The following is a 144,179-nucleotide window of genomic DNA, read 5'->3' on the forward strand; positions in this document are numbered from 1 at the left end:
TCTCTGTGTCAGTTTTTATCTCACTGAAGAAAGATAAGAGGATTGCTCAGAGTTAGATTAACTCTTCATTGCAAGACTGGGCACAGATGAAATGACATCCTCTGCTGTAACAGATATGAGTCTTAATTTAAAAGAAAAATGGGGGTGTTACATCCATTTTAAGCCCGGTGGCTTTGAAATCGCACTACTTCGCTATACTTCAGATATGGAATTTCATGCAATGTTCACGTGTTCACGTTTATAATAAATGAGGCATAGGTAATGGTCACATACCATCAACCTTGTCAGATGAAAGAATATTCCTTTAAAAGAAAGCTGTACATGTATCGCAATATGTTTTTTGAGGGTTTCCCGAAGGCTGGTTATGACAACCATGGTCATTTATTGAAAAGCCTGTCTGTGCAGTCTATGGAAGAGTTAACTGCAATCCTGTTCAGGTGTCCTCTACTCAACACACTCCTAATATAAGAGTCCAGGTAGGATATCATCTAGCTTAAAGTGAGGTGTTAGGATAAAGGGAGCCATGTCTCTGAGATTCCTTGTCAGCACATATTGTGCAATTACTGGGGTTTTTATCGCTTTGGCTGTACAAGATGAGGACCTGCATGTGCAGTGTGGTATGGAGAATATGCAAGTTGTCATTCCAAGACACATAAAGCATAACGCTAAACTGAAGGTTCTACGTAAGTTTCATTTAATAACAAACTGCTGTGTAGTATATTTCATAGTTGTTGGATATTCCTTTATTATTAATTCACACATGTGTGGTGTGTGGGGGTTTTTCCTCCCCCCCCCTTCTTTTTTTTTTTATAAATAATAATTTAAAAAAAAAAATTATATATTTATATAATTTTTCTTTCATGCCTATTGTGATGTACGGTTGCCACAAAATTAGCATGTGTGCATGGTCCCCAATAGAGAATGGGTTTCCTTTTTTTGTTCTGTATTGTCACATGATGTTTTTGAGCACCTCCACCCCCCCCCCCTCCCTTTAAAGCTGTATGAGGGTGTTTATATGCTGTGGTTGCGATTGCTCTGTGCCTGCAGAAAAAAATGATCCAATATGTCACTCTCTGTGTGCTTTTGCGAGTGTTGCGAATGCCCTGGTTGCTGCCATACAAAAAATGGCAACTGACCATCCGAATTTATAACTTGCCTTTGCAGTAAGGTACTCATGGGAGGGCAACGCACAATACAAACGCACACTGGCGATTAGGGCTGGCGCAAAGAGCGCAGCAATTTGATGTATGTATGTATGTGTGTGTGTGTGTATATTATATAATATATATATATATATATATATATATATATATATATATATATATATATATATATATATATAATATAAAAAATTTTTTTTTTTTTTCCTGCAGCTAGGTGCACTGATTACTGGCGCCGGGCCGCAGCTATTTACCTGTGTTGATCGCTGCTGGACGCACACTGTGTCCCTTAATCACCGGTGTGAATGTAGCCTTGCGCTATATTTTTGAGTGCAGAGAATGCTTTAGGTCAAAAACCTTCTGTATTTACAACCAGTTTGAATTCTAGTTCCTTTGCTTTTATGGTCATCCAATGGCTTCAATGTTCAGAGGCACCGCTGTATAACAAGTGTCAGGAGTTCTGATTTATTTAAATGCTTGCTCCAGGTCCGCAATTCCAAAGTAGAGATGCCTGAAACTGTTCAGCAACCAGCCTTATTGGCCAGCAAAGAGACCCTGCTGTACAGTATACCTCCTGTTGTTTTTTTTTTTTTTTTTGTCTGTATTCCTCCCTTGACCTATTATTTCCCTAAATTAGTAAAAAGCTATCCAAAGTGGTCTCCAATCTCCAGTAAAAGCTTTACAGAGGTCCTATTCTCCCCTCCACTCCAAATCTGTTGGTGTACCACAAAGCCCAGCAAGCAAAATTTGCTGGACATCGTGCTATACACCAAGCAGTGGATTTGGAGTGAGGGGTATCTGATATAGACAGATGGATAGCTTTTTGTGTATGCATGCGGCCTTACAGGACAAGCAGGACTGTCTATTAAAGCTTTTGCCTACATATGTCTTTTAAGGCAAGTGTATCTTCTACAATGTATGTAAGGCTGCATTCACACCTGGGTGTTTTGAATTGCCACACTTCTGCCTGCAATTTCAAAACTCTGTTATGACAAATCGCACACCATGAATTTCATTTTAACAGCACCTAAAAACGCTGTGTGGCTCTGCCGCAAAGTAAATTGTGCTGCAATCTGCCTCGCCTGACGCTTGTCTCCTTAAAAAAAGCTCCTGATACTTTTTTTGGGCGACAAGCTTCATGCAATGCGGATTGCAGAGCAATTTATCAAGTGACAATCACGGCAGAACCACACAGCATTTTTACATGACATTTAAAATTAATGGCATCTGAAAATTGTGCAGTGAGATGTTATTTTTAGCAGACCGTTTTGGACTCCCTGGCAAAATCGTGGCAATTCTGCCCACAATTCAAAATGCCCAGGTGTGAATGCAGCCTAAAATCCAGTAGAGAAATCTGCTATTACTGGGTTAAAAACCCTGTATAATTACTGTTACTTTGAAGGGACGAGGTCTCAACTAGAGATGAGCTCCGGCGTGTTCGAACACTCCATGTGCACAGCCTGCCAGGAAGTCGGCACTGCGCTGCTCTGATCTCAGGCAGGGAGACATTGTCCCGATGCGCGGCTGCAGAGATCGGGAAATGTCTCCCTGCCTGTGATCAGCGCAGTGCCGACTTCCTGTCAGGCTCTGCACATGGAGTGTGCGAACATGCCAGAGCTCATCCCTAGTCTCAAACCATGGACGAGCTGGAGGAAAGGAAAATTTGATTGATGTAATAAAACAATTTTTTTCTGTTGTAACAAGCTTTTCATGTCACTGTCTGGATTCTGTCTAGTGGGTCTCAAAGAGTATAATATTTTTCAGATAAAAGTGGAAAAATGGACCTCTTGCAAACTGACACTTCCTGCAGTCTTTGGGTGACCCAGAAACCAGATGGCTCTGTGATCGTTGGAACTGCTTATGAAGGCTGTTACGTCACTCAAACTGTAAGATCCAGTAAGACAGAAGTTGTATGGGGTGGTATTTTACATTTCTCTAAGCGTCTTCCAGGACAGCTCATGAGACCTAGGGCCCCTCCTACCAGGACAGTAAACGCGTTAACCCCCACCAGATAAAAGGGCGGTCCTCCAGGCCCCATGTCAGTGTTTCCTCCGGATGGGGGGGGGGGGTTTAAGATGTTTCCTGGAACTGGTTCCCCTAGGTCTCAGGAGCATGGCTCCTGTAGCTTTTTGGGGTGCTATTCCTACCTTCTTATCCCAGAGCGGCACATCCACCATGGGGAATGCCAGCACTGCGATGTATGTCTGAGCTCCGGTCCGCGAGCCGCATGGTGGCAGTCGGCTGTTCTCTCGCTGCAAACCGCATGACTGGAGTGTGCACTGGAAGAGAGGAAGGGGCGGAGGTTTTGTGCTCCAAGATGGCCCACAGAAAGTACCCCGGCGGGGATCACTTACGGGGCGTGTAATGTCATCTGCGGGCGCCAGAGACACTGGTTCCTGTCTCTAAAACGGCGTGAACAGGGACGCTGGCCAGTAGCGTCGGGTTACGCCCACACATACACACATGCACCCAAATAAAAGCAGGACATGCAGTAGGAGAGAGGTATCACGGACTATCCAGGCTTTGAAGAAGGGGGTACGCCCCAGAAACGCGTCAGCCGTTCAGATGTCTGAAGTTCCACTGGCGGGTGTTGCGAGGCCCAGTCCAGTTGTCTGAAAAGTGCATATTTACGATTGTCTTGTGAGTAGGACCATTGCTTTTTATTCTGTTTTAATAAAAAAATTTAAGTGGTAATGCACAAGGTCGGTGTGCCCTCCTTTTCTTTTTTGTTTCGTTTTAGCCATATGAACACCCTTTGTTCTGTGGAGGGCTGCAAGACTTCTGATTTTTGCCATTACACTACACTGCTGTACCCGGTTTGGCGAAACACCAGAGCGCAGGAGGTTTTGTGTTTTTCTGTGTAGTTAAGGATGACCCAGTAGTGTCCTGTCAGAAAATGTTGACTTCTGTTAGAGATGAGCTTACATCTACATTTAAGACTCCAATTGACAATTACTATATTATTATTTTTTTTTTTTTTTTTTTAAATGGCCAAAGTAGGCAGCAAGGTCCTAGAGAAAGGGACAATGGGCCCAAAACACATTGGACAGGGTACAAGGGTAGAGGGAGCGTCTTGTTTTAACCCTCTTCAACAATCTGAAAAGCCAGTGACCCATGTCTCCCAGTAGGTGGAAGATTGAAGACCTTTCTCCCACAGAGGGCAGCAGTCACCTCAAGTCCATTCATCCTGGACCCAGTGACCATTGGTGAGAGATTATTGGTCACCTTCCCTCCCCAAGATCGGGGGGGGGGGGGAAGCGAGGGCCCTGGGTCTCCAAATTGGAGACTTGTTGGATTAAAAGGTCCTAATCCTGATTCCCCAGTTGGATCAGGGCAAGGGATTTTCTGACAATATATTTGTCATCAAAGTATTGGCTTATCCTGAACCTCCAGTCTCTAAATCGTTCAATCAGATACAAGCGTGTTCACAATTAAAAACCTGCTTTACCCAAACTGCTTTATGGCCACTTTGGATTTGAGGGATGCCTACAGTATCTGTACATCCCTATCCATTCGGCCTTTCAAAGATTCTTGAGACTAGCAGTCAAGATGGGGAACAGAGATTCAGCACATTAAATTTCAAGCCCTCCCCTTCAGTCTGTCCTCAGCCCCACGGATTTTTACATTAACCTCCCTGGCGGTATGATTCTTTCAGAAAAAACATGCTGAAAGCGGTACCATTATTTGCAAGGAAATTTGGCGTTTTATATTGTAGGTCTGTCATTTTTAGAAATAACTCACTTAAATCTGACCAAACAAGCTTCTAATAGGCATCCCGGGTATGACATTTTTTTAAAAACAAAATTATAAATTATAATATAATAAATAATTATAAATAATTATAACAAATAATATAATTATAATAAAAATTATTCAATAATGTAATCAAATCAAAATCACTGAAATTTGCTCAGTTGCAGAATTGTTGCTGTCATTATTTTTTTTTTTTTATGACGAATTTCCCCACAAATCGCTATCGCACAATTCTGCAAGTGATTATAATTTATTATCGCTGTTTTTTAGCTGATCTAAAACTATTTTTGACATAAAGGGACACTTTTGGTTGCTATGGACAATCTACAGTTTGCAGGGAGAAAGAAACGTTTTTATTATATAAAATGACATGCAGGGCACTGGACAGACCACTAGGGACAAGGGGGGTGTGTTTTTTTTACATACAGTACTGTAATCTATAAGATTACAGTATACTGTATGCATAGTGTTTGTTTACTTTTTTGAATTTTTGCGCCGTTCTCCGTCCCCGTGCGTCGTAACGTCGCAGGGAACGGAGATCGGCGTCACACGGAGGCACTGTGTGAATCGAGCGAGGTCCTGCTCGCTCACACAGCGCGGTGGCATGGCTGGATCCAGGGACAAGGTAAGTAAAACTCCCTGTACATCCAGCGAGGCGAGCCCGAGTCTGACTCGGGGTTACCGATCCTTGCCCAAAAATCTCACCCCGAGTCAGACTCGGGAACACCGCCCAGGAGGTTAAGGGGACACAAAATTGTGAAGAGAAATTCTTGTCTCTTAACCCAGCGGATCGATCATTGGGGATCGATTCTATGGTGAATCCGTGGCTTCTATTATGCCTTCTGACGATTCTGGAAGTTTCTTCTAGAAGAAACAGATCTTATCCTAATTGCCCCTGTCTGGCCCAAGAGGTCATGGTTTTCCTGTTACAGACCCTGGTCTCGGAGCATCCACTGAGTATTCTGAAGACTTATTATCACAGGGCCCAGTATTTCACCCACAGGTGGTTGCCTTAAACTTGACGGCCTGGTATCTAAAGAAAAGATGCTAAGTGCCCAGGGGTTTTGTGACAAAGTAGTGAAGACCCTGGTAAATTGCAGAAAACCAGTCACTAGAGTCATATGTATTGCAAGGTTTGAAAAATTTAACTCGTGGTTATCTGAAAATCAAAGATTAACTCATGATGTTCCTTCAATTTTTGATATTTTTTTTTTTTGAGGGTGTCGACAAAGATCTTTCAGTTAGCTACCGCCTGTACCCTTAAGGGTACTGTGAAGGATGTCAGTGTAAATCTCCCTGCTTGGTTAAATTGTGGGTTAGATGGATTCATGTGTCACAAGCTATTGACATGTTAATGACCCTTCCTCAGCCAGCTCCCTAGTTCAAATGGTAATTGATTTATTGTGTGTGGGAAGGAGACCGGCCTTACTGTTTACAATGATTAGAAGTGGCTCATGTTAATTATTCTGATTGCTTCATTGTGGTCAGGCTGTTACACCTAGTAATTAACTCCGCTGATGTCTTTATCTAAAGAAACGTGTCTGCATGGTCGGCTCCGACTTGTCTCCTATAATCTGTATGGGAAACCCCACTGTGTGAGGGGGGCGTTCCTAACAGGCTGTAACCACATATAAGCTGAGTTTTTGTGTCAATAAAGTGTCTTGTTCTAGCAGTAAGCTTGTCTCATGTGTGGCTTTCTGGGCGATTCCAGGGATATCCCTCCTCGTGGAATATTGGGGTGATTGTCGTTATGGGAAGAAGGGAACGTTGACGGGGATATCATACCGATACCGTCACAGGTACTATCTGTGTTTTTTCTCCAGTTTTCTCTCCTGGGAAATCCCACTATAGATAGATTTTTTTCAAATCAATTTCTAGGTCCAGGTCACTAGTGGTTAGAAGTTGTCCAACCTGGGACCTGTCCCTGGTGCTTGAAACTCTGGTAGAATTTACTTTTGAGCCCCTTGAGGATATTTCAGTAAAGTTACTTTACATAAAAGAAAAAAAAAAAAAAATCTTGTAGCAATTACCTCAGCTTGTAGGGTACGTGAATTACAGGCCTTATTCGTGAGGGAGCCTTTCCTTGTGATTTTTGAGGATCGGGTTGTTTTTTGAAAACTGATCCAGATTTTTTTGCCTAAAGTGGCCAGTACACGCCACAGGTCCAAGACATTGTACTGCCAACCTTTTTGTAGTTTGCCAAGGGGCAACCAAGAAAAAAAAAAAAAAGATTCTATGTGAGAATTCTCGTCTACCTTGAGGTCACCAAGACCTTTAGAAAAAAAGATGTCTTGTTCGTCCTCTTTTTCAGGAACACACAAGGGAAATGGTGCATCTAAAGCCACATTGGCTAGATGGATAAAGCAAGCCATATCTGAAATTTACAGATTTAGGGAAGTTTCTCCACCTTTTGTCACTGCGCACTCAACAAGAGCCTTGTCTGGGTCTTGAGCTGAGAGGGCTGGAGCCTCATGGAAAAAATTTGCAGGGCTGCCACTTGGTTCAGCTATTCGACCTTCATTAAACATTAACGCCTGGATGTCCTATCTGCTCAGGAGCAGGTGTTTGGTTGTAAGGTCCTTCAGGCAGTTGTCCCTCCCTAGACTGGTAAGTTCTGGCTCATCGTCTCATGGGCTATCCTGGAAGACACTTGGAGAAAAGCTGAGTTAGACTTGCCGGTAACTCCTTTTCTGAGAGTCTTCCAGGACAGCCGGATTCCCACCTGGTTTTGTCTTGAAGTTATGTGTATTATGCATTTGTTTTACAGGGACGTCCTACAGTTCTCGATTACTGACATGGGGCCTGGAGGACCGCCCTTTTATCTGGTAGGGGTTAACGTGTTTCCAGTCCTGGTAGGAAGAGCCCTAGGTCTTATGGGCTGTCATGGAAGCCTCTCTCAGAAAAGGGGCTACCAGTAAGTCTAGCTTTTTCTCATACTGGCTTAATGGAAAAGAGAACTTGCCGTCCTACTTGCAGACATATGTAAATGATTCTGGATATGTTGGGGGGGGGGGGGGGTGGTTTGGTTCAATGTTGTGTAGTGCTCCATCCAAGGGTCTCTTCTCACTTCCCACATCAGGCCAACCTGATGAAACCTAAAATATTGGCTACAATTCAGACAACACAAATTTTGAGAAATGCCTTTGCTCTGGGCTGGCTTTTTTTTTTTTTTTTTAACCAAGGGCTACATTATTGTGGAAACATATTAGATGCAGGGACACCCATTAACAGTACATAATGACTAGATGGTAACTTTCAATGGTCAACTTGGTAATCTGACTGTTATCTTTCCATCCAAAGCACTTCTGGTTATTAACTTCTCCTCCTTAGGACAGAGACTTTGTAATGACTCTCGGCTTTCCAACAAAACAAGATGGTAGGAAGAAAGTAATTTTAAGGAAAGAGCTCAAGTGTTCTATGGAGTCATGTGAGTATCTAAGCCGATGTCGGTTAACGTTCACTGTTCTAGGAAATTGTTGTGGAAACCTGACACTTTTAGAAAGGTAACTTTTTGATCCAGTACCAGTTTGCCAGTAAGTCATGCCTCGTACACATGACCAGTTTTTCTGACGGGAAAACTGGTCTTGAGAGCTTTTTGTCTGGAATCCCGGCCGTGTGTATGCTCAATCGCAGTTTTTCCGAAGGGGAAAACTGACAGACAAAAGAGCAGGATCCCCCCCCCCTTCTTTTTTTTTTTTTTGTTTGGAAAAAATCCTGCCGGGAAAACCATATGGTTTTCCGTTGGGTAAAAAATAGTGCATGCTCGGAAGGAAACTGACGCATGCTCAGAAGCATAGAACTTAATTTTCTCGGCTCCTCTTAGTCTTTTACGTCACCGCATTCTTGGTAGTCAAAAGTTCACCAGACTTTTGTGTGGCTGTGTATATGCAAGGCAGGCTTGACGGGAATTTTTTTTTTTTTTTTTTTTTTTATCCACCGGAAAAAACGGTCGTGTGTACTAGGCAACATAAGCCAAAACTGCCAATCCTATTTTTGACAATGGCAGTTGCCTGGTTGTTTCACCCCCTTGCCTTTATTTTGATCTTGAAAGTGTGCACATTGGGAAAGCTAATAAAAGTAATTTATTCTTGATCTGTGTATTAAAGCAAGCAATTCAGCATGGCAAGCAACTGGCCTTTGCAAAATAAGTGGGACATGGGAGGCTCAAATCCTTACTCAGGAAAGGTCCCACAAGACTCTCTATAGCTGAAAATTGAAAGCCTTGCATCAGATATTCTTACGGGTTACATGCTTACTCATTACAGATGAGTAGTTTAAAAGCCACATACACACTATTAGATTTTCTGCAGATTTTTGCCTTCAGATTTACCAAAACCGTGTAGTGCAAGGGCCTGCCTGATTGAAACTCTTAAGGTTTGACCCCCATATTATATGGTTTTGGTAAATCCTGAAGACAAAAATCTGCAGAAAATCAGACTTTTGTCCGAAGGGCGTTGGCCATGAACATGTCTTGCAAAGAATTGTCAGCCAACAAACTCCAAACTACATGTTTTTTCAGCTCTATAGCGCCACCCTTCGGTCGACTTCTGCTAATTTTGTGTTTATAGTTGGCATTGCTTTTGAGCATGCGTGTTTGTACTTTGGAGTTTTGTCCGACAGACTTGTGTACACACGATCTGATAATCCATCAACACACATTTGTTGGCAGACAATTTTTAAAGCATGCTATCCCACGTTTGTTGGCGGAGAATCCGACAACAATTGTCTGATGGAGCGTACAAAACGGTCAGATTTTCCGACAGCCTGTCGCACAATTCCTGACGGAGAATCCAATCGTGTGTGTGTGTGTGTGTGTGTGTGTGTGGCTTAACTGACATGCCAGGGCAATCTTTTGAATTCCATAATTTGAGGCTTTGCATAGCTGTGGAAAATCTTTTGCAAACCTCCTATTTATATATGGTAAAAGAACCCATTATGCAAAGTCTTGGACTCTGGTTTGCACATATAGCGTAGTAGAAGGTGAATAAAAGCTCAGGACACTTGGTGTGCAATTTGAAAAGCGGGAAATGAAAGGTGTCTTTATGTAGTCTGCCATCATTTATTGTAGTTAAAAGGTGGCACTGGGTCATAGATGGCAACCAATTGCCAAGCCAATGTATCTAGAGCCAAACGTATCTCCTACTCCTTGTTGGTCAAATACTTATTGCCTGATTTAAAAAAAAAAAAAAAAAAAAAAAAAAAAATGCTGTGATTTCTATTATAAGTTGGCCTTAGTTTTTCCAGAATTTATAAAAGGGACCACTCTACACATTACTTTACTTGCAGGAGTGGCAATATTCTCTAAAGTGTATTTTTGGTACCTTCCAGGATTGTAAGTCTTTCTTCTGATCTTCAGATGATGATGCTCCAAGTTCAGACCAATGTGCTGCAGTCTCTAAACCTGACAGACTGAGCTGTCCTAGTTTGCAAGACTCGTGTACAAGTATAGGTTGCTGCTATGATCCTTCAGACCAGACAACTCCATGTTACTATGGCAATACAGGTAACCTTTTAAATCAAATTTCTTTTTGTTTTGACAGATGATTCTAGCAGAAATGTTGGCTTATATGGTATCGGCAGGGCAGGACTTAGGGTGGTGGGGGCCCCTGGGATTGAGTGGTGAAGGGGCCCCCTGGAGCCGAGAATTGGGGGGGGGGGGGGATCGAAGATGTTGCGCGAGGGGGGTCATAGCTGTTGAGCGGGGGGTGCGCATTAAAGTTGTTGAGCGGGGGGGTGCCTCTCACCTGTGTCGGCTCTCTTCCCTTCAGCAGACATCCACACACCGCTCCGGTTCCTCCTGGGGGGGTTTTGCAGTTGAACGGGGGGGGGGGTTCCTCTCACCTGTGCCGACAGCCGGGGCCACAGACTGTCATTAGCCCGGCTGTCAGCTTTCTTCCCTTCAGCAGCCACAGTCCTCCACACACCGCTCCGGTTCCTCCTGCTTCCGTGCTGCCTCCTCTTGCAGTGCGGGAAAATTAACCCTTTCGCGGGACTGCAGGAAGAAGCTGTCTGTGCGTGTTGGGAGGTATGCGCAGGGCCGCCATCAGGCATTTTGGGGCCCCTTACACAGCTTAAGGCATGGGCCCCCTGGAGCAGAGAACCAGGGGGGGGGGTGCTGACGCCTGAAATTGAGAAGCAGGGGGGGGGGGGGCCTTTACAAAAAAAGGAATAAAGAAAGATATATATATATATATATATATATATATATATATATATATATATATATATATATATATATATATAATTTAGGGGCCCTGGGGTCCTCTGGGCCCTTTAATAAAAACAAAAAATAAACCTCTAGGCCCTTTAATAAAAAAAATAAACACTTATAAACAATACATAAAAAAATGGGAGGTTGCCATCCGGGGCCCTGGGGACCTCTGGGCCTTTTAATAAATAAAAATATAAACAAAAACATTTATATATTAAAAAAAAGGGGGGGTTGCCACATGGGGCCCTGGGGACCTTTGAGCCCTTTAATAAAAAAAACAAATATATAAAAAAATGTAAAAAAAAATTACAAAAAAAAGGGGGGTTGCCATCCGGGGGCCCTGGAGACCTCTGGGCCCTTTAATAATAATAATACATTTATATATATATATAAACAATTTTTTTTAAAGGGGGCCCCCTATTGGGCGGGGCCCATGGGCTTGAGCCCAGTCAAGCCCAATGGTAAGTCCGGCCCTGGGTATCGGCATATTTGGTTCCATTTCAGAGAAGACTGAACAATTCACAAATATGGCCTCCTGTCGCATGCGTAAACATCAATCTAGAGTTGGGAAGTCTTTTTTTTCTTTAGACATGGATAGGGCTAATGGCCATTAGCCAAGACTTATAGTGTTCCCTATACATCAAAATGCCGGTTATGTGCTTTAGACTTGGACTGCCTTGGACTTGGGACTGCCATATTTTTATTTTTTATATTACTTTTATTTATTTTGAAATCCTACTGCAGCATAACATTTTTAAACAGGCCCTATTAAGGGGGAAGTTGGCCCTGTGTGTTGCAACAAATGTTGGAAAACCGCAGTGCAAAATGGCTTTACAATTTGCCTGGAGTTGGATTTCATTCTGTTACAATATTCCTAACCCTTTACCCTTTTAATGTCCTTACAATTTAAGGCGCATACACACAATCTGACTTTTTGACAATGGTCTAGACGTGTTTGATCAGTTAATCCGACCATGTCTATGCTCCATCGGACAATTGTTTTCAGTTTTTCATCTGACAAATGTTCTCTGTGAATGCTTTTAAACTTTTTGACAACAAATGTCTGGAGGATAATCTTATCGGGTGTACACAAGTCCATCAGACTAAAGTCCAAAGTACAAACATGCACGCTCCGAACCAATGCTAAACATCAGCCAAGAATAGCAGAAGTTGCCTAAAGGGTGGCGGTAAAGAGCTGAAAAACCACATGATTCGGTGAATGTTGGCTTAAAATGTTCTGCCGTGTGTGTATGCAGAACAAGTTCATGGCCAACACCCTTTCAGGCCAAAATCGATGGAAGTCTGATCATGTGTATGAGGCTTAAACGGGTTGTAAAAGGTGTTTTTTTTATTTTTTTTTTTTTTTTTTTTCCCTAAATAGCTTCCTTTAGTGCAGTCCTCCTTCACTTACCTCATCATTCGATTTTTGCTTTTAAATGTCCTTATTTCTTCTGAGAAATCCTCACTTCCTGTTCTTCTGTCTGTAACTCCACACAGTAATGCAAGGCTTTCTCCCTGGTGTGGAAAAAGCCTCTTGGAGGGGGCGAGCAGGCAAGTCAGGATGCTCTCTACTTTGCAGATAGAGAAAGGAGCTGTGTGTTAGTGGGCGTCCTGACTATCCTGCTCCCCCCCTCCCCCCCAGGAGGCTTTCTCCACACCAGGGAGAGCCTTTCATTATGGTGTGTGGTTAGACAGAAGAACAGGAAGTGAACATTTCTCAGAAATAAGGACATTTTAAAAGCAAAATCAAAGGGTGAGGTAAGTAAAGGAGGACTGCACTAAGGTAAAGGAAGCTATTTAGGGATTTTTTTTTTCTTTCTACCTTTACAACCCCTTTAAGATTGACTGACTTTTTGCTAGCCTCTGTTTTAGTTTGGCTCCTGCTTTCCTGTTATAGCAGTTGTTCATGGTGTTAAAAATTGATTGTGCAAAATGTTTAACTCGTACTTGGCACTTAATCGGCTCAAACAGACCTTTAGACATTGTCAAATATGTTTCTGACCACTCCTCTAGATGTTGCTTTCGAGAATGGTCCTGCATGTATAAGTGTATTGAAAATTTCCTGCAAAAACTGTTATTGATAAAAAAAAAAAAAAAAAAATGGATTGTGCAATCTAATAGACACCAAGTTTTACCCAGTGTACTCTGTAATGTTGGACCAGGTCACACCCTTTCCTTCCTTGCGGTAAGTCTTGTTTAGAACCAGTGTGAAGGCTGGATGCCTTTAAGAAAAATGTTTTAATAGGTTTCTTTGTAGAAACAAAAAAAACTGCATATAGTCTCTAATGCATTGTACTAGGGTCAGTATTCGCAAGGCCTTATGATCCTTAGCTGCCCCCTTCTGAGTGCTTGGTGAGGGAGGCACAGCCCAACAATACCACCAGCCACTGGAACCTCTTCTATTTTACCTACCCCTGGTATCCTTGAGTGCTTCTCCAGACCATAAGAGAAATCCCAGACTTTAGGGAAGCTATGGCTGGGACCTCTGTCTTCCAAACAGCATCTCCAGCAGACAGCCCAGAGGGGTAGAGCCCAGAATGTTACAGGATCACCAGTATCAAATGGTTATGATTGGCTTCTAGGCTGGCTGGATAATGGCCAGAGTGTCTGTATTACCACAGATCTTGTCTTCAGGTCTGACACCACATCTCTGTGGGGCCCCTACAACTGGACTTTGCCGTAACCTTCTTCTTGCGGTCTCTCTAGTAATTATCTATATACCTGGGTATATTTGCACAATTCTACCAGGACTCCTATTGGGCCCTTTGCTGATAATACCTGTTTGTACATTAAATGTATGGATAATTTTGGATAATCCTTGTATTTTTCTACGAGTGTGCTTCTATGTGGTTTATGTTTTATATGCTGATTTGCATTAGTTCTTCTACTCCTCCAATCAGGGCCGGATTAACAATGGGGCTGATGGAGCTGCAGCTCCAGGCCCCTTTCTCAAGATAGGCCCATTTGCCCAAAAAAAAAACATAATAATTTTTTTTTTTTTTAAGAAATTTTTTTTTTTCTAAGATCGAATTTGGGGGGTTGTAGCTCGATGACCAGAGGTCACAGAAACCCCACATTTGGGGGTAGGCATGGGAAGAGCTACCCCACAATTGGTTAAAATATGGGACGGCTATCATTTATGGTTCCGGAGATACGGGCCTGCTTGCACAGCCTGTCAGAAGCTACATTCAGAGCGGCCAATATAAATACAAGCTGACACACTGCAGCAGACTGATAGGCTCACAGGGCTTATAATAATTATTTGTATATTACTCATGGTAATTAACCCCTTGCCACCCAGGCCAATTCTGACACTTCTCTACTACATGTAAAAATTATCATTTGTTTTTTGCTAGAAAATTACTCTATGGTGGTCTTTGCACTTTTTATGTTGCAGGGTACAGAGCTGCACGATTCTGGCTAAAATGAGAATTGCAATTTTTTTGCTTAGAAGATAGATCACGATTCTCTCACGATTGTTGCGGCGTAACATCATCTTTCACATTAAAACAAAAACAAAAAAAAAAATGGGCTAACTTCACTGTTTTGTTTTTATGGTTTTTTATTATTCATTGAAGTGGGCAAATGCAGTGTGACATAACATATTGCAGCAATAGCCATTGTATTCCCTAGAGCGGGCATCACTAAATGGCGGACCGCGGTCCGGTTCCGGCCCCAGTGGCCATTCTATCCGGACCGCAGCCCCGCCAAGTAGTTTCCCGTGTGTCCTCTGTCACCGGCTCGCTCGCCCGCCCGCCTGCCTGCCGCTGCGGATGCCGCTATATACACAGCATGGCAGGCGCGGCAGGTGCGGCAGGTCCGTGCCTTTTCTCACATCACTGCACTCCCCCCTCGCTACACTCCCCCCTCCCCACACTGCCTGTCTTAATCACACAGGACACGGAGCGCGACTGCTCTGGACAAAGGGCGGGACTTTTTAAGTTAAAAAGTGGGTGATTGGTTGCTAGGCAGCGGGGGCGGTCCCAGCAATAAATCACTCACTTTTAATGGGCAAAGTCCCGCCCATAGTCCAGAGCGGCCATGCTTCATTTCCTGTGTGTGATTAAGGTAGGGTTCTGTGGGGAGGGGGGAGTGCAATGCAATGCAATACAGGACAAACAGGACAAACAGGACAGGTCTGTGATGGGGAGTCTGATGTGTCAGGACCCGTCTGTGATGGGGGTTTGTGATGGGGGGGGGTCATCCTGTGATAGGTCAGGACCAGTTTGTGATTTGGGGGGGTCAGTCTGTGATAGGGGGTCTGTGATTTGGGGGTAAGTCTGTTATGGGTCAGGACCAGTTTGTGATGGGGGGGAGGTCAGCCTGTGATAGGGGTGGTCTGTGATGGGTCAGAACCAGTTTGTCATTTGGGGGGGTCAGTCTGTTATAGGGGGTCTGTTATGGGTCAGGACCAGTTTGTGATGGGGGGGGGGGTCAGCCTGTGATGGGATAGGACCAGTTTGTGATGGGGGGGGGTCAGCCTGTGATAGGGGGCCTGTGATGGGTCAGGACCAGTTTGTGATATGGGGGGGGGGTCAGCCTGTGATAGGGGGTCTGTGATGGGTGAGAACCAGTTTGTGATTTGGGGGGGGGGTCAGTCTGTGATAAGGGGTCTGTGATTTGGGGGTCAGTCTGTTCTAGGGGTCTGTTATGGGTCAGCAGGACCAGTTTGTGATGGGGGGTCAGTCTGTGATGAGTCAGGTCAGTCTGTGATAGGGGGTCTGTGATTTGGGGGGGTCAGTCTGTGATGGGGAGTCTGATGTGTCAGGACCAGTTTGTGATGGGGGGGTCAGTCTGTGATAGGGGGTCTGTGATGTGTCAGCACCAGTTTGTGATGGGGGGGCAGTCTGTGATGGGGGTCTGTGATGGGTCACGTCAGTCTGTGATAGGGGGTCTGTGATTTGGGGGGGGTCAGTCTGTAATAGGGGGTTGGGGATTTAGGGGGTCAGTCTGTGATAGGGGGTCTGTGATAGGGGGTCTGTGATAGGGGGTCTGTGATAGGGGGTCTGTGATAGGGGGTCTGTGATAGGGGGTCTGTGATAAGGGGTCTGTGATGGGTCAGGACCAGTTTGTGATGGGGGAGTCAGTCTGTGATGGGTCAGGTCAGTCTGTGATGGGTCAGGTCAGTCTGTGATGGGGGGGGATTAGGCTGTAATGAGGGGTCTGTGATTTGGGCGGTCAGTCTGTGATGGGGGGGGGGGGGTCTGTGATGCGTCAGTCTCTGCAAGGGCAATAGAAAACAATTGTTTTCTATGTGTCCTGTTCACACTGCAACAGCGCCCCTGCGTACTGAGCAGTGTGTTGCAAAATGCATTCTGTTTCTATGCATCGCAATTGAACTGTGGTGCATAAAAATTAATAAAAGGTATTTTTACATTTCAATAAAGTTGAAAGAAAAAAAAGTGCAATGTGTGTGGGTCATAAAGGTGTGTGCATGTGTGTGGTGGTGGTGGGGCACTGTGATGGGAGGTTGTCAAGTGGAGGATATCATGTGGCGTCATAGCACCAATTTGGCATTCGGACCTCCGCTGGAAGAATTTTCTTCCGACTGGACCCCCGTGAATTTTAATTCAGTACCCCTGCCCTAGAGTCTCTGCTAAAATATATATGTTTGGCAGTTCCAAGTAATTTTCTAGCAAATAATATTGCTTTCTAACTTAAACAAGTGTTGGACTTTAAGTGATTAAATGTAGTTACAATGTTAGTTACAATGTTTCATTTTGTTTACAAACTTGGCAGACTGCCCAGATTTGTTCTTTACACACAGAAGTGTATCCCTTTGATCTAAGAAGCAAGTGTCAGTTACAATGTTTCCTGTTAAAAACTTGGCAGACTGCCCAGATATTTTCTTTTGACAGCTGAAAGTCTCTCCACTTGTTATATGAAAGAATCAGCAAACTCTGCATTGAAGATCGTCAGGGGGGTTGAATCGAGATCACGATTTTTTTAACGATTAATTGTGCAGCTTTAGCACGGTATTTGCGCAGCAATTTTTCAAACATGTTTTTTTACCCTTTCGTCTTCCAGGACAACCCTATAGATGTAGCTCCTCCCTCCGGGACAGGAAACACAATCACCCCCAATCATAAAAGGCGGTCCTCCAGGTCCTCTCCTCAGTTTTTTGTGTTTCCTGCCGGACGGGAGGAAATACAATCTGGGAACGTATCTTGCTTTTTTTTTTGTATGTGAGAGAACCTACCTCAGACCTTCAGCACTCCTCTGGCCCTAGGGGTAGAGAGCGTAGCTGGAGTCTCCTCCGCCGTGAGCTCGGCGAGAGTCGGACCCCGTTGACGGCGGGATCCGTCCCCTGAAGTGATCCGGGTGGCGTGGCTGCGAGGGTGAGAGACGCCATCGAATCGGCGCGCCACTTCCGGTATTCGATTAGGGGGCGGGTTCCATGCGTTCCAAAGAGAGGAAGGAGTATTCTCGGCGGAAGCGCGTCATCAGGGGGCGCCCGGAAGTATCGTTCCTACTTCAAAAAAGGGCGCGGAGGAGACTCGAAGGACCCGGCGCTGGTGTTTGTTCAGGGAGACTGAAAACGAATAACACAGGACCATGGAGGCAGCAGCGGCTATTTCCGATCCTGGTCCAGCAGGCACCGGTACCTCTCAGGTAAGGCCTGGTGACGGCACATGGCTTACTCTGTTAGGTAGGGGATTGTTACCCCAGATACCCCCCCCCCCTAGGTGGTGAGCCTGTTTGGTGGAGGTTTTTTTGCACCTTCTAGGAAACCTTGTCACAGTGGTGAATGAAGGTTTAGCTGGTGGTCAAACTGTGTTGTTTATTTTAACAGGTCAAGGCCCATGATAAGAACTAGCCTCCTAGGAAGAAATGTGCAGTGTGTGGGACAAAGCTAAGTTCGAACTGGGATAAGCCTTTATGTCCTGACTGTGTTAATAGCTTGGTTAAGGAAAGTTCGTTAACCACTTGTAACCAAATGTTATCATCTTTTAAGGATGAAATGGCATCCACATTTCAGTCGTTTAAGGGACTGATAGACAGGATGCAGGCTCCAGCCCCGTCCCTAACTAGGGCCTCTAGTGCTCCTTCCTTACAGATTCAGGAGGAAGAGGAGGAAATTAGAGACACAACTCCCAGATCAGTTGTTTCCTCTCAGGCAGGTTCAGCATCTGAATCAGAGGGAGAGGAGGATTCCTCCAGGGCGGCCAGATACAAATTATCATTAGATGATGTGGGGGATCTCCTGAATGCCATCTATGACACTTTGGATATCCAGGAGGAACAGGTTCAGCTCTCACGGCATGACCTCATGTATCAAAGGAATGCTACCAGAACCAAGGTTTTTCCGGTTCATAAGTCTTTGATTGATATGATTCTGCGAGAGTGGGAACAACCTGAAAGAAGACCCTTTTTTTCAGGCAGCCTCAAACGTAGGTTTCCTTTCGAATCAGATGTGTCTCATCCTTGGAACAAGGTTCCTAGACTGGATGCCCCTTTAGCCAAGGTCTCCAGGAGGACAGATTTGGCATTTGATGACCTAGGTTCCCTTAGGGACCCAATGGACAAAAGGGGGGACCTACTATTGAAAAGAGCTTGGGACGCCTCTGCGATCAGTTTAAAGCCAGCTCTATCAGCTACTTGTGTAGCAAGAAACCTAGAGTGTTGGCTCACCCAGTTACAGGCACACATCTTGGCCGGTACCTCTAGACAAGAACTTTTAAAATCTTTTCCACTCTTGTTCAAGGCAGTGGGTTTTCTAGCTGACGCCTCAGAGGAGTCGGTAAAGTTGGCTGCCAGGTCAGCAGCCTTGGTCAATGCAGCCAGAAGATCAGTACGGCTAAAAACTTGGACGGGAGATGCCGCCTCAAAATTAAAATTGTGTGGTCTTCCGTTTTCAGGAGATCACCTTTTTGGACCCGGCCTCCAAGAGGCTTTGGAACGTACTCAGGACAGGAAGAAGGCCTTTCCTGAGAAAAAGAAAAAAGCTGAGGGAAAGTTTTTTTCGTGGCTTCAGGGGTTCAAACTTTTGGCAAAACCAGAAGAAGGAAGGCCAACCCAAGAAGCATTGGGCAGGCCACAAGGGGCGTGGTAGAGGAGGAATCCTGTTTAATCCTCCTCAACCCCCCCCAAAACCGCAATGACTCCTGTGTCCCCGTGGGAGGAAGGTTGGGGCAGTTCCTCCCACAATGGACCAAGGCAACTTCAAGCCCGTTTATTCTAAATCTAATAGAGAACGGATACAGGCTGGAGTTTGCGTCACTGCCTCACTGGAACTTCAGGGTGACTCATCCACCCAGGGAAAAGGCAAAGGCAGAAGCTCTCATGCTGTCGCTAGGAGAATTAGTGGATCAGAGAGTTCTAATTCCGGTGCCCCTGGAGGAGCAGGGACAGGGAGTATATTCCCATGTCTTCATAGTAAAGAAACCATCAGGGAAGTTCAGGATGATCCTGAACCTTCGGCCCCTGAACAGATTTGTAAAGTACAAAAGGTTCAGGATGGAGTCGATCTTTACAGTTACAAGATGTCTGTTCCCGGGGTGTTACATGGCGACCCTGGATCTCAGGGATGCTTATCTGCACATCCCTATACATCCATATTACCAAAAATTTCTCAGGGTAGCAGTAAGTGTAACCCTAGGGATTCAACACTTCCAGTTCCAAGCTCTGCCCTTTGGTCTATCCTCGTCTCCGAGAATTTTTACCAAGGTTCTGGCAGAAGCTCTTGCCCCTCTCAGAGATCAAGCTATCACAGTAATCCCATATCTGGACGATCTACTGTTTGTAGCCAGATCGGCTCAACAGTTAGAAAAGGATTTACTGGTTGCACAGGAATATCTCTCCTCACTCGGGTGGATAATCAACCGGGACAAATCCCAGTTGGTGCCATCCCAGGAAGTGGTATACCTGGGGTACAAGATATCTTCGGTAAAGAGAAAAATTTATCTCCCCGAGGAAAAGGTTACCAAAGCAAGTCAGGCCGTTGCCCAACTACAGTCCAATCAGTGGATTTCAATCAGAGAGGTAATGAGAGTCCTGGGGTTCATGACATCCTGTTTCCCTGCAGTTCCTTGGGCAAGACATCATCAACGCCCATTACAGGAACTTATGCTCCGTCTCTGGAGTGGCCAAAGTCAGGATTTAGAGTCGCTGATTCCAATTTCAGCCAAAGTAAAAAAGGAAGTTGTGGTGGTGGCGAAGACATCACAACCTGAGCAAGGGTCTAGACTGGTCCTTCCCGGTGGAAGTAATAGTGACTACGGACGCAAGTGCCTGGGGCTGGGGAGCCCACCTAGGGGAAGCAGTAGCCCAGGGAGCATGGTCTCCAGCGGAGGCAAGTCGTTCTTCCAACCAAAGAGAGCTGTTGGCAATCCTAAGAACAATAGAGTCATTTCAGGGAAGTTTGGTAGGACATCACCTGCAAGTTCGTTCGGACAACGCAGCGGCTGTTGCGTACCTGAACAAGCAGGGAGGGACAAGAAGTCCGGCTTTGCAAGAAATATCCAACAAAATCCTCTCCTGGGCGGAGACCAACTTGTTTTCACTGACAGCAGTCCACCTAAAGGGTACTCAAAACTCTCTGGCAGATTACTTAAGTCGCCAGCCAGTGAAGCAGGACGAATGGTCCTTGAACGAAGAAGTATTTACTCAGATAACACAGAGGTGGGGTCTTCCGGAAATAGATCTTTTTGCCTCAGAAAAGAACAGGAAGGTAACCCAGTTCTTCTCAATACATCCCAGAGACCAGGCCTTAAGGATAGACGCATTTACCAATCCCTGGAGGTTCAACATTTGCTACGCCTTCCCCCCCAGTAAGGATGATAGCAGCAGTGCTCCAGAAATTTCGGTTGGAGGCGACAGACTTGATTTTGATCGCGCCCTGTTGGCCAAAGAGGCCTTGGTTCGCAATCCTGAAGGAACTATGCATTCTTCCTCCGTTTCCCCTTCCAATCCGGAAGGATCTGATCTCGCAGGGTCCAATCCTTCACCCGCAGATAGACAGATTGAGTCTAACTGCGTGGTATCTGAGAAACAGTTATTGAGAGCAGAGGGTTTCTCAGAGAAAGTAATAAACACCCTATTACAGTGCAGAAAGCCAGTTACAAGAGCAATCTATGCCAAATTCTGGAAGAGATTTTGTTCCTGGATGAGAGAACAAAAGTTAGATCATCCAGGTATTCCAGCTATTCTGGATTTTTTGCAGGCTGGGGTAGATCTGGGTCTCTTCCCCTAGCACCCTAAAAGTACAGGTAGCAGCCCTGAGTGTCTTCTTGCAGTGTTCCCTTCAGCAGAATTCATACGTTAGGAGTTTTTTCAAGGCCTTATCAAGATCTAGGCCAGTGAGGGTTTCGACCTGTCCTTCTTGGGATCTTTCATTGGTGCTCAGAGCACTTTCAGGCAAACCTTTTGAACCTCTGGAGGAATCCATCCTGAAATGGATCACACTTAAAACGGTCCTCTTGGTGGCAGTGACCTCAGCCAGACGGGTGAGTGAGCTACAGGCTCTTTCAATTTTGGAGCCTTTTTTGTTAATTTTTGATGATAGGATTATTTTGAAAACAGACCCCAGTTTTCTTCCTAAGGTTGTGTCCAAATTCCATAGGACACAGGACATTGTCCTTCCTTCTTTTTGTTCCACCTCAGACTCAGAGGGAGCACCCCCAAAACTTACTAGATGTTAGGAGGTGCCTTTTAGTTTACTTAGAAACTTCCAAGGAGTTTAGGAAAAGCGATTCCCTTTTTGTTAATTTTTCAGGTAGTAAGAAGGGACATAAGGCATCTAAAGCCTCTATTGCCAGATGGATCAGGATGGCAATAGAGAAGGCTTATGAGTTAGAGGGCCTACAAGCCCCATTTGTTAAAGCACACTCGACTAGAGCAGTTTCGAGTTCATGGGCCGAGAGGGGCGGAGCCTCACCAGAAGAGATTTGCAAGGCGGCAACGTGGTCAAGTTATACTACCTTCGCCAAGCACTATCGCCTGGACTTGATGTCTGAGAAGGATCAGGCATTTGGTAGGAGGGTCCTCCAAGCAGTAACCCCACCCTGATAAGTAAGTTTCTTGTCTATCATCTACAGGGCTGTCCTGGAAGACGAAAGGGTAAAACCGAAGTTAGGCTTACCGGTAACTCTGTTTTCAAGAGTCTTCCAGGACAGCCTGGCTTCCCACCCGGTGTATATTATTCTAAACTGGAAATGGAAGTTAGTACAAACGATGTGTTGGTAAGATTATGTTTTTCAGAGTCCTTCAGGAATTCTTGGATGAACTGAGGAGAGGACCTGGAGGACCGCCTTTTATGATTGGGGGTGATTGTGTTTCCTGTCCCGGAGGGAGGAGCTACATCTATAGGGCTGTCCTGGAAGACTCTTGAAAACAGAGTTACCGGTAAGCCTAACTTCGGTTTTTGGAAAAAAATGTTTCATTCATTAGAAAAACAGTTAGTTAAGTTAGCACAATTTTTTTTGGTATCCTAAGCGATGCTTTACATTTTTTTAGGTTACATGTTTAGAGTTACAGAGGAGGTCTAGTACTAGAATTATTGTTCTCGCTCTAACGATCGTGGCGTATGTAACCTGTGTGTATCTGGCTCTGATACTACCAGTGCCTACCCAGCCACTGACTAGTATCTCTCCCCAGCCTGTCCCCACACACCCTCTCACCTGCTGACCTGTGGATGGGGGAATCACTCCTGCAGTGTTATTGTGTTCTGCCAGTGCGTACAATGATCAGTGTTGCTAACTATAGCTGGCAGCACTGATTGTTTTAAGAAAAAAAAAACAGGCTGGTTGTACTCAAGTTGACTAATAGATTGACTTGTGTAAAACCAGCTAGCCCATACATAGATTGACTATGGCTGGTCTCTGCATAATTGGTGTAATTTCAATCCATGTATGACCCGCTTAACCACTACTCAGTCCCTAAATATCCTTCCACTCCTGTACATAGTGCTCACTGTCATACTCTCCACACTCCTCTCCTGTACATAGTGCCCACTGTCATACTCTCCACACTTCTCTCCTATACATAGTACCCACTGTCATACCCTACACACTCCTCTCCTGTACATAGTGCCCACTGTCATACCCTCCACACTCCTCTCCTATACATAGCGCCCACTGTCATACCCTTCACACTCCTCTCCTGTACATAGTGCCTGCTGTCATACACTTCTCTCCTGTACTTGGTGCCCACTGTCGCACCCTCCACACTCCTCTCCTGTACATACTGCTCACTGTCATACCCTCCACACTCATCTCCTATACATAGTGTTCACTGTCATACCCTCCACACTCCTCTCCTGTACATACTGCCCCATCATACCCTCCACACTTCTCTCTGGTACGTACTACCCTCTGTCATACCCCCTCACTCTTCCTGTACATACTGCCCATTGTCATACCCTTCACACTCCTCTCCTGTACATAGTGCCCACTGTTAGACCCTCCACATTCCTCTCCCTCACCTGCACATACTTCCCACTTATATACCGTCCATACTCCTCCCCTATGTCGCTTACCCACAAACAGTTTTTTAAAATTATACTGAATATCCTCAATGTTACCAGCTCTAGAATGGACACACTTTTGTTAGTTCAACTAAAGGATCTCAGTTCTCATATTTGTTCTGCCCCATTATTAGTACTCATTTAATTTTGTGATTACTACTATGATGTATAGAGGAACATCGGGGATCTCAGCTACTCTAAATATAGCACTTGTATAAAAAAGTGGCCCTGAAAATATTTTTTAAATGTTGGCAACTGTGCACTTAGGCACTGCCCAAGGGCCACCGTCCACCGGGTCAGTAGGGGGCCCCATGAGAGGCTCCTGGGATCCTGTGATAATAAAGCGGTAGTAAACTTTCCTGACATTACTACTTTTTAGAGGCCCTGGGGTAGGTTATGCCACAATGTACAAGTATGCACAGCATATTAGCACATTAGTGTACACTTCAATTTTCAGACTGAGCCCTCCAGTGCTGCGATGAATCAGGCGGGGCCCATCTTCACTTCACTTCCATCTTCACCCGGTCTTCCTTCTGGGTTCTGTGCCTTTGGTCACTTGCCTTGGCTGGGCTGCGTTCATGTCATTCCCACGCATTTATTTATTATTTATTACACCCCATTCACACCTCCGCGACAAAACGCCGGCTGCTCGTGCCGCTGGAGGGGAGAATTCCCATTGCTGTCTATGAGATGGTTCACATGTCATAGACGCTGTACACCTGCGGCATGAAAAAAAGTCCCGGACCCTTTTTTTCAGGCGGCATTGGCGTTCGGCCATACAAAGCAATAGGAAGGATTTGTAAAAAAAAAGTTACACTATTCGCGGCAAAATACTTGTCGCGGAGGTGTGAATGCAGCCTAAAAGGCCCCACCAAAATCCTCAGCACCAGGCCCATGATGTTCTTAATCTGGCCCTGCCTCCAATTACTTTGCTTGGATTACTGATTAATTTCCCAGAAATTAAATCCCCTCTGTTCAGATGCCCTGTCCTGGGTGGAGAGTCTCTACCAAATTTATTAATCCCACTGAGCAAAGATCCAGGCTCTTGTATTTACCTACAGGTTTAATCAGTGGTGGTGCCTCATTAATAGCGCACAGGTGGGCCCCCCTCTCTCCAGCTACCCCCTTTGTGTATAATTGGATAGATTCATGCATTGCATGAATCTATCCATGGCCGCTGTAGCCAACCCACTGCAAGGTCGCACTGCTTGACCCGCCACTGAGACAGGGTAAGTGCTGGGCAGACGGCAGGCGAAGAAGTCAGTGGCACCATTTGATGGGCACATTGGCAGTGTTTGGGGCACAGTGAGGCTGCAATTGATGTATTTAATTTTAAGTACCAGCCACCACTGGGTTTAGTGCAATATCCAGTGTGGGGAGGGCCATTTCTCATAACCCCCAAAAAGAGGGCTACACTTTTTATCCTTAATAATAAAAAGTATACTTGATACAAGAATGTTCTAGCTTTTTATGCTAATGAGATGCTTCTTCAACCTTCCCTCCCCAGTTACTGCTAGCTGCACACCAGATGGTCTTTTCTCAATTGCTGTTGCCAGCGCCCTGACTGCACCAATGCTGGACCTGAACTCTGTTCACTTACTTGGCAGTGGTGCCGAATGTGACCCAGTGGCCAGAAATGATGCATTCCTGCTGTATACATTCCCTCTTTCTTCCTGTGGGACAACATTGAAGGTAAGGGTACTAAAATGAAACATTTTACTGAAAATTATGCTATGAGAAATATATACCAGAACATTTATTGGAATTCAAAATAAAAAGTATTTTCTCTAGCAATTGGACATGTGGCATGTGAAATTTTATTCTCTGGGGAAAAAATGGTTCTGGTGTATTGTGGCTGGATGAAATCTATATTTAAAACCGGTGTTTAAAACAAAAAATAAACCCTGCCTATAGGTGAACTTAAAGTGTGAGTTGGTGTGTGTGAGGGTGTTTTTTTTTTTTTTCCCCCCCCCCCAAGATGAAAAACTTGCACCATAGATTGATCAAAACTGCTGAATATTTGAGTTGCCAAAAGGATTTACATCTCTGTCCAATCTTGAGACTTGCACAGTTCTGCAACACAGCCCAGACCTGCCTGGTGGAGCAGTAGACAGTTAAAGTAATCTTTCTCTTTATCGTTAATTTATATATTTTTCTCTCCCTTCTTCCTGGAATAAGTTGTGCACACACATGTAAAGGGAGAAACTCTGCCATATTGTACTCTAAATCCCCCTGGCCTGAGGATTACCTTTACGAATAAAGTAATGTCCACACGAGCAGCCTGTGACCGTTTGAGTCAACCACTTCACTTCATACAGCCACTTCATTAAAACTGTTCATATTAATGCAATACACTTGAGCACAAAGTTCAGCACTACAGTACTCTTCAATGTAGTAACTCTAACACTCAAACACACTGTCCAGCCATCTTTCCCAGTCTCCATTGAGAGCTCCCCCCCTTACAGTGGGTCCTCATCGAGAGTGCCTGTGCCCTACTCAAAAGGGCCCTCTCTTTTCTGGGCTTCAGACTTGCATTGTGTATATCAAGGGTAGCCTAATCCCATCTTCCTTCTGCCCAGGGCTCCATGCACTCAAGATTATAAAAGGGGCATAAACTCTACCCAGAAAGGGTCGTCTTCTAGCACCTGCTTGCATGTGCCTGGACAAATTAAGGGAGATTCAGCAGACAGCTGGCCTTGTATTTTAGTCACTCTTCTGTCAGCATATTCAATTGTACATGTGCACTGTAGCATACCCAATAGGACAGGTACCTACAATCCTTTTATTTTTTTTAGAAAACCCCATACCTGATGCTTGTGGTAGAATTGCGTGTTTTGGCCCCATAAACCTTTAAACAGAGGTTCTCCCATTCCATGGGGTCAGAAAAGCATGATTCTGCACTAAGGAGAGGCTGGCCATTGCCAAGTTTGCCGCGCTTTCTGTATTTGACAGGTATCTGCTCCCCACTGTCCCTGAAAGGTGCCAAATGTGGCACCAGAGGGGGGTCTGATAAGCAAAAGTTCCATTTTAAAAATCTGGTCACCTTACTTTAAATGGCTCAAAACCTCCCTTGCACACCAGACAAATGCAGTAGTATTGTGTCCTTTGCTTGACTGAGGCCACAATAACACATATGAGATATGCATTAGCAATATAACAATGTTACCTTTCTTTGACCTGCGGCTCTCCAGAGTAAACGCCTCACACAATTAAATATAGTAAAACCAGGGGGGTAACTTTTCCTTGACATGTAACAAAGGGGAAGAAAGGGGTGGACAACAAGTTGAACACTCATAAACATTTCTATAGAACCGACTCTGCAGGCGTCCCTGCAGTAGTCAATGAAACAAGCCTAAAATGCTAATACAAATGAGTCTATGGATAACTATAGACAGTCTATGCTCGCGAGCTCCTCCTAGTGGGCAGTACTGCTAGTGCAGAAACCTTGGCAAGGCCTAGTTCAAATGGCTTCAGAGTGTCCCTTGAGGACGAAGTCTATGTCACAAACGTTGGTGCACTTTTAATTGTAATCCACAGGAAAAGGAATTGACTCAGTCAAAAAGAGGTACGGTGAACACAAAAGCTGGTGGCCCGTTATCCAGTCAGCGTCAGTACCCTGCTGGTGTAACTTTCAGTTGCTAGGCCTCTCTGCTTAATCAGGGATCAACACGTGGCTCCGGTTTAAGGAGTACTAATAGTTTATAAGCTGGGGTAGCATTGAAACTTGGGCATGTGCCCTCTCACCCGAATAGGCCCAGTCCGTCTGAGTACTTCACGAAAGACGCACCAATCAGTAACCGCTCCACACACACGATCTCCGGTATCCGGCTCTCCACTGCTACGATTGTCAGCTGGCGAGCTTCTTCGGTCTCAAAAGGGTGAGGTAGAGGCGTTCAGTCTTGTCTTTCTACCGATGGATCTCCTCTCAGGCTTCAGGCCTAACTGCTTGGCTGTGATGCTCCGCAGGGGAGAAGGCGCAGATCCCAAGAGAGCGAACTAGACTACTATCTGCCTTTAAGTAACCTCCCCCATAAGGCTGTGCGGGGGGTGTCATGTGTTCCAAGAAGGCGAGGCATTGTGGGAAGTGTAGTCTATTCCTACTAAATGTCAATGGAGTCCGTTTCTCCTGGTACCTCTGATACCACAATGCACTGCTCTTAAGAAATATAAACACGTATGTACAAATGTAACAGGAACTTGGTTGGGGATTCAAGTCTACATCACTATCAATTGTCCATGATAGTATGACCCCGCTACAAATGGAATGTGTCATGGACCTTGAGATATTAAAATGTTTCTACTTGACATCTGTTACACAGGAGAGGGACATTCAATGCAAGGCTTTTGAAATGCTAAGTGGAACCAGCTTAGGAAATACCTTTTTATTGTGTTCTGCAGGTTAAGAGCGGGTGTCGGAGCCGGTCCGTCTGGCTATAATTGGGGATTGAAGGTTAATTGAATCTATTATGTATGTTTTAAGATGTATGTGTTTGCGCTAAAGGACTTTGTATTGTTCTAAAGGTTAGAAGCCTGTCAGCTGTATTGAATTAGCATTCTATTGTCTAAAGCAATGTAACCTCTCAGAGGTAGTAATTAAGTATACCGGGTTATTGTGTACATTGATTACCCCCTGGGACTTCTGTCTCAATACACAAGTCTTTCTGTCCAAGCTATTGGACCAATCCCTGTTGACAATTTCAAGTCCTCATTTGCATGGTCAAGGAGGACTTGAGTGAAGACTGGATATACTTTACAATTGACCAATAGGAAAGCGGTTGTTGGGAGTGGGATGTTCCAAAATTCTGTATAAAAGTGTGCTGTGTACTTGAAAATAAAGAGTCCTGTTGGAACTTACATACAGCCTGCCTGGTGTTTGTTCTTAATGGGTCCGAATGGCACATAGCTGTAATTCGGATCCCGGAACCTTAGATGACAGGACCATCAGACGTTGCAATCTGCAAGCTGACTCACTGGTAGCAGAGGAGTGTCGGGAGAGCAGGACCTGGGCGAGGAAGGATCTCCTCACAGAATGAAAGTAATTTTTATTTTACTTATGTAGCACTACCTGCTGCTGATTTGTTTTGGGTTTGTTACTCTGGCTATAAACCCCTGAAACTGGCTCAAACCCTCCCTTGGCACAACTGGTATCGGTGGGAATTGTGGACCCCAAAAGATGTTGGAGGGCACAATGTCCTATCACACCACAGTAAATTATGTAAACAAATGGTTTACTTACATACAGTTAGACAGACTAATTTGGTTTTGTGCTTCTTTGGTTTGGTATTTTTGAGCCTGGTCTTTATGGTAAGAATTTTTACATTTGCCATTATATATATATATATTTATACTTAATCGCATATTGCTAATCGCATCTCATTTAAAGTCCCAACCGTCCATATTTTATCCTTACAGGGATGGAGGCCTGTGGTGACCCAAACCACATGCCTCATATAAAGTCCCAACCCCATTTTTTACATGTAAACAAATGGTTACCTTGAGTTGTATTGATCCCGCAGGATGACAGATGGACTGCACACAAATTCAGCTTAACCAATGTAACTCTTTACTTGGTAAGATAAAAGCAGAAGAAACAAAGGTAAAACAGTAGTAGACTTCTCGCAGAGCCCTGCGAGAGTCAGAATCTGTGATATCGGATAAATACAAATTAAATTATGATGGCTATGCAGACCTGTGTATGCACACATCAAAGGGATTCCCTCAGTAAGATATCCACACTGAAGCCAAGCCTTACCCAGCTCTCTCTAATAACAGTGCCACACAGTCTAATGGAACAATTACCCAGTTAGAGTATGAGACCAGATATCAAACAGTTTACTATAACTAAACAGGCAGTCTTTGGATAATATACCTAACTAATGTGGTTTGGTTGATCAGACCAAACCTCAATACAAATGATCCCAAAGTCTGTGCACTTATGCGTTGGCATGCGTTTGTGCGCAAAGGGGCAATTTGTAATCCAGAAAGGGAACAAATAACTGGTGGAAGATGCCCGAACAGTTAAATCACAGTGGCGAGTGCAAACGATCCACCCTTCTGCAAGACAGTCAGTAGGTTTGGGCAGGTGCCCATCTCACTCAACCAGATTAGGCCTTGTCCTTCCGGAACACTCCGTCTGCAAACTCCGATTCACAGTCCTTCAGGATGACACTCTCCGTTTCTCTCACAAGTCACTGTCGTGCTGGGACACCATCCGATCACTGTCAGGGACGCTCCCTCTGTCTCTGGATGGTGATCCACTTGGGTATGGCTAGGCCTCGGCCTAGGTTTCCAGTGAGACATCTCAACACAGGCATCCTGGGTTGGAGAGGCAGTCCCGAGAGAGAGCGCACCAAGTACATCCTCTTCCTTAAATTACCTCCCCCAGAAGTCTGTGCGGGGAGTAAAGCATTCTGGGGTTGTACAGTTGCTCTCTGGGTATTGTAGTAAACGAGTTGGCTAAACCAGGGCAATGGAGTCTTTCTCCCTGTACTCAGTTTCCCAACATTGCTTGTTGTAACAATGCAAAGTAAAAAGAAAGTGGCTATATCACAACTTGACCACCGGAGGGAGCCGAGATCCTTCTTGATCAGCAGATGGTAGTCTTTAGATCACATAAAAGGTGATGCCTTGCTACACTTTTATTTTGTATAAAATCGTTTTATCTTAACTATGCTCTTTGAATGAGGTTATGAATGCAACGTGTAACCCTAGGTGGTTGGAGATCAGGCCATGTATGAGAATGAGCTGCTTGCCACCGACACTGTACAGATATGGAAAGGAATATCCATTACCAGAGAAACCACATTCAGGTAATTTAATTTTTATTTTTTTGAGTCTTGTTGTTAAGGGATTCACTTCCTTTCCTGTTATGCTTACAACGGTTTTGGCAGGCAAGGAGTCAACTACACATGGAACATAGGTTATGTGGGTTCCAATGGCATAGCTCACACCAGTGCAGTGTGCTTCAGTTCCATAAAGTGTGTGTGTGTGTGTGTGTGTGTGTGTGTGTGTTCTGCACAGAACTGTACGGGAATGCAGTAAAATGCATAAAGACTACTCCCAGTACAATAAAAAAGCACCCAATAACACATAAAAGTGCATGCAAAAATGCATCTGCACTGTATACATGCATTTTTTTTGTACCTAAACACCATCATAAGCATCCGTACCCTAAAATCCCTTAAACAGAATTAAACACCAACGCCCCACATACCCATACCTTAAAACTTTTTGAGATGGGAATGAGGGACACCTACTAGCAAAAGTATGTAGGCATAGGACACACCCCCATTAAACGAGAATAAACCAACATTTGGGTGGAAAAAATATGAATGCAATTGGGGGGGGGGGGGGACACCTCCTGTGGGAATATAGGATGGAAAAGGACCTGGGGGCCCTAGTAGATGGCAGTAGCTTGGCATTGCATGCCATTGCTGAGCCTAACAAAGAAAACAGAATATTGGCATGCATTAAAAAGGGATTAACTCCAGAGATAAAATGATAATTCTCCCGCTCTACAAGTCTCTGGTCCAGCCGCACCTGGAGTATGCGGTCCAGTTCTGGGCACCGGTCCTTGAGGTATGTACTGGAAATGGAGAGAGTACAAAGAAGGGCAACACCGCTAATAAAGGGTCTGGAGGATATTAGTTATGAGGAAAGGTTGCAAGCACTTAACTTATTCTCACTGGAGAAGAGACGCTTGGGAAGGGATATGATTTCAATTTTCAAATACCATACTGATGACCCCCACAATAGGGATAAAACTTTTTTGCGGAAGGGAGTTTAACAAGACATGTGGCCACTCATTAAAATTACAAGAAAAGAGGTTTAACCTTAAGCTACATAGAGGGTTCTTTACTGTAATAGTGGCAAGGATGTGGAATTCCCTTCCACAGGCGGTGGTCTCAGCAGGGGGGCCAACAATTGTTTCAAGAAACGAATTGGATAAGCACCTGAACGACCACAACATACAGGGATATACAATGTAATGCTGACCTATAATCGCACACCTAGGATGGACTTGTGTCTCTTTTTTAAACCTCGCCTATTATGTAACAACAAAAATTAGTTAAACCCACAAGGATGTGGTTTTCATTAATTATTTCATCTATTCAATGCCCCCCCCCCCCCCCCACACCCAAACACTTGAGCATTTGAATCTATATGCTGGGGAAAACTTGCTTTTAAAATATACATTTTGCCATTAAGGACCTGGGGGGGTTGAACCTGTTGGAGGTCATAGCTATAATCGCCAATTACTGATACACGATATTACCAAAAGTCTTAGTCTGTAGGGTTCAATGTTGAGTTGGCCCACCCTTTGCAGCTATAACGGCTTCAACTCTTCTAGGATGGCTGCTCACAAGGTTTAGGAGTGTCTATGGGAATGTTTGACCATTCTTCCAAAAGTGCATTTGTGAGGTCAGGCACTGATGTTGGACGAGAAGGCCTGGCTCGCAGTCTCCACTCTAATTTATCCAAAAGGGGTTTTAGCGGGTTAAGGTCAGGACTCCAGCAAGACTGAGATATACTGGGACGTGATGCAACAAGACGTTGCACCAGCGCTGGTCATAGCAAGTGCGTTTCACTGCCAGATAGGGATGAGCAGAACAATCCCCCCCCCCCCCTGTTCGGTTCGAACGGACCGAACGCGCGAACATTTAGAACCCCATTGACGTCTATGGGACTTGAACGTTCAAATTCAAACGTGCTAACTTTAAAGCCTAATATGCAAGTTATTGTTGTAAAACATCTTTGAGAACCCGGGTCTTGCCCAAGGGAACATGTATCAATGGGAAAAAAAGTTTTACAAAACAGTAATTTTTCAGGAGCAGTGATTTTAATGATTAAATAAAAATAAAATGAAAAATTACTTTAAATATTGAACCTGCTGTGGGTGTCTATAGTATGCCTGTGAAAACGTCTTTGAGAAACTGGGTCTTGCCCCAGGACTCCGGGGGAAAAAAAATACAGTTTTTTTTTTTTTTTGTTTTTTTTTTATAAACTTTTTTTTTCCATTGATACATGTTCCCTCCGGCAAGACCTGGGTTCTCAAAGACGTTTTCACAGGCATACTATAGACACCCAGCAGGTACAATATTTAAAGTAATTTTTCATTTTTTTTTTTTTATTTAATCATTAAAATCACTGCTCCTGAAAAACTACTGTTGTTTTTTTTTTTTTTTTTTCATTTAAGCATCATTAAAATCACTGCTCAGGAGCAGTGATGTTAATGATGCTTAAATTTAAAAAAAAAAAAAAAAAAGCTGGGTGTCTATAGTTTGCCTGTGATAACGTCTTTACATGGTACAATCGCCTGCCAGTAAATTGGGAAGAACTGATCTAGCTAAACTACACAGTGTATAAATATATGTACAACACCTGGGATGTGTGTATATGTGTATAGATATATATATCTCTATATCTATCTCCTCTACACACTGTAACATTAACTGACTAGCCTGCCTGCCTGCTCTATCTACCTGCAAAAAATAACACTCTCTGTTCTCTGTGAACTGCCGCAACATACTACACAAGGCCGCCCTGCAAGCGGCCTTTTATAGTGTGGGGCGTGTACTAAACCCCCTGAGCCATAATTGGCCAAAGCCACCCTGGCTTTGGCCAATTATGGCTTTCTGTTTTTTGCTCGCTGTGATTGGCCAAGCGTGCGGGTCATAGTGCATGCTTGGCCAATCCATCAGCCAGCGATGCCGCAGTGAATTATGGTCTGTGAAACGTAACTCGAATTTGGCTCAAACGACCCGTTTTGTTCGTATTTCGACGAACGATTGAACATGAGTTTGACTCGAATACGAAGCTCATCCCTCCTGCCAGAATACATTGTAGGGGGTGGAAGAGGACGTCAGGCCAGTCAAGTTCCTCCACCCCAAACTCGCTCATCCATGTCTTTATGGACCTTGCTTTATGCACTGGTGCCAACACAATATTGAACCCTACGGACAAAGATTAGGATGCCATTAAAGTTCATATGTGTAAAAGGCAGGTGTCCCAATACTTTTGGTAATATAGTGTACATGAAAACTATACATACAGTATTACTCAGAACTAGACCACCATCCTGAAATCGAAGATTGTTCCTAAATAAGACACACTAATTTTGGGTATTTCTTTTGTGTTTTTTTTTTTTTTTTTTTAACCCCTTTCTTTCTTTGTGTGCACAGTGTTGCCAACCACCCGTTATTTTTATGGGCAGCCCATAAAAACAAGGCACTTTTCTCCCTGTCCATAAATGCCAGTAAATAAACGAAACATCACATGCGCAGTTCTGGAGCTATCCCATTCTGTATTCGGCCAGGGGGGCGGGTTTTTAGAGGCTGTGAGGCAAGTGATGTAATGGCGCATTCTGTCAGGCATGCCAACATTTAAAGAACCACAAGCAGAAGGCTGAGCAGGGGGAACGGAGGATCCCTTCCTCGTGGTAGTCTGTCCAGGCAATGAAGGAGTTCACGGGGACCAGTGGCGGCTGGTGCTCAATTTTTGGGGGGGCGCAAACGGAAAAAAAAAAAATTGCAGCCACTGTGCCATGCCACCAAATGCAGCCACTGTGCCATCAATTGTCACCACTGTGCCATGCCATCAAACAGCCACTGTGCCATCAATTGTCACCACTGTGCCATGCCATCAAACACAGCCACTGTGCCATCAATTGTCACCACTGTGCCATGCCATCAAACACAGCCACTGTGCCATCAATTGTCACCACTGTGCCATGCCATCAAACGCAGCCACTGTGCCATCAATTGTCACCACTGTGCCATGCCATCAAACACAGCCACTGTGCCATCAATTGTCACCACTGTGCCATGCCATCAAACGCAGCCACTGTGCCATCAATTGTCACCACTGTGCCATGCCATCAAACGCAGCCACTGTGCCATCAATTGTCACCACTGTGCCCATTGTCACCACTGTGCCCCATGATGCCACTGTGCCCATTGTCACCACTGTGCCCCATGATGCCACTGTGCCCATTGTCACTCACCACTGTGCCCCATGATGCCACTGTGCCAATTGTCACCTCTGTGCCCTTTGTCACCACTGTGCCCCATGATGCCACTGTGCCAATTGTCACCTCTGTGCCCTTTGTCACCACTGTGCCCCATGATGCCACTGTGCCAATTGTCACCTCTGTGCCCTTTGTCACCACTGTGCCCCATGATGCCACTGTGCCCCTTTCCCTGTAAAAAGCACTTACCTGAGGATTCCATGTGCTCCCTCGATGTCTTCTGCCGCTGTGGTGAAGCTTCAGCCAATCGGGTTCCTGATAACCAGAATCCGGGAACCTGATTGGCTGAAACGGCCGTTTGTCTTATACAATGAGCGCAGATTGCCTGCGCTCAGAGTATAGACAGCTGAGAGCCGGAGAAAAGCCTATCAGAGCCGCTGGCTTTGATAGGCAGTTCCCCTCAGCCAACCAGCTGCCGCTATTCGGGTAACCGGCGTCCCGCATCCGGTTATCTGAATAGACCAGGCAGCTCTGGCAACCAACAATAACATACATTTATGCACGAATGTGTGTTATTTGCGAGAGGGGGTGGCGCTGCAGCGCCCTCTATAGACGGCCGCCAGACATTTTAGCCGAATAAAAGTTCTTAAAGGGCCCGTTGTGTTTTTTTTTTTTTTTTTTTTTTTTGTGACTGTGGGAGGGGGGGCGGCGCCCGTGCGTCCCTATGGACGGGCCGCCACTGACGGGGACTGAGTGACACCCCAGCCAATGATGGCAGAGGGTGATGGTGGCAGGAGGTCTTTATCATTGGGGTCATAAATTCTGCTGATCCCAGTATCTACCAGGGATTTCCCCTCACTTTCTGTGGTGGTTATGGTACAGAGGTGAAGGGATAATCTCTCCAGTTGGACATGGGTGACAAAAACTCATGGACTAAATCTGCCCTTATTATATCGAAAATAACAAATACATTTTTCACCTTAAATCACATTGCTATTTGCCTAGTCTACTTGTTTGTAGCCTAAATCCTGAAATTTACGTTTTAGAAATATAGTGGCGGTAAATTGCAATCTGGTACGTTGGCAACACTGTGGTGTTTAGTTTTTTGGTTTCCCCTTCCCCCCCCCCCCTTTTTTTTTTTTTTTGTGAAATTCTTCTTGGAAGTGTTGCCTTTTTTAAGTCTTCCAAAATGGCTATACATACAGGTTTCATTGTGTTTTAGATCATGTGCAATGCCTCCTACAGGTTGCTGATTCGTTGCAGTTTTGCAGTCACTGGTTTCCTGCCGCTGAAAGTACAAGTTATAACTTTGCCACCCCCACCACCATTATTCAGTGAAGGGCCAATGAAGTTTGACATGAGGATTGGTGTAGGTATGAATCTTTTATTATATGCCCATGTTTAAAACTAGAAATACAAACTCATCAGCAGGCTTCACCACTGACAGATGAATGCAAACAAAATTCTGGCAATAAAAGATGCAGGGAGGTCTGGTATATATTTTAAGGGGAACCCCACGCTAAAAAAAACTGTCCCCCCCCCCCAAAAAAAAAATCCATACTAGACCCTTCTCTGCACACCCAGCCTGATCAAGGTGGGGGGGGGGCAGATCTCACCCCTCCATGTGAATGAAACTTTGACAAGTCCCCTTTGATTGAGATCTCACTCATCGCGATGCTCGCCGACCCCAAAAAAAACTCTGGTCCCTACAAAGGCCCCCACTGTCTGATGGTTCCCAAACAACTAAGGAGCGGGGCCACCCAATGATTCACTGGTGACATTATTGCCTAGGGCATGCTGGTTGATGTCCCAATGGGGTGGGGCCATTATTAGAAAATTGATAAACAAATCAAATAAACAAATTAGGTGACCTAACAGATCCATCAGAAACTAAACACATTTTTCCATTCTGCACATGCATAGCAATTTCTCCCTAATCCAGGCTCCTGTAGGCCCTTAGCCAAGCATATCCTGAGGCCTGATAACGGCTCTTAAATAACACAAGCTTCCTCCCAGGGGCAAAGGCCCCATAAAAGAGCTCTGAACGGGCCCTCCCAAACACTTAACTTCTCCCCAGCCACACCTCCCAGGGATCAAAGGAGGTCTGATGTAAAATATTCATAGCCCAAGGGAAATCCTCCTATTCTAAATCTGGGGGCTTCTGCATTTGAGGTAAAGAGAATAGAGAATGTATCATGAGAAGGTGGGTGCTGGTGAGTGTTTGAGTTTCAAAGCCCTTTCTGGAGATGGGTGGGCTCCCAATGATTGTAGACATAATTATTATTTTTTTTGCCCCTGCCTGCTGTTCCTCACCAAGCTCCTCAAAACGGAACACAACATTTTTGGGATTTCTAAAATAATTAAATTGCTGTCTCTTCCCTGGTTTGCTTGGCCTGGGCAAGCCAGGGCTTATGTATGAGGAAAGGGCCACCAGCGGGGTTGATTAAAATGCCTCAGATTCTCCTTGTGAAATCGCAGAGGAGTTGGAGGATAGAGGGGAACCAACCATACCAAATATGAGTTAAAAACCTATATGCATATAAACACAATTTAGAAAAATTTGAGGATTGGAATGTTACTCTGGGGCAATCCAGGAAATTTCAACTAGATTATGAGGGATTGAGGTGGCAAGAGCTTGTACAAAGTGGGGCTCAGATTACTGGGCTACAGGGTGTGTGTGTGTGTGTGTGTTGCTGCTACCTCTTCTGGCCCATCTTGCGCTCCCAGCTAGGTTTCAAAATTTTTATTTTTTTATATCTTCAGATTCACAGTACAGTAACTACTATGAAGACCGGGACTATCCAGTGGTAAAGGTACTGCAGGATCCAGTGTATGCTGAGGTTCGGTTACTTGGCAAGAGTGACTCATACCTTAGCCTTGTGCTGCACCAGTGCTGGGCTACCCCAACCACAGACCCATTGTATGAGATACAGTGGCCAATACTTGTTAATGGGTAAGTGAAAATTCAAATTGCTTTATATTTTATTTTAGCTTTTAGAGAAGCTCCTGCCATTGTAAAATTTGATCTGCAGCTGCTGAAGACTGTGGGGAAGGAGAGGGAGAGACCGTTACCTACTGCCGTTTTCCGCTCGGATCATCTAGGTGTCATTTCTGGGAGTGGGGAGAGGAGGCCTTAAAGGAGTTATTTTTGTTGCTAAAATGACTGTTTACAGGGTATAGAGACATAATAGTTAACTGATTCCTTTTAAAAACGATTAAAAATAGATAAAAATCAATCATATAATGTACCCGTGGTTTCTAGTTTCGTTTTTGCATTTTATTCCTGCCTCTGCTGTACAGAGCCAATATAGGGCAGTGATGGTTTGGAAAACGAAACTGATTGGTTCTGAGGGGTTTTAGACACACAGTAATCACACCTCCTTGATTAGTGACCACAGAGAGAAAGCTCCCAGTACTGTGGTTATCAGGAAACAGGCAACCAGGAAGTGTGGAGATCAGAGAAGAATTACAGCAACTTGAGAGCAAAAACGAACAATGAGGACATGAAAACAGCACTGCATTAAGGTAAAGGAAGCTATTAAGATAAACAAAAAATTCCTTTACAAACCCTTTAAATTGGAACTTCCCTTTTGGGTGGAGTTCCCCTTTAACACTAAGCATAGGCAAATGACATTCCCCAGTATAGTATTTGTTACAATACCTGATGTGAAGTTCTCTCAAAGGAAGGAAATGCCACCTTGGACAGGTGACACAAGTGCCTAATTAGAAGAGTTCATTTTATTTTTAGTTTGCACTTTCATTCCTGGCAACAGTGTTTAGCAGAAAGCATGAATCTCCCTGACTGGAAAGCAGATGGCAATAAAAACCTGACACGTTCTAACCTCACAAAATGTAATATTGGCTTTGGATACACTAACGTCACCAAACCTTATTTTATAATTGTGTATATTTGTTTCACCATATGCAATGATTGGCCAAGTTTGTGACTGGTTAAAATATATATATATATATATATATATATATATATATATATATATATATATATATATATATATATATATATATATATATATATATATATATATATATATATATATATATATATATATATATATATATATATATTATAAAACTCAACGTGTATGTATGTTCCAGCATCACGTCCAAACGGCTAAAGATATTATTATGAAACTTGGCACACATGTTACTTATATGTCAGCAACAAACATAGGATAGGTGGTTTAACCCTTACCCACCCCCATTTGCCATGGTCGGGGGTTTTCCTTTAAAGTCCCATTCAACTCTCTGGGAAATGCATGTTACTTCATAACTTCCAAACGGCTGTAGATATTTCGATAACACTTGGTCACATGTTACTTATATGTCCACTTAAACTATAGGATAGTTAATTTATCCCTTAACTACCCCCATTTGTGAGGGTCGGGGTTTTTGTTTAAAGTCCCATGCAAATCAATGGGAAATGTATGTTCCCACATAACTTCTGTACGCCTGGAGATATTTCAATAATACCTGCTACACATATTACTTATATGCCAAATAAAAATATATGACAGTTAAATTAACCCTTACCTACACCCTTATATAAAATATGTGTATATTTATATTACTATGATTTTCCTCCCCAAAAGGTTAAGATAGGAAGACCGGGCAACGCCGGGTATTCAGCTAGTGTGTGTGTGTGTGTGTATGTGTGTGTATATGTGTATATATATATATATATATATATATATATATATATATATATATATATATATATATATATATATATATATATATATAATATAATATAGCGGGCCCCTCCCTGTCAGAGTTTCATGACAGGTCATCCCCGCTGGATTTATATTTCAGATTTGTAAAAATGTCGGACATTGTTAGGAAGTTATGCATTGCGGGACTACTAGTAGCAGGAGACACAGACTCTTCGGAGAAACAGACTACATTTCCTGCAATGCTCTTCCCTCCAGAAGGATGTGACGTTTTCACTCGTACCGGTGGAGGAGGTTGCTTAAGGGAGGGGAGTGGCATTTTTTCGCTCTCTCGGGACCAGCCTTCTCTCCTGTGCGGAGCGGTGTACAGGGACAGCCGTGCTGCTAGGCCGGAAGCCTAGGCCTAGATCGACTGGGAGGCCAGCTATCCAGACGGAAGCGAGACCCCTCGCCCTACCCGGTGCTTTCAGAGGTTGAAGAGGCAGCCCAGCTGACAACCCCAGCGGTGTAGCACCCTCGTCCGGGAACCGGAGTTTCGTGGAGCGACATCTTGCCAGCGCGCCCTTCTTCTGAGGAGAAATCAGGCGGGTCGGCCTGTTGGGTGAGAGAGCACCTGCTTGGTTTTTCTGACTCTTTTTTGGTTATCATAGACATCCAGCCCAGTTCACAGGCCACGGACACCCGTTGGCCCACTATTGAAACTTTAAGGCCTAGTTAAATGGTTCCAGTATTTCACAGGAGTGATCGGTGCTGGTGGGCTATCCATTACGCCATATTCTACCACCATAGACCTTCTGTTGTGTGATTCTTTCCTCTAACTATTACCCGTGGATTACAATTTTTAACGTGCACCAACCGGCCGCCACGTGATTATCGATTAATCTACAGGACTGCCCACTAGGGGCGCTCACGAGCATAGAACTGACTTTAAGTTTAGACGAATGGTACCATTCTTAGGTTTAGAATATTCTATTTATCCACACTGAAGTCTGATTCTTGCAAGGGCCCTTGCTAACTAGACTGAGTTATTATTGATTGTGTTTGCATTGAAACCCTATGCCTGCTGCTTCTGACTTTTCTATATAAGTAAACACACCTTTATTTTCAATTATATTCACTGTGTGGAGTATATATTTTTTTTCTTGCCTGAAGGAGCCGTTCCTCATAGCAGGTAATCTATTGTTGCATAGTCCTTGCATATGGTGTGCCTGCTATTGTGACTTCAGCTCAGCTGGGGTCACAATATCCCACCACCAGGGTATTTTCTCTTTTTGGATGTGTCAAGGGCGGGTTCAAGGTAATTAAACAGGGGTGAGCTGAGCCAGAGAGTTTAGATCCCAAACTAAACAGCGGCTCCTTTGGGGGTGAGCGCTATATATATATATATATATATATATATATATATATATATATATATATATATATATATATATATATATATATATATATATATATATATATATATATATATATATATATATATATATATATATATATATATCTATCTATATCTCGCTACCCCTGAAGGAGCCGCTGTTTAGATTTGGGATCGGCGTATTTAAGTTGCCTCTATGTTGTGTCTAGGGGTGATGGTAGTGATGAGAGCAGTAATAGAATGTCCAGACCGTTGGTTGACGTTTTCAAATGCTTTATTTCCTGGTCAAACGCGACCAACATGTCAACTTGAAGTAGACAGGATAGTTTGAAGGAAGAACAACTTCGCAGAATCAGGCAATGGATAGAGAAAGCAGTCCTGCCTTCTATAATTGTATTCGTCTCGTCGCCACTCTAGCCGGAGTGGGTAAAGTGCCCCTGAACAGGCCTCTCTCACAGGTCTGGCAGCCAGAGCGCCACTTAGAACTTCTGGGAAGGAACAAGTCTCTACCACAGACTTGGCTCTAATTGAATTAAGATGTTGAGATGGGACCTCTGCCACAGGTCTAGTGCTTGAAAGGTAGAGCGAATCCTCCTAGTATGTCTCCTGGGGTCACCGACTGACAGTCTGAATGCAACCTGTCAGTGTCCGGTGCCCAGATCCCCGATCGTTGGTTTGTTCAAGCCCTATTGGATCACCTGCCTCCGGGTTCTTCTCAGACCGATCCCCCACCGAACAGCACCCAGCTTGGGATGTTCTCAATAGAAGTGGGAACCCAGTAAGTCACTGGGGTCCCCTGGCAGCATCAGTTGCTCCCGGCTATGAGAGCCCAGAGCCAGGAACTCCGCGTAGCACGTGACCCTGGCCTGGTAGGCCATAGTGGTGGGGCCCGTGATGTGCGCACACCCTAAAGGTGGGTGCCGCACCAGGAACCCGCGAAGAACCCCGAACAATGGCCTCCGCCACAGAAGTACCCCTCCCCAGCATGCCCCGCGAGGTTAAACTCCTCCAATTGGCTGCTGGGAAGAAGCGGCTCTGTTTGGACCCCTATGGTGCCACCTGCCGTCCAGAGATGAAACTGCATCTCTGGAGTACAGACTGACCCACAGGACAATCCAGAATTGGCGACAGCCAAATTTAACAAATCAATCAATGAATGAGAAGCAACATAACTCTCATTCCCCCACTAAATTTAATATAGCACCTGTACGAAAAGTACACAGGCGCTACATATATATATTATGGTGCCTGTGTACTTTATGGTACCGGTGCTAGTTAAATTTTTAAAGGTAGATCAGAGTATAGTTAAACTCTGATAAAGATTGTTAGTGCAAACAGGGTCTCTGTCTCAGCATTGGCTGTGGGCTTATTCTGTTGTGCTGGGGTGTTCTTCCAGCCCCGGTACTGCAGGTGGCAGCAGTGGAGACAAGGTTTGGGTGCTCTTTCCCAGCAGCCAATCAGGAGGGTTTGTCCTTGCTGTGCATGCTGGGGAGGGGTATTTATGAGGCAGACGCCATTGGTTCTAGGTCTTCGTCCAGTGTGGCACCCACCTTTTTAGGGTGGCCACATCACGGCGCCCTGGCGTTATGGCCTACCGGGGCGGGCGTGCGTGCCACCCGGTGTTCCAGGACCATGTGGGCCCGGAGCATCTGAACAGTGATGGGAATCCAGTGAGTGACTGGGTTCCCACCTTTGAAGATCCCAAGCTGTACTGCTGTTAGGTGGGGAGTCAGTCTGAGAAGCACCATTGAGAGGCTGGCGGTCTAAAAGGGCCTGGACAAACCACCGGGGATCGAGGTAGCCGGACTCTGAGGGATTTATCACCTGTCAGTCGGTACCTGGGCGACAAGTTTAAGAAGATCCAGGCGTAACTCGCCTAAGGATGGATATCTCCAAGAATTCAATCCAGAGGGCCTGTGGCAGAGGAGTCTTTCTGAGGCTCACCGAGGGGGGCTGTGGCAGAGACTTCATCCTACAATTGTCCGAGTGATACTCCGGCTGCCAGGTCAGTGAGAGGCCTGTCCGGGTACACTAAACCCACTCCGGTGGGAGTGGCGCATAGAAGTGTTACGCTTGGGAGCAGGACTGTTTCCTATTATCACGCCTGAATCTGCTATTCTCCATTGTTCAACTTTACTTTCCTCACCATAATTTTACTGTTTTTACCCGGCTGGGTAATAAAGAGCACCTGTCGTGGACAGTCTTTTTTACTTCTATATGCAATACGCATCATTCAGTGCTGCCAACCCCCGGAAGTGAAATTTACTAGCAGAACGACAATTTACGGACGGCACCAATTTTTTTACACGTTTACTGCCAAATCCACTTTTTTTTTGTGCTAAACCGTGCAAATATCAATATTTGCATTACTGTGCATGCGTCGAACGTATATGAAAAGCTTTCCCGAGCCTGGCCGGCTTCGGAACGGCGCATGTGCAGTTGCTTGGTCGGCTCGCGGCCATCTTTTTTACGGGCACCCGATGCCCATAACTGACTTAGACAGACCGAAAAGGGGGTTTAATTTACGGGCTGTCCGTTTTTAATATACGGACGGTTGGCAACACTGATCATTCACCCCTAGGAATTCCGAGGAGCCAAGAGGTAATACGCCGCCCAAAAATCCAGCAGCTCCTCCGGGGGTAGAGTGTGTGTGTGTGTGTGTGTGTGTGTGTGTGTGTGTGTGTGTGTGTGTGTGTGTGCTTTACCTGTTTGTTATAAGCAGCTTTATGTAATTGCAGATGCCCATTCCCTGGTGACAATTACATCTCTGAGCTGATGCCAATTGATGGCACCTCAACAATTATGTTCCCGACCCACTACTCCCGCTTCAGTCTGAAGACCTTTATCTTTGTGGATAAGAACACTGGTCAACCCCTTGGAGGACAGGTAGGCCGAGCTATGGGCTTTGTCTTGAGATTGGGATGCTGTATAGGCAAGGCCAAAATTCACAATGCATACTGGGTCCAATCCTATAGGTGCAGATGCATCTTCTCCATGTGGTGGCTATTTTATTTATTGTTAAAGCAGGCCTTCAATTTCAAAGGAAAGGTCTGATTTTTTACAAGCCCCCTGCCCCACCAGTGCAAATGTCTTTTTGAGCGATTTTGAAAATAGACCACCTTAAAATACTTGGCCAAAGCTCCGAACACTTCCAGATGGCACAGGGGAGATCATCGTGTCTCCAGGCAGTCCTTGATGCTTCCACAAACATGAAAAAATAAATATTATGCACACCAAAGGGTTATCACATCATGGCTAGTTTATTGATGTAAGGAACAGCATCACATGATGTAGCACTCCAGAAATGAATGATGTTCTCTTTTTTTTTTTTTTTTTTATCAAACTAGCTATGAGGTGTTTTTAGATAGATAGATAAAAAAAAATTATAGCGCCAACAGTTTGTGTGGCGCTTTACAACATGAGGGCGTACAGTTACACTATTCAATACAGGAGAAATCGGAGGGTCCTGCTCATTTGTGTTAAACAAAAAAAAAAAATACTTAAAGTGGAGGTTCACCCTCAAAAAAAATTCTGACATCACACGGAGTCGAGCCATCCTACCAACAGAATGCCGTTTTTTTTTTTTCTCAGCACATACCTCGTTATCCTGATTTTCACCTCACAGCAATCCCGCGGGAGTGGGCGTTCCCAAGCACTGCCTGTGATTGACAGGCTTCCGAACGGCGCATACTGCGCGTCACAGGTTGCCGAAAAAACCCGAACGTCGGTGTGGCTCTATACGGCGCCTGCGCACTGACGGCCGTCGGCAACCTGTGACGCGCAGTATGCGCCGTTCAGAAGCATGTCAATCACAGGCAGTGCTTGGGAACGCCCACTCCCACGGGATTGCCGTGAGGTGAAAATCAGGATGAGGTACGTGCTGAGGAAAAAAATAAACGGCATTCTGTCGGTAGGATGGCTCGACTCTTTTTTTTTTTTTTTTTTTTAAAGGGTTAACCTCCACTTTAAAGGGTCACTAAAGGAAATTTTTTTTTTTTTTAAATTACAAACATGTTATACTTGCCTCCACTGTGCAGTTGCCTCCATGTCTTCTGGGGTCCCTCGGCGGCTGTCTCTGGTTCTCCCCGCAATTGGTAACCACAGTCATGCGAGAGCTCGCATGGTGGTCACTAATTACGGGCGCGCCCCCATGATACAGCGAGCGCACACTATCTCTCGGCCCTGTCCCTCTGCGCGCCGTGTCACTGGATGTGATTGACAGCAGCGCCAGCCAATGGCTGCGCTGCTCTCAATCCATCCGCCCTAGCCAATCAGCGGCCAGGCTGAGCGGCGAAGAGGATATCGGGACCGTGTGGGACTTTCGAGGGGTCAGGTAAGTATAACTGGGGCTCGGGGCGGCAGCAGCAGCAGATGTTTTTTCACCCTAATGCATAGATTGCATTAAGGTGAAAAAAAAATTCCTTTACAACTCCTTTAATTTAACTCTTGTGAGCTTATCACTTATTATACTGCACTACATTATTGTTTGCATTGTTTTTAGCTGGTTCTAAACCCTGTGAAGTACCCCCCCCCCCCCTAACGGGCCATGTTTTGGGAATTTCTCTCAGATAAAATGGCTGTCCAAAATGCCATGATTTAAAGCACCTGTGAAAAATGAAGGAAAACCTGCAAACATGGCCTATTGTGGGTACTTGAGGACAAGGTTGAGAACCACTGGTTTAAAGGACAACAGAACCACGCCCCTTCATTATGGACAATAGAAGGGCAGGGTTCTCTGGCTCTGTTTTGTGCCCATGCCCTGAAATGAAAGGTTTAGGGAGTGTTGTCCTACTATGACTGGCTGGAAGTTGCCAGTAGAATCAGCAGGTTATAAAAAAAAATGGGGGGGGGGGGGGGGGGGGTAACGAATGCAGCCTTTACATCCAAAGCTTTGGGGGTAGATGCGCTTTTAAAATTCCATTTGTTTGGGGATGTGGTATGTGAAAATCCTCTGCCTTCAGTATTTGTGCTGCTTGTGATGTCTAGAGCTTGTTGAAAGTCTTATTACTACAGTACTTCCCTACAGCAATGATCTTCACTGCATATTTGACTGTTCCAGGTGTATATACACTGCAGTGTTTCAGCATGTATGCCCAGCCTTGAAGAGACCTGCACATCAACATGTTCTAGAAGTAAGTTTTTACTTATTCCAAATTTTGTTACTATTACATTTGACCCAAAGATTCCAAATCTTGAAGAAAATTCAGATTGTGTTCTTGGTATTGGAGAGCTGCTAGAACAGCATTGGGGGACCAGATTTGGAAAGCTTCTATACAAGCTCTTGTCACCCAAATGGAAGGGGAACTCCCTACAGCGTGGAGAATATTTTTTGCTAATGCATAATTTTATGTTTTACCTCAGATCCCACCTTTAGGTGGTGCTGTACCTCAACCCTGCCTCCTGAATAAAACTGTGCTTGAGATCTGTCCGAATGAGCTACTACACATTGCAGAAATAAAAATGTGGTTTTGAAAAAAAAAATTCTGAGCAAATATTGCTCAACCCTTCTGCAAATGCAAGCTGCCGCTAAGCAGGAAAGAATCTAATGGATTAGTATGTAAGCGGGGTGAGGGGTGCGGCGATTCACTGAGGGAGACACACGTAAAGTTCTTTGAACAAGGTAACGTTTATTACCGAGAAGCGGTAGCAGTAACAGTCTTTACAATCAAACGGCAAATGATTCCTCTCCAGGCATGGAGGCACATATATGCAGTACAGATACTGTAGTTCTAAGCGATGTGGCTTTCTGAGTATCACAGGCACTTCCCACTTAATGGTATATTATATACACCAGTTCACAATGCTTATTGGAAGAGGCTGGAAACACATTACCCGTAGCAGCTGGGAGTCTTTCATCCGACCAAGGTTACCACTGCAGGACTCCGTAGGACCCCTAAACTATCCCTCACAGGCCGGAACACTCTCCCTGGCTTCTCCTCTCTCTCCCTCACAAGCAGGGTCTCTGTCCATATCTACATCCACACTTGTTCTGCCTAAAAACAAGCCTAAGCTTTACTATAAAAAGAAACCGCCCAAAAATGGTCATAACAGTTTGACTGCAGTATGAACACATATGATTACTTTACCACTTGCTCTTGCAGCACTAGACTGCCCTATCGCTGACAGCTGCTTACAAGTATAACAGCCAAAGCATGTTTATGTATTCCTTTCATAGCAGTTACGTGTGTGTGTGTGTGTGTGTGTGTGTGTGTGTGTGTGTGTCTTTGTATTTTTGGGTTTCCTTCTTTTGCAAAGTATTGTCATGTCATTCCCTGCTTGTGAGTGTCAGGGAAATTTGGCTGTACACTATGCACACACCATATCTCCTGTGCTAATAAGCACACTTTTCGTCTAATGATATAATGCCTCTTACCCATCATTCCATTTCCCTTATATCCCCAAGTAAACAGACATAACCATAGCTTGCGTTCTCAGTTCCATCAGCATGACTGCCCCAGTGGCCAGTGTGCTTGGCTTTTTGTTTGTAAATCACAAAAGCATTTGACAAACTGAAAGTGATGGCTCCAGCAGCCAATCGCTTCCTCCATGGGAAGTGACATCACAGGATATGACCTCCACACAAAACATCTTTACAACAGGATGAGTTAATACAAACAATGAATAATGGCTAAAGGAATCCTGTGGACGTGTCTGAGCAGAGACTGGGTGCAATCATGTTTTTCCTGTCCCCTGTACCTGGAAGCAAAACAAAAGAAGCTGCATGGCTTTCAAACATGGACTCCGTCTCTGACCATAACAACCCAAAGACTCCCGTATTTCCGCTCATAGGAATCCTTATGGGACAGCAGACGGGAAATACCCTTAATACTCTAATAAAATAAATAAAATAAAAGACCGCAGACTACTGTTGGATGTTAAAGGCCGCGGTTATTTAATATTGGTTTCAAAATATTGTGATAAATAATATCAACAAAATACAAGAATAAATAAGCATACAAATGAGCATTAAAGCTAACCTAGCCACTACGGCTCAGGCTGCCAACACACTACCCAGCTAGAACAATTGTACCAAACTATTAAATAATCATATTTTCTTCATATATAAAGTAATAAATATGAAATACAAAGCTAGTCCCCCTTTGCTGTTGAAAACATTTTTATTTTTTTAAGGCAAAGGTGACACCACCACATAAGAAACAACCGCGACAAAGATATGTAATAAAATAAAAAAAAGGGGGTGAAGAACACCACAGCTCCTAAGTCTTCTGAGGCGAATGAGCCTGGGCTGACGGAACCCGCTTTAAATAGCCTAAAACGGGCTGAAAACTTGCTGGTTCTGACCGGTTTGAACTGACCTTTCCCGGGCTTTCTATCCAGAACCCAGGAAAGGTCACCCAAAGGCCAAGAAGCCCGCCAAAATTGCCCCAGGAGAGGTCACCTAAAGGCCAAGTGAGCTAGTCTGAACTGACCTTTCCCGGGCTTTCTACTCGGACCCCAGGAAAGGTCACCAAAAGGCCAAACACCCAGATACCCTCACAGGAGACCTAGAAAAAAAAACCCCAGGGGAGACCTGAAACTGCCCCCCTCGCTCTCCCATGAGGAAAAAGGGGGACTAGACTGCCCCTTCTTCCTGTCATTCTGTGTTGTTCCAGAGAACAACGCATACCCGGATTGTACTACCGTTCCTTGTGGATGGGAGGCTATCTGCAGGTTTACGCTATGAATCTGTGCTGATCAGACACCGCAGAGAAAAGTGCGTACATCCGCCTATAACCGTTAATGTCCTTGCAGAGCGAACATATCCCCCCCCCCAGATGAATGTCTGTGCAATGCATAGGGGCCCTTTTGCTGGCGGACATATCCCAACTCTGCAAACTCCTCTCTCCAACCTTTAGAAGTTTTCCACTACCAGACGGGACTTGACCAGCGTCGGTCTGCCCCAGTCAGCTCTTTAGAGCGGCCTGCGGAAGTACTAACACTGGGCGACACTATGACAATGCATACTAAATACATCTTCATAAAATTTCCACAACATGTTAACTTTTTTTACTTTTTTTTTTTATTGATTACTCTTCATTTTACAGGGAAAAGGTCAAACATCCTCATGGATAATAGTAAAACTGTTTTGGTCTCCTTGAATATCCCTGTGTACTTTGAGGGCTTCCTGCAAAATATGCAAAAAGATCCAAGTAAGTGAGTAAAGGATTTCACACTGTGTTTAGTAACTGGGTATGGTTGTCCCAATCTGATGCCTTTTTTATAGTGTATCTACAGTGTTGTGTGAAAAAATGCTGTAAATTTTTAAAGTAAGAATGCTTTCAGAAATAACAATGGAAAGTAAAGGAATGAGAGAAATCCAAATCCATGTTTGATGTGACCACTCTTTGGCTTCAGGACTGTATCAATTCTTCAGATGAGTATCTGCAGGCATCAGTGAGGCATGGTGGAGGTTCTTGCAAGTTTAGGGCTGCATTTCTGCAAATGGAGTTGGAGATTTGGTCAGGGATCAATGGGTAGGGTGACCACGTGTCCCGGATTGCCCGGGACAGTCCCACATTTTGCAGATCTGTCCCAGGACAATACAGTGTCCCAGAATAAAACTGACACAGCCACCCCCCGGGCCAATCTGATGCCCCCAAAAAAGGCTGCCACATCACCGCTTTACTCACTGACAGTACTTGTCCTTGCCGGGAATGCCTGGGGGAGCACAATCCCGCCCCCTGCTTGTGATTGGAGAAATCCTAAATCCCGCCTCTTGTGTCCAATCACTTTGCTGTGATTCGTTACAGCACAAGCTGATTTTTGGGAAGGGGGGTGTCCCTGAATAGTAGTTTGGAAATGTGGTCACCCCATCAATGGGGTGTTAATGCTATGAAATATTGGCAGATACTTAACCAGTGACGGTTTGACTCCCACAGAGCCCTGATCTCAATATAGTCTGTCTGGGATCATATGAAGAGATGGGTTGTGGGCTGCCTCAGATCCTTCAATCTGTTGAGCCCCTCCAAAAACCGTGTGCAAGTATACCTAGAAGAATTGATGCTTGTTTGCAGGTTGTCACACAAAATATTGATTTGGATTTATTTTCTGTTAATTTTTATTTACATTTTTTAATTGCTAAAAATTTACCCTTTTCTATTTGTGAAAGCATTTTTTTTTCCACTTGCCTAAAACATTTGCACAGAACTTTGTGTTCAAAATCAAAAATCATATGATGTAGTCTGTTACTAGTATCACAGATGTACTTGGTTTTGCATCCTACCTTTTTATTTTGCTTTATTGCATCTTGTACCCAAGGATTCCATTGTATTTCCCAGGGTGACAACTGTTCAAAAGTTGGTGAAATCTGACCCGCATTGTCACCTGTAAGACGGTGTATTCATTCATGTGGGTGCTGAGACTTGCAGTCCATGAATAGGACTCCATCTGGGACTATGGGAAGCAGTTTGAGCAGCCAGTTGCTGAGTGCAGGCAGCTCCTTGAAGTTTACAATCTGATTTCACAGTCCCCTTAAAGCGGGAGTTCACCCATTTGTGTTTTTTTTCCTCTTTTCCCCATAGCTGGATGCTCGTTGTGTCTAGGGGAATCGGCTATTTGTTTTAAAATATGAGCAGTACTTACCCGTTTTCGAGATGCATCTTCTCCGTCGCTTCCGGGTATGGGTCTTCGGGAGAGGGCGTTCCTTCTTGATTGACAGTCTTCCGAGAGGCTTCCGATGGTCGCATCCATCACGTCACTAGTAGCCGAAAGAAGCCGAACGTCGGTGCGGCTCTATACTGCGCCTGCGCACCGACGTTCGGCTTCTTTCGGAAAATCGTGACGCGATGGATGCGACCGTCGGAAGCCTCTCGGAAGACGGTCAATCAAGAAGGAACGCCCAGTCCCGCAGCCCATACCCGGAAGCGACGGAGAAGATGCATCTCGTAAACGCTAAGTACGGATCATATTTTAAAACAACTAGCCGATTCCCCTAGACAAAACGAGCATTAATCGAAGGGGAAAATGTGTTCTCCATGGGTGAACCTCCGCTTTAATATTTTCCAGCAACTATGCAGGGCAAGGGCCTGCCTGATTGGATGGATTAAATCCTCATCACATAAATTCGGAATTGATTGTAACATGCATCATGGTGACTATTAAACATATATAGCTAGATTCACAAAGAGTTAAGCCGGCGTATCAGTAGATACGCCGTCGTAACTCTGAATCTAAGCCGTCGTACATTTAAGTGTATTCTCAAATTGAGTTACACCTAAATGTAGCTAAGATACGACTGCCTGCGCCGTCGTATCTTAGCTGTCTAGTTCCGCCGGCCACTAGGGACGTGAACGCTGATTTACGCCTAGAATGCGTAAATCTGCGAGATACGCCTATTCACGAACGTACGCTTGCCCGTTGCAGTAAAGATACGCCGTTTACGTAAGGCGAACAAATAGCTGGCCTAGCCAATGTTAAATATGGATGTCGTTCCCGCATCGAATTTTGAAAATTTTACGTTGTTTGCGTAAGTCGTCCGTGAATGGGGCTGGACGTAATTTACGTTCACGTCGAAATCAATAAGTCCTTGCGGCGTACTTTAGAGCAATGCACACTGGGATATTCCACGGACGGCGCATGCCGTCAATCACGTCGGGTCATGGTTTATTTACATAAAACACGCCCACCTTCACAATTTGAATTGGGCGCGCTAACGCCGGCCTATTTACGCTACGCCGCTGTAACTTAGGAGGCAAGTGCTTTGTGAATACAGCACTTGCCTCTCTGACTTACGGCGGCGTAGCGTAAATACGATACGCTGGCTCAAAAATATGCCGCCCTACGTGAATCCAGCTAATAGTTTTAAGTATACATTTAAAAATTCCAACAATTAACATGACTAAAGTTGACCCTTGTAAGCACTCCCATTGTTAGTTTCCCTGTGACTGCAGTGGGGGGGCGCGGGGGGACATGTCATTCATCCGCCTTTCCTCCATTCATAGAAAACTTTGCATTGTATGAAAACAGTTTGCGAATGGACGAGCATCAAACTGCAAGATCATTCACCATTAGTGGGCATGGTAAACCCATGCAAAGCCAGTTCACTGCAGTGTGGCGGATCTGTCATTTTTAGAGCAATCAGCAGGACATGGGTTACATTTCATTAGAAGCGTGTTATGTCCCTGGTGCTGGAATTTTTTATTTTTTGTAATTGTCAACTTTAATAAACCATATATGATGTAGACCAGAAGTGACAATTCATATGGTTGTATAATTCACCAATTTTTTTTTTTTTTTTTTTTTTTTTTTAGAAGCCTATGGAGTCCAAAGACTGTCCCTGCCACAGGATCAGATAAACATTGCGTTGGTGACATTGGGGATGTTGGGAGTTTTGCTCTTGACTCTTTCTACCTGGGCCTTTAACAGACAGAGAAAATCTAGGTCTTTGCTCATCAGCAAACCTTCCTCTGAGAAGAAAACACCAATGCATATCAGATCTGTATCCAGTAATGTCATGAAATAAAGTGTTGTGTGGTTTTGTTTTTTGAAGCCAGTGGCTTTTGATTTGTGCCGTGGAAAGGTGCTGGAAAATGGGATCCTGTCATCCTAGAAATGAGTGATCTTTTTGTATATTTGGTCAGTCTTGTCATTTAATAATTTGAAGCGAGTCGCTGATCTAGAATGACGCCTTCAGGGTGTCAGCAGGCTGACCCACCTATCACATTTTTCTGTGTGGTTTAGTGTTTGCCAACCCAGCTTTTTTTCCATGAAATGTATAAGCCTAGTCCATATGATTAAAAAAAAAAATATATGGTGTGTGGCCACAAACTTTAGTTATAGAGCAGGGAAAATGGAGTGTAACCAATATTTAAAGCTAATGTTTTGCCTGTAAAACTGTATGAAATAAATATGAATTTATTCAGTCATGTTGTGTGTCAATAAATATTCTTGCTGAGCATATCCAAGATATGAAAAATGTGTAGCACTAACCCCGTAGGAGCTGCTGAGTTATTTTGGGTCCTGCCGCTACCCCGCAGTTCACCATATTCCAAACTTGGAGTCTATGATTAGCAAATGTCGGAAAAGATGTGCGCATCAATCACTTAGTCTTTCCAATGCTTTTTATTAAACAACTTGCCGAAATAGAGGGATGGAGAGTTGGAGGAAGTTCAGATACCTTGTGCAGATCACTGAGGAACTTGAGATCCCGGAGACAAAAGTCTTTGCCACAGACTTGGTGATAACACTAAACAGTTGAACAATCCTCTGCCACAGGATATGGTGATCAGCATATGACAAGTGGAACACGGCTGCACAGTACCAAAATCCTTTAAGCCATCCAGCAGTGCTGTGAAGTAGATTGGTTAGGATGCATCCTCCAATTGAGTCACTAGGCCCTTCTTGAGATGCCAGCCTTCCGCCTGGTCCTCTACAGGAAAGGTCCTCCCCTGGAACTTCCAATTGCTTGGCTTCTTCCCACAGGCAAGACGGCACAGAACCATCTCTGAACCAGTAGGCCCCAGACAAACTTCTGGGCCTACCTGCAGTAACGCAGCCTAGGGCCAGAAGGCCCAAGGTAGAAGAGTTGTCACATACCTTAGGCCAGGCTGGCCATGAGGTCAGAGAGTGAGAAAGATGGCATCTGTCCCTTAAGTATTCTTTCCCAGAATGCACAGCACTAGGACACTGGGCTGTTTCTGGGGAAGGGACACTCGATACATCTTAGCCTGTTAAATTTCCAGCACTGGCCTGTGATGGCAACAGTGGGGAACTGCACACAACAGCCAAAGCTAGAACAGAAGGTAATTTGGCCATAACATTAAATCTGAACTATGTACAGTTCAGATAACCCACTAAACTTACATGAGAGCGCCTCTTGAACAGAAGCAGGGCGCTACACGTACAATTCAATGTGACGTGGAATTATGTAGTTGGGAGCAAGAACCTAATTGGGTTGATAAACTGCGATTTAAACACTTCTGTGATTTGGAGGATTCCCTTACCCATTCTACAGTAAAGGAAGGTGATTTAAAGTTGACACACAATAATAACGTTTGCTCCAGGCAGTGCTATCAAACAAAAAATATATATGTGTACTGTTTGAGGCCCTAGCTCAGATACAATTTTGTGAGTATGTGAATAACCATATATGTGTGATTTAGTTCAAACCATGCAAGCAATAATTACAAAATATCAAAACAATGCAAAAAGTCCTAAAAGTATGAATTGGTGCAAAGCAGAAGCCTTCGAATTGCTTCTTTCTTTAACCACATGTGCATTAGTGATGTATCCTCTTAAATGATGTGTTCTAGCACCTAATATAAGGGGGCCACTAGACAGAGCTTTGCATCACCAGGACCCTCCAACCACAGATTAAAAATAAAAGTTGAATCCTTCAAACCATTGGATGGAAGAGAGTTAAAAAAAAAAAAAAAAAACTGGCAGGCAGGTTACCTCAGTTGTCATGTCCTAGGTGGAGAGTGGCCTCTACACCCGGACTTGTTAATCAAATCTGACTGTAGTGAGGCACACTGGTCGTGGATCTACTAGCCTCCCCCCCCTCAACAGAAAAGATTTTTTGGGCTCCGTGACTTGCACTATGCCGAAGGCACATAAATCCACCTTTGTCATCATATTTTGGAGGGCTTGCATTTTGTGGTGCGAGGCCAAGGGCGGATCCAGAGTCTAGTCTTGGGAGGGGCACTGCCAGAAAATAAGGTGTTGCTTACAGAACTCAATTAGGTGTCCGGTGTGTCCGCTGCAATGTTGCAGTACCGCTAAAAAATCAATGATCGCCGCCATTACTAGTAAAAAATATTTAAATATAAATGCCATAAATCTATCCCATAGTTTGTAGAAGATTGTCAGGGACTGCAGACATGGTACAAAAGATGGTCAGAGACTGCAGACGTGGTACAAGAGATGGTCCAACTGCAGACGTGGTACAAGAGATGGTCAGAGAATGCAGACATGATACAAGGGATGGTCAGAGACTGCAGACGTGGTACAAGGGATGGTCAGAGACTGCAGATGTGGTACAAGGGATGGTCAGAGACTGCAGATGTGGTACAAGGGATGGTCAGAGACTGCAGATGTGGTACAAGGGATGGTCAGAGACTGCAGATGTGGTACAAGGGATGGTCAGAGACTGCAGACGTGGTACAAGGGATGGTCAGAGACTGCAGACGTGGTACAAGGGATGGTCAGACTGCAGACGTGGTACAAGGGATGGTCATGGTACAAGGGATGATCAGTGACTGGAGACATGGTACAAGAGATCAATGCAGCCTCATCAGTGCCCATCATTGCAGCCTCGCTGTATATATGAACGCAGCCCCACTTTTGTATATATGAACACAGCCCCACTTTTGTATATGACTGAAACCCCACTGTGCATGGCACTCACCATGGCGGGGGGGGGAAGGGTGGGTTCAATTTCCCTGTTGCCCCCCCCTGGATCCGCTGTTGTGCGAGGCTGAGGATTTGCACCCGCATTCCTTCTGTGTTTTGGATTTTGGCCTTTATTCAACAAGGCGTTTATCAATAACTTGCCTTGAGTACCATTTAAGGGTCAGGTTTTTGCCCTTGTGATTTTTTTTTTTCAATGCCTTCTGGCCATGCACTCGTTGTACCTTCATTCACGGGGGTTGGCAGGTAGCTCCAGTGCTCCTTTTGCCCATATGGGACCTGAATTTGGTTCTTTGAATCCTTCAGAAGCCACCTGATGAAAATAATATAGATCTTTACTTCCTCTATCCCAGAAGGTTGCCTTTTTAGTTGTGATCACTTTTACACACTGCATGTCGAAGATGGCAGCCTTGTCCTGTAAGTCTACTTATTGTAGTTTTACAGAGGAACAAGGTGGTTTTCTGTCTGTCTCCAATCTCCAAAAGTTTTGTGTGTCTTTTACCTGAATGAGGACATTTGTCCTTCCTTTCCTGTGTCCATGCCCTTCACCTCCTAAGAAGGTTGAGTTGCACTGTTTGGATGTGATCCAGGTGGTTTGTGCATACCAGTCTGCTGCTATGGGCTCTTTTCGAATTCTTTTGCGATTGCAGACTGCCCATAAAAAGGCCTGGTGACATGCTCTGCCACTATTTCTCAATGGATCTGGCAGATGTCCAGGCTTATGCCATTATGGCACACTATACAGTACCAGGACGATTAATGCCTCCTGGCCATTCTGACAGCAGGCGTATAGGTGCAAGGTGGCTACCTGGTCATCTGTGCACACCTTTTTTACCATGATTAACAAAGTTGATGTTTTGTCATCTTCAAATGTGTGTTTTAGCCACAAGGATTTGTAAGTGGATTTTTTTTTAGGTTTCTTATTCCTCTTCTGGGGGGTTTTGGGTGTTGAATGTTCTTTGTTAGTTACCCACTCCTTTTGAACTACCCTTTGCTCAATAATATGGAGAGTTGTGTCCGTCAATGAACTCAGAGAAAGGAATCTTACGGAGTGCTAGGTTCCTGTCTATGTGGTCAACTTGCTTGATAAATCCTCATTTTAAACACTCTTGCAAATTTTTCCTTTTACTGTTTGTATTTTCTCTTTGTTTTCTAAATCGCTTTTGGTTTTTCTCATTTCAAAAGAGAGCGTCACCTTCACGTATTGCTAAATTGAGAGCGAAAGGCGAAAAGCGAAATTACTGACTTTGTACTGCCACCTGGTGGAGAAATAGCAGTTGACATGTACCGGTGTGTTGGGGGGAAAAAAGAAAAACGCATACAAGAACATTTTTTTGAGGGGGGGGGGGGGGTGTCAATGTGTATAAGTAAAAAAAATAGTTTATTGTGTTTTCTTTAATCGGCTAACAATTTTGCCAATATGTATCTGAAGGAAGGTGTAAATACCTGGAGTCTCTTCTAGTAGCAAAACCATTAAATGGATGTAAAATTTAAGAACTTTACAAAAAACTTATTTTATATGTATGGTGCCTGTGTGAGGATGGGGAGAAAGCCATTTGGGGCATAACTGTGCACAAACGGTGGCATATGCTGAAACGCAGGACTGATGTTAAGGTGGGGCTCTCTATAAAAGCGGCACTGCTCTACACAGACATTAGTTAACTCTTTGCAATCTGTGGCTCAGATTCTGTAACTCTTTACATTATGGATAACTGTTCCTATTCCACATCTCTCTTCTGTGCAGCATTTCGGAACCTGTGATGCAGAGCTTGCAGTGGACTCGCTAAGGCTGCTGTCACCTGGTGCGGTAAAACATGGTGTTTTTTTCCCTCCATATAATACTACCAAAATTAACACTGCCCTAGGGAGACAGTCATCAATGCAATATATAGGGATCTGTATGAGGTCAGAGCAGACAGTGCAGTATATGGGGGTATAGGGTATCAAATGGCTATAAAGAGGATCGGATCTGTCTAGTAGACAGTGGTATGGGGGATATGGGTAGGATGGGATCTGTTCCTGCAGATAATGCGATGTATGGGTGATTGGAGCAGACAATGCAATGTATGGGAAATTGGACTCTATTTTCTATCATTAAAAAAAGCTTTTAATGTTTTTTAAATCTTTAAGGTGTTTTTAAATGGGGCTTTTGTTAAAGCTCTTAGGTCTTTAATCCAAACATTGGCTTATATAGTCCTCTTCCAGGGAAGCACTATTGCCAAAAAAGTATTATTGGCCTTGGCAGTGGTATATTACAGCCTATTCTATGAGCAGCGCAAAAAGTCATTATGCCCAGATGTGGTATGGACCCTTGGGTGTAGCCTGGCAGCATGGAAAATTCCCAAAGTTCTGGGTCACCTTCTCCAAAGCAAACAGGTTTAACCACTTGACCACCGCGCCTATTTTGGCACTTCTCTCCTTCATGCAAAAAACACATTTTTTTGGCTAGAAAATTAATCCGAACCCCCAAAATTATATATATTTTTTTTAGCCGACACCCTAGGGAATAAAATGGTGGTCATTGCAACTTTTTTTCTCGCACGGTATTTGCGCAATCATTTTTCAAACGCCTTTTTTGGGGGGAAAAACCCGGTTTCATGAATTAAAAAATAACAAAACAGTAAAGTTAGCCCAATTTTTTTTGTATAATGTGAAAGATGATGTTACGCCGAGTAAATGGATACCTAACATGTCATCCTTTAACCACTTAAGACCCGGACCTTTAGGCAGCTAAAGGACCTGGCCACTTTTTGCGATTCGGCACTGCGTTGCTTTAACTGACAATTGCGCGGTCGTGCGACGTGGCTCCCAAACAAAATTATCGTCCTTTTTTTTCCTCACAAATAGAGCTTTCTTTTGGTGGTATTTGATAACCTCTGTGGTTTTTATTTTTTGCGCTATAAACAAAAAGAGAGTGACAATTTTAAAAACAATTCAATATTTTTAACTTTTTGCTATAATAAATATACCCCCCCAAAAAAAAAAATTTATATATATATAATATAATGTCCTCAGTTTAGGCCGATACGTATTCTTCTACCTATGTTTGGTAAAAAAAATCGCAATAAGCGTTTATCGATTGGTTAGCGCAAAATTTATAGCGTTTACAAAATAGGGAATAGTTTTATTGCATTTTTATAAATTTCTTTTTTTTACTACTAATGACGGCGATCAGCGATTTTTTTTTTTTCGTGACTGCGACATTATGGCGGACACTTCGGACAATTTTGACATAATTTTTGGGAACACTATGGTAAGGGGGAAACCTTTAAATCAGTGCCCCCTTAGACTGGCCTGGCGGTGCTGTCACTGACCTCATCTCAGGTGCACCTTGCGGGGCTCAGTCACTCGGCTCCAGCTTGGCGGCTCTAGTTGTATCCCATAGTTTCCTCTCCACAGTCCATACATGTCTGACTTCTCCCATGACACCCATCCTGGCAGCACTCCCACTCTCGACTCCTCTCCAGACCTGATATAAGACAAGAAAAGGTCAGAGGCTGCGGATGGTACAGGGGAGGTCAGAGGCTGCAGATGGTACAGGGGAGGTCAGAGGCTGCAGAGGGGGGGCAGGAGGTCAGGGGCTGCAGGGGAGGGCAGGAGGTCAGATGCTGTGGAGGGGGGGAACAGGAGGTCAGATGCTGTGGAGGGGGGAACAGGAGATCAGAGGCTGTGGAGGGGGGGAACACGAGGACAGATGCTGTGGAGGGGGGAACAAGAGGTCAGAGGCTGCGGAGGTCAGGGGCTGCAGGGGGGGGCAGGAAGTCAGATGCTGTGGAGGGGGGAACAGGAGGTCAGAGGCTGTGGAGGGGGGGTGAAGGGGGGGCAGGAGGTCAGATGCTGTGGAGGGGGGAATAGAAGGTCAGAGGCTGTGGAGGGGGGGGGGGCAGGAGGTCAGAGGCTGCGGCGGTCAGGGACTGCAGGGGGGGGCAGGAGGTCAGATGCTGTGGAGGGGGGAACAGGAGGTCAGATGCTAAGGAGGGGGGCAGGAGGTCAGATGCTGCAGGGAGGGGATGTAGGAAGAGGCACAGGCTGCACACGCCAGATGAGACCTCACCTTAGTGAGCGGCGCGCATTTTAAAAATGGCGCCGCTCTGCGCTGTCGTGTCACTGCGCATGCGCCCGCCTTTCCGAAACTTGCCGAGCATGTACGGGCTTTCCCGAGCACGGCTAGGTTCAGATCTGCGCTGGCGCATTCGCAGATGCATGTCGGCCGGCCTGGCCCCAGCCATATTTGTTTCAGGCGCTGCTGCCCTCACAGCGGCCTCCAGGAGCAGTCAAGCAGCCGGCTAAACAAAAAGCATAAATGTGAACGTGTCCTATAGTAAACCATGTTAAATAGACTGCAAAACGCAATAAAAAAATACAAAGGTGTGAAATGAGCCTTAGACCCCAGATCTCTCCTCCGCCCTCAAAAACATCTGATCCAACCAAGATCGGTTAGATCAAATGCTTTACAAGCTGTTAATCAGGGCCGGACTGGCCCACCGGGATACCAGGAAAAATCCACTTTTTGTTTAGCCGCTGCGTTTTTGAAAAGGATCAGGGATTTTTTTTAAAGCAAAACAGTGCATTATTGGTTCAATGGAGAAACTTCAGAAAAGCATGTAGTCTGCTTTTGCCACAATTTGGATTTTTTAATCTGTCCAAGAACAAATTAACACACAAAAAAACCCATAAAAAAAATGTGTGTGCAAAACGCACTGCAGAAACTGATCAAAAGCAAACTGCATAGTTGTGAACTGAGCCTAGAAGACCCCAGATCTCCTAATAAAAAGTACCTGTCACTTCCCATGCTACCACAAGGAATGTACAGTATATCCCCTGCAATTGCAGTAAAGTTGATAACAAAAACCTATGAAACAAAATGCGTCAAATGCGTGTGCAAAAATAAAAAACACACTGCAGAAATTGATCAACAGCAAACTGTATAGGTGTGAACGGAGCCTAGAAGAGCCACAGCCTGGGGAAAAGAGAGCTCACCAGGCCACTCTCCAAACTTTTATACCCTACTGTAGCATGCACCACTGGAATGAACTTCCTAGTAGTATCCTGAGAGGACATAAATTCTCAATAGCAAGGAAGACACCATGATCACGAAGGTGGTTCTCCCAGGGCGAGGCTCGGCCATTGCACTCTGGCTGTGCTGACCCCTGCGATTTCCCCAAATGCGGGAAACTCGACTGCATAATTTGTGGTAGTGGGGGAATGCGTTCGCGCAAAAAAATAGATAAATAAAAATAAGAGCTAAATTTATTGGACACCACTGAAGGCAGGGTGGCTACATAAGGGTTTGTTTAAAATCTCTGACAGGCTATTATTACTGTCTTCCTGTCCAAACAACAACCACTCCTCCTGATTTCTTATTTTTGCTGTCACAGGAATGGGACTTTTTCCCTGCTTCTTTTTTCTATTGAAAAGCCTGTGGCGTGCATAACACAACTCAAAAACTCTACCCGGTGCAGAAAAAATGTGCACACACATAAACAGTGAAACACAAAAACGTGCAACGGGTGCTGCGTCAAGTGGTCCTCCTGTGAAAAAGGACCTGACCCTGATCCCCCGGGGCGTTAGGCTCCAGACGGGGACTGAGGTACACAGGTGGTCCAAGTAGCCGAAGCCAACACGGACCCAACTTCCTTGGAGGGTCTGCCGAAACAAAACCCTCCCAGTACTAGGTGGGGCTCCCCTGAAGGGAGACCCCACGAGAGCAGGCGAACTAAGCCAGAAGGCCATGTCCACCTACTCCCAGGACGTTCAGGGCTGGCCCAAGGACCGGCACCCTACTAATCACACAGTGACAAAACGTGCACAACAAAAAAAAGACATAAAGTGACAAACAGGGGAAAAATAAAAAAGAAAGTGGGGGAGAAGGAAGGTGGGAGAGTGAGTAGAAAGTGACCATCGTGCAATACGATGGCTGTCCCTCCGGCCAGGAATCAAAAATTCCTCTGTTCCTAGCCAAAAGGCCCGGCATTAGAGGCAGGTGGTAAAAAAGTGTAGTGGAGACGTGACCAAGGTGCCATACAAGTAAGTGCCCTCTCAAACACTTGTGCAGGTACGGCACCCCTGGACTGCCACTCCAGGGGCACTATCTCCACAGGCTTTTCAACGGACCCTGGTCCACAGCCCGGACCAGCAACACCCATCCCAGCCAGGAAGGTAGGAGCTCTGAGAGATTGGGGAGAGCAAACGTCAGTAGGTTACTCCCATCACTCCCTCCTAATCACGTTCGGGAAATACTAACCGCTCCCTGTAGCGCCATAGTTTTTCAATTTCTTTCATTGGACGTGATGATGCCAGGGGACAGTCCACCACCGGAGCGCTGTTTAGTGTGTTCCTGCTCCTTTAAGGAGAGTTGGGCTCCCTCCATTCATCTGCCTTTCATCTATCCATCAGAATACATGTGCTCCCACTGAGGAGACTCTTTAAAGTTTAGAGTTAGGGTCTGCAGAATACAGGGAGCCTTGATGGGGCCTGCAGCTTACGCATGTCTTTGCAAATGCGTGCAACTAAACCCCTGTTTTTAATGCACTGTTAGACAGGTGAATTTGGTTGGTTGCTGACTGGTTGGTAAGTTGAGCTTGGAAATACTTTGGGCCAGATCCACAAAGAACTTACGCCGGCGTATCTATTGATACGCCACCTAAGTTCTACGATCCCCCGTCGTATCTTTGTTTTGTATCCACAATGTGGGCTAGATCCGACTGACGTACGTCTTAGTACGCCGTCGGATCTTAGGTGCATATTTACACTGGCCGCTAGGTGGCGCTTCCGTTGATTTCCGCGTAGAGTATGCAAATTAGCTAGATACGCCGATCCTCAAACGTACGTCCGCTCGGCGAACTTTTTTACGTCGTTTACGTAAGGCTTTTTTCGGCGTAACGTTACCACTGGGTCTATGAGGCGTACGCAATGTTAAGTATGGACGTCGGGACAGCGTCTAATTTTCCGTTGTTTGCGTAAAACATTCGCGAATAGGGCTTTGCTTAAATTACGTTCACGTAGAAAGCATTGACTATTTGCGACGTGATTTTGAGCATGCGCACTGGGATACCCCCACGGACGGCGCATGCGCCGCTAAAAAAAACGTCATTGACGTGGGGTCAAGATGAATTAAGATAAAACACGCCCACATCTTAGTCATTTGAATTGCGCGCCCTTACGCCGACACATTTACACTACGCCGCCATAACTTACGGCGCATATTCTTTCTGAAAACGGAAACTACGCTGTAAGTTACGGCGGCGTAGTGTATCTGAAATACGCTACGCCTGCCTAAAGATAGGCAGATCTTTGTGGATCTGGCCCTTTGTTTTTTTGACACCGGAGCGCTATCTGCCAGAGAAGTGGAGGATCAGGTAAGTAAAACTGTTTCTTTTCTCCCCTTGCAGTTCGGGCACGGGATCATTTTATTCTAGTTGCCCAGAGTTTGACTTTAAGCTGGAGTAACATTTTTATCTTTTTAATTTTTAGGTTTTTGAAGCCTAACTTTAACCACTCTAATTTTGATTAGAGTGGCAAAGGTTTTACACTCACTAACTGTTCCTGAGACAAAAATTAGGGGGGTGAACAGAATACAGCTGGTGCATCTATCTCCCCTAGCCTCAGCCTTCATAGATTTATTTTTGGTGCAATGGTACAGGTGTGCTTTAAAAGGGAGGAGTGGTGGAGGTAGCAGACACATGGGACTGTTGTTACAGGATTAGTAAAGCGACTTGGAAACAGAATTTAGAATAAAGGTTCCCCTGCATAGGGGAATTGTACATGACACTGTGCCAATGTGTCTGCTCCACCCAGCTTTGTTGCCAGTGTCTATAGAAACCACAGCGATGTGATCTTATGGCACAGCAGAAGGAGCAAAGCAAGAATAATTCACCACATCACATTACTTCTCATCAGGTATGAGTTATGAAGTCTCTAGCAGTCTCAATTAGGCTTATGCAAAAGTCTGAATATTCGCTCATCTGTTATGTCTCGTACACACGATCGGAATTTCCGATGAAAAAAATCAGACGGAATTTTTTCATCGGATATTCCGACCGTGTGTATGCTCCATCAGAAAATTTCTATCAGAAATTTCATTCATCTGTATGGAACTCCAATGGAGAAAAAAACAATGCATGCTCGGAAACAATTTGATGCATGCTCGGAAGCATTGAACTTCATTTTTCTAGGCTTGTCGTAGTGTTGTACGTCACGCGTTTTTGACGGTCGGAATTTGGTGTGTCCATGTGTATGCAAGACAGCTTGAACGGAATTCCGTCTGAAAAACCCGTCGGAGTTTATTCCGACGGAAACTCAGATCGTGTGTACAGGGCATCAGACTTTCACCGTAGAGTTTGACTCTTCAGCTTGAGAGTTTGACAGGTGCTGCCTGGCCCCACACACTAGGGTCGATTTACTAAAGGCAAATGGGCGTTTCAATTTGTTAGGGAAGTTGCACTTTGCAAGGGAATTATCCTCATAGCTTAGTGAATATGGCGAAGCTCTGCTACCTTCCATCATCCAAACATGTGCAGGCAGGTGTTTATGTTCCTTGGATGTGATTGGGTATTCTTTGTAAAGTGACATTTTAACCACTTGCTTACTGGGCACATATACCCCCTTCCTGCCCAGGTGAAATTTCAGCTTTCGGCACTGTCACGTTTTGAATGACAATTGCGCGGTCGTGCGACGTTGCTCCCAAACAAAATTGACGTCTTTTTTTTCCCACAAATAGAGCTTTCTTTTGGTGGTAGTTGATCACCTCTGCGGTTTTTATTTTTTGTGCTATAAACAAAAATAGAGCGACAATTTTGGAAAAAAACACAATATTTTTCCTTTTTGCTATAATAAATATCCCATTTAAATATAAAATATATATTTTTTCAGTTTAGTCCGATACATATTCTTCTACATATTTTTGGTTAAAAAAATCACAATAAGCGTATAGAAATTGGTTTGCGCAAACGTTATAACGCCTAAAAAATAGGGGATAGAATTATTACTTTTTTTTTATTTTATTTTTTTTACTAGTACTGGCGGCGATCTGTTATTTTTGTCACCACTACGATATTACGGCGAACACATCGGACACTTTTGAAACATTTTTGGGACCATTCACATTTATACAACGAACAGTGCTATAAATATGCACTGATTACTATAAAAATGTGACTGGCAGGAAAGGGGTTAACACTAGGGGGCGAGGAAGAGGTTAAATGTGTACCCTGGGAGTGATTCTTAATGTGGGGGGAGGATACTGACTGGGGGAGGTGACCGATGGTTGTCCCTATGTACAAGGGACACACCATATGTCTCCTCTCCCTAACAGGACGTGGATCTCTGTGTTTACACACAGAGATCCACGTCCCTGGCTTTGTGACTGCCGATCGCGGGTGCTTGGCGGACATCGCGGCCGCTAGGCAGCGCATCGGCACCTGTGTGATGCAGCGGACGCGCACCCACGTCGCCGGCGGCGCGTGTGCCCCCCAGTGGCGCTCGGCCGGAGGCCGTATATAGACGGCCTCCCGGCAGATTAGAGCCACCTTGCGGCCGTAAATAGTCAGCCGCCGGGTGGCTAGTGGTTAATACATCCACTGAGTACTGGGGAAATTCTCTTGCAAAATGCAACTTCCCTTGCAAACTGAATAGCTTATTTGCATTTAGTAAATTAACCCCAGAGTCTCTACGCCTGAGAGTATGCAGCGGGGTCGAATAAGAGTCCCACAATAGGGAGGAGTTGAAGGATCTTTAGAGATTTGTTATTTGATGTAGTTATGCCATTTGAGGACCTGGAACTTCAAGCTGAAATTATGGCAATTTTTACTTATCTACATCAAGCTTGGACCAATGTAAGTATGTATATTCCATATATGTGGGATCCCTGTGAAGGCCGGAATCACTGTAAAAGGGACCGTTACTACAGTGATTTCTACTAAGTTTTGGGTCTCAACGTGAGCTGCTGTTTACTGAACGCAGGAGATCATTCGCTTGGCATGGGCGCCATTCCGAGAACAGATTGCATTTTCTCAATGAATGCAAAGTGTTCTCTGACTGGACGAGGTGGAGATTGTTATGTTACCTCGTGAATTGCTAAGACAATTTTAGCGCTGTAAAACCATCGATTATAATAACATATATAAATAATTTATATTTGTGAATTTTGGGTGTATCTCTTACAATATTGTTCTTAATTTTTTTTTTTTTATTTGAGGAATCTTCTAATTTTTTTTTTACTTGCTGGCAGGTGTGAAATGATACTTCTTTATATGGAAGAGCCCTGGGGCCATCCTAAAATTTTTTTTTTTTACAGAATTCTGAGTTTGAAAGTCAGAATTCTAACATTCACATTCAGAATTCTGACTTTTAATCTCAGAATTGTGTTTAATAAATGTTAGCATGACCCAAACCTCAGAATTCTGACTTTCAAACGCAGAATCCTCAAAAAAATAAGATGGCCCCAGGGCTCTTCAAAACTTTTAAAACACTTTAAAAAATTGTAAAAAAATTATTCAATTTCTGTTTTATGCTACTCTTGTCAAATGGTAATATTTAGAAAGTGTGCGTGTATTTATGTGTGTATATGTGTGTATGCATGTATATACCGTATGTATGTATATGTGTGTGTGCGTGTGTATATATATATATTTATATATATATATATATATTTATTTATATATATATATATATATATACAGTGAGGAAAATAAGTATTTGAACACCCTGCTATTTTGCAAGTTCTCCCACTTGGAAATCATGGAGGGGTCTGAAATTGTTATCGTAGGTGCATGTCCACTGTGAGAGACATAATCAAAAAAAAAATCCAGAAATCACAATGTATGATTTTTTTAACTATTTATTTGTATGATACAGCTGCAAATAAGTATTTGAACACCTGAGAAAATCAATGTTAATATTTGGTACAGTAGCCTTTGTTTGCAATTACAGAGGTCAAACGTTTCTTGTAGTTTTTCACCAGGTTTGCACACACTGGAGGAGGGATTTTGGCCCACTCCTCCACACAGATCTTCTCTAGATCAGTCAGGTTTCTGGGTTGTCGCTGAGAAACACGGAGTTTGAGCTCCCTCCAAAGATTCTCTATTGGGTTTAGGTCTGGAGACTGGCTAGGCCACGCCAGAACCTTGATATGCTTCTTACAGAGCCACTCCTTGGTTATCCTGGCTGTGTGCTTCGGGTCATTGTCATGTTGGAAGACCCAGCCTCGACCCATCTTCAAAGCTCTAACTGAGGGAAGGAGGTTGTTGCCCAAAATCTCGCAATACATGGCCCCGGTCATCCTCTCCTTAATACAGTGCAGTCGCCCTGTCCCATGTGCAGAAAAACACCCCCAAAGCATGATGCTACCACCCCCATGCTTCACAGTAGGGATGGTGTTCTTGGGATGGTACTCATCATTCTTCTTCCTCCAAACACGGTTAGTGGAATTATGACCAAAAATTTCTATTTTGGTCTCATCTGACCACATGACTTTCTCCCATGACTCCTCTGGATCATCCAAATGGTCATTGGCAAACTTAAGACAGGCCTTGACATGTGCTGGTTTAAGCAGGGGAACCTTCCGTGCCATGCATGATTTCAAACCATGACGTCTTAGTGTATTACCAACAGTAACCTTGGAAACGGTGGTCCCAGCTCTTTTCAGGTCATTGACCAGCTCCTCCCGTGTAGTCCTGGGCTGATTTCTCACCTTTCTTAGGATCATTGAGACCCCACGAGGTGAGATTTTGCATGGAGCCCCAGTCCGAGTCATGTTTAGCTTCTTCCATTTTCTAATGATTGCTCCAACAGTGGACCTTTTTTCACCAAGCTGCTTGGCAATTTCCCTGTAGCCCTTTCCAGCCTTGTGGAGGTGTACAATTGTGTCTCTAGTGTCTTTGGACAGCTCTTTGGTCTTGGCCATGTTAGTAGTTGGATTCTTACTGATTTTATGGGGTGGACAGGTGTCTTTATGCAGCTAATGACCTCAAACAGGTGCATCTAATTTAGGATAATAAATGGAGTGGAGGTGGACATTTTAAAGGCAGACTAACAGGTCTTTGAGGGTCAGAATTCTAGCTGATAGACAGGTGTTCAAATACTTATTTGCAGCTGTATCATACAAATAAATAGTTAAAAAATCATAAATTGTGATTTCTGGAATTATTTTTTTGGATTATGTCTCTCACAGTGGACATGCACCTACGATGACAATTTCAGACCCCTCCATGATTTCCAAGTGGGAGAACTTGCAAAATAGCAGGGTGTTCAAATACTTATTTTCCTCACTGTATATATATATATATATATGTGTGTGTGTGTATATATAAAATGTTTCTACATTTTTATGTCCATTGTAAACTTATCGTAAACTTATTTTATCTTATTCTAATTGGTTAACTGCTCTATACCAAACTACTCCCCCCCCCCTTAAGAAGATATGAGGAGACAGCCAAGGAGCAGAATTCATGGTGGGGATGTGACATTGTGGAATGCGACATCAGATGAAGAGACCATAAATGAACATGAAGAAACGGATCTGACTTCTACATTGGAAGGAGTACCATTCAGTGAGTGATCATTACATAGATTGATCTTACAGTTAGATTTTTACCTAATAATCCTCCCAGTGACACATTTTCTGTAATGGGGTGGCTACGCTCACTCAACTACTGAATCCATGGAGGAAGCGATGATTGTCACCCAGGCTAGCACACATGTCTCCGTCTTTTAATCTCCATTACATTGGGGGGGGGGGGGGGTATTAGTATTTAGAAGAAAGATAACATTGTTTCAAATTCTTTCAGACAGTCTTGTAATCCAGGCATTACTTTTAAACAGCACAGCCTTGTTGGGGACCTCACTCTTTTGTGCTGCAGTTAAAAACTACAGTTCAGTCAGTGACCTGCCCTCTGCCGGCTGATTGGACAGTGAAGGGGCATATCGCACTAATAGTCACCTCATTCTGCTTTCTCCTTTGGTCAGCAAGTTTACCGCATGCACAGCCTTATTGGCTTACAGTGCTGTCCTTAACTCCACCATTAGAAGTTCCACTCTGCAGAAGATTGCAAGGAGTGAATTAAAAAACAGATTCAGCATCATAAAGAATGTTTAAAGACAACCGGTATATTTTTAATGAATACATAACTTTATTCAACATATTTATATTTGTACTAATTCATTGGTTGTCATAGATTTAAAGGGGTTGTAAAGGTACAATTTGTTTTCCCCTAAATAGCTTCCTTTACCTTAGTGCAGTCCTCCTTCACTTACCTCATCCTTCTATTTTGCTTTTAAGTGTCCTTATTTCTTCTGAGAAATCCTCACTTCCTGTTCTTCTGTCTGTAACTCCACACAGTAATGCAAGGTTTTCTCCCCGGTGTGGAGAAAGCCTCTTGAGGGGGGAGGGGGCGAGCAGGCAAGTCAGGACACTCTCTACTTTGCAGATAGAGAAAGGAGCTGTGTGTTAGTGGGCGTCCTGCCACTCCTGCTCGCCCCCTTCAAGAGGATTTCTCCACACCATTACTGTGTGGAGTTACGGACAGAAGCCCTGCAATTTTTCCTTATTAGAGCCCTGCAAGTGTAGAAGCTGATTGATAAAAATAAACCACTCCCATTAGTAACACTTTCCACATGGACACATACAAACACACAGGGAATTCTTTAGAATAACAAAAGGTAGGAATCTGCAACAACATTTGTTAAAATCCTTGTAATGTACATAGATCACCCAGAGGGGAATGTTTTTTTTTTCTCAACAAAAGTGGGGTTACTCTTTAAAGTCCTTCCAAGCTCAAAAATTCTGGTTAGCAAGATCCATAAGCCCTGGTGTTGCCCATAGTCATATGATGTCTATCTTGAGAACTTCAACCTAAAGCCGGCCGTATAAGGTTCAAATCTTGGGACAAAATGAAAATTTACCCCTAGGGGCGTTGTGTTTCAGCAGTGAATAAAAATGATAATAATGTAAAGATAGTGAGCTGAAACACTAAAGCCGCGTACACACGATCGGTTTGTCTGATGAAAACGGTCTGATGGACCATTTTCATCAGACGAACCGATCGTGTGTGGGACCTATCGGTTTGTTATCCATCGTTGAAAAAACTAGGAACTTGTTTTAAAATTATCTGATGGTTAAAAAACCGATAGATAAAAAATGATCATCTGTGGGTAAGTCCATCGGTTAAAAATCCACGCATGCTAAGACTAAATTAGGAGACGGGAGCGCTCGGTCTGGTAAAACTAGCGTTTGTAATGGAGATAGCACATTCATCACGCTGTAACAGACTGAAAAGCATGAAGACTGAAAAGCGCGAATCGTCTCTCACCAAACTTTTACTAACACGCGGTAACACGAAATCAGCAAAAGCAGCCCCAAGGGTGGCGCCATTGGATTTGACCTTCCCCTTTATAGTGCCGTCGTACGTGGTGTACGTGACCGCGTTCTGACACGATCGTTTTTTAAAACCGATGGTGTGTAGGCGCGACTGATGAAAGTCAGCTTCATCGGATATCTGATGAAAAAATTCATCAGTCCGTTTCATCGGATGAACCGATCGTGTGTACAGGGCATAAGATTGTATAACGTGATTTATGTTTTAAAATGTGTGCACAATATTCAGCTGAAACTGCACTCTTGTCTACAGGGAAGCATTTCTTTTATGTTGGCACCCCAAAAAGGATCCAAGAGATTACGAAGGAAGAGAGGTTCCTACAAAATGATGAAGTTCAGGTTCCACCTGGTAAGAACAGAGTTAATTGTCAAATCCTTACTAAAGAATTTTAGATAAATACGACATGTACTGTAAATTAGCTAGTGGAACTCTTCCCAAAACTATGTTTACTTCTTCAACCTTCAGGTTACAATGCACCCTAAAGGAGAAATGGGCATTGCCAACAAAATATACTGTTGGCAAGCATAGTACAACCCCCTCCCTTCCAAGCATGCCTTAGTTATTTTTCATTAGTGTAAAAAATACATTGGGGGAGGTCTCAGGAAGGGTGGGAGTTGTGAAAATGGGTTCTGGTTCTAACCAGAACTGTCATCTGCACAGGCACCTGAGGGCCACAACCTAGTATACCCTCCAGTAAAATCCCTCCCTTGTGGGGCTCTCTGGTGAAGACCTACTGGTGTGTACTCAGACTCTGCTTCTCGGCCCTCTCGAAGATGGAGATAGAACAAAAGGTCCACTATCCATTATTTTATGCTTGTGACATTGATGCCATCTGTTTTGCTGGCCCTTTTAGCTAAACCATAGTGCTCTGGAAATCTAAATATGTATTTGTAAACAAAATTGTATGTATGTGTGTGAATATTATATATTCATGATATAGTCTGTGTGCGTATTATATTACAGAAAAAAAAATTGACCAACCATTGTAGGTTGCCTGTAATAGAAGATAATATCATATTACCTAATATGGTGAAAGTTGTTTACCCCTTAGCCCAGGTTCACACTAGGCTGCGGGAATGAAGCCGTGCGAGTTCAGCTGAACTCGCATGATTTCACTCCCGCTTGTCAGTTCCGATTTCGGTCGCGATTTCAGAGACATCTGTGCAGGTTTTTGTGCAGCCCCGAAATCGCAAAAAGTAGTACAGAAACTACGGTTAGGATGGTGCCATTGCCAGCAAATGCCGCTGATTTGACATGTGATTTGACATGTCAAATCGCATGTCATATTGTACCAATGTGAACCAGGGCTTAAGGACAAATGCCCAAACAGATTGGTTAGTTTTGAAACCAATTTTGCAACTTTGGCATGTGTTAGGAATACTGTATGTATTACTGCAACAAAATGTTTTTATTATCAAAAGAAAAACTGGCCCAAATTGGTAAAAAAAAATAAAAATAAAAGGGACATGTGTGTATATATCCTATGTAAAGCACACAGACATTTGATCTTGACACTGATCTTGATACTTTTTTTAAATGTGGATAATTATTGAATACATTTGCAGTCTTAGCCTAGGTTCACACTGATGCGAATTCCAAATCGCGGTAAAATGTGCGATTTTACCGCGATTTCGCGGCCGCGATTTTGCCGCGATTTCGGCCGCAATTTAATGTAAATCGCGGCCCGAAATCGCAAAAAGTAGTACAGGAACTACTTTTTGAAATCTCAGATGCGGCGTCGCACTGATTAGGACAGTGCCATTGCCGACAATTGCCGCCGATTTGAGATGCGATTTGACATGTCAAATCGCATCTCAAATCATTCCAAATCGTACCCAGTGTGAACCAGGGCTGAATCCCAATTCCTCTATGACCAATTCTTTTGAGTCTCTCTGTCTCTCCTCCTTTTTTTTCATTTTTGATCTTGATACTGGCCTAGATCAAACCCCGATTCAGCTATTTTCTCTTTATTTGTTTCATTTTTCACATAACTTTTTTGTCACCATTTTTCCCCTCCTAGCAATGAGAAAAATATATATTTTTCTCCTTTCAAGAGGGGAAAATGTACAAGGGCGGGCTGTACACAGAGCTAATTTATTTCCTGCGAACATGCAACCACGAAAATAAAGCTTTGGACCCATTTTTGAGGACTCCTTGGTGTGCTGGTGACTGTAAATGAAACAAAGTATTTAAAAAAAACAAAAAAAACACTTTTGGTCCTCTTGCACATGATACTCGAGTATATTTGAGCATCTACTTTTTCAGATGTTTTTTTTCTGTATGTATTTGCACATATTTTTGCTCAAATACACGCATGCGCCCAAAACGTATTCTCACGTTGTTTGTTCTGCACAGTATGTAAATGGCGCATTACGCACAGGAAGCGTAAATTACTGACCAAAAAATGCAGATTTTCCAATTTTTAGCTCAGTAAAAAAAAGAGCTGTACTGGAGCCTTTTCGAGCTGTAGTGTGCCATATTTACACTCTGTATAAAAATATTTTTTTCAAAAAATTCATAAAAAATATTAATAAAACAAGTTACAGTATATACTGTATGGGTGTGTGTGGGTATATATATATATATATATATACACACATATGTATATATATATATATATATATATATATATATATATATATATATATATATATATATATATATATATATATACACATACATATATATATATATATATATATATATATATATATATATATATATATATATATATATGTATATCCCAAGGAGACTATTGGAAACCTCATTCGGAGGATACAATGGGCTCCAGGTGTAATTCTAAACAGAATTTTATATACAATGAACCATCAAGGCTGGTATTCAGTAGCCCTAGTCTTATATGAGATGCCCCCGTTTGAGGGTCCCTGATCTACAGTGCCACACTTTTATTATATAGTCAACCTTGTAAGTATGTTAGAGAGTGGGTTTTTATACTTGGTTTTATTTTATTTTTTATGATTTTTCTTTATTCCTTGGGTAGGATCAGACCATACAGCAACTCCTTCTATTATACTTTTTGTTGAACTCACGTGCATGCTCCTGAAGAGTGGATCAATCCACAAAATGCATAGAGCTATTATATGCCGTGTTCTTATGATTCAATTGATAGCTGTCAGTATGTATAATTTCTGATATTAATCGTTTATAATCATGTGGAAACCGTCTATATTGTATGTAAAGATATACATTTTTATGAATTGTACCAGTTATTTGAATTGTTTTGGATATACACTCATTCATGATTATATTATATATATATTATATAATATATATTTGTATGTTAATTTATATAATAAACTGAATTATTTTTACCTACGTGCTTCATTCAAAGTCCCAATCCCCTTTCCTCTCTTTTTTGTTTCTGTAAAGGCCGTGGGGTCCCTGCGTTCCACCCTCTCTGGGAGCCCCACGATGCGGACATTGTTTCTCCTTAGATGGTTCTAAATGTCGTCAGTTTTGGCGTTCGCCTGTGCTGATTGTTGTAGTGCGGCTCTAGCATCTCTGGTGAGGGGTGGTAGCATGTCCTCCACCTCACTGATCCTACCCTCCACAGCCGTGTCCTCTCTCTGATTTTCTGGTGGTCATGTCTCATGAGGGATGCTGTCTCTGTGAGACACCCAAACTGCACCTTCAAGCTGTCAACAGAGGCTGTGCACTGCTGCACAGCACGCAGGATTTCACTCCGTGTGGGCTGTGGTGTGTCATCCTGCAGTCCATCAAATATGTCAGGGGTAGGATTAGGAGAGTTCTCTAATGGCAGTGTGTCATCCAGGGCAGAGGCGCCATTTTTCTCCTGGGACACATGTGCAGGTGTCTGTTGCGGTGGGGAAGGAGAGCAACTAGGGCCCTGAAGCTTTTGGGCGTAAGACGGCATGTCTGCTCCTTCCCCTGCTGTTTCTGGGCCTTAAGAGACTTACCACCCGATTTCTGCATTTTGTCTGATCTGCGCGCCGTTCTGAGGCTGAGAGGGTTCTGCGCCATCTTGGATTTCCATAGCCGCCACAGCTGCGGCTTCTTTATTGCTTTTGCGGGTTATTCTGGGCTCCAGCGAATTGTGTGCCCCCCCCCTAGAATGGGGGGGCACACAATACTGAAGTAGAATCATCATGTATACTGGATTAATCTTCTTCAATTGAAGCTTTACCCATAATAATGTGATAAAAATAATATTCTTTAGCAAGAAACATATATTCTATATCAGGGGTGCAAAAAATAATATACCAGCAGCTGTTCTATATTAATAATGGAACCAAAATTAGTCTGTGTTGTAAATTGCCTACCGCATTGATCCTGTTTCTTCTTGCTGGAGGCTGCTATTTTCCTGAAGACCAGAGCCCCTGAACAGCAGTAAATCCTTAAGCAGAACTAAACCCAACGATTTAGTAGATTCAAAAAAACAGTTACATTCCTGGAATGCTGGGATTACTAACTGTCACATTTGCTTGTGTCCTCAACCTAACTGTCAAGCCATCAAATGGCTGGTGTCAAAACTGATCACATGTGCAGCACCATGGCAGTTGCAGGTCAAACAGAGGCAGCTTCCTTGGCTGTAAGGGCTCATTCTCACCATATGTGCAGGGAAACCGATGGGAAAACTGTGCAAACTTCAGTTTTCATGGGCGTTTCAGTGAATTGTTATGCACATTGACATCCATTTTCATGCACATCAGTTGTGTGCCCTGTTCACACCAATCTTGATGTTGTGTCATTTTTTTCCCATGCAGAAAACTGCATGCATGTTGCAGATTCCTACGCAGAACAAATCCACACGTGATACCAGTGCAGATTTGCCTAGTTTTACACCAAATTTCTTGTTTGCTCATTGTTCTAACTTGCTGTCCATGATGAAATAGCAGACATGGTAACACACATTGGGGGGTTATTTACAAAAGGCAAATCTACTTTGCACTACAAAGTGCAAACTACAAGTGAAAAGTGCACTTGAAATTGCACTGAAAGTGCACTTGCAATTGCAGTCGCTGTAAATCTGAAGGGTAGATCTGAAATGAGGGGAAGCTCTGCTGATTTTATAATCCAATCATGTGCAAGCTAAAATTTTCCTTGCATGTCCCCCTCAGATATACAGCGACTGCACTTCCAAGTGCACTTTCAGTGCAATTTCAAGTGCACTTTGCACTTGTAGTTTTCACTTGTAGTGCAACGTGGATTTGCCTTTCGTAAATAACCCCCTAGGGGTCCCTGTAACAGGATGACCCGTGACCCCCAGAGACTTTGTGAGGATGGGGGATACTCCTGTGCCAGCGGCCCTAAGAACTCTTGGGTCTAAGTTCACCCTGTGCCCCTTTTGGGCATAGGGTGGCTAATCATAATTCAGGTATTACATGAGATGGGACATTAATAATAAATCATGTTTGCAGGATGTCTTGAGATATCACAAGTTGTTGGCTATTCAATGTGGTGACTCATTCTATGATTAGCCCTGACTAGTGACATGCTAATTGAGTCAGGGCCTGGAAGACATTTCATTGTCCTTGTGTAAAGGTGTTAATCCAGGTCTGCTCCCAGACCTCTAATTATGTATGCTAAATACTGTTTATGTGTGGAATGTACTTGTCGGAGACAGAACGTCTGCCTAGGGAACTCAGTGTGTGATGGTGTTTTGTTTGTTATACTGTTAATGAAGGAATGTGCAGTGATGAGATGATGATAATTATAGGCCGGCGCCGACACGTCTAGAATGTTTAGTAATTAGCCTTAGTGTGTGATTAGGGGGGTGGAGATCTCATTGTCCCTTTGAATACTGTCACATGGTTGTACTGTATATAAGACTGAGAAGAAACCATTAAAATTGTCTTCATTTGAAACCAGAGAACACAGAGCTGCATGTCTCGTCTTGATTCTGGGGAAATGGGATGTCTGTGTGTCAGATGAGCTGTCGTGGATAGGATGGAAGGTCGTAAACGGTGGTGACCGTTACAGTCCCTTTGCTGTATTGTGAAGTACTGCTGCACCCTGCTTCCCCATAAGGTATCGGAATAGGTTACAACTTTAGGTATGAATGGCAACTGTACTCTGGCTTTCGGCTGACTGTTTTGTGTCATGGAAACCTGTTTTAAGGGTTAATGATATAAAATAGATAAAGCTTGGGAGGAGTACAATAGTTATGGTCTGAATATAGACTGTTTTTTCAAAGACATCCACAGTCACTCAATGCCTACCTTGTGATCTATTCTATGTACAAAGAAAGAGAGGGGTTTATTATAGAAAGAATACTAAAACACGGTGAATTCCTATTTACCCTCTGCTGTTGCCGGTGAGGTAAGACTGAGTCCTTAGGATGGGTGTCGGTGCGGGTATGATGCGGGATCAGGATCATGGAGGGATCAGTAGCGGAAGATCCGTGTAGTGCGACCGCTCACATGCCCGTCCAGGCCACGCCCCCTTCCTCTCTTTTTTGCCATATAGATAGGGATGGAGGCAATTGACCTTACCAGGTCACCGTGGTCTCATATAAAGTCCCAACTGTTCTCCTTTTTCTTATAGTCCTTATATGCTTACCTTTTAATTAAAAGGACTGCAAAACAGTATTTTCTGATAGATCCAATCTAACTTGTCTGGGGGAAGAAAATTTGGCTAGGAACAAGAAATGTTGTTATTATCTTATAAACTAAAGAATAATGCTGTGGTTGTGTGTCTTGCTTTGTGGTTTCCATGATATATATTAAACCTTATAGGCAGTTCAAAAGATTCATGAGAAGACTTGTGTTAAACTTTATCAAGCATTCTTATCTCTTGCAATGCGGCTTTATCTTTGATAGACTGCTAACCATTCTGCAAGCGAACATTTCTTACACACAAGATCATGTTTCTCAGTACTGTACGGTGATAAACCAGTGATTGTCATCAGAGGGTTTATTGTAGTGGCCCTTGACAAATTTTCTGTTGAGTATTTTTACTCATAATTAGTACATGTACACTTGATGATAATCAGTGTCGATCATAACCTAGATATTGGTATCTAATGAATTCATTTCATTTTAAAGGGGAACTTCATTTAAAAACATCAATTACAAGTCTGCAGCTACAAAGACTGTATCCAGGGCTGTTGTTAGAAACCATGGGGCCCTATACAGATAACCTGACACAGGGTCCATACTGACAACCTGACTTTGGGCCCCATACAGCCAATGTTTCACGTATGAATGAACACAGTAAGTGATTGGTACCGGTCACTCATAGAGGCAGATCCTCAAAGAACTTATGCGGCGTATCTCTTGATACGCCGCGTAATTTTCAATTTTGCGCGTCATATCTTTGTTTTGGTATCCACAAAACAAGATACAATGGCATCTGTGTTAGATCCGACAGGCGTCCGCTAGGTGGCGTTCACGTCGTAATCCACGGCGAGTATGCAAATTAGCTATCTCCGACGATCCCCGAACGTACGACCGGCCGTCGCATTTTTACGTCGTTTCCATTCGGCTTTTTCCGGCATATAATTAAAGCTGCTATATGGTGGCGTACTCAATGTTAAGTATGGCCGTCGTTCCCGCGTCAAATTTTGAAAATTTTACGTTGTTTGCGTAAGTCGTCCGTGAATGGGGCTGGACGCCATTTACGTTCATGTTGAAAACAATGACGTCCTTGAGACATCATTTGGAGCAATGCACCCTGGGAGTTTTTACGGACGGCGCATGTGCAGTTCGTTCGGCGCGGGGACGCGCTTCATTTAAATGAAACACGCCCCTTACCCACCCAATTTGAATTGCGCCGTGAGAGATACACTACACCGCCGTAACATACGGCGCAAATTCATTGAGGATTCAAACCAAAGCCAGGTAGGTTACAGCGGCGTAGCGTATCTCACATCTGCGCCGGGCGCAGTCTATGTATGTGGATCTGCCCCATTGTGTTCATTTAGGAAATGAAGGGGCTTGTAAATAGGACATATTTACCTAACCTTTCCCCTATTCTCAATCTCAAAGGATCCTATTGTGTGCTTGCAGTTGCCAATGGAAAGAAGAGGAGGGAAGCCAGCAGCGCTGTGGGGGCAGGGGGGGCACATGGGGGGCTGGGCAGCAGGAGGAAATGTATGCACAGGGAGAGTTATCGTTGTGGCGGGAGGGTTGATTACTAGAACTAATCTTTTGTATGGTTCTCTCTGCAGCAGCTGAGCCAACAGGAGGGAGAGGAGAAGCCAGCTTGCAGCTGCTGCAGAGAGAGCCATACAAGGGATTGGTTCCAGTAATTGCCCCCCTGCCATACTGATCACCCTGCCTGCCCAAATCTGATTTACCCTGCTGCCTCGGCCCCCCTTCTGGTCCATGCCCCGTACAGGAGGACTGGTGGTACCCCCTTATCTACAGCCCTGAGTCTATCTGCTGGCTTTTAATAGAAATACACTAACCACCTCAGGGATCCAGTTGCTGGTCTTTGGGTCCCGGTGCAAACATGTTGAATGTGGGAAACTGGCTGTGACTCCCAACAGCTTTACAGCTGGCTGTCCGCTTTCCATGTGCGAGCCAAGCTGTGCTCTGTGGATGGTCCCGTAGCCTCCTGGGACCTGTGACATGTCCCAGGAGGTTGCGGGCGGTAAGAAGGAGAGCCGAACTTCTGCTCGGATCGCATAACGGAAGTGGGAGGTGGTGCCTGACAAAATTAGGAAAGGTTCACACAAATAGTGGTGGTGGTGGGGGGGGGAGGACAATCAGTGGTACTTCCTGTATTAAGTGAAAGCAAGGGTCCACACAAAAATGGAACCTCTGCTTTTCGGGAACCCACCCCCCTCCGGTGTCACATTTGGCATCTTTTCAGGGGGGAGGGTGGTGCATATACCTGTATAATACAGGTATTTGCATCCACTTCCGGGCATAGACCCCCACAGAATCTGCGGGGGTCTACGTCACTTCCCGCTGTCTTCTGGGAGACACACAGGTCCCAGAAGACAGCTGGCACCGGTGAGGACTTGCAGCGCGACTCTCGTGTGCGCAGTAGGGAACTAGGAAGTAAAGCCGCAACACTTCACTTCCCAGGAAGAGGGGAGACTGGGCTTACCCAGTGACGTAGCAGAGGGTGCGTCAGAGGGTGCGGGGTCACGTGGCGGGTGGCCCTGCCTCCCCTATATAATTAATGTCACAGCTTCAGCGCGTCATTCGCTGGGCTGTGTCCAGCGGTGAGAGGAGGTCGGGGATGCTGCGCTCTGGATGAATGGATCTTCTCATCGCTGGAGATCACCCGTCGTTGGATCTTCTCATCGCTGGAGATCACCCGCACCCGTCGATGGATCAGGACAACGCAGGAAGCCGGAAACGAGTGGATTATCACCGCTGGAGTTTTTTTCTTTTTTCTTTTTTCTTAATAAAGGATTTTATTCTACGGTGCGTGTTTTTTTTTTTTTTACAAGAATTTACACTTCCTTCGTGAAATAGTTGGGGTACAGTGTACCCCATTACCATTTCACACAGAGGGGGGTCAGGATCTGGGGGTCCCCTTTGTTAAAAGGGTCTTCCAGATTCTGATAAGCCTCCCGCCCGCATACCCCCACAACCACAGGGCAAGGGTTGTGGGGATGAGACCCTTGTCCCATCAACATGGGGACAAGGTGCTTTGGGGGGCACCCCAAAGCACCCTCCCAATGTTGAGGGCATATGGCCTGGTGCGGTTCAGGAGAGGGGGGGCCGAACTCTGTTCCCCCCTCTTTTCTGCGGCCGGCCAGGTCAACGTGCTCGAATAACGGGTCTGGTTATGGATATTTGTGGGGAACCGCACTTTTTTTTTTAATTGACGTCGGGGTTCCCCTTAATATCCATACCAGACCTAAAGGGTCTGGTTATTGAATTTGCGGGGACCTCCGCACATTTTTTTTTCTAAAAGTCCGTGTCCCATTGACTACAATGGGGTTCAGAGTTCGGGTTCGGGTTTCCGAACACAAACTTTTTTTTTAAAGTTCGGGTTCGGACCCGAACCCGAACATCCAGGTGTCCGCTCAACTCTAGTCACAAGTTGGTGTAGTCCTCCCTTGGACTACATGAGAGTCAGGACACCCACTAACACACAGCTCCGTTATCTATCTGCAATGTAGAGAGCGTCCTGACTCTCCTGTAATCCAAGGGAGGGGCGAGCACGACACTCCACACCAGGGAGAAAGCCTTGCATTACTGTGTGGAGTTACAGACAGAAGAACAGGAAGTGAGGATTTCTCAGAAGAAATAAGGACATTTAAAAGCAAAATGGAAGGATGAGGTAAGTGAAGGAGGACTGCACTAGGTAAAGGAAGCTATTTAGGGAAAAAAATGTGTACCTTTACAACCCCTTTAAGTAGCACATATTTGATCGGTGGTCTTTGAAAAACATAGGGTGCAACTTGTCATGTGACTTTCGTGTCCAAAGTTGCATGACAGGTCGCACAAGTGTGAATAAGGCCTCAGAGGTATTTCAGAATTGTTTAGTAATTTATGGTTTAAATTCAACAAATACAAAAGCAATATTTTTGATAACGCTTGAACCAATATAAGCACACACAAAACAAAACATAGGCTACGAATTAGAAGGTATTAGAAACTAAAACATACAAGTGCAAGCATGTAGAAATTTGAAAGTGAATGATGCCTCAGAAGTACACACTGCACTAATGACACAAGCTTGAAACCAGAACCATGATTCAATGGAGCCTTCCATTGCAGCTATCTGCAGAGACTCCTATAGTGTATCTGCCTTCATGCTCATCCACTTTGTCCTATATCAACATATGTGCTCTTTGAAAACACATTATGCTTTAATCAGTAAAATCAAAATACAAGCTTTAAAGCATATCTAAACCGCGATAAAATAAACCTTTCTATACTGCAGCTTAACAATCCTTAGATGTGGTGTCTGTATTTTTTTTTTAGACTCTTTTGTCTTTATTTTCAAGAAAACCTTTTCATGTCTTTATTTTCCTGCCAATAACACACTTCTTTTCCTAGAGTAATAATACTCCTTGTACTGTTTCTTTGGAGTCTGCGCCCAAAGCTGCTTTCTTGATTTAGACTACAAACATGTCTTCCTCTTTTTATCTCCTTTACATGAGAGGAGGGGGGATTTTGTTGTTTCTAAAAGATAGCTTGGAAGAGACATAATATTGTTTGCGATTTTAGTTCAATTCAAAGGAAGTGACAAGGACGCTGCATGCTGCAGAAATTGAAAGAGGGAGCTCGGTCACTACACACCTCGCCAGGGGCGGACTGACCATTTGGGCACTCCCCGAGGGCCCCATGCCACTAGGGGGCTCTATCAGCCTCAGTAAAACCAGGGACAGTATGTAAAAATCATTTTTTTCTTACATCTGTCCCTAAAATAATATGTATGTGTATACTGTGTATGTACTGTGTGTATATTTATGTGTATACTGTGTGTATATGTATGTGTATACTGTGTTTGTGTACTGTGTATATGTATGTGTATACTTTATGTGTGTACTGTGTTTCTGTATGTGTATTTTGTGTGTATGTATATTGTGTGTCTGTGTATATTGTGTATGTATACTGCATGTGTGTGTGTGTGTGTGTGTATACTATGTGGCCCCATAATCTATTGCCTGGGGGCCCCATAATCTCCTATTGCCTGGGGGCCTCATAATATCCTATTGTCACGTACCTCAGAGGGTGAGCCCGACGTGCAGGAAGTGGCAGCCGTTACTCCTCTGATTCCGGGACCCCTGATAGAGTAGACAGGAGGAACGGAAATGCAGAGTCGCACAAGCGCCTGGAGAGACGCCGATGCAGGGGCTGTTGGTCGCTTCTGCAGGATCTGATGGAGTCTCTGGAAGGCAGGTGCAGCCTGGCAAGTAGCAGACCGGTGGGAAGAGGTCTGGAAGATCAAGCAGCAACAAGTCCCAGAAGACAGTGCAAGTCCCAGAAGCCGGAGAGAAGCTGGACCAGCCGATCAGGCGCAAGAAGGTCAGGATGGTAGAGGGGTCGTCAAGCCGGGTCAGTAACAGGCGGGCGGCAGAGTACCAGGGATGAGGCAGAGGGATGGTCGGAGCAAGCCAAAAGGTCAGGGCAGGCGGAAGACAGGATCAACAGGAACAAGCCGGGTATCAGGATCAGGATTCAAGCAGGGGTAACAGGTACTGGCAGGTTCAGGAGACACTTCAGACCGGACAGCAAGGGGCCAGACTCCCAGGACGCCTTAAGTACCTTGTTTTGGCGCCGAATTGCCGTTTGCACGTGCCCGTGCGCCGTTGCCGCCGGTGCGCGTGCCCGTGCGCGCCGTTGCCGCCGGTGCGCGTGCCCGTGCGCGCCGTTGCCGCGATTGCGCGTGCCCCGCGCGCGCCGATGCGCCGCTAGCGCCATCTGGTGGCTGAGGTATTTCATGACACCTATTGCCCAGGGGCCCAATGAGTTGTCAGTTCGTCCCTGCACCTCGCCCAGTCTGAATGGTTAGCTGGTAAAAGCAGCCTCACCACAATGCATCCAGGCCATGTCCCCAACATGTTTCACCCTGCCCCTGGGGCTTAATCATGGAGATTATGATATTGTTTAAGCCCGGCGGCAGGGCAAAACATGTTGGGGATGTGGCACTGATGAATCTAGGTGAGGCTGCTTTTACCCATAGCTCCCACCTGTCCCTGATTTACAGCGGGACTGTCCCTGATTTGGAACAAAGTCTCTCTGTCCCTCTTTCCAGGAGGAAGTCTGCTATTGGACGAAACAGCGTAGGGAGGAGCGGCGTGCTGACGTCACCATTTTGTGTACCTTCACTGCCATCCGGAAGGACGAGCGGTATTAGAGAGCCGGCCAGACTAATTTTAAAAACAAACGCCCGATTTTTTTCTACTAAAATGTGAGTGCAACTGATGTCCTAATAAATATCCTTTTACATTGCAATACTGCTCTATGTTGGCTTTTCTTTCCTTCTTTGATTATCATCCGTGGGGTGACCTGTTGGAGAGTCTCATTGTAATACTGAGGTGGATTTGCTGGATTGCCTGAGAAAGACCAGGGCTGATGAGCCAAATGCCTATGTGATCTCTTTCATTAGGGATCCACATAAGTCGGTAAGCAGATTTGAAATAGGAGGTGGAGGCTTTCTTCTGTTCTGCTAAACAGACACGGTTTCCTGGGACACTGTCAGCACTTTTTCCTGTTATTTGAATGTGCACGGAGATTGAATTCTTTATGAACTCATTCTGGATCTAATACACGTGTTTTGCACAGGGCTTAATGCATGCACATGTCACTATTTTTTATTCTTTATTTTTCTTTCACATGCACTTTGACCAGCTACACTCATATTGATGTTATGCATATACCAGTCATGTATGTTTCATCTCTCATGCTAGTATTGTGATTATCACATCTGATTCATTGTTCACGCAGCGCAGCATACTTTTTATTAGATGGGGATATATGGCTACAGATTTTGGCTTTTGGTGTCAGTGTCCGTAACACAGAGATTGTCCCAATAATTTTTCCTCCATCGTGTTTACAGAACCCCTATACAGTTGCATAAATGGGGCAGGAGGGACTCCCCCTTTTGTCCAAAATGCCAACTGCACCCGGTTACTCTAAGGCCTAGTACACACAAGAGGATTTATCCGCGGATACGGTCCACTGGACCGTTTCCGCGGATAAATCCTCTCGAGGATTTCCGCGGATTTGGATCCGATGGAGTGTACTCACCATCGGATCGAAATCCGCGCCGAAATCCCATCGCGATGACGTGTCGCGCCGTCGCCGCGATGATGACGCGGCAACGTGCGCGACGCTGTCATATAAGGAATTCCACGCATGCGTCGAATCATTACGACGCATGCGGGGGATCCATTCGGACGGATTGATCCGGTGAGTCTGTACAGACCAGCGGATCAATCCGTTGGGATGGATTCAAGCGGATAAATTTTAAAGCATGTCTTCAAATTTTTATCCGCTTGAAATCCATCCCAGGGGATAAAAATCCGCGGAAACAGATCCGCTGTATTGTACACACCAGGGGATCTATCCGCTGGAGCCGGTCCGCGGATCAATTCCAGCAGATGGATCCTCTCGTGTGTACGGGGCCTAATACATTTGTTGTGGCACTGTCCAAAATTAGTGAGTTATTGTCAGGAAGTGATCAAGGTTACCAATCATATCTATCACCTACAACTATAGCTGAGCCCAGTCACTTGCTTGCTTGGTGGTTTGGAGGAAGAACTTTATTCACCTAATACATACCTTGCCTTTACTAGATTACTTTACCTAGTCAGGAAACTGATAGCGCGGTACTGGCTATCTCCAATGCCAATGGATACAACGGGTCAATGACATCTTAATTAGAGAGACAAATGCATATCAGCATAGGAATGCATATGGTAAATTTACTAATTTACTGGCAAGAATGAACTCCTGCGGTAGCATTGTTTCAAATGTAGAGGTATGGATGGTAAAGATTTTAGCTGCAACTCTATTAAGGTTAATCGGATTGTAAAATGATGAGGAGGTAGGACAATGGAGTAGAATGGTCAGTGGTAACACACACCTGTATCACTTGTTTACAGGACGACACACACTCTGCAAGTTAGTTTTGTTTTTTTCTGGTCTTTATTTTGGTTTTGTTACTAAATGCCAGTGTTGAACACTGTGTGCCAGATCCACGTAGTGCATCGTAATTTTAGTCCGGCGTAGCGTATCTTAGTAACGCTACGCCGCCGCAACTTTGAGAGGCAAGTGCTGTATTCACAAAGCACTTGCCTCTAAAGTTACGGCGGCGTAGCGTAAATCTGCCGGCGTAAGGACACGGAATTCAAATGATAAAGATGTGGGCGTGTTTTATGTTAATTTTACTTGACCCGACGTAAATTACGTTTTTTTCTGAACGGCGCATGCGCCGTCCGTGGGGGTATCCCAGTGCGAATGCTCCAAATTAACCCGCAACAAGCAAATGCTTTCGACGTGAACGTCATTCTACGCAAAGCCCTATTCGCGGACGTTTTACGCAAACGACGTACACAACGGAAAATAAGACGCTGGCCCGACGTCCATACTTAACATTGGCTACGCCTCATATAGCAGGGGTAACGTTACGCCGAAAAAAGCCTTACGGAAACGACGTAAAAAAAATGCGCCGGCCGGACATACGTTTGTGGATTTGCGGATCTAGCTAATTTGCATACTCGATGCAGAAATCGACGGAAGCGCCACCTAGCGGCCAGCGTAAATATGCACCTTAGATCCGACGGCGTACTACGATGTACGCCAGTCAGATCTAGCCCAGCTTCAGGCGTATCTTGTTTTGTGGATACAAAACAAAGATACGCCGGAGCAACCTTGCAGTTACGCAGCGTATCAATAGATACGCCAGCATAACTGCTTCGTGGATTTGGCCCTGTATTGTACATGGGAAGTATATACATTACCGTGCTAAGTCGATATTGTAACGGGGTTCGATTGCTGAAATGTATAATTGCTGATTTAACATGTTGTTTCTTTCTTTCTATTACTGGAAGTGCTACTTTGAGTATACTTTGGTTGTTTGTACTTTTTTGCACTTTTGTACAATAAAATTTATTTCCTGAAAAAATAAATAAAGTATAACATGTTTGTTATTTTTAAAGAAAAAAAACTGAGACTTTAGTATCACTTTAAGCATTTATTATGGGTCACAAGGACACTGCATTTTCTGTTTCAAGCACAGCTTTATGCATTGACATACCTCCTTTAGACCTCGGTCCATCCAAGTAGTATGGTCAGCTGCTGAATAAACATCCCCCACAGACAGCTTAACCCTTCAAAAAGACGGTGAGGTTTAAAGTGGTTTCGAAAGGCTCAAGGTTATTTACCGTGCATTCTATGCATGAAGGTAAAAAACCTTCTCTGTGCAGCAGCCCCCAGCCCTCCCCTAATACTTACCTGAACATGATCTTTCTCCAGTGCTGTGCACAAAGCAAGCTGCTTGCTCTGGGGGCAATCGGAAGGAGGGAGGGACCAGGCGTGTCGGCGGGTCACCAGAGAAGAGGAGGAGGCTCTGTGCAAAACCACTGCACACAGCATGTAAGTATAACATGTTTATTATTTTTTTTTTATTATTGCCTTTATTATCACTTTAAGCCAAAATAGTTTTGCTTTTTAAAATAACGTATATGGGATGTTCAGTTACCATTTGAAGTGTAAAGAGACAATAATTTTTGAGCCTTATGTTATGCTATGAAGGCTGGCTGTTTACTGAGGGAATCTAAAGAAGAGAGGGGTCCATCCAAGGACTCAACTATATAGCCCCAACGTACAGAGAATTTGGATTATACCATTAACAAATATAGAAATAACAAGTTGAAGTTGCACTGTTACTATGCACCAAGATACATAATGGAATCCTATGCAACAGTAATGGATACAGGATGTTTCAGAACACTACGGGCCAGATTCACAAAAGAGATACGACGGCGTATCTCTGAGATACGATTGTCGTATCTATGCGCCTGATTCATAGAATCAGGTTACGCATAGATAGCCCTAAGATCCGACAGGTGTAAGTGACTTACACCGTCGGATCTTAGGCTGCAATTCTAGGCCGGCCTCTAGGTGGCGATTCTATTGCGGTCGGCGTAGAATATGCAAATGACTAGTTACGCCGATTCACGAACGTCCGCTTTGCCCGTTGCTCTAAATTTACGTTGTTTCCGTAGAGATACGTCGCGTAAAACTAAGCATGCCCACTAGGTGGTCTAGCCAATGTTAAGTATGGCCGTCGTTCCCATGTCAAATTTTAAAATTTCACGTCGTTTGCGTAAGTCGTCCGTGAATGGCGCTGGACACCATTTACGTTAACGTCGAAACCAATGACGTCCTTGCGACGTCATTTAGCGCAATGCACGTCGGGAAATTTTAGGGACGGAGCATGCGCAGTACGTTCGGCGCGGGAACGCGCCTAATTTAAATGGTCCCCGCCCCATTTGAATTAGGCGGGCTTGTGCCGGGCAGATTTACGTTACACCGCCGCAAGTTTACAGGCAAGTGCTTTGTGAATCAAGCACTTACGCTGAAAACTTGCGACGGTGTAACGTAAATGGGATACGTTACGCCGTGGCAGCATAGCCCATTTCTACGTGAATCTGGCCCTACATTTCTAGCAAGATCTATAGGACTTTATTTAAAAAAATAAAGTTTTTCTTAGTTTCTGTTATAACATTTTGTAAATAAGTAATTTTTTTCCCTTCACTGCTATGAGCTGAAGAGGCCTCTTTTATTGTCTGTACCACCTTGCCTGGGATTTCAGCCCTGCAAACAGCCCTTCAGATCAATACTGCAGAAGATTACATCTTGGCAGCTCTGGGGGGTGTCTGGCTCCCGTGCCCCATCTACTAGGTCCCTTCCACACAGGCATTTATATGGGCACTAAACACACACGACACCACGAAAGGAGGGTCTATGCTCAAATGGAAGCTAACAATTAAAGTGGATGTAAACCTGGTTCATGAAATTTGACCTAAGCACATATATCTGCAGTGCATTCTTATCTCTCTCCAAAGCACTAAGTCCAGGGTCGTCTTTAAAGCGGATGTGCCAGTAAAAAAAAATATTAAAAGCCAGCAGCTACAAATACTGCAGCTGCTGACTTTTAATATTAGGACACTTACCTGTCCTGGAGTCCAGCGCCGTCCGCAGCAGAGGACGAGCGATCGCTCGTCTCTCTGCTGCTCCCCCCGCCATCCTCAGTGAGGGAACCAGGAAGTGAAGCGCTCCGGCTTCACTACCCGGTTCCCTACGGCGCATGCGCGAGTCGCGCTGCGCCTGTCGATTGGCTCACACTCTGTGTGCTGGGAGCCAAGTGTTCCCAGCACACAACGGGGGACAGACGGGAAGTCTGGAAAAACCCGTCTTTTGCCCGAGACGTGTGGCCGGAAGTGGGTGCAAATACCTGTCTTTAGACAGGTATCTGCACCCTCCTCCCCGCTGAAAGGTGTCAAATGTGACACCGGAGGGGGGGGCGGGTTCCGATCAGCGTGAGTTCCACTTTAGGGTGGAGCTCCGCTTTAAGGCAGGGCAAAAGGGCAGCTGCCCTGGACCATGTCATTGTTGTTGCGCCCAAAGCAGCTGCCTCATACTTGCCAACTATCCCAGTTTAAATTCCCTTGAAGTTTTTTTTTTTTTGGTGTTTCAATGTTTTTATTGAAGGATTTTTCATATAAAATAAAAATAAAATAAGAAATCAAATACAGTAAAAATAACAAGTGAAAAGTACAAAGTCTAATACTGTATAATTAGATCAATATACATATATAGTTGAATTATAGCGTATACATACTGCTAATAAGCAAGCAAGACATAGAATATAACAATTAAAGTAACAACGATGATAAAAGCAAAGGGAAGTAAGATAAATAAGATATTATATATAATATATCAAAAAGAGGAAAAAAAATAAATAAAAAAACACCAGGGAAAGGAGGATAATTGTTATTTTAAATAAGATAACACTAAAACCAATAATATAAGTAAATGAAATACTCAAGTTAAGGATTAGTCGAAGTGAGGTTAAGATAATCTGAAAACTCGGTAAAGTTTAACCAATTGGCCCAGGTATTGTGAAATTTGAATGGCGATTCATTAGTAAAATGAATCAAATCTTCCATTTCTGCGATTTTTTTGGACTTTCTTTAACCATTCGGTAATGCCTGGAGGAGAACTATCTCTCCAATGTATAGGTATACACAATTTCGCAGCATTTCTAAGCTGTATAATGAGTGATTTCTTATGTATTGAAATAGGTAGGGAAGTGTGGTGTAATAAATATTGGGCAGGAGTAAAATCCGGTGTGTAAGTTGTTATGTGGGAAATAAGGCGATGTACTTCTCTCCAAAAGAAATGTATTCGAGGGTGTAACGGTCACCACCGTTGACGACCTTCCATCACATCCAAGACAGCTTATCGACACTCCAACCGACAGGACCCGATCCCATTTCATTTGCCCAGAATCAAGACGAGACACGCAGCTCTGTACTTGTTCCAAATGTAAAGATACTTTAATGATTTCTCTCAGTCTTTTTATATAGTACAACAGGTCACAGAATTTACAGGAACAATCAAACTGCCCCCCCCCCCAATCACACACTAAGGCTAATTACTAAACATTCCTCAATTACTAACAACAAAAGCCTTCACCCACTCCGTCTCTGCATACCGCTTTACACCTCTGAGCATCAATAGATTGTAGACAGGGTTATCACACATAAGCAGTCTTTAGTATGCATAATTAGAGTTCTGGGAGCAGACCTGGGATTAACACCTGTCCGTTACAACACCTTTACACAAGGACAATGGAATGTCCTCCAAGCCCTGATGCAATTAGCATGTCACTAGACTAATCATAGAAATGAGTCATAGAATATTGACTGGTTGGGGTCACAATTAACCAACATCTTGTAGTCTCTCAAGATCCTGCAATATGAACTGTCCGTGATGTCAAATCTCATGTAATACATGAATTATGATTCACTTGCCACTCCATGCCCAAAGGGCACAGAGTGGACTCAGACCCAAGAGATATCAGTGACGCTGACACAGGAGTATCCTCCATCCTCACAAAGTCTCTGTTTGTCCCGGGTCATTCCGTTACATCTCTCCCCTTTCGGTGGGAGACTGACACAGGAGGAGACCCCGAACGGGTTGACTCCGAAGTCAGTCAGTAGATCCAGTCCTCCAATGCTGGTATCCATACCGTACCCCAAATAAATGGCTCCAAACAGAGCATTACTCACCCAACCAACCTCTGTCTCTCTCAGAGAATCTGCCTGCCGCTGGGGAGAGGCCTGGACTGGCCCTTCTCCCTGGAGTCCTTTCAGCCGCTGGAGAGAAGACAGGGTGACTGGGCTCAGTTCCTCATGCTGCTGGGGATCTGGGCCAACTGCCCCCCATCCCTGGGGTATACCAGTGGAGACTGAAGTCCCATCCACTGGTGGTAGAAAATCCCCCGATGCTTGCAAAGCCAAGCCGACATCCTCCTGTCTCGGTGACGCACCATTTTCTGGGGTTGTGTCAGTGGAGACCACAGTCCCATCCACTGCCCCAGGAACTCCCTCTTCCATTAGTAGAGAGCAGAGGCTTGTGGCACTCTGCTCTGTTGCCAGCTCTTCTGCTGGGTCGCTTGGAGTGGAGACCACAGTCCCATCCACTCCCACAGGAACTCCCTCTCCTGCTAGGTGAGAGCAGAGGCTTGTGGCGCTCTGCTCTGTTGCCAGCTCTTCTGCTGGGTCGCTTTGGGGGGAGACCACAGTCCCATCCCCCGATGTCAGCTCAAGCTGCAGTTGTGTGCCGCAGCCAGTAGCATCCTGCCCTGCCGCCAGAGATTCAGCTGGGAGTAAATGCTTTACCACCACAGCTTGTTGCTGGGGAGAGGGGCCAATTGCCCCGGCTCCCTGGAACTCCACTTCCATGGTGACTGGCATCTGTACCTCTCCCCTCTCTTCAGTTGGTGCTGCTGTGACTTCTGCTGCTGCAGCACCTCTTTGCTCTAGCCAAGTGGCATCCACAGCCGCTATAACCCGGTCTATGATCTCCGGTGGAGGATTAGGTCCATACTGTGCCAGTCCACGTCTAACAGCCCGGTCCCAAAACTCTTCATCGGGTGTCCTGTCTGTTACGCTGGGCCTCTCAGCTCTATCCATTTCGACAAGTTGTGCGATAATGTCCCTTCTCTTACGGTTGCAGGCCGATCTGCCCCGGCTCTCCAGTAAGTCCTTGAGGGAAGAGAGCTTCAGCCGTTCATACAGCGTCTCCATCGTCCTGTGTCCTTGTCGCCGTCCTTTAAGCGATGGAATTATCCCACCGCTGCCACCACTGTAACGGTCACCACCGTTTACGACCTTCCATCACATCCACGACAGCTTATCGACACTCCACAATCAGGCAAACGAACGAGACCCATAAGAATCCCCCCCAGAAACGAGACACACAGCTCTTGTTTGAGGTTCAAAAACAGGGAATGAATCTTTATTATCTGCACATGGTAACACATTCCTCTTCAAAATACATCCCTCCCACCCTTGGGAAACAGGGTGGGTTAAATTGTCCAATGACAATGGTGATACAGGTCAGGTGTGTTCAAACTTCTCCTTCAGCAAACAGTCCCAGCAGGGGGGGCTGCTGGAGTGATTCCCCCCCTTTCCTCACAGCAAGACACTTAAAACATCCCATAATAGGTATGCAGACTGACTACCAAGCTCCAATCCACATAGCCAACTTAATTACCACAATAGACAATGGAATGCAATCACACCCCACCCCTTTCATCACAGCAAGCTTACTAATATACATCAGCCAACACACAATATATATATATACAATATCTGACCGCATTAAATGTGACTAGCACAGACCATAGTGGGGTTCTCATTCACCCTGTGCCCCTAAAGTGACTCCCGTACCATGCATGGTACGGGAGTCACTTTAGGGGCACAGGGTGAATGAGAACCCCACTATGGTCTGTGCTAGTCACATTTAATGCGGTCAGATATTGTATATATATATATTGTGTGTTGGCTGATGTATATTAGTAAGCTTGCTGTGATGAAAGGGGTGGGGTGTGATTGCATTCCATTGTCTATTGTGGTAATTAAGTTGGCTATGTGGATTGGAGCTTGGTAGTCAGTCTGCATACCTATTATGGGATGTTTTAAGTGTCTTGCTGTGAGGAAAGGGGGGGAATCACTCCAGCAGCCCCCCCTGCTGGGACTGTTTGCTGAAGGAGAAGTTTGAACACACCTGACCTGTATCACCATTGTCATTGGACAATTTAACCCACCCTGTTTCCCAAGGGTGGGAGGGATGTATTTTGAAGAGGAATGTGTTACCATGTGCAGATAATAAAGATTCATTCCCTGTTTTTGAACCTCAAACAAGAGCTGTGTGTCTCGTTTCTGGGGGGGATTCTTATGGGTCTCGTTCGTTTGCCTGATTGTGGAGTGTCGATAAGCTGTCGTGGATGTGATGGAAGGTCGTAAACGGTGGTGACCGTTACAATTGGTGGCTAGCAGCGGGATAATTCCATCGCTTAAAGGACAGCTACAAGGACTACTGGAGAACCGTGGCAGACCAGCCAGCAACCATAAGAAGATGGACGTGATCACAGAACTGGTCCAAATGGATGGAGCGGAAAGGCCCAGCGTAACAGACAGGACCCCGGAGGAGGCAAGCTTTGATCGGGCTGTCAAACTAAGACTGGCACACTATGGTCCTAACCCTCCACCGGAGATCATAGACCGGGTTATAGCTGCTGTGGATGCAAATTGGCTACGGCAAAGACGTTCTGCAGCAGCAGAACTCACAGCAGCACCAACTGAAAGAAGAAAGATACATTTTGCTGCTTTTAAGAATTTCATTGAAACTGAAGGGGAGATTGATGGGTATCTTGCTGATTTTGAACGGCAATGTGCCCTACACCGGGTGCCCACAGAGGAATGGGTTACCATTTTGTCTGGGAAATTGTCCGGCCGGGCCAGTGAAGCGTTCAGGGCCATCCCAGACAAGGATATTATGAACTATGGACTGGTAAAAGAAGCACTTTTGGCCAGGTATGCCGTCACACCGGAGGCATACCGGAGGCGGTTCCGAGAGACGAGCAAGCAGACTGGAGACTCATATACCGAGTGGGCATGCCGCCTACACCGCACAGCATCCCACTGGGTCGATGGATGCCAAGCAGAATCCGGGGAAGAGGTGCTGCAGGTGTTCCTGCTGGAGCACTTCTTTGACAAACTGTCCCGTGAAGTCAGAGAATGGGTCCGGGACAGAAACCCTTTCTCCTTGTCTGAAGCAGCTCGCCTGGCGGACGAATACACAGACGCCCGCAAACTGGACAACTCTGTGGTCAAGACCACAGCTCGGGTGGATTATCGATCAGCGGCACCCCCGCTGGCTATTGCCTACAAACCCCAGTCGGACCGTCCTACAACACCACCTCCAGCGGCCACTTATCCTCAGAAGCCCAGGTTCATCTCCCAGGACTACTCACAGCCCATCAGGTGTTTTGGGTGTAAACAGCTAGGACACAGAAAGCTAGACTGTCCATTGAATCCACCCAGGCAGTCACAGTCATGGAGACAGCCAGAAAGGGGGAACCCCCGCACACCCATGCCTGCGGCCCACTGCGTTGAGGAGGAAGAACATTGGGGCATTCTGCATGAGGCAGATCCGATACAAGCAGCTAACCAGGACAACAGGCAGCAACACAGGCAGACTGTCTGGGTCAATGGAAAGGTAGCCAATGGATTACGCGATTCTGGGGCCACGATGACCCTGCTACAGAAGAAACTCATCCCAGAGAGCCAGCACACCGGAGACACCGTAGCCGTAAGAGTAGCGGGAGGCACCGTCTTCCGGCTACCCGTTGCCCGGGTTCACCTGGATTGGGGGGTTGGTTCGGGACATGTGAATGTGGGGGTGATGAAGGATTTGCCAGCAGATGTACTACTGGGGAATGATTTGGCCCCCCTTGTTTCTGCGTACGCCCCGATGTGCCCCGCTGAAGCCCACACAGTGACTACCTGTGCCCCAACCCGCGTTGCTGGAACCAACTCGCTTGCTGCTGAGACCCGGGTAAGACTACCTTCCCCGACATGTACTGTAGATCCGGCACAATATCACAGTCTAAAATGGGAATGTGACAAGTTGGCCAGAGAGAAATCGGAGATGCAACGACACTACGTCATGTATTATGAGATGTCCCGTGGCTTGAACATTGAAATGCACAAACAGGCTGAAATTGTCAAAAGATTAAATGGGATTTGCGCGCAGGTGGTGCCGTATCTGTCCCAAGAGCATCAGCAACAGGTTTTGGGAGCCATTGAGAGAGCAAAGCAAGTGACTGTTCCAGAACTGAATTCCATTATTCACCTTCACCATCAGCTACCGACCTGGTAAGCCAGATGGCAATGCTGATGGGTTATCCCGGCCTCCTAGTTCCGGACATCCCCAAGTTGACCCGAAAAGGATCAAGCCGGGTCTGCCGGAGTGTTCCACAAGGAGGGGGCCATGGTACGGGAGTCACTTTAGGGGCACAGGGTGAATGAGAACCCCACTATGGTCTGTGCTAGTCACATTTAATGCGGTCAGATATTGTATATATATATATTGTGTGTTGGCTGATGTATATTAGTAAGCTTGCTGTGATGAAAGGGGTGGGGTGTGATTGCATTCCATTGTCTATTGTGGTAATTAAGTTGGCTATGTGGATTGGAGCTTGGTAGTCAGTCTGCATACCTATTATGGGATGTTTTAAGTGTCTTGCTGTGAGGAAAGGGGGGGAATCACTCCAGCAGCCCCCCCTGCTGGGACTGTTTGCTGAAGGAGAAGTTTGAACACACCTGACCTGTATCACCATTGTCATTGGACAATTTAACCCACCCTGTTTCCCAAGGGTGGGAGGGATGTATTTTGAAGAGGAATGTGTTACCATGTGCAGATAATAAAGATTCATTCCCTGTTTTTGAACCTCAAACAAGAGCTGTGTGTCTCGTTTCTGGGGGGGATTCTTATGGGTCTCGTTCGTTTGCCTGATTGTGGAGTGTCGATAAGCTGTCGTGGATGTGATGGAAGGTCGTAAACGGTGGTGACCGTTACAGAGGGCAATCCCACCATTTATGGAGGAGTGTTCCTTTGACAAGTTTACATCGCCAACAAAGAGGACTAGAATCAGGATTAAATTTATGAATTATGTCAGGAGTTTTATACCATCTGGAATATATCTTAAAACCATTTTCTTGAGTTAAAACATTTAAAGTGGAAGTAAACCCTACTATTGTTTTCAGCCAAGGAAGCTGCCATCTTGGCCTCTGTTTAATCTGCAACTGCCATAAGGCCCCTTTCAGGCGGACGGATAGAATGGTGCTTTTAGCTGCGGATTTTCTATTTTTCTACCGCAGCTAAAAGCACACAATGTTTTCCTATGGCCCCATTCACACACAGCGTTTGCGTGCGATTACGTTACATGCGGTTTGGTGCGAATAGAAAAAATAGAATTGAATGCGTCCAGGTGCGATGTAGCGCAGCTATATGCACATAACCGCAGATAATCGCAGTCTTTTTTGTCAACTGCGGATAGCAGCGTTTTAGAATTCAAGGGACCCAAACAAAACCAAAACAAATAAAAAGGGTTGCTATGGAAATGAATACCGCAGCTAAACGCGGCTTTAATTAAACGCACGTAAACGCATGTAATCGCAATGTGCAAATGCAGCTAATCGCAGTGCCTGGAGCCTTGAATTTCACAAAACATTTGTAGTGCTTTTAACTGCGGCAAAACAGCCGTCCGTCTGAAAGGGGCCTAATGCTGCACATCTGATCCATTATGACACCGGTCATTGGATGGTTTGACAGTTTGGTTGAGAGCACAACCAATGTGACAGCTAGCATTTCCGGCATGCCGGGAATGTTTTTTGAAACTATAAAATAGAAGGGTTTACTTCCACTTTAAGGAACCTTTGTGAATGTAAGTGAAGATACGTTCCCAATCAATTCTAGAAAGGTTTACGTCAAGTTCACCTTCCCATCTTTGGTTAGTCATATCTTCTTTAGGATCAAAGTCAGCAAAAATTAAGGCATACATGGTCCCTTGAAGTTTTAGTCCTTTGCTGTGTCCTGATATAATCTCAGTGTGAAATGCTGCTACTAATCCTGCCCATCTCTGCCCTATTGTGTATAGATGACTCCCCTACAGACCCTGTATTTACATGTAAATAACTGTCATTCATATGTAAATAACGGATGCATTCATATGTAAATAATGACAACATTCATATGTAAATACCTGAGGCCGGTGGCATTCTTATGTAAATAAAGGCGGCATTCATACCGGTAAGTATATCATGCCCCTCTGCAGTGAAGAGATGATGTGCTGTAACCTCTAGCAACCAATCAGTGAGCAGTATTACTGTACAGTAATCTCTAGAAACCAATCAACAAGAAGAAATCATGTGCTGTACCCTCTAGCAACTAATCAGTGAGTCGTAATGTGTGCTGTAACCTCTAGCAACTAGTCAGTAAGTGGTATTGATATGTTGTAACCTCTGGCAACCAATCGCAATCACTGCCTGATCTTATACAGTAAACTGATATGTCTCAGAGCAGGTGGAGAGCAAAATTGCTTGGGGGGGGGGGGCCCCAAGAATAATTTTGCCCAGGGTACAATCAACATTAAAGACGGCCCTGAATAAGTCCTGTGTCTTTCTGCTGCTCCTTTCTTCTGTTATCAGCATGATAACTTCTGACAAGTTCTCTGACACGTGATAAAACCACCCAGAAATTTGTGTGGGGTGGGTGCTATAAAGAGATTAGCAGAGAGCTTGTCTATTCACAGCACATTCCTTCCTTCCTCTACCTATGTGGAGTGGGTGTGTGTGCCTTTCCTCCAATCAGCTGTCACACAGTGTGTTCCAAGACTACAGTCCCAGTGCTGAACAGGAAGAGAAAACATGGTCTGCTCTTTCTAATGAATATATAAAGCTGAAGACAGCAGATATACAGTACATGTAAAACTTATGTAGGGAGATTTTTTCTGTGTATAATCTGAGGCTGTTCACTTCACTGGTTCCAGGTTGGAGCATCTCTCTTAGCATGCTGGGAGTTTTTGTAGAGGACCTAACGAGCCCACCTGATACAGCTGGGCTCATCAAGTCCTCCCAGCACTCCCCCTAGAGGTAAAAACTGGCATAAAGCCTGAACCTAGGAGAAATATATACAGCATCTTGGATGCAACCAGGGGATTTAACCTGCCTACTGTCACACTTCATTAACCACTTGCCGACCTGCCGCCGTCGTTTTACGGCGGCAGGTCGGCTCCCCTGCGCGAGAGCATGTAATATAACGTTGACTCTCGCGCAGGCCACTATGTATGAACAGAAGATCAGTAATTTCCCCTAGTGAGGCCACCCCCCCTACAGTAAGAACACACCCAGGGAACATACTTAACCCCTTCCCCACCCCCTAGTGTTAACCCCTTCACTGCCAGTGGCATTTTTATAGTAATCCAATGCATTTTTATAGCACTGATCGCTATAAAAATGATAATGGTCCCAAAAATGTGTCAAAAGTGTCAGAAGTGTCTGCCATAATGTCGCAGTACCGAAAAAAATCGATGATCGACGCCATTACAAGTAAAAAAAAATATTAATAAAAATACCCCCTATTTTGTAAACGCTCTAACTTTTGTGCGAAGCAATCAATAAACGCTTATTGCGTTTTTTTTTTTTTACGAAAAATATGTAGAAGAATACGTATCGGACTAAACTGAGGAAAAAAAATGTTTTTTTATATATTTTTGGGGGATATTTATTATAGCAAAAAGTAAAAAATATTAATTTTTTTCAAAATTTTCACTCTATTTTTGTTTTTAGCGCAAAAACTAAAAACCGCAGAGGTGATCAAATACCACCAAAATAAAGCTCTATTTGTGGGGAAAAAAGGACGCCAATTTTGTTTGGGAGCCACGTCCGCGCAATTGTCCGTTAAAGCAACGCAGTGCCGAATCCCAAAAAGTGCTCTGGTCTTTGACCAGCAATATGGTCCGGGGGTTAAATGGTTAAATGTAACCATATTGCTACACTTGGAGGCGCCTCTCTTTTCTGCTTTTATATCAAGTAAAAATGTATTAAAACATTTTGCTTGTCTTGCAAAACGCTCTCAAACCAAGTTACTCTCAAACCAAGGTTTTACTGTACAAGAATCGATTACAGTATGGTGTGCCAGAATACACCAGGTCATGAGAACTTGTCACCAATTCTTCTTAATGACAGAGTTAAACTTTTTCCACTTTGAGATACAAGGGCTGTTGAGCGATTTGTGGCTCTCGGTTCATTATCTTCCGCAGCAGAACCAAGTGCTAAAAACATCTTTGTGGAAAGAAATGGTTCTGATGGGAGATGCTGCTAGGAATACCTACTCGGGTCTATGATCATCTACGGCAGTTTCTTCTCTAACTTCCAGGCCACCAGTCCGCAACTTTCTTGTAAAAATTAATGAGCTGAGAGAACTGTAAATCACTGAACTGCAAACTCTTTATCCCATGAGGAAGCAGAACGAGTTTAAATCTTTCCTGAAGAGCCTTTCATTCCATTTATCTTACTCTTATTACCAATCCGGTAGTAAAAGTGAGATAATAAATGTGAATGGGAGTTATATTAAAAAAAAAAGTAAATCCTCTTCTAAGTCCCCTCTAGCAATCAGTGGATTGTGTAGAATCTTTGTATGGAGATTCTATTTATTACCAGCAATGCATTAGACGTGGAACAAGAAAGTACTGTATGTGAGATGGGAGAAGATAATGATTAATAGAATGCATAGAGCTACCGTAACAACTTTCTTCTCATTGTTTCATCTCTCAAACCTGAATGTTCTCTGAGATGTCATCAATATTCCCCCTAATCTAGGCTTGGCAGACCATATCATTCTGAAATGATAATTCAGTTTTGCATATTCCTAATAAAAGGAGCAATGGAAGAAAAAAAAACGAAGAAATATTTTTATACATGGAAAAGACTATGTTTTTGCAATTTTTTTTTAAAGTCATGCACTAGCCCAAATGTTTTTGATAAAGTCAGTAAGAGAACTTTAAACTTTTTTTTGCTGTGTTTTCATTTTGGAGATTTACTCTCACTTTCTGTACACCAGGGAAACTTTATACTTTATTTAACCACTTAAGCCCCGGACCAATATGCTGCCTAAAGACCCAAGGGGTTTTTACAGTTCGGGACTGCGTCGCTTTAACAGACAATTGCGCGGTCGTGCGACGTGGCTCCCAAACAAAATTGGCGTCCTTTTTCCCCCACAAATAGAGCTTTATTTTGGTGGTATTTGATCACCTCTGCGGTTTTTATTTTTTGCGCTATAAACAAAAATAGAGCGACAATTTTGAAAAAAATGCAATATTTTTTACTTTTTGCTATAATAAATATCCCCCAAAAACATATATATATAAAAAAAAAATGTTCCTCAGTTTAGGCTGATACGTATTCTTCTACCTATTTTTGGTAAAAAAAATCGCAATAATCGTTTATCGGTTGGTTTGCGCAAAATTTATAAAATTTACAAAATAGGGGATAGTTTTATTGCATTTTTATTTTTTTTATTTTTTTTACTACTAATGGTGGCGATCAGCGATTTTTTTCGTGACTGCGACATTATGGCGGACACTTCGGACAATTTTGACACATTTTTGGGACAATTGTCATTTTCACAGCAAAAAATGCATTTAAATTGCATTGTTTATTGTGAAAATGACAGTTGCAGTTAAACACAGGGGGCGCTGTAACATTTAGGGTTCAGTGTGTGTGTGTTTACAACAGTAGGGGGTGTGGCTGTAGGATTGACATCATCAATCGAGTCTCCCTAATAAAAGAGATCACTCGATCGATGCGCCGCCATAGTGAAGCACGGGGAAGCCGTGTTTACACACGGCTCTCCCCGTTCTTCCGCTCCGGGGAGCGATCGCGACGGAGCGGCTATAAAGGAATAGCCGCGCCGTCGTCCCGGATCGCTCCCCGAGGCTTGCCGACCGCCGCATGTACCGGGGGGGGGGGTCCCGATCGGACCCCCCACCCGCGTCAAGCAGAGGACGTATAGGTATGTGCATGTGCCTGTCCGTGCCATTCTGCTGACGTATATTTACATGAGGAGGTCGGCAAGTGGATAAACAACAAAAAGGACCATTACCTTGGACTAGAAAAATGCCTCACTTTGATAGACAACTGGATGACGGAGAGTCACCTCAAACTCAATGGATCAAAAACAGAACTCCTTCTGGTCCATGCAAACACAAAGAGATTGGCTAGGACGACATGGTCTCCCCCGCCCATATTAGGACAGACCGCAGTGCTTTAACTGGGCCGGAACGCGGCGGTACTCAGTACCGCCACTTACAAAAATGGCCCTGGAGAGTACCAGCACCTCTCCGTGCGCCCAGTACGTGGGTTTACAGTACCGGAACGCAGCCGGTGGGCTTGTCGAGTTGCGGGCCGGTAATGTGTGTCAGACAGGCAGCGCAGTCACAATAGAAACTGTATGCCGCCCCGCCGGAGCCGACTCACTGCTGCCGAGTACGCTCCTGGCTCCCTTTCCTCTGTCCTGTCACTCCTGTCCTGTGCGTTTCCTCGACCCCCCCCCCATGGAGGAGAGTTGGTTCATTACCCGGCGTGCGCCGCGTGACGTCACGCCGAAGGCGAGGTGAGAGGTGAGAGGAGGACTCACGCAGGGAGCTGTGTCGGCGGCAAGGAAAGAAGCCCAAGTCACGAGGAGCCTCAGCTCAGCCTGCGTCTACAGTTCCTAGTGCTGCTACTGTCTGGATCCTGGACTCAGGACTGCAACAGAAGAAAGTAAGAAAATAATTGACTGTATTGGAGGGAGGGGGGGTTGGACTGAGGTGACCATCAGTTTTTTAATAAAAAAATGGCAGAAAAAAATATTTGAGTTATTTTGAGCTTGCCTTCTCTAACTAAAAAAACACCCCCATTAATTGCAGCCTCACTGTGCCACCAAACGCAGCCACTGTACCCATCAAACGCAGCCACTGTGCCCATCAAACGCAGCCACTGTGCCATCAATTGTCGCCACTCTGCCGATCACACGCAGCCACTGTGCCACCAAACGCAGCCACTGTGCCATCACATGCAGCCACTGTGCGAACACACGCAGCCACAGTGCCATCAATTGTCGCCACTGTGCCATCACATGCAGCCACTGTGCCAACTCACACTGCCACTGTGCCATCAATTGTCACCACTGTGCCATCACATGCAGCCACTGTGCCCATCAAACGCAGCCACTGTGCCATCACACGCAGCCACTGTGCCCATCTAATGCAGCCACTGTGCCCATCTAATGCAGCCACTGTGCCCATCACACACAGCCAAGGGTATTTTCATGTTCAGTATTGGGGGGGGGGGGGAGCACCGGCGCCTAATAGAGTACCGGCACCTCTTTTGGCCCACTTAAAGCACTGGACAGACCATTACCCCCAGCACCAAAGTCAAAAGTCTAGGAGTCATTTTTGACTCCGACATGACATTGAATGCTTAAATTGGGTCAGTAGTCAGCGGGTCTCACCATCTTCTGCGTCTACTAAGAAGAATCGTCCCCTTCATTGTGGAAAAAGACACCGCAGTAGTGGTGGAAACACTAATAAACTCCAAGCTCGACTATGCTTACTCCCTGTACCTAGGTCTCCCAAAATACCAGATTTGCCGTCTACAAGTCGTCCAGAATACGGCAGCACGACTGGTAACAGGGAAAAAACCCTGGTAATAAATGTCACCCTCCCTAAGGTCCCTCCATTGGCTGCCCGTCAAGGACCGAATCACATTCAAAGCCCTCTGCCTGACACACAAATGTGTACAAGGTATAGCCCCTCAATATCTATGTGAGAAAATAAAATACTATATAGTAAAAACAGTGCAGCGCAAAAGGTGAAAAATCAAACTAATATAAATATATAATCATAAGTTCATAGAAGAACATGTGAAAAGAAAAGAAAAAGTGTCCATGTGAGTAAAAGTCCATCTGATGATAAATCCAAAGATCCAACTCAGAAGAATCCAGATAAATAGGTAGATTCACGTACAAAGGATTATATTTAGGACGACCTAGCCTAGCCTGTTTAGGCTACACCGCCGTAAATTAGTTAGGCTAGTAGTGATTCACAATCTACTTACCTGCTAATCTACGGCGGTGTAGCCTAAAACGAGCGGGCGTAAGGGCGCCTAATTCAAATTGCTTGGAGGGGGGCGTGTTGTATGGAAATGAGGCTTGACCTCACGTTTTTTGACGTTTTTTGACACTGCGCATTCGCTAGGCGAATACATTTCCCAGTGCGCATTGCGGCTAAGTATGCCGTATGGGCCTATTGATTTAGACGTGTACGTAAACTACGTAGATCCCCATTCGCCGACGACTTGCGCAAACGACGTAAAAAATTCGAACCTCGCGGCGGGAACGGCGGCCATACTTAACATTGTTATTCCACCTCATAACTTTAGGCGGCCTATCCCTTACGGAAACGACGTAATGCGACGGTGTAGGCCTGGCGTACGTTCGTGAATCGGCGTATCCCCTCATTTACATAATCTACGCCGGCCGCAATGGAAGCGCCATATAGCGGCCAACAGAAACATTGCAAGCTAAGATAAAACGGCGCAAGCCGGCCTATCTTAGCTTTGTTTAAGTGTTTCTCTGTTTGAGAATACACTTAAACAAACGCCGGCGTAGATCCAGAGTTAGGTCGGCTTATCTGTAGATAAGCAGGCCTAACTCTTTGTGAATCTACCTAACAGTGTAGGTGAAGAAATGACACCAAAGATATCCACCACCAGTGTAAGATGGCCTCTCACCTTACAACTTCGACCCTGCCGGGTCATAAAGCATATCAATGCGGACCAAAGGTCAGATTGAGACTACCAAAAGGAACGAATGGCTGTAAATGGCACCACGGATCCTAACCAGATCACTTTCCGGCAATATTACCACCATGTAATAGGGAAGAAACAAAGGAGATCACAGTTCTCCAGGGTGAGCCGAAGCTGTATTACTGTGACAGTCCAGGGAGATGGAGAACAGTGATCTCCTTTTGATTTATCATCAGATGGACTTTTACTCACATGGACACTTTTTCTTTTCTTTTCACATGTTCTTCTATGAACTTATGATTATATATTTATATTAGTTTGATTTTTCACATTTTGCGCTGCACTGTTTTTACCATATAGTCCATTTGGGATTTTTTTTTGAATTTGTCCCTGCATATATATTTTTTGTTATTTTATTAATTTTCCAGCGCTGAATACTTTCTATTATTTGAGAAAATGAAATACCACAACCCCAATCGCGTTCTCCGATCAGCTAACCAAAATCTACTACAAATCCACAAGGCCCGCTACAAGAGCAAAGGAGAACGAAGATTTGCAGTCCAAGGACCTCGACTGTGGAAGGCATTACCAACTCATATCCGAACCAGGCCTTCAGAAAAAAACTCAAGACCCATTTTTTCTGAAGGCTAAATAGAAGGGAAATGGATGCCAAGCGCCTTGAGGCGATTCAGTTTGCATTTGTAGCGCTATATAAGTTATTCACTCACTCAAAGAAGTAAAAAGTTTTGGCAAGAACTGTGTTTAGGGGGGGAAATAAACTCTAGCCTAAATAAAAAAACATTGGGGCAAATCCACAAAGCAGATGCGCCGACTTAACTCGAGATTTCTAATTTTACTCCGCGCGTATCTTTGCGCCCGATCCTCAAAACGAAAAATCCGGTTTTTACGTCCTACTTAAAATAATTACTCTGGCGCATCCTCTGACGCAAATTACGCTAGTCACGCCGCTTTATTTGATAGGCAAAGATGCAAATGAGGGAGATAGGCTGATCCTCAAAATTAAGTGTGTGCGCCGTAGATTACGCCCTGTGCGCCGTAGATAACGCCCTGTGCGCACCTGTTAGTTTTCTGGAGCAAAATTAGACTTTATAAAAGCAGCCCTAATTTTACACCAGCCCTGTAAAGGTCTGCTGAAGCAACACCATTTAGGAAGAGCTGCCAACACTTCTTTGCTTGACTTCATTGTGACTGCCAAAATGCCTGGGCCATCAATGATTATAACGGCACTCGCCACTTTACAGGCGCAGAGAAGGAGGAGGGCACAGAGGAGGAGGAGGAGGGCACAGGAGAGGATCTACCGCCCACGCCAAGATCTCTTTGGCATGACTGCGTCTGAGGTCATTGGCCACTTCAGATTAAACCAGGAAGCCATCCTGGACTTAACCAGGATCCTGCAGGATGATCTGAACACCCCAACCCAACGATCCCATGCCCTGCCAGCTCATATTAAAGTTATGGCCACCCTGCATTTTCTGGCCACTGGGTCTTTTCAGAGAACATGTGGAGGTCTGGCTGGGATGGTACAGTCCTCGATGAGCAGGTGTGTGCACCAGGTTGTCCCTGCAATACTGAGACGCATGGGCAGTCAATTTGAAAAGCCCACCCAGGAGGACCAGCGAATGAAGAGCATGGCTGATTTCTATCAGATTGCACGATTCCCACGGACCATCAGGGCCATTGACTGTACCCATGTGGCACTACAGCCCCCCCATGATACAGAGCACCTGTTCAGGAATCGCAAAAACTGGCATTCCATCAATGTCCAGGTAATCGTGGATGCCCATGGCCTCATCTGGCATGTGTGTGCCAAATTTCCAGGTTCGTGCCATGACAGCTTCATCTTTAGGCAGACCAACATAGCACGTGAATTGGAGCAGAACGTGTATGGAGACAGCTGGCTGGTTGGTGAGTGACATGTGTGTCAGGTATGTCCCCCCCATGATGCAGACATCACATGGGGCACATGCATGACTAATATCCTCCTGTCTTTTGCCTTCCAGGTGACTCTGGATATGCCCTGGGCCCTCACATGATGACCCCATTCCGGAACCCCCAAACCCCAGGAGAGCAACGCTACAACGAGGCTCATATTCGCACCCGGGCAGTAGTGGAGCGTACTTTTGGCCTGCTGAAGTCCCGCTTCAGATGCCTGGACAAGACTGGGGGTACACTGCTGTATTCCCCAGACTTTGTGTGCCAAATAATAGGGGCTTGTTGCATTCTTCATAACTTTGCAACGAGAAGGGGACTGGAGATTAACTTACGTGCTGACCTGACCCCCCACCCAGGCAATCCCCCCCTAGCCCACTCTACCCGGTCTACTGAGGGCACAGTAGCCAGGAGACGCCTGGCAGAAGGCATCTTTTCTCAGTAAATGGCCAGAAAAAATGTCACAATGTTATTATTTTTTTCCAATGCAAACGCACATGAATTATGTGACAATGTTATTATTTGTTTTCACTGCAAACGCACATGAATTATGTGACAATGAGAATGTTGCTTTGCACAGTAAACGCACATGTTTAATGACACATTGAGAATGTTTTTGTCTCTGGAAACGCACATGATTTATGTCACAATGAGAATGCATGAATGCACACCACTGTGGTCCCTAGCACAAACACATCACATGCACATCGAATTGGATTAGATCCAAGTACCCCCCCCCCTTTGGTACTTGGGAGCAGTAACGCCCCGCCACGGCTCCAATTATGTCACTGTGCATTCATACACCATTCAGGAACCTAGGATGACTTTTCCCTGGTCCTGGGGATCCCTTCTCCACCAAAACTGAGGGGGACACCCTTATTTTGTCAGGAATGCCACCCCCCCACATTCACACATCATTCACACACATAAACCAAATCATAAGTACAGTATAATAACCCAAATTTTTTAATAAAAAAAAAAAAAAAAAAAAGTACCCCTGGTATTTAAGTCCGGCGGCGAGTGCTCCGTCTAGGCTGCCCACGGGCAGGGGCACGGGCACGGCCACCTGGAGGATCTTCACGGGGGGGGAGCAGGGGAGGGAGTATCTTCATTGGGGGGGAGCAGGGGAGGGAGTATCTTCATTGGGGGGGGGAGCAGGGGAGGGAGTATCTTCATTGGGGGGGGGGGCAGGGGAGGGAGGAGCCTCCCCTGGTGTCTGACCTCCGGCTGGCCTGCCCTCCAAGGCCACTGCTATCCTGGTCAGGCAGGCAGTGATGGCAGCCGTATTGGCCTGGCCAGCCCGTGTGTTCTCCTGCACAGCCCGGGTGTTGTCCTGCACAGCCCGGGTGAGGGCAGTCACCTCCTGGCCCACGCCTGTTGTGGCGGTATGCAGGGACCACAAACAGGTGATGACACCCAATGAATTGGTGGCCACATCACTGAGTGACTCCCTCATTACATCCAGGCTGTGCTCCATCTTGGCCATAGTTTTTTTGATGTCACCCAGACTGCGGGTCTGCTTGGCATTGTCCCTCAGCAGACTGGCCGGCATATGCTCAGACCCCACCCTGGTGTCCTGGGTCGCCATCCTGCCTGCCCCTGAGGCTTGTGGCCAGGTAGGAGGGGATAGAGTGACCCTTGTGGGTTGCGGCATGTTGTGGGAGGAGTGGGAGGGGCTACCCCTGATGGTGGCCTGACTGGTGCCAGCCTCTGGGGGATCCTCTGGGGTAGCCTCAAGGGGAGCCTCTGGGGTAGCCTCAAGGGGAGCCTCAAGGCTAGCCTCAAGGGTATCATCAAAGGTCATCAGATCTGTGGCAATAATGATTTCCCGGCCAATCTGGAGATCTTCTTCCTCCTCCCCCTCATCCTCCTCCCCCTCATCCTCCTCCCCCTCAGCCTCCTCATGAGGGGAGGTTTGGCCACTCCCCTCCCCTGGGGACTCCTCAGCAGGCTCCTGTCTTTGGGGTGGTGCAGCAGCCTGGCCTGATGGCCCAGCAATCTCCTGGTCATCTGTGGAAGACACCAAACAATCACAGGTTTGAGGATCCACACACTTGGCACATGTTCCCTTCCCCCACCCACACATGCTAATCACCAAAAAAAAAAAAAAAAAAAACCTTACCTGGCCTCACAGGAACATCAGACTGATAACCAGGCAGGCCCACCACCTGCTCTGGCTCGAAACACCGGGCCACTGCCCATTCCTCCTCAGTCAGCCGGATGGGGCATGGTCCCCCTCCTCCAGTGCCCCTCCTATGCGCAGTGAGCTTGGCCACCTTATTGCGGACCACGCTCCTCAGATCATTGATCTTTTTCTTAATGCCAGCGGGGGTCCTCGTCTCCCCTCCCCCCGCCGCATTTATGTGATCTGTTATTTTGGCATAGATCCTCTTCCTTTGGGCCGGGGAGGTGTTCCGGCTATCAGGCCCATGTAGATATCTTCCATATTGTATGACATACCTGGCTAGGATTTGCTTTTCAACATGTGAAAAATTCAGCTTCCTGCGTTTGGGGGCCATCACAGACACCACCCAGCAACAAGAAGCCAAACAGGACAAACACACAAAAATACACACACAAGCAGACAGCTACTACAAAGTCAAATACAAACACACAAAAATACACACCAAACAAATACACAAAAATACACACAGACAGCTACTACAAAGTCAAATACAAACACACAAAAACCAAACACAAAATCCAAGCAGAAAAAAAACAAACAAAAAAATTTGCAAAAACAATCAAACAAAAATTACACTTATCACAAACAAACAACAACTACTATCTACTACTCCTCCAACACTTCTCTATCAAACACAACTTACCAACAAACGCTGACAAACTAAGAGCAGAAGCAAATTGCTCATGGAAGGGAACACAGGGAAATACTTTTGCAAATGAAGTGTGTTTGACTGGAGCTAGTTAAGCACAGTGCGATCCTCAAACTAAGTACACTTGGCCTTTTACCTATCTCACTGATTGCGCCAAGCAAAGTTCTGCACATGCGCAGTGAGCAGCAGATTCGTGCGCGCATGCGCAGTACGGCCGGACCTTCATTTGCATGGGGTCACGGCTCATTACAATGAAGCACGCCCACTTCCTTCCCACTTGCCATAACCCCGCCTTACGCCTCCGAATTTACGTTACGGCAGGCGCACTTTTGGGCGCAAATGCGCTGTGGATACGGCAATTACGACACCAACTTAGGGCGCCGTAACTTAAATGACATAAGTTACAAAAAACTTATTTTGCGCCGCTGGCTGTGGATTTGGCCCATTGTTTCTAATTCCAAAGCTTTTTAGATTTTAGAATTTTTTTGGTTCTCAGTTGCCAATGGTGTAAGAACTGTGATTATGCCCATGATAAAAAATTGTGAACTCCTTACCCTGACTCCTCCAATCTCTGTTGTCTGTTATGACCCTGTGAAGTCAAAAAATCCTACTAACAGAAGCTCCCTACAATAGAAGAAATAAAATAATCATCTCCCTGGTGGCCTGTGCACCTCCCTGCCCTCTCTGTTCCAGCATTGCATCCTCCGACCAAAAGTCTTCTTTTAAAACTTTCAGGAGTGCCACATGGTAAAACTCCATCATCCTACCCCTGCATCACAGGACACAGTGGTGACAGTGGGGTCGGTTGACGGAATCACAGCACATGGCAGTGTACACAGGCATCCGACATTCACATGTAGCGCTACCCCCCCAGGAGCCGCTGGTTAGATTGGGACAGCATGATTATGTTACCTCTATGATGTGTCTAGGGATGAGGGTGATGATGTTGAGAGTAATGACGGAATGTCCAGACAGCAGGGTGACGTTTTCTGTGCTTTATTACTGGTCCAACATGACCAACAGTCAACTTGAGGTAGATAGAAATAGGTTGGTGAAAGGAGAACTTGCAGATTCAGGCCTATGGATAAACGGAAGCAGTCCTGCTTCTAATAACAACTCTTACTTCGTCGCCACTCCAGCCGAAGTGGGTATAGTGCCCCTGGACAGGTCCCTCTCACAGGCCTGGCAGCCAGAGTGTCACTTAGAACTTCTGGGAAGGAACAAGTCTCTGCCACCGACTTGGCTCTAGTAGGCTGAGGATTAGTAATGAGACCTCTGCCACAGGCCTAGTACTCAGAAACATGGATATTAGAGCGAATCCTTCCAGTCAATAATTTGCCTGAACCTTTCCTTTAGGTAGACTTCTTATGTTTGGGGTCACCGACTGACAGTTTGCGACATACAACCTGTCAGTGTCCGGCCACCCAGATCCCTGATGGATCGTCTAAGCCCTGTTGGATCACCTGCCTTCCGGATTCACCTCAGACCGACTCCCCACCGAACAGCATAACTCGCTTGGGATCTTCCTCATGAAGTGTGGGGACCCAGTAAGTCACTGGGGTCCCTCTGCAGCATTAGTTGCTCCGGGCCATGAGGGCCCAGAGTCAAGAACTCCACATGGCACGTGCGACCCGGCCTGGTAGGCCATACCGCCGGGGCCCGTGATGTGCGCACACCCTAAAGGTGGGCGCCGCACCTGGAACCAGGAACACGCGAAGACCCCACAAAATGGCGTCTGCCACAGAAATACCCTCCCCCAGCAGCAACACTCCTCTGATTGGCTGCTGAGGAAAGGTGCCTCCGCCTGGCGCCATCTGCTATCCAAAGATGGAAAGGTATCTTTGGAACACATAATGATACCACAGGACAGCCCAGGGCTGGCAGCAGCCCAATTTAACAGATCAACATGGATGAGAGCAAGTAACTCTCTCATCCCCCAACTAAATTTGACATAGCACCTGTACTGAAAAGTACACAGGCGCTACACACAGAATATGCTGATAATTTTGATGGGGCTGAAGCAAGTCTGGAACATAGGCAAGGTAGGAGGTACAGGCCACCGGATAGGTGAGTATATTAGATTTTGCAGGGAGCTGTTAGCGGTTTTTAAAAATGTAAAGCTGAGCTTTGGGATTGTTAACCACTTGCTTACTGGGCACATAAACCCCCTTCGTTCCCAGGCGAAATCTCAGCGTCCGGCACTGCGTCGCTTTAACTGACAATTGCGCGGTCGTGCGACGTGGCTCCCAAACAAAATTGGCGTCCTTTTTTCCCCACAAATAGAGCTTTCTTTTGGTGGTATTTGATCACCTCTGCGGTTTTTATTTTTTGCGCTATAAACAAAAAAAGAGCAACAATTTAAAAAAAATATATATTTTTTTACTTGTTGCTATAATAAATATCCCAATTTTTTTTTAAAAAACTATTTTTTTTCTCAGTTAAGGCCGATACGTATTTTTCGACGTATTTTTGTAAAAAAAAAACGCAATAAGCGACTGGTTTGCGCAAAAGTTATAGCGCCTACAAAATGGGGAACAGAATTATGATTTTTTTTATTATTTTTTTTTTTTTACTAGTAATGGCGGCGATCTGCGATTTTTATTGGGACTGGGATATTGCGGCGGACGTATCGGACACTCTTGACACAAATTTGGCGCCATTCACATTTATACAGCGATCAGTGCTATAAAAATGCACGAATTACTGTATAAATGTGACTGGCAGTGAAGGGGTTAACACTAGGGGGTGAGGAAGGGGTTAACTGTGTAGCCTGGGTGTGTTATAACTGTGTGGGGGGAGGGGGGTGACTGGGGGAGGGGACCGATGCTGTGTCTCTATGTACAAGAGACACAGATCGGTCTCCTCTCCTCTGACAGCACGTGGAGCTCTGTGTTTACACACAGAGCTCCACGTCCCTGCTGTCACCTGCCGTGTCACCGACGATCGCATGTACCCGGCGGACATCGCGGCCGCCAGGTACACGCATCGGGTCTTCGGCGATGCGTCGGGACAGTTTTTACTGTTTTTAATGCACATAAAAGGCCGTTTTTAAACGGCCACTTGGCACTTGAGAGCCGTGCTGCGGACGTATTTCGTCTATAGCGCGGATCTCAAGTGGTTAAAAAGAAAACAAAAAACAAGTGGAGCCCCTGCACTGCAAGGGTTAAATGCTTGTTAGGTTTTGCTTTAGAGAAGAGGCATTGGTGGACTATTAGGACAGCATGGAGGAAGCCTGCCAGAGAAAGGAGTAAGGTTAAAATGATTGCATATGCATTTTTTTTAAACAATAAAAAGGCTTACACTTACTTGCTCTGTGCAATGAAATTTCACAGAGCAGCCCCAAACCTCCTTCTCGGGTCCCCCACTGGCGCTTCTTGCTCGATATTTGGCGGGTGTCCCCATAAGAAGCCACTTCCTATGGAGGGACTCATGCAGGCTCAATCCTGAGCTTTGCTGTCTGTGTCCATAGACACAGACAGCAGGGCTTAGCTCACCCCCCCTCCCACTCCCTTGTCACTGCCCTTGATTGGCAACAGCAGGAGCCAATGGCTCCCACTGATTGAGGGGAAAGAGCCGCTGCAGATGGGCGCAGCACTAGATTGAATAGGTGCTCAGGTACTGTAGGTGTGTGTGTGTGTCTTGGGATGGGGGTTAGGGGGGATACTACTAACTAAACAATTTTTATCATAATGCAATAAATGCATTGAGGTCAAAAGTGTTTAGGCTTTTTAACCACTTTAATGTGTGTGTTCACCTTTACAAAAAAACTGTATAGGTGTATTAACATTGTTTATCTATCTGTTCTCCTGCAGTGCTTCTGGCACGGACCTGATGGATTCACATTGACAGTGCTGACCAGTCAGAACCCATGTGGTCTGTCCTGGAAGCGCTAACGGAGAAATGGGAAAAGAACAGTAATTTCAAATCCCTAGATAGTGGAACGGCTGTGCAGATACTGGAAGCTTGGCACAGCAGGGCTTGGGGAGTAGGGAGGGTGGCCAGTGTTAGTTCACTTTTACAGTTTTTCTTTAAAGGTGAACTAACCCTTTAAGCTGGCTATACTCTATAGGAATTTCATTAATGAATGACCCTGTCGCCGTCCTGACACCCTTTGGTTGAAAAGAAAGGAGTCAAAGGAGCCAGATTGAAAACTGTAGGCCAAACAGAAGCTGAATCCTATAGGATGCAGCCATTGTTTGGGTATTTTTTACATCTGGTGGGGCTAGCTGGCAAAATACAATAGCTGCAGCTGGAAATTTATCCATCCACCCTGTTTAGCCCTCTGAACAAATTTTATTTTTTGGTGTGGCCAGCTTAAAGTGTAAGTAAACCCCCTATCATTTTCAGCCAAGGAAGCTGTCATCTTTGCCTACAGCTGCCATGATGCTGTGAGCAGTTATGACACCAGCCATTGGATGGTTTGACAGTTTGGTTGAAGGCACAACCAGTGGGTTTACTTCCGCTTTAAGCATTTTCCTCTACCCCTACACAAACAAACATGTGCCTTTGGGCATTGCAAGGGTAGATTTTTTTTTCTTTCTGGAGTGGGGTTTTAGGCCTCGTTCACACAGGTCCATTACATCCATGTCGTGTTTTCCTGGCACAGGGATGCAAAGGTGTTGCATGCATCCCCATGCCAGCAGTCCCATTCATGTATATTGTGACACGGTGGCTGCAATATGTCCCAATATAACATCCGTATGGGTATGGGTGCCTGTCCCTAAACTCCCCTCTCGGGGTGCATTTGGGGCCATGCAGCTACACCCGCATGGAAATATTGGGAAACTGTGGCTGTGTCCGTGTAGTCGTCGTGTCCCAAATAAACATGAATGGGACTGCCAGCAACACTTGTGCATCCACATGGCAGTATTCTTCTGAGAAGTGCCCCCCTAGAGAATAGTGCCCGGGTGGAACTGCGCATGCGCTGCACAGAACCAGAGAACAGCTAAGTTTACTATCAGCTGTTGTCTCACGTGGCCTAGGCATGTTCATGTAGGTGAGGGGCGGATATTTACAAGAAGGGGGCGGATATTTCAATTATGGGCAGTGCTTGGGGGTAGAATTTTTATCGATGGCCAAAGAAATCTGCAAAATAAATCTTTTGAGGTTTTGAGGTTTTCTGTGCCAGAATGGAGTTTCTTAGCAACGCAGATACACTAAATATTGATTTGACTTTGGTGTTATTTGATAAATAAAAACTATTCATTGTATTATTTAAAACTGACGAGTGTTCATGTGGTAAGAACAAATCCTAATCGAATTGGCTAAGGCAGGGGTGGCAAACACAAGGCCCGCGGGCCGAATCCGGCCCGCCAAGCCTTGTCATGTGGCCCGCCAGCCTCCACCGCTTGTTCCAGTGCCGCTCGCTCTGTGGCCTGTTGATGATCAGGCCGCACAGCGGGAGGTAAGTGGCGCCCATGGCCTGGACAGGGATAACACAGGTCGCGGCCGCCGCTTGCCCAGCGCGATGTGGCCGTGCCTGTGTCATCTCCGGGCTGCGGTGCAACTACGTTAGCGGCTGATTGGCTGAGCTGTGTGTCTCTCTCACACACAGCTCAGCCTCAGAATCAACACTGACAGTTCGGCTCGGACGCTGCTCGGACACTGCTCCTCCTCTTCCCGCCTCTCTACACTGTGTGGCCTGCCCACACCCCCTGTATCTGCCTCGCTCACACATCCCCGGGAAAATGTGAAGGAAGATGCAGGCAGCCCGCCCCTGACCCTCCATCCTGGGGTGAGTAAGCTCACCCTCTCCCACCTCCCAGTGTATATATTAAACAAATTTAAGGGGTGCTCTGTGGACTCTGATGCAAGAGGGGGCTTTGGTGGGCAGAGCCCCCCTTACATCAGAGTTCCCCCTTTACATCTGAGTCCACAGCATTACAAGGGGCTCTGTGCGGACTCTGATGCAACGGGGCTCTGTGCGGACTCTGATGCAACGGGGCTCTGTGCGGACCCCTGAATCCCTGCACAGTGTACATAGCGCAACCCCTGAATTCCCCTGAATTCCTGCACTGTGTACATAGCGCAACCCCTGAATTCCTGCACTGTGTACGTAGCATAATCCTGACGTAATCCTGAACTCTGCATTCTGTATGTAGTGCAACCCATATACAACTGGCCCTTTGAGGGCAACCACACTGCTGATGCGGCCCTCGACTAAATTGAGTTTGACACCCCTGGGCTAAGGGGAAAAATAAATATTGTAAGACAGAGAAGGAGTCTAGTATCTACATTGTAAAAAAATGACAGATAGTGGCCCAGATTCAAGAAGCAATTGCGCCTGTGTAACCATAGGTTACACAGCGCAATTGCTTACTTGCCCCGGCGTTACGAATGCTCCTGATTCAGGAACATTGTAACGCCAACTGCAGCCTAAAATCTGCGTGGCATAAGGCTCTTATGCCACGCATATCTTAGGCTGCATTCTAGCGATGGCGCAAATTGCATACTAACACCGATTCACAACGTTGCGCGAGCCCTGCGTACGCAATTTACGTAGTTTGCGTACGTCGGGTTTCGCGTAAGGTTGCACATCCTAAAAGCAGGGGCAGCCAATGCTAAAGAATACCCGTCGTTCCCGCATCGCGAAATTTGAAATCTACGTCGTTTGCGTAAGTGATTCGTGAATGGCGCTGGACGCCATTCACCTTCACTTTGAAGCAAATGACGTCCTTGCGACGTCATTTGCCGCAATGCACGTCGGGAAAGTTTCCCGACGGAGCATGCGCTCTACGCTCGGCGTGGGAGCGTGCCTAATTTAAATGATTCCCGCCCCCTACGGGATCATTTACATTAGGCGCCCTTACGCAGGGCAAGTTTACACAGCGCACACGCAATTTACGAAGCTACTGCTCCGTGAATCGCGGGTAACGCAGGAAATTTGCAGGGGCCTCCGTAACTAAGGGGCAAATCTACCTGAATCTGGGCCAGTATGTCTGATAGATCCTAATGTGGTAACTATTATCACTCCCCTATGGTATTCTTAGTACACAGTCCTGTATCTAAGTATTTAACTGAACAATGGAGATACGTGTGGTATGGCAAACCATGGTTGAAATGGGCAAGTTGTTAGTTGCTGTTAATTGGTGTTAATTGGGGATTTATTGTTTTCTCTGGGATATCTATTGTTGCCGGGGGTATTTTATTTGTGGGAGGTCTTTTGCTGCTGGCTTTAGGGTGTGGTGTCCCAGTACAGGTATTTGCTGTAGGCCCTGTCAGATTGAGGCCCTCGGCTTGTGGGGTCTCCCCTGCAGGAACTCAGCTAGTTATGATGTGATTTATACTGTTATGGTTGATAATACGTTTATTAGGTGTGTATAGCTTTAAGAGGTTTTAGTCAGCCATCTCATGTTCAGTCAGAGTGTATTACCATCTCATGTTCAGTTAGAGTGTATTAGAGTCGGGAGGATTAAGTGCTAGACAAGACCTTATTGTGTTGTGTTATACTACAGGTCAGTCTCTATGATCCACAGCTCTCAACCGATGGGCTTCAGTCTGATCAGGCCCTTATAAGGGATTGTACTTCCTGTTTAAGCCAGTCTAGACTACACACAGTTCCTGGCAGAGCAGAGCAAAACACAGTCAGAGAAGAAGTGCAGGCCAGAAGCCTCCAGTTCAGGAGAAAATACAGCAAAGAGTGGAGTATCCCTAAACATTACAGAACCAGTACTTCAGCTCATTTATCGGATCAATCCGTTATTCCGGCGAAAGCCTCAAGTCTACAGACACTTCAGTAAGTGTATCTATTTTTCAGCCTAGTTAAGCATAGGCCCTGAATTACTAATCCGGCTTTTGCAGCCGAGTATATATATACAGTATGACCAGCTAAGCTCAAGCATTATCAGCCGTGTCATCCAGAGACTGCCTGCAGAACATTTTGACACTCTGTTTAAACGCTGTGAAGATTTTGACACCTGCCTTCATGCCAGTAAAGCCTTTGTTGTTTTAACCCCTGTTGTGGACTGTGTTATTACCATCCTAACTAGCGGGGATACGGAGGCCCCCGGAGCTGTAGTTTCCCGGGGTATTCCAAGACTACAGTGGCGTCACGTGACAGAGAGAGTTAATACCATCTGGCCCTCACTAAGGGTTAATACCACCTGACCCTGGGCTCCTAGCCCCAAGAACCAAGTAGCTAACCATCAAGCGCATGTATGTGGCCGTGGGGCTCACCCTCCCCGGTCACCACATCGTTTTCTGGCGTCACAAACAGGATACGGGTGTACGCCTTAACCATTTAGCCACTAAAGCAAGTCCCCCCCCCCCCCCCCCCCAGAATCTGAACTGTGTCATTGAAAGTAATTTACTCAGCGAGGCGCATATACAAGTGGTGGGGAAGGTGAAGAAAAGACTGTTAGCTGCCATTATTAAGTGGAGAAAGTCTGTACCTGAAGGGGTTAAATTGTTTCCAGCATTTCCCGCGCGCAGGAGCGGTCGCAGCTCCGCCCAGTCAAGCCCCGGCGGTGACGCCTCTTCAGTGTGCAAGCCGGAACTAGAGAATCCACTCTGTTGCACGGAGGAAACAATTGCTGACCGGACCAAAAAAAAAAAATAAGGAAGTTGCCGGGCGCAGCCATAGCAACGTGTCCGGCAATAAAAGACAGCGCACTCAAAGACAGCGCACTCAACGAAAGTGCTCTCAAAGTTTCTTAAAGTGACAGCGCACTCAAAGACATCGCACTCAAAGACAGCGCTCTCAAAGTTTCTTAAAGTGACAGCACACTCAAACAAGGCTACAACATGTCAGCCCCAAGATCACCAGATGCAGGTGATATACCAGATCCTCTTGTGGCTCCTGCACAAGCTACCCCTCCGGGATCACCTCCAGTACGACGTCATGACAGTGGGGCCCCCCCATTCTACATGGGGAAGCCTGTGTTGCCTAACTACAGAGGGGATCCCTTTTCCCTCAAGGATTTCCAGGAGAGCTTCCAAAGCATTTTCTCTCTCTACTCTCTCCCCCCTAACCAACAGGTGCTGTTGCTCATGGGACAGTTCCTCACCTGCACGTGAGGAAGTCCGTACCTGGCCCACTTCTGAGAAGACTACAGTAGATCAGATCTTTGAGGGATTACATCAGGTATTTGAGTCCCACTCACCCTCAGAGGTCCGCCTCAGGCTGTACGAGAGGCGACAAAAGCCGGGGGAAACACTAAGGGCATATGCAGTAGCCTTGCAGAATGCCCTGGAGGCAGTCCAGAAACTGGACAATATCACCCCTGACCAGGGTAACAAACTATTGATGGATAGATTCGTAGAAGGGGTCCAAAATAAATGGGACAAGGCGCAATTTAAGATGTTAGCTGTACAGAATCCCAATATATCTTTTTCTGCCTTTAAGCGCCTAGCCCTTCAAGTTATAGAGCAGGGGACAAGCCCTGAGGAGCATCCTGACCCTAAAACGGAACCCATGGGTGCGGCGGCGTGCCCTGCACCACTGTTACCACCAGCCCCCGCACCCATGGCTGTCACCCCGGCCTCCACTACAATTACTGAGATTCAAAAGGTTAGACAAGATATTGCCCAGCTTACCCAAGTGGTAAAGGAGTTGGCTAATCACACCACTCGGGTACTTAGAGACCTACTCCTGCCCCTCCTCCCCGTTCTAGCGGGCCTCGCTCGGGACCTTCTAGTAGGCCTTACTGTGATTTCTGTGACAAACCTGGTCATTGGAAGATGCAATGCTGGGCTTTAAACGTGCGTCCCCTGAGGTCGAGGACCGGCCCTCAGGAAAACGAATCACAGGTCCAGCAGAAGAGCCAATATACTCAGGACAGTCCTTATACATTGCATCCTGCCCCTATGTAAATGTTACCATAGATGGTGTCCAACTGCAGGCCCTGATTGATACAGGCTCGCAGGTGTCTACCATCTCTAAGGGCCTATTCTATAGGTACTGGAATGTCGATTCATTGTGTGAACCAGATGATATGGATTTTAGTGTCCTGGCAGGGGACGGGAAACCAATTCCCAGACATGGGTACTGGGAGCCCACTATTCAGCTGAGAGGTCACACACTTAGAGGTCAAGGTATAATTGTCACTAATGTCACGGTACCAGGGGCCACAGAGTTTATATTGGGGATGAATATAATGAGACATTGCTTCAGTGATATTTTGGATGCCTTGCATGCCTCTCTCCCCCACATGTCTTCCTCAGGTCAGAGGACTGCGCAACACCATCTCAAAATTCTGAAAGCAGAACAGAAGTTTGCGAACCGGAGAGGAGAAATCTGTAAAGTTCGGATCCAAGACATGAGGCCCGTGACCCTGCAGCCGAACACAGAGACAATTTTGTGGTGTCGGGCGCGCCCTGGTGTAAGGACTCAGGACTATCAGGCCTTTCTGGAACCCATACAATCTGAAGATTTTCCTTTGGTCCGAGCTGCAAGGAGCCTAGTGGCGGTGGTGAATAGACGGGTCCCAGTCCGCCTAGTTAATTTGTCCGGCGTAGCCACCACCCTACCAAAGTACACTCCAGTGGCCCAACTTGTTTTCTTGGACTCCAGTGACATACTCTCTTCACGGAAGGCGGCCCAACAGCTGAGTGCCCAAACCGTGTCAGGGGCTACCGAAAATTCTCCAGAACCTTGGTGGCGCCAACTGCAAATAGGAGGATCTCTCACCCCACCAGAACAATTCGAAGGGGTCATCAAGGTGGTGAAGGAGTGCCAGAGTGCCTTCAGCAAACACCCAACCGATTTTGGAAAAACCTCCATGATTAAGCATCGAATCCTGACCGGCGATAAACCCCCCATCAAGGAAAGGCATCGGCCTGTGGCACCAGGCATGTACCAAACCGTCAAGAAGCTGTTAACCGACATGAAGGAGGCAGATGTAATACAAGAGAGCCAGAGTCCCTGGGCAGCACCCATGGTGTTAGTTAAGAAGAAGGATGGGACCATCCGTTTCTGTGTTGATTACAGGAAATTGAACGACATCACCCATAAAGACGCATACCCTCTCCCCCGGATTGAGGAGTCACTCACCGCGCTGGGTTCTGCGGCCTACTTCTCTACATTGGATCTGACCAGCGGATACTGGCAGGTGCCCATGGCCGTCGAAGACAGGGAGAAAACAGCCTTTGTCACCCCCATGGGTCTTTTCGAATTTAAAAGTATGCCCTTTGGGCTGTGCAATGCCCCAGCTACCTTTCAACGGCTGATGGAGAGATGTCTGGGACACCTTAACTTCCAGAGTGTCCTACTCTACCTGGATGACGTGATTGTGTATTCTAAATCCTATCAGGAACATTTGACTCACCTGTCCGACGTCTTCCAAGTACTGATCCAGCATGGTCTGAAAGTCAAACCCTCCAAGTGCCACCTACTCAAGCCACAAGTACATTACCTGGGCCACGTCGTCAGTGCCGAAGGGGTCCAACCTGATCCAGCTAAAGTCGAAGTTGTCAAGAATTGGCCTATCCCACGCACCGTTAAGGATATTCGGAGCTTCTTAGGATTTGCAGGATATTACCGCCGCTTTATTCCTCATTTTGCACAAATTGCCGAGCCATTGACCTCTCTCCTGTGAGGCACGGCGAAGGGGAACTATAATGGCAAGCTGCCTGTGGAATGGGCCAAAGAGCAAGAGGTAGCCTTCCAGGCTCTAAAACATCTATTGACAGAGCCTCCCATCCTGGCCTATCCGGATTATACTCAGCCTTTCCGACTGTATACAGATGCCAGCTTCGAAGGACTCGGGGCAGTGTTGTCCCAGATGCAGGGAAAACAAGAGAGGGTGATAGCTTACGCCAGCCGGAATCTGCGAGGGGCTGAGAAGAATGATTCTAACTACAGTTCCTTCAAGTTAGAGCTCCTGGCCCTCATGTGGGCAATCACCGAAAAATTTAAGGACTATTTGTCAGCCACCTCATTCACGGTCTACACCGATAACAACCCCCTGGCTCACCTGAACACCGCTAAACTAGGTGCCCTTGAGCAAAGATGGGCCTCCAGACTGGCCAACTATGACTTCTCTATCAAGTACCGAAGTGGCAAGTCTAATATTAATGTGGATGTGCTATCACGCATGGCTCCTGGCGAAGATCCCCCAGTGGAGGACAAGTGGGAAGATGTGGAGATGCCTCCCTTCTATCAAAGATTCGTGAATCAGGATGTGGTCGTCACCCGCGAGGGGAGTGAATCTGGGTCTAAAGCAATCCAGGAAGACCTGTATACCTGGAGGACCCTACAGGAAGAAAGTCAGACTATGGGAGATCTGCAGGAATATTTATTGACCAGGAGGGTACCTCCCCGGTTACGACGGGGCCAGAATGACTACGAATTGAAGCGATTGTGGTGTCAGAGGAAAAGACTATTTGTGCACAAAGGAATGGTGTACAGGAACTTCTTGGACCCAGTGTCGGGTGAAAGGCTACACCAAATTCTGATCCCTCGGAGAGATGCCGCCATGGTATTGAATGCCTACCACGACCAGTCAGGACACTTTGGGGTCCATAAAACAGAAGCCACCATCCGACGCTAGTTCTACTGGATTGGAATGAGGAGCGACGTTGAAAAGTGGTGCAGTGAGTGTGCAGTCTGCAATATCACCAAGAATGGTCGCAAGAATGCGCGAGCACCTCTCCATTCCATTCAGAGCGAGAGGCCCAACCAATTGGTCGCCTTGGATCATGTCAAGCTGTCACCTACCCGGTCCGGGTATTCATATGCTCTCACCATGGTGGATCACTATTCCAAGTGGGTAGTGGTCGTGCCAGTCAAAGACTTAACAGCCAAGACAACAGCCCAGATGTTCTACACCCATTGGGTACAGATACTTGGATGTCCTGAAACTGTCTTGTCCGACCGAGGTCCGGCCTTTGAGGCCCAACTGTTTCAAGAATTGTGCCAGTTCCATGCTTGTAAGAAACTCAGGACCACTGCCTATCATCCGCAAGGGAATGAACTCTGTGAGAGGATCAACCAGGTGTTTATCCACATGCTGAGAGCGGCTTCTGTATCCCGACCTGAAGAGTGGCCTCAACTAATGCCTGAATTGTTGGAAATCTACAACAATACCATCCACTGTTCCACTGGTTATACTCCATTTTACCTCATGATGGGGCGACACGGTCAACTGCCTAAAGACAGGGTCTTTGGACTTCAAGCACCTTTCAACCACTCCCCCCAAGCCTCTTCGGAGTGGGTCTCGGAACATCAGAAAAGGATTCAGGAAGCGAGAGAGATTTGGTGATAAAGTCTGGCTGAAGAAGCATCCTAGAACCCATAAGTTGGACTCCCTTTGGGAAACTGAACCATACACAGTGATTTCCATCCCTTATCCGGACTCTGATGTCTACTCAGTTCAAAAAGCCGGATATGCACCACAAGTTGTCCACCGAAACCGGATCAAGCTGTGTTACAAAGGGAACCTGCCTGTGTTGGTGCCTCCTTCTGCACCACCAAGTCTTCCACCTCCAGTTCAGCCAGCACAAGTGCAGCCCACCAAGCCAGTTGAGCCTGAGAGGCCACTCCTGATGTTCGAAGATGATCCTCTCTTCCCTTCTGATCAAAACGTCTTCTTTGGTTATGTGCCAATCAGTTCCATTCCACCAACCTCAGTCTTGGCACCAGAAGCTCCAGAGTTTACTCCAGCCATCCGCTCACCTGCTGCAGTCCCATCAGAACCTTCTAATGTGGGAGAAAGCTCCATAAGTCAAGAGCCATCACAGGCCCCCATTGTCCAAGATGAAGGTGCAGCTGTCAGTCCAGAAGAAGCAAGTGTTCAAGGAGAAAACAGTGCTCCAGAAAACTCAGAAATGGTGTTGCGTAGATCCGCCAGATCTAATTTCGGATATCCCCCAGCAAGATATAGGGATTAATCTACTAATTATACATACAATATATGTAGATAGACTACATACACCTCAGTTAGTATACATCTCAAGTATACATCATTTCTAACTAATATGTCACTAGTTACCTACTTACCTTATTTAGTGTATAGGAACATACCTGGCCAGTAAGTCTCCTATTCCTCACTTAAGCACTACAAAAAGAGAAGGGTATAAGGAATGTCTAATTGTGTACTTCAGACATAGAATAAAAATGTCTAGCAAATATTAAAGTGGGTTCTGGGGAGAAGAGCTAATAGCCTAAGGGCACCAGTAGCCAAGGCATTGGGTAGAGAGCCTCCGGCAGCCCAATCCAAAACCTGGTCAGTCTTAAAAGTGTGATCTAACAATAATATACTGTTCAAAACTGAGTGATAACGTTTAACAGATATGTATTCTGTCTGGGACCCAGATAACCACTTACCCTGCACAAAATAATGATCTCACTTTATCTAATAAGCCTGCAAGGGACATTTATGTGTATAATGCCTCAGGACTTATCATATGATCCTGTTCTTATATGTTTATTTTTCCCAAAGAACCTGGAACGGACATTGGTGTACAAATGCCTCAGGACTTCTAGTGGCCCCAAGGTCACCTCGTTCCTCAATCCGTCAGTGCCTTAATCGTCGAGGACGACTTCTGTTTAGTGGTGGGGTTTGTGGTGTCCCAGTACAGGTATTTGCTGTAGGCCCTGTCAGATTGAGGCCCTCGGCTTGTGGGGTCTCCCCTGCAGGAACTCAGCTAGTTATGATGTGATTTATACTGTTATGGTTGATAATACGTTTATTAGGTGTGTATAGCTTTAAGAGGTTTTAGTCAGCCATCTCATGTTCAGTCAGAGTGTATTACCATCTCATGTTCAGTCAGAGTGTATTAGAGTCGGGAGGATTAAGTGCTAGACAAGACCTTATTGTGTTGTGTTATACTACAGGTCAGTCTCTATGATCCACAGCTCTCAACCGATGGGCTTCAGTCTGATCAGGCCCTTATAAGGGATTGTACTTCCTGTTTAAGCCAGTCTAGACTACACACAGTTCCTGGCAGAGCAGAGCAAAACACAGTCAGAGAAGAAGTGCAGGCCAGAAGCCTCCAGTTCAGGAGAAAATACAGCAAAGAGTGGAGTATCCCTAAACATTACAGAACCAGTACTTCAGCTCATTTATCGGATCAATCCGTTATTCCGGCGAAAGCCTCAAGTCTACAGACACTTCAGTAAGTGTATCTATTTTTCAGCCTAGTTAAGCATAGGCCCTGAATTACTAATCCGGCTTTTGCAGCCGAGTATATATATACAGTATGATCAGCTAAGCTCAAGCATTATCAGCCGTGTGATCCAGAGACTGCCTGCAGAACATTTTGACACTCTGTTTAAACTCTGTGAAGATTTTGACACCTGCCTTCATGCCAGTAAAGCCTTCGTTGTTTTAACCCCTGTTGTGGACTGTGTTATTACCATCCTAACTAGCGGGGATACGGAGGCTCCCGGAGCTGTAGTTTCCCGGGGTATTCCAAGACTACAGTGGCGTCACGTGACAGAGAGGGTTAATACCATCTGGCCCTCACTAAGGGTTAATACCACCTGACCCTGGGCTCCTAGCCCCAAGAACCAAGTAGCTAACCATCAAGCGCATGTATGTGGCCGTGGGGCTCACCCTCCCCGGTCACCACAAGGGAATCTACTATTTTACCGTCTTCCTTGTTTTCATTAACAAATTCCATACAAATTACATAGCACCACAAAATGATACTTGGTCCTGTGTTTCCCAAAAGGGGTTGCAATGGGAGGTGGGTATGGGGTGGAACTAAGCAATGGTGCTCAGAGGTGGTTGGAGGGTGGAGAAAAGGGGTGACTCAAAAGAGGAGAGTACCTGCACCTATTCTCTGAGGGAAAAAAGCCCTGGTTTTGTGGTTTTCTGTGCCAGAAGGGAGTTTCTTAGCAACGTGGATACACCAAATATTGATTTGACTTTGTAGGTTATTATTTGATGAATAAAAACTATTCATTGTATTATTTAAGAAAGCATGCTCGCAACAGCCGTTTTTCAGTTTCAGTGCCCGCAGCCTTTGCACAGCATCGTAGGCATCTTTTATTTCAGGGACTTTGATATGAGGCTGGTAAATGCTGGCCCTGAATCCCTGTAGTCATCCCCGTGTCCCCAAGAGCAAGAGGTAACCTGAGGGCAAGAAGGAAGAGAGAGCCTTATCTAATTCTAAGGCTTAACTGACAATTATCTCACCTTTCTTCATGGTAAGAAAGACCAGACTGGAAAACCTGTAGCAGAAGGCAGATGACCATTCCATTCTGCAGTGGTCTGCACTTTTATTTCTCGCTACACCAAAGATGAGCTATTACTTTAATCTCTTCCCTCCCAAATCGCATTGCAATGCTATCCAGGGAAGAAAACAATACAAAATTCACACCGATAACATTACTTCACATTTATTTTTCTCTCTAGTAATGCAGCTGGACAGGATTTTGCAAAGTGAAAAGAATATGAGATCCTTTAATCCGGCCGCTCTGCCTCGGAACAGCTTCCTGACGCAACCCGACAATTACTCCAGACACCGGGGAATCAAAGGTAAGAGTAACTCTTTCTCTGCTAGATTTGAAAGTATTAATGCTTAAAGGGTAACTACACTTTTGTGGAAAGCTATAACAACAACAAAAAAAAAGCATACACAATTGCTACACAAGCCATATTGTAATTTAAAGGAGAAATAGGGCCAAATCTTTTTTGGCTCTACTTCTCCTATGGATCACAGGTATGCATATTGTTCTGTACTCCTGTGACCCGTTTTCACTCAGCCTACTGGTCCCAGCTGGCTGTGAATTTGTGCAGAATTATATAGTCTCGGGTAAACTTTGAGTTGGTTGGTGGCTTCCTTATCCTCACCCACTGGCCAGGACTGAGGGTAGTTGTCTTATGCCACGTACACACGATCGGATTTCCGATGGAATAAAATACGATGGAATTTTTTATTTTTTTAAACCGGTGAAAAAAAGTCATTGGAAAAAACGATCATGTGTACACGGCATTAGTTTCTTTTTGCATCACTGTTTTTGCTTTAACCTGGTACTTCTACACTCTAGCTCATAGGTTTTCGGGGTTCTGCTACTTTATATGGTGGCTTCAAACTTGTGAATGAGTTTTGTAGATCATGGCCTATTATCAGTTTTGTAGGCAATTCCCCAGTGGCATTATGAGGAACCGACCTGTGGTGTTATAGCTTTGCTGAAGAAGAGTCCTTCATGCAGATGTGTCTTTAGGCTATTTTCAAATGTCTGGTTAAAATTTCCCACACCTTAATTGACCTGTGGTGTTAAGATGTGTTTTATTCTCTTTGACTTCAGGGAAGTCTCAAACTCCTTTTGAAATAAACTGCGGACTATTGTCAGTAATAATTTCCAGTGGTAGTGCCTATAAAAGACCTGGATTGGACATTGGTTTACACCAAGCTGGCCCAGGCCCCCCCCCCCACTTCTTCTCCAGATGCAATAGTCAGGTACCTACCTTTTGGAGATACCCCGCCATCTTGTGCTACTTACTCTCATGACCTGAAGTCCACTTTTCTCATATTCCCAGCCTGAAAGGGGTTGTAAAGGTAAATGTTTTTTCACCTTAATGCATCCTATGCATTAAGGTGAAAAAACATTCGATGGTACCGCCCCCCCCCCCCCCAGAGTCCCCGTTTTACTTACCTGACCCTTCGAAAGTCCCAGGCGCATCCATGTGATCTTCTTCGGTTCCCAGCCTGGCCGTTGATTGGCTAGGCTGGGCGGATTAATAGCAGCGCAGCCATTGGCTGGCGCTGCTGTCAATCACAGCGGATGACGCGGTGCACAGGGGCCAAGTGATACAGTCGGCAGTTATGCCCGCCGCTGTATCACAAGAGCGCGCTCGCAAAAGCTTTCTACCATGCGAGCTTGCTCGCATGAAGGTAGAAAGCTTTTGCTAGGAGGAGCCGAGACAGCCGCCGAGGGACCCCAGAAGACAGTGTTAGGGGACACTCTGTGCAAAACGAGCTGCACAGTGGAGGTAAGTATAACATGTTTGTTATTTAAAAAAAAAAAAAAGTTTGCCTTTAGTGACCCTTAAAGTCTGTTGCCCAGAATAAAGATTGTTCAGTCCAGATGCTTTCCCATGGTTTACTGTATCAACTTATGCACACTACAATACATGCTTTTCATAATTCATGGTCTCACACTTAGTACCATTACACAGTACTACAACATGCAACCACCTTCCCAGTTATTTCCAGTCAATCCCCCATAGGTGGTTCCACACACAAGGGGCCAGATTCTCAAAGGAGATACGACGGAGTATCTCCAGATACGCCGTCGTATCTCTGAGTCTGAGCGGTCGTATCTATGCGCCTGATTCATAGAATAAGTTACACATAGATTTCTATTAGATCCGACCGGCGTAAGTCTCTTACGCTGTCGGATCTTAACTGCATATTTACGCTGGCCGCTAGGGGCGTTTACGCTGATTTACGCCTAGAAATATGTAAATAAGCTATGTGACGGTATTGGTATGATATCCCCGTCAACGTTCCCTTCTTCCCATAACGAAAATCACCCCAATATTCCACGAGAAGGAATATCCCTGGAGTCGCCCAGAAAGCCACACATGCCAAGCTTACTGCTGGAACAACACAGAGTTTAATGTTATAACACACACAGCTTATATGTCATTTCCAAAACTGTTACAATGACAAATCTCCGCCCCCCTCTTACACAGTGGGGGGTCTTCAATACAGCTCCTTTGAAATAAAGATATTTCTTTGAACTAATCAGTATCTAGCCGGTTCGGCACCGCATATAGAGAGATAATTACCACAAGGAAGCAATCAGCATAATTAACACAAGCCACTTAAACACAGATCTCCTTCACACAACACAATAGATCAATTAACCTTTAGAAATAGTGAGGGGACATTAGCACTTCAATAACCGGATGGTAATCACAATGGCAAGCAGGGAGAATTAAACTGAGACATATAGGCAAATGTATCACAATGGCCCCCCTTTTTCTCCCTGCTCCGGAAAACCCGGTTGGACCTTCCCTGGTCCAGTAGGGTTGATGGGTTTAGAGCTTTTAGTCCGAGGTTAACTCCGTTTGGCATGACTGACCTCCCTTGGCAACTGCTTCAGACTCAGGTATGCCACCGGGTCGTCAGATCACACGCCGGTCAGTCCCCAAGTCTTTGTGCGATCTGCAAAGTCACCAGAAGTCAGTGTGAAGACGGCGAATGGGTCTGTGCGCCGCCATCTAGGTGTCCCGCTATGGGAGGGGCAGGTTATGGCTCTGAAGTGACAGTCACAGGAGATTCATAAAAAGAAAAAGTTATATTTGTTGAAATGCTGTAGCACTGGTGCTCAGAGTCCGGGGGGGGAGGGGACTCAGAGCCCCATAAGGTCAGCCACCCCCTGCTCCCTCCGCAGCCGCCGGTTCTCCTCTTTGAGCTTCTCCAGCTCCATCTCCAGTTCATGGAGCCTGGGGGGGTCAGCCCGCTGTGACCTCAGGTGGTTGTTCTCCTCCTCCATGCGGCTTATGCACTCCTCCAGCTCTATGTACTCACGGATCAGATCCTGCCTGCTCATGTCCTGCAGGCTTTCCACGTGGTCCTTCATCATCAGGAACTGGGTGGTGGTGTAAGGGGCCAACGGTGGGCCCTTGGCGAACATCTCGGCCCGCATCTGGGGCGCCCGCTGCGATTCCATCTCCTCCAGTCGCTTCTTCTCCTCCCAGGTCCGCTGGTTATATGACTTCCAGGACCTCTTCTTCTTGGAGGGTAGCTGGCGGTGCCTCTTTCTGCCCAGCTCCCTCCAAGGCCCCTCCGGCTCATGGCTGTCGCCCATGACCAGCTGACAATGGTGTTCCCTGTTGTCCGTAATAACAGATTGTACCATGAGGGCTTCGTAAGGGGTGCCCAATGGTTCTTCCTGACCCAGCTCCTGGGGATCCCAAGCCGAGTCTACACAATGGGCTGCTGCTGGTGGGCGGTACCCAGGTTGAGACCAATTTGACCTGGTGTTGTCATTCATGGGGCAATTCTGCTTGAAGTGACCCAACTGTTTGCACCGGAAGTAGCGTTGTTCGTTGTCCTCCTGGCGTGGGTAGCGAGGGCTAGATGTCATCGGTCTGTTAGGCGGTTGGTATCTAGCGGCTGGTGGGTGTGAGGGCGCCGTTGGTTGTGGAGGTTGTACCCGTGGTGTGACCTGGTTTGTCTTGCGAGTATCCGCATATTCATCCGCCAACTTCGCGGCCTCTGGTAGAGTCATGGGCCTGCGATCTCTCACCCAATCCTTGACGTCCGTCTGGATGTGATTGTAAAATTGCTCCAGGAGCATTAGTTGCAAAATGTCCTCTGCAGTGGTGGCCTGGCTGCTGTTAACCCAGTTAGAGGCCGACAGGGACAACTGGCATGCCCATTCCGCGTAAGAGTCTTTCGTGGTTTTGCGTGAGTCCCTGAACTTCTGTCGGTGGGACTCTGGGGTTACTGCATAACGAGCCAAGAGCACTTCTTTAACCCTGGCGTAGCTATGGATATCCTGATCTGGCACGGTCCGGAAAGCATCAGAAGCTTTGCCTGACAGTTTGCCTGACAATATTGCAACCCACTCTCTTCTAGCTATTCGGTGCAGGTTACATTGTCGCTCAAAATCCGCCAGGTAGTTATCAATTTCACAGTCCTTTTCATCAAAAGCTTTAAAAGTGCTAAACGGAATCTTCCTTGTGTCTGCTGTGCTGTACTCACTGTTCGGAGAAGGTGCAGCTGCTTGTTGGACTGCTGCCAGTTTTAACTGTAGTTCTGCGTCCCTTATTTGTTTATCCTTCTGTAGCTCTGCGTCTCTTATTTGTTTATCCTCCTGTAGTTCTGCGTCTCTTATTTCTTTAGCCTTCTGTAGTTCTGCGTCCCTCATTTCTTTAGCCTCCTTCGCTAACAGGTCCATCACTCTCAGCACCACATCTGCCGTTGGGTTCGGGCCGAACCACGCTAGCTTCTCTCTCATTAGCTTGTTGGCTGGCGATTCCTCCTCCTGAATCACTGGTGTCTCCATCTCTTGTACTGCTGGCGTTGCTGCAATCCCGTCCTCCTGGTCTATCTCCATTGATTCTGCTATGATGACCCGCTTGGTTTTGTTGCTAGCAATCCTTCCACGAACTTCCAGTAGTTCTTCCAGTGTCTGCTTGGAATCCGGGTGTGAAGGGGAATAGAAGGGAAAAATCCCACTGCTGCCAACCAATTGTGATGGTATTGGTATGATATCCCCGTCAACGTTCCCTTCTTCCCATAACGAAAATCACCCCAATATTCCACGAGAAGGAATATCCCTGGAGTCGCCCAGAAAGCCACACATGCCAAGCTTACTGCTGGAACAACACAGAGTTTAATGTTATAACACACACAGCTTATATGTCATTTCCAAAACTGTTACAATGACAAATCTCCGCCCCCCTCTTACACAGTGGGGGGTCTTCAATACAGCTCCTTTGAAATAAAGATATTTCTTTGAACTAATCAGTATCTAGCCGGTTCGGCACCGCATATAGAGAGATAATTACCACAATGAAGCAATCAGCATAATTAACACAAGCCACTTAAACACAGATCTCCTTCACACAACACAATAGATCAATTAACCTTTAGAAATAGTGAGGGGACATTAGCACTTCAATAACCGGATGGTAATCACAATGGCAAGCAGGGAGAATTAAACTGAGACATATAGGCAAATGTATCACAAGCTAGATACGCAAATTCACGAACGTACGCCCGGCCGACGCAGTACAGATACGCCGTTTACGTTAGGCTTTTCCCGGCGTAAAGTTATCCCTGCTATATGGTGGCATACATGCGGCGTACCAATGTTAAGTATGGACGTCGTTCCCGCGTCAAATTTTGAATATTTTACGTTGTTTGCGTAAGTCGTCCGTGAATGGGGCTGGACGTCATTTACGTTCACGTCGAAACCAATACGTCCACAGGTCACAAACAACCCAGTGGGAAGGCAGCCCAACCGGGAACACTAACGGTTCCAGCAGCGTATAGAGAGCAGAATGCAGCCGAACTGTCAGCATTGGTTGAGAGTGGAAGAATGCGGCCTGACCGTCTTGTGCCCAACAGGCAGGTGTCCAGAGAAGTTGCGAGTTCTAAACTTCCCTCCTTGTACCAACTCGTCCTCTACCAACTTGGAAATGCGTGCCAAACCTGGGAGCCAGGGCCTTTAATATGTTCTGCTGACCCAAGATGGCTACCAGTCACATGAGGTGGCAGCAGCCAATTAGTTGTTTCCCCAGTCACTCAGGAAACCATAGAGGAACTATGTTCCTCTTGACTTCTTCTCCAAAGGCAGTGCCGATGCAGAAGATTGCTACCTGCAGTGGAAAAAGCAGACTGCACTTGCCTACACATGTGCTTCTGGTTTGTAGTATTCAAGAAGTGTAGGTCAATGAGTATCCCTTTCATTTAATAGAGACATAAGACAGTGCAGAATAGGTGTCCCAAATATCTTTCTTAAAACAGGGGGATTTGTTGACTGTTTTCCACTACTAGTTTATGAAAATATAATGAGCAAATATTTTGCAACCTTAGATATGTCTATATGTGACCATCTGTACATCTTGACCATGTTGGGCTTATTTATTTCACTGACCCCATGCTAATGGTACTCACATTTTAGATTTAGTAAGGTAGTGATTACTCGACTTGCTGTGCTTTATTGTACTGCACATGTGCTGCTAGAGCCTGCCAAGCAAATACAATAATAGAATAATTTAAAGTGGATATGGCAAATGCAATCCTACCTGCAGACCTGCAAGTGAAGCCATGTGGTGTATTAAACCAGTTTGTCAGAGTTACATAGTTAACTAGGTCACTCAAGTTCAGTGTGACAAACCTGGCAGAAATTTGGCCCAAAGGAAGGAAAAATAAAGAACACATACTGTGACCAATTTTGCCTTGCAGGTGTCAAAAATCTTCCTGGCCTCACACTCCTATATCCTCTGTCAGCCTCAGTGCATTGGTGTTAGCCTCAGTCAATACTGCTGCCTCTGTCAGCCTCAGTGCATTGCTGTTAGCCTCAGTCAATACTGCTGCTTCTGTCAGCCTCGGTGCATTGCTGGTAGCCTCAGTCAATACTGCTCCCTCTGTCAGCCTCAGTGCATTGCTGGTAGTCTCAGTCAATACTGCTGCCTCTGTCAGCCTCGGTGCATTGCTGTTAGCCTCAGTCAATACTGCTGCCTCTGTCAGCCTCAGTGCATTGCTGTTAGCCTCGAGTAATACTGCTATCTCTGTCAGCCTCGGTGCATTGCTGGTAGCCTCAGTCAATACTGCTGCCTCTATCAGCCTCTGCGCATTTCTGGTAGCCTCAGTCAATACTGCAACCTCTGTCAGCCAAAGTGCATTGCTGGTAGCCTCAGTCAATACTGCTCCCTCTGTCAGCCTCAGTGCATTGCTGGTAGCCTCAGTCAATACTGCTCCATATGTCAGCCTCCGTGCATTGCTGGTAGCATCAGTCAATACAGCTCCCTCTGTCAGCCTCAGTCAATAATGCTCCATATGTCAGTCTCAGGACTTTGCTGGTACCCCCAGTCAATACTGCTCCTTATGTCAGCTTCAGGTCATTGCTGGTAGCCTCAGTCAATACTGCTCCCTCTGTCAGCCTCAGTCAATAATGCTCCATATGTCAGTCTCAGGACTTTGCTGGTACCCCCAGTCAATACGGCTCCTTATGTCAGCTTCAGGTCATTGCTAGTAGTCTCAGTCAATACTGCTCCCTCTGTCAGCCTCAGAGCATTACTGGTAGCCTCAGCCAATAATGCTCCCTATGTCAGCCTCAGGGCATTGCTGGTAGCAGCAGCCACTAATGCACACCAAACAGGGCAGGGCACATGCATGAGCCCAGCTGGGTAGATATATACAAATATCTGTGCAGACTATTCACCAATATCTCGTTCGATTGGGGACTGGCGTGTATAAGACTTAAAGAGGGTACTATGATATAAGTGCAGCTGCACTTTAAAAATATCCAGAAGGTGTAAGAGATGTCTGGATATCTGGCCAGGTAAGTGCATTGTGACACTAAACAATATCCTTATTCTCCAAAAAATAATCCATACACATGCACTACTTGATGGTCTTGTAATTTATTTTCGTGAAATTGCTTCTTACTGTGTTTTTTTGCCTCATCCTCGCTGAGCTTCCAAAACTCTCCTTTCCCCGTCACTTTCATTGGCTTGGAACGAGCAATCCACTGCTGCACACTACAAATCTCATAGTCCATCTACGGAGTGAGCAAAAAGGGTGGCTACGTTTCTACATACAGTGGGGCCATGGAGAACGACCGTAGCCACCCTCTAACAGGAAGTCAGATCACAGGAATTTGGAGCAATAGAGAGAGCAAAGAAGGGACTTTTTTGAGTTAAGAATACATACTCAACTATAATTTGTATTTTTATTTTGGGGTTTTATGTGCATCTAAAAAAGCAATTGGCAAATTGACCACCAGATGGTAGCAGAGCGCAGAAAAACGCACAATTCACTGTGTTCTTGGATACAAGTGCAAACATCTGTAGTCTGCTTTTAGAGGTCCCTTAAGAAATCGTTTTCAGTAACTGAAAAATCGTTTGGGGAATGAAGATTGAAAATAATCCTGTTTTGTGGCTATTTCAGGTTTCTTAGTATAAGAAATATCCTTCAAATATACTAGTGTGCGCCATCAAGAACAGTGATTACAGCAATATTCTGTACTTATAGGGAGAAACCACATCAGAAACCTAGGTTTTCTCATCAAAGATAAATGAAGAAAGGCAATTTTGGACGGATGTAATGGTTTAAGGTGTATTTTCACTTTTGCAGTTCAATTTAAGAAAACCCCATTATGTGTTTGATATGTATTTCCATTCACACAGCATACCTAAATAATATTTTTATTTTTCTTACCTTTTAGATATTTCTTAGGAGAAGGTGTTCAGTGTGAGTCTGTTGCAATAGAAAGTCTCAATAGAAAAACTCAGCTTCCTCTTATTAATATACAATGCAAGCAGTGTTGCCAACTGTCCGTAGAATTACGGACAGTACGTAAATAAAAGGCACTTTTTCCCTGTTCGTAAAAGTCTGCAGTAAGGGAAATGTGCCAGTGAAATTGGCGACGATCGGCTCGGGTCCGAAGTGCGCATGCGCTATTCCCGAAATCGCAGAGAAGATCCGAATCTGACCTGCAGCGTCTAAGTCCTGCATAGCCTCTGCCTGCCCAGCCCACCACCCGCCAATTATCGTAGCGCATTTGTGGTGGCAGAAGGTAATGTTGGCAGGAGGTGATGGTGGCAGAAGGTAATGGCCACCATATTTACGCTGGCTGCTAGGGGCGCTTCCGTTGATTTACACATTGAATATGTAAATGAGCAAGATACGCCAATTCACGAACATACTTGCGCCCGTCGCTGTAATCTATGTCCTTTACGTAAGGCGTTTTTCCGGCGTAAATTGAAACCACCAAAAAGCTGGTCTAAGTCGTTTAGGGTATGGACGTCGGAACTGCCGTCGGATTTTACGTCGTTTACGTAAGTCGTACATGAATGGGGCTGGGCGTAGGTTACATTCACGTCGAAAGCATTGAGCCGACGTATCTTAGGGAGTATTTGCGACGTGATTCTGAGCATGCGCGCGCATGCGCCGTTCGTACGGCCATGCATTTACATGGGGTCACGCTTCATTATAATACTACACGCCCACTGCCTTGCTACTTTGAATTAGGCGGGCTTACGCCGGCCATTTTACGTTACGCCGGCGCAAGAAAGGGAGCAAGTGCTTTGTGAATACAGTACGAGCCTCTCTATGTTACGTTGGCGTAGCACATATCAGATGCGCTACGCCGCTCTAAAGATACGCCGATCTCTCTGAATCTGGCCCATTGCATGCAAAGCAAGATAGTGCAAGCCGTGATTTGAATAATTGTGATGAATATGGCTTGCAGCTCATGAAAACCCCAAATCCACAATCTCATAAAATTAGAATATTGTGAAAAGGTGCAATATTCTAGGCTCTAAGTGTCCCACTCTAATCAGCTGATTTAGTCATAACACCTGCAAAGGGTTGCTGAGCCTTTAAATGATCTCTCAGTCTGGTTCAGTAGGAATCACAATCATGGGAAAGACTGCTGACCTGACAGTTGTGCAGAAAACCATCATTGACACCCTCCATAAGGAGGGAAAGCCTCAAAATGTGATTGCAAAAGAAGTTGGATGTTCCCAAAGTGCTGTATCAAAGCACATTAATAGAAAGTTATGTGGAAGAAAAAGGTACACAAGCAGCAGGGATGACCGCAGCCTGGAGAGGATTGTCAGGAAAAGGTCATTCAAAAGTGTTGGGGACTTTCACAAGGAGTGGACTGAGGCTGGAGTCAATGCATCAAGAGCCACCACACACAGACGGATCCTGGACATGGGCTTCAAATGTCGTATTCCTCTTGTCTGGCCTCCTGAACAACAAATAACAAAAATGTGTCTTACCTGGTATAAAGAAAAACAGACCTGGTCTGTTGCTCAGTAGTCCAAAGTCCTCTTTTCTGATGAGAGCAAATTTTGCATCTCATTTGGAAACCAAGGAGCCAGAGTATGGAGGAAGAATGGAGAGGCACACATTGCAAGATGCTTGAAGTCCAGTGTGAAGTTTCCACAGTCCGTGATGATTTGGGGAGCCATGTCATCTGCTGGTGTTGGTCCACTGAGCTTCATTAAGTCCGGGGTCACCGAAGCCATCTACCAGAAGATTTTGGAGCACTTCATGCTTCCTCCTGCAGACAGAGCTCTATGGGGATGCGGACGTTATTTTCCAGTAGTACTTGGCACCTGCCCACACTGCCAAAAGCACCGAAACCTGGTTAAATGACCGTGGGATTACTGTGCTTGATTGGCCAGCAAACTCGCCTGACCTGAACCCCATAGAGAATCTATGGGGCATTGCCACGAGGAAGATGAGAGACATGAGACCCAACAATGCAGAAGAGCTGAAGGCCGCTATTGAAGCATCCTGGTCCTCCATAACACCTCAGCAGTGCCACAGGCTCATAGCTTCCATGCCACGCCACAATGAGGAAGTAATTGCTGCAAACCTGCATGCTTCAACTTTTCAGAGGTCCGATATTGTTCTATGTACAATCCTTGTTTTATTGATTGCATGTCATATTCTAATTTTCTCAGAATGTGGATCTGGGGTTTTCATGAGCTGTAAGCCATAATCATCACAATTATGACAAACCACGGCTTGAACTATCTTGCTTTGCATGTAAGTCCATCTCATACTGTATATTAGTTTCACCATTTAAGTTGCATTAGTGAAATAAATGAACTTTTGCACGATATTCAAATTATTTGAGTTTCACCTGTATATATAACCCAGCCCCTTTGAATTTAAAACCCTGGCAAGCTGGCATTACCTTGTTTAATATTACACAATTGCCTAGGGCATGACTTTTTAGATGGCATACTTTATCTAAAAAAAAAAAAACACTTCTCCTATCATTCATGAGTCGAGATAACCCTTTTACTAAATTTAAAATGCTTAGGGTGGCTGAAATTTTTGTCACAGAGTGTCCTAATATTAGCTGTCAAAATTGAAGCCTGGAGCAGTACAGCTGAATGACTGTGTCTAGCCATGATTTCCGTCTTTTTATTGGTTATTAAACAGATTTTACTTGTAGCTGATTAAACAGGTAAGGCAGATCAGAACACTGTTATCAACAAACAAAGCAAAACAAACAGTGCTTATGCTTGCTTTCTGGCTCTTTAGTTGCCCAGTGCTATCCCATGGAGGTGGGAAACCATGACTTTGAGCCAATGCAGTGCTCCGTTACTTTGCTTCTGGCAGCCAAATAGAGCAACAGAGAAGCAAAGAGAAGGCGAGTATGTGCAGATGGAGAGGGTAGCAGCAGGGGCGTTGCTAGGTGCCAAAAAGACCAGGGGCTTCCGCCCGAAGCCAAGCCGGCACCTGGGGGGGGGGGTTCGGGCGCGGTTGGTGGAGTGGCGTGCGGTGTGACCTACCTGACACACATACCCCGACTTACGTGTGTGTGTATGTGTGCACACACACTGACATAACCTACATACACTGACTTGACCTGCATACACTGACTTGACCTGCATACACTGACCTGTCCTGCATACACTGACCTGTCCTGCATACACTGACCTGAGCTGCATACACTGACCTGTCCTGCATACACTGACCTGTCCTGCATACACTGACCTGACCCACTGACCTGTACTACATACACTGACCTGTCCTGCATACACTGACCTGACCCACTGAGCTGACCTACATACACTGACCTGACCCACTGACCTGACCTACATACACTGACCTGACCCACTGACCTGTCCTACATACACTGACGGTAGTGACCTACATACACTGACCTGCCTGACCTACATACACTGACCTGCCTGACACCTACATACACTGACCTGCCTGACCTACATACACTGACCTGCCTACACTGACAATGTTCAAAGGCATTGAATGCTGGATGTTTAAATCCAGCTTGTAGAGAGAGGCAAGACAGAAGGTAGCAGAAAAGACATCATGTACAGACACATGTTCAAAATATAAGACTCTCCACTACATCGCAGTCTAATATATTTTTGCTCAGCAAAAATGGCAAATAAGGTCTATACCAGGGGTCTCCATACTTTTCAAGCAAAGGGCCAGTTTACGGTCTTTCAGACTTCAGGGGGGCCGGATTCTGACCAGTTGGGGTAGAAAATGCCCCAGGGCTGAGCATCAGTGAGAATAAACATGGCCCCAGTGTTGGTGGGCAGTAGGAGGAGGATTAGTGCTCCATCATTGCTATTCGTCTAAGAAATAGTGCCCCATTGTTGGTGCCATTGGGAGGAATAGTGCCTCATATCATTGGGAGCAATACTGCCCCAAGGGCCAGGTGAAGGCTAGCAAAGGGCCACATCCGGCCCTCGGGCCGCAGTTTGGAGACCCCTGGTCTATACAATAAAAGCCACAATAATCATACTGTACAGTTTATAGACATTTATACTTCTTCTTCCTTAGGTAAGGAATGTCAAAATTACTAGTTGAAATAATATTTATAAATTTCCAAGAACAGAGAGGTGAACAGAACAGATGAACCTATATGAAGGGCTTTTACAAGTAATATCATTTAAAAAAAGATCAGTAACAGCTCCACACACTGACCTACCTTAGCTCAGCCTCAGCCTCAGCCTTAGTGTGCGGACACAGCGGTCACAGCAGGTACTGGCAGTCAGTCACACTCACTCGTCGTCAGAGAGTAGCCAAGGAGAAGACGAGAGGAGAGGAGAGCCATCCGCCTGAGCGGGGATGTGGTGCGGCGGCCGAATTGTAATTCCCGCCGTGGAGCCTGCAGCGCCTATGATGGACGTCACACATCCCGACATTGGCGCTGCAGGCTCCAGAAGGCAGGGCCTGCTATCTATGGCACTCGGCCAGACTCGGCGACACACGACGCTGGCCGCACTCGGCCACACTCGGCCACTTTCGGCCGCACTCGGCCACTTTCGGCATCAGATTGGTCCTGACTCCCAGATGCTCGGGGCTAACAATGTAATGGAATGCTGCATAGACTCTGGGCTTTTCGGGGACCCATTCGGGGCTCCAGCCCCCCAAGCCACGCCCTAACAACGCCCCTGGGCAGCAGATACAGCAAGTAAACCTCTCACATCGTTTCCCCTCCAGTTTCAGGTGTTGGTAATCAAATGACCTCCATCCAGAATGCATTGATCGCACCCAAATAATAAGCAGATTGGTTCATTGCAAATAATGACAGACTTCCTCACACCCAAGCATCCCCTCTCATGCCCTGGACTCACCTCTGTGAGACTAGGATCTCTATGAATCCAGAATGAATGAAAGTGGAAGAAAATCAGCAACCTCCTCAGGATGAGAATGAACCTGAAAGTGTTCAGTTCTGTGCGCTTCCCAGTTCAGAGCTCTCAAGCTCCCAACACAGAAGGTGGTTAAGCTGCAGGCCATCGCCAAGGCTCTCTGCATTCTGCAGTCCTAACTAAACTTTTTCAGTCTCCTCAATAGAGGCATATAAATACTGATGAGTAGATGGAGGGCAGGTGACTGGGGGTGTGTCACTGCCCCTACCTATGCTTGGTATAGTAGTAAAGAGCACTGGAAAAAACGCATAAATGTATAAGGGTATCAACAAAACGCATCTCCATCCCTGTATGATATAAAGAAAACTAGGATTGGGACTTTAAATGAGGCATATGAAAAACATACGCCTCCATCCCTGTTGGATAACAGAAGGGGGAGTTTTTGGGACTTTAAATGAAATGCGTTTTTAAGTAAAAGTAAGTATAAATAAAGTTGTATACGTAATAACCAGGCTCACACTTACAACCCAAACAGCAAACCAAATTCAATTGTCTAACTGTGTGCATTAAAAACAGAGGATTGGTTGCACGCATTTGCAAATACATGATTAAGCTGCAGGCCATCGCCAAGGCTCTCTGCATTCTGCAGTCCTAACTAAACTTTTTCAGTCTCCTCAATAGAGGAATTTGAATTTGGTTTGAATTTAAAATGTAAAAAGTGATTAAAAACAATTAAACACTTACACAATCACTTACAAACGTGTATGTACCTAAACACCTGCATTACACGAGGAGCAAAGATTTTGTCTAAAAATCTAAATAGAACCACATCCCTAGATAGGTAATAGCATATAAAGGATTTTGTGGAACTTTTAAGGTGCAAGAAATACAAAAATATAGAAAAATATATAAATGTAATAGATTTAAAAATTCACTTTAAATTAATACATAGAATACATTCAAAGATTGATCTTAATATGTAAACATAATGTCATGGATATGCAGTAATGTTTGTCTGTCAGCTTACCTCCTCCATGTGCTCACCTTAGAGGCCAGCCACTCTCACCTGGCTGCTTAAGTAATCTCTCCTCTAGCATGGCTCCACCCCAGGCCCTATCAGGGAACTCTATATTAACCTGTGCACTGTAAGCCAGCCGTGCTGATCAACAGTGTTTGTTTAGCTATTGTGTATTTGGGTTCCTGCTTGACGTGTGATACGTCTGTCTCTGTTTTACCGATCTTGGCTTGTTGTCAACTGTCCCTGTCTACTTTTGACCTTGACTTTGGCGTGTCCTTTGTTTATCCTTGTCTGCTAGTCGCCCCGACCTTTGGCTTATCCCCTCACTATCTCTTGTATCCTGAGCTGCTGCTTCCCCTCTATCCTCTATAGCCTACTGTGAGCGTGAGCTGGGGGACTCAGGGGGCCGCGACCTGGATCCAGTTGCAGCCCAGTCCATCCTCACCACTAGAGGCTCTGGTGAAAACCTGCTGGATCTTAGACTCCGCGCCCTGGAGAATCTTAGGCTCTAGCTCCCTTAGGGATCCCTGATAGTGCTCCAGTGGACCTGCCTTCATTTGCCACCCAGTGTTCCGTCCGGAGCCATCAGCCGTAGGGTCCACTACCTTAGCAGTGCACTCCTGACCCCAACGGTGTGCATCTGTCACCTGACCGCAGGTGACCTGACACAGAAGGTGCAAACTGATTAGGTCTCTACATATTTTGCCATTTCAATGGCATCTTCAGGAGAACTTTGATATCAGGCACTGTATATAAGATCACTGTGTATTCAGTAGATAGATGAATGCCAAAATATGGATGGATAAAATTGGATCTACTGGTAGTACCATAGAGAGGGATATGGAAGTAGAAAAAAATGCCCATTATAGGTCCATCTCAATGAGCCGAAAAAAATCATCAACCACTCCCAAATATTTCACCACCACCAAAGGAGGGTGGGAGGAAAAAATACAAGGGGGGTGAAGAGAAAGATGGAAACAGTATCACCCCGATGGAACCAAAGTTCATGAAGGGTCCTTCCACGCCAGGAAATCATCTACAGAGCTCAATTTTTTCACGGTTGATCCAATTTTATCCATCCATATTTTGGCCTTTATCTATCTACTGAAAAAACAGTGATCTTATATACCAGGGGTCTCCAAACATTCTAAACAAAGGGCCGGTTTATTGTCCTTTCTACTCTTGGAGGGCAGGATTTTAGCCAGCGGGAGTGAAAATGTTCCTGGCATCAGTGGGAGTGAACATCTGGTATCATAGGGAGGAATAGTGCCCCATTGCTGGTATCATAGGGAGGAATAGTGCCCCATTAGTGGTGTCAGTGGGAGAAATGGTGCTCCATTGTTGGTTTCAGATGGCAGAATAGTGTCTCGTATCATTGGGAGGGATAGAGCTCCAAAAGCCGGATAAAGACAAGCAAAGGGCCACATCCGGCCCTCGGGGCCGCAGTTTGGAGACCACTGTTATATACAGTGTCTGATATCAAAGTTCTCCTGAAGAAGCCATCGAAATGGTGAAACATGTAGAGACCTAATCAGTTTGCATCTTCTGTTTACATATTAAGATCAATCTTTGAATGTATTCTATGTATTCATTTAAAATACATTTTTTAATCGATTAAATTTACCGGTATATAGTTTTCTATATTTTTGTATTTATTGCACCTTAACAGTCCCACAAAATCTTTCTTTATATGTCACCTGCATTACATAATTCCAGGCATGCCACGGATAGAGGAATCATTTTAGGGAAATTTTTCTAGTTAAACTCCGAATTGATGGGCTGTAAACGTTTTTAGTGCATCACCTATTTTACATTTTTAGCCTTCTTTTTTATTTAACCACTTGCCGTCGCCGCACCGTCATAATACGTCCACAAGGTGGCTCTCCTAGGCGAGATCACGTATTATGACGTCCTGCCTTTTAGCCGCCACTAGGGGCGCACGCGCGCCCCCCGCTCGCCCCCGACTCCCGTGCGTGTGCCCGGCGGGCGCGATCGCCGCCGGGCACACGCGATCGCTCGGTACAGAGCGGGGAACGGGAGCTGTGTGTGTAAACACACAGCTCTCGTTCCTGTCAGCAGGGGAAATGCTGATTTTCTGTTCATACAATGTATGAACAGAAGATCAGTGTTTCCCCTAGTGAGGCCACCCCCCCCCCCACAGTAAGAACACACCCAGGCATACTTAACCCCTTCCCCGCCCCCTAGTGTTAACCCCTTCACTGCCAGTGGCATTTTTATAGTAATCTAATGCATTTTTATAGCACTGATCGCTATAAAAATGCCAATGGTCCCAAAAATGTGTCAAAAATGTCCGAAGTGCCCGCCATAATGTCGCAATACCGAAAAAAAAATCGCTGATCGCCGCCATTACTAGTAAAAAAAAATATTAATAAAAATGCCATAAAAATACCCCCTATTTTGTAAACGCTATAACTTTTGCGCAAACCAATCAATAAACGCTTATTGCGATTTTTTTTTACGAAAAATATGTAGAAGAATACGTATCGGCCTAAACTGAGGAAAAAAAATGTTTTTTTATATATTTTTGGGGGATATTTATTACAGCAAAAAGTAAAAAATATTAATTTTTTTCAAAATTGTCGTTCTATTTTTGTTTATAGCGCAAAAAATAAAAAACGCAGAGGTGATCAAATACCACCAAAAGAAAGCTCTATTTGTGGGAAAAAAAGGACGCCAATTTTGTTTGGGAGCCACGTCGCACGACCGCGCAATTGTCTGTTAAAGCGACGCAGTCCCGAATCGCAAAAAGTACTCTGGTCTTTGGGCAGCAATATGGTCCGGGGGGTAAGTGGTTAACCTGTTTATTTACAGTGGCCCTGCTGGTCATTCCCTACTTTCTATTCCTCTCCCATAAACTCAGAGCCCACAACACCTCTCACCCCTCTCCTCTTCCACGGAGGCAAGCACTCTCACCAGAGTGATACGTATGCTTATGTCATTGAAGCAAATGTGCAATTATCTGTACTCCTTAACAGCCTATAACACAACGGTAACGGTCACCACCGTTTACGATATTCCCATTCCATATCCCACGTCAGCTTATCTGACACTCCACAATCTAGCAGACACAATCCATTTAATTTCCCAGAATAATGAGACAAGCTCCATTCTCTGAGTCAAAAGTATGAATGCTTTAATGGTTAGCTCTCAGGTTTATATACAGTTACAAGGCATGTTTCAGTAAGCACAGGAACAATCAAACTCTCCACCCCCAACATCACTCACTGGGCTTCAATCACATTCTTTTAGATAATTACATGGAGGAGTTAATTATCCCCCAGACGTTACGTCTCCGACAATAAGTGATTCACCTGTATAATACACATTTCTATGTCAGACGTTTTGGCACCGATCTGACATAATTACTACAGTTGACAAGTACATTCCACACATAAAACAGTATTAGCATATTTAATGAGAGATCTAGGGGCCAGGCTGTCTACCAAGCTCAAATCCACCTCACCCCAGTACAGACTCAATTAGCATATCAACAGACCATGTTACACAGAGGAATGAGTCACTATTGACCGGTTGTGGGTCAGCATGAAATCAAACTGTAGTATTCCAAGATCCTGCAAAACATGAATTATCAGTAATGTCCCATCTCATGTAATTTATAATTAATATTTCTCAGTCACCCTATGCCCAAAAGGGGTACAGGATGACCCTACACCCAAGAGTTATTAGTGATGCTGGCACAGGAGTACCCCTCATCCTTCAAAAGTCTCTGGGTGTCATGGGTCATTCTGTTACAGCAACTTTATGCACTACTCTCATGTACGTGGTAGACCTGTTTATGTGTTTTTTCTTTCATGTAATTTTATTTTGCACATGGTTCCAGTATAAAACATTCTAAAAACTTTAAAAACCTAATTAAAATACTTTTGTGAAACACAATGGCGCTGCTGTGCATTAACTTTGGCCCAGGCTCATTCATGAACTAAAGCCATTGTACTGGAAAATGTCTAATATCTAAAAATCCAAAAATATATACACTTGTTTATTAACCGTTTAGTGCTGACATTTTTTAAAACCTTCACAATACTTTGGTGGTCCCTGTATTCGGGAGAAAATAATTCAGTGGAATATTTGTAAAAGTATTAATTTTATAAAATACACTATATTGTCAAAAGTATTGGGACATGCACATAAACTTTCATTTCACCCCAGTCTTAGTCCGTAGGGTTCAATATTGAGTTGGCACACCCTTTGTAGCTATAACATCTTTAAATCTTTTGGGAAGGCCGTCCACAAGGTTTAAGAGTGTGTCTATGGGAGTGTTTTACCATTCTTCCAGAAGCGCATTTGTGAGGTCAGACACTGATGTTGGAAGAGAAGGCCTGGCCCTAATTCATAGCAAAGGTGTTCTATCGGGTTGAGGTCAGGACTCTGTGCAGGCCAGTCAAGTTCTTCCCCCCCAAACTCGCTCATCCATGTCTTTATGGACCTTGCTTTGTGCACTGGTCCAAATCATGTGGTGGAGGGGGGATTATGGTGTGGGGTTGTTTTTCAGGTATTGGGCTTGGCCCCTTCATTCCAGTGAAGGGAATTCTTAAGGCATCAGCATACCAAGACATTTTGGACAATTTCTTGCTTCCAACTTTGTGGTAATAGTTTGGGGATGGCCCCTTCCTGTTCCAATTACTGCGCACCAGTGCACAAAGCAAGCTTCATAAAGACATAGATGAGCGAGTTTGATGTGGAGGTACTTGTCTGGCCTGCACAGAGTCCTAACTGCAACCCGATAGAACACCTTTGGGATGAATAAGGCCCCTTTCAGACTGAGGCAGGAGCTGCGGTGGCGGTATAACGCCGCTAAAAATAGCGGCGCTATACCGCCGGAATTGCCGCGGGTATCAGCCGCTAGCGGTGCGGTATTAACCCCCGCTAGCGGCCGATAAAGAGTTAATATCGCCCGCAATGCGCCTCTATAGAGGCGCATTGCGGGCGGTATTGCCGCGGTTCCCATTGTTTTCAATGGGAAGGAGCGGTGAAGGAGCGGTATACACGCCGCTCCTCTCACCGCTCCAAAGATGCTGCTGACAGGAGATTTTTTTGTCTCCCGCCAGCGCATCGCCTCAGTGTGAAAGCCCTCGGGCTTTCACATTGAGTCTGCAGTGCAGGAGTTTTTCAGGCGGGATAGCAGCGCTATTTTTAGCGCTTTACCGCCTGAAAAACTCCTCAATGTGAAAGGGGCCTTAGAGACTGCGAGCCAGGTCTTCTCATCCATCATCAGTGCCTGACCTCACAAATGCACTTCTGGAAGAATGGGTCACACATTCCCATAGACACTCAAAACCTTGTGGACAGCCTTCCCAGAAGAGTTGAGGGTTTTATAGCTACAAAGGGTGGGCCAACTCAATATTGAACCCTACGGACTAATGCCGCGTACACACGATCATTTTTTCAGCACGTTGTTTTTCAGCATGTCCAAAAAACGACGTTTTCCCAACTTCATCATTAAAACGGCCTTGCCTACACACCATCGTTTAAAAAAAATTATCTAGCAAAGCGCAGTGACGTACAACACGTACAACGGCACTATAAAGGGGAAGTTCCATTCGCCTTTGGGCTGCTTTAGCTGATTCCGTGTTAGTAAAAGACGATTTGCGCTTTTCTGTCTGTTACAGAGTGATGAATGTGCTTACTCCATTATGAACGGTAGTTTTACCAGAACGAGCGCTCCCGTCTCATAACTTGCTTCTGAGCATGCGCGGGTTTTTTACGTCGTTTTAGCCCACACGTGATAATTTTTTACAACCCGAAAAACGACATAGTTCAAAACGACGTTAAAAAATGCAGCATGTTCGAATTTTTTTTTGTCGTTTTTCAGAACCTGAAAAATTATGTGTAGCCCACACACGATCATTTTAAATGACGTTTTTGAAAAACAACGTTTTTTTCATGCCGAAAAATTATCGTGTACGCGGCATTAGACTGGGATGCCATTAAAGTTCATTAGCTGGATTCACGTAGATGTGCCTAACTTTAGGCGGGCGTAGCGCATCTCATATACGCTACGCCGCCGTAAGTTAGAGAGGCAAGTGCTGTATTCACAAAGCACTTGCGTCTTAAGTTACGGCGGCGTAGCGTAAATGTGCTGGCGGAAGCGTGCCTAATTCAAATTGTGAAGAGGTGGGTGTGTTTTATGTAAATAAAGCATGACCCCCACGTAAATGACGTTTTTAACGAACGGCGCATGCGCCGTCCGTGGACGTAACCCAGTGCGCATGCTCCAAATTACGCCGCAAAGACTCATTGCTTTCGACGTGTACGTAAATTACGGGCAGTCCCATTCACGAACGACTTACGCAGCGACATAAAAAATTTAAAATTTGACGCGGTTCCGACGTCCATACTTAACATTGGCTGCGCTATTTCTTTTTGGTGGATTATCTTTACGCCTGAAAATGCCTTACGTAAACGGCGTATCTTTACTGCAACGGGCAAGCGTACGTTCGAGAATAGGCGTATCTTGCTGATTTACGCATTCTAGGCGTAAATCAGCGTACACGCCCCTAGCGGCCAGCGTAAACAGACAGCTAAGATACGACGGCGCCGACAGACGTATCTTAGCTACATTTAAGCGTATCTCAATTTGAGAATACACTTAAATATACGACGGCGCAGATTCGGAGTTACAACCGCGTATCTACTGATACGCCCGTCGTAAGTCTTTCTGAATCCGGCCCATAGTGTATGTTACATATGAAAGAAACTAAAACTGCACTTGCCAGTTAAAAGCTGCAATTATTTGGGGAAGCAAATTAGAGTTATTATGAGGTTAACCAATGCATATTGTAACTGCTAAATTTAGCCTGGGCATCAAGGTTTCAATGACCTTGTCAATAAAATGGTAAATTTGAGGGCATTCTGACCTTAGTACAATTGATGTAGTTCCCAGATACTGTTTTAATTCAATTGTTACTTTTAAGATCTACTGCTAAAGGCAACATGGCCTGACCGACTACATTCC

The 144,179-nt window shown here is 45.3% G+C and overlaps 1 protein-coding gene and 1 non-coding gene across 3 annotated transcripts; both read left to right on the forward strand.

Moving 5' to 3' along the window:
- Window positions 1–475: 475 nt before the first annotated feature.
- On the forward strand, window positions 476–52,349 carry LOC120928999 (zona pellucida sperm-binding protein 4-like). 2 transcript variants are annotated; one of them, XM_040340163.1, is made up of 12 exons: window positions 476–683; window positions 2,925–3,046; window positions 8,244–8,340; window positions 10,270–10,416; window positions 25,095–25,279; window positions 30,299–30,396; window positions 35,799–35,926; window positions 37,317–37,506; window positions 43,355–43,502; window positions 45,676–45,748; window positions 48,662–48,766; window positions 51,866–52,349. In XM_040340163.1, the coding sequence occupies exons 1-12, from the start codon at window positions 524–526 to the stop codon at window positions 52,075–52,077; spliced, it is 1,665 nt and encodes a 554-aa protein (XP_040196097.1). In that variant the 5' UTR covers window positions 476–523; the 3' UTR covers window positions 52,078–52,349. The 2 variants fall into 2 exon arrangements, with proteins under 2 accessions (XP_040196097.1, XP_040196098.1); XM_040340164.1 differs by lacking the exon at window positions 10,270–10,416.
- Window positions 52,350–60,025: 7,676 nt separating this feature from the next.
- Window positions 60,026–60,183, forward strand: LOC120929832. The gene has a single exon (XR_005747519.1). It is a non-coding gene; the product is annotated as a U1 spliceosomal RNA (small nuclear RNA).
- Window positions 60,184–144,179: the final 83,996 nt, after the last annotated feature.

Source organism: Rana temporaria, chromosome 2, assembly GCF_905171775.1.
Source record: "Rana temporaria chromosome 2, aRanTem1.1, whole genome shotgun sequence".
NCBI lineage: Eukaryota > Metazoa > Chordata > Amphibia > Anura > Ranidae > Rana > Rana temporaria.

Excerpts from the sequence above, each read along its gene's own strand:
- LOC120928999 (XM_040340163.1), top strand. The coding sequence starts at position 524 with ATGTCTCTGAGATTCCTTGTCAGCACATATTGTGCAATTACTGGGGTT. Across the intron at positions 43,503-45,675 it reads GTCAACCCCTTGGAGGACAG|GTGTATATACACTGCAGTGT; the intron begins GTAGGCCGAGCT and ends TGACTGTTCCAG. Across the intron at positions 45,749-48,661 it reads CACATCAACATGTTCTAGAA|GGAAAAGGTCAAACATCCTC; the intron begins GTAAGTTTTTAC and ends TTCATTTTACAG.